The sequence below is a fragment of the Fringilla coelebs genome, assembly GCF_963513975.1.
Source record: "Fringilla coelebs genome assembly, chromosome: 4".
In the NCBI taxonomy this organism is placed as follows: Eukaryota; Metazoa; Chordata; class Aves; order Passeriformes; family Fringillidae; genus Fringilla; species Fringilla coelebs.
In genome coordinates, this window is record NC_140032.1 from 59,968,884 (window position 1) to 60,110,680 (window position 141,797).

The following is a 141,797-nucleotide window of genomic DNA, read 5'->3' on the forward strand; positions in this document are numbered from 1 at the left end:
TAATAAAATCTGTTCCAGATAAAATCTACAAATGTTTTCAATGCAGCCAAACCCAGCCCTATCTCTCTCCCACTCATTACTCAGGTTGATGATGATGTATCAGCACAAAGAGTTGCTCAAGCATATTGTTCTTTTGTAGAACCACTGTTTCAATAAATTGGAAAGCGTTCATCATTTTATGAGACAAGACATGCAGTTTAAAAAGTTAATTGAAGTAGAAGCAAATTAGAAAACAAACCTAAAAGATTTTTCACACATTATTGCTATGAAATATACAATATTTGCTGTCTTCTGAGTGCATCTCACACATCAGCATTAGTATAAAGAGGAAGTTACTCCTTAGCAGCACAAGCAGTATACAGAGCTACTAAGTTTTGCTACAGTTCTCCAACTGCAGGTAACCCAGAGCAGAGCCACTTTATAGCACTGCCACTGAACATGGAGCTTCATGCACCAGTTCAGGTAAAAGAATTTTAGTTCTTCTGGGGACAACTCAGCTTTGTTTGCTGAAATTTTTCTAATCATAACCCCAGATTTCATTTCCACCCCTCCACCATCACTGCCTATGCTACAGAAAATTTCTCACCTTGTCTTGCTCTTTGTCAGAGTTTCAAAGATTCATAAAATATTTTTGTGCATCTGGGTAGGAAGTGCTGTAGAGATCAATATTACTTATGGTGATTATTAAGGAGCAATGTAGTTTGATCATTGTTAACACCCATGGTTTCCTCATACCAAGATTAGCATAACCTCAATTTGTTCACACCATAACATACTCATTTGCATCTCTTTCCCCTCTTATATTGTCAATTATTTCTAAGTTGCAGGAGCAGAAACAGCATATTAGAAAACTGACTTATTTTTCTGCTGACAGACTTTCTAATCTCTGGATTACTAATGAGATATCTGTCCTTTTCAAAATCTGGCTGAAAGATGTACTTCCTTGGTCCAGGGATTTTAGCCCAAGTCAGTGTCCCGGGCACAAACACTGCTGCACCAGTACTGGTAATTTCATGCTCCACCCATCAAACCATTTATGCACAATGTAATGTCCATGTTTTCATTTTCAAGTGCAATTTTACCAACTTTAGTTTAGTCTTTTTCAAAACTAATGAGAAATTTCCATGAGATAAACAACTCTAACAATTACTATTACCATCTCCACGAAGATAAAGTTTCACCAGGACAGAGGATGGGTGAACAACCCATAAAACATCTACTCCAGCATCTTATTCTGATGCAAGTCACTATAGGATCCCTTCTTTTTCCATCAGGAAGGAAGGAAGACAATGCAGCTCTACAGCTTGTTCTCTGGTTTATGTAAGGAATTGCAGAGTTTTTTCCTTCCACTTTGTGAAATGAATGTGTGATGGTTTCTGGCAGACCGTTAGACAAAATGTGATTGTGACTTTCCCTTGTTGCACACAAGATTAGAGCTGCACAGCTGCCAGTGCTCCCTTTAAACCTGGCAAGTTATTTTACATACTCACACAAACAGGCGGAAAATAGGGATTTGCTGCTTACAAAGGCAAGAATAACAGGAATTAACTTCACATCTAACACAGATTTCCTGTGGCCCACTGCTGCTTTTAATAGCCACTTACTTCTGTAGTTCACTCCCTGAAACACAGGAGTGCAGGGTTTAATAATCCACCAAGGACACGGAACACCTGAGCAGGAATGCTTGGAAGAGGAAATAACAGTAGGAACAAGTTGCTGTAGCTGCAGCTCACTACAATAAATTCATTTGTAAAGGAGCAGCTAGCCAGGAAGGATCCAGGGTCAGCCTCCTTCCAGAGGCTGGTGCAGAGTTATCATGTGAGAGAGAAACTTCAGGCATTTAACACAGTTCTACATTTTTTGTGAAAGACAAAAAAACCCCTAGATCTTAGCCAGAAAGGGAGAAGGATGCAAAGCAAGCTCTTCTCTCAAGACAGGAGTTTCCACATCTTCTCAGCCCAGGAGGTTCCTGCTCTAGTCCTCTTTCTCAGCTCTTCCCCTTATTCTTATTTTGCCCACAACAATTATGTGGGCCAGTGAGGTGGCAATTTCTGCTCCTTGTCCTATACCCCTTCACATTTTTTTTTAATTTTTGACTCAGAACAGGTGTATCCTCTAAGTTGCTACAGCAACCAGTGCATCCAAAGTGCTGCTACCAATTAAGTACAAAGTATGAGACCAATTAATCATTCATTATGTTCACAATGCAATAGCTGGAGCTTCAGGGTAGGCAGTCCAATAATCCTTACAACCCCCAAGGTACTCATCTTCTTCTAAGACGACTATTCATTACCCAGAGCATATCAGCATAGAAATTTCTTCAATTTCCAAGGCAATCAGTCTAGTAGAAGTCATTGAAACTCTGGTGCACCTTAACTACGTGAAGTTTAAAAGGCCTGTAAACACATGTTTAATCCGTGCTTTCAGTGAAAGCAAAGGAAAAAGTCACACTGAGCACTTGGAATAAAGGTTCATTTCACAGCCTCGACAAAACCAGGCAACCTTTACAAATGCCTTGGTATACACTGAGTGTTACCTCTGTCCCAAGGCAGAAATACATAAGAATCCAATCCAGGAGATATATATGCAGTGGAGAAAGCCCCTCTCAGTAAAATGAATGAGGGAGGAGCCTTCAGGCCCCTAGCAAATGAAAGCCTAGAAAGCGCATGCCCAAAATAGCTCCTGCCTTCCTTGGTCTGAAATGATGGGTGAACTCTGACACAGGACAAATAGCAGGATGGCAGCACAAACCACAGAAACCCCAGGAGACACATTTGAAAGCACTCACACACAAAGTGGTGCTAATTGTTTTGGGCTATGGTGCGCCCATTCACTTTTTTAGCAAAAAGGTATTTTATGACAAAGCACCTCAACTTTACAGAGGAAGATTATTCCTGGGAAAAAAAAAAATTCAATGCCTCCCTGCTCCTTAAAACAGATCAGTAGGAAAGAGAAAAAACAACTCTATGGAAGTGGTGGAGCCCATGACCTTAAGCTCTCAAAATTGAACTATCCAGAGTAATAAAAAGCATTATTTAGAGAAAAGTGACTGCCAAAAAGAGAACAGATTAGATGATGTAATGGGAGTGTCCAACTCAAGGCAACATGCTGGTCTGCACAGACGTTGATTTACCATCACACAGCTGTTTTTTCCTGCTTCATGTTACCCCCTGAACCTCTTTTCTTTCAGTCTCCAAACTCCACAGCTTCCCACATAACCTTGTTTCCCAGTCCCAGCACTGTTTCCAATATGGAATTTGCTGCACAGGCCGCAAAGCAGCTGGAGGGTCTGGGACCCGTCATGCCACGGGAAAGTGGGCACTGGGACTGGCCCAGTGGTGAGGGGTGTGTATGTGTAATCCAAGAGTGGCAAGTGCTGATTGAAACAAAAGTGAGACAGCAAGCAAGGAAATAAGAGGTTTTCAGTTCACACATCTGCAGAGGGAGTAGGGCTTGGAAAAGGGGTTTCCCTGCTGTCCAGAGGTGGCTGCTCAGCCCAGCAGGATCCAGGGGAGCCTACACAGCTACTGAGTGCCCCAGATCCCATGCAGTTATTACCTGGCTGTGACTTGGCCACAGTTTGGGAAACTTTTCAGAAGCAGAATGGCATTCAAAGTCCATTCAGACGTCAGTTTTAAAGAAGCTTGCCTCCAGTTCAGCAGTAGGACTAAAGAAGTTTGCTCACATCTGAGAAAAGTAAATGGATAGGAACAATATTTCCCAAAGAAATCTGCTACAGCTTTTCTAAATAAGAAATCTCCCATTCAAATAAAAGGCCCAAAATGAACCCCACCATTTGTCCAAAATGGAAAAAAAAATCCAAAAACCAAAACCTCAGAACTTTCTTTCTTTTTTTTTTTTTTAATTTGGTAGGAAACTGATGATTGGGAAAATGATTTTTCTGCATATACCAGTGTTTCACCCGCTTTTCCTTGGAAATTGAAGGGGAAGAAAGGAAAAAAATCCTAACAGAGCTGATTTCTTACATAGCATTTTTGCTAAGTTCCTTCAAAATTCAATTCTTTCCTGCAAAGCATATTAGAAAATGAACTTTGCAGGTCTTCCATGGCAGTTTCCCTAGTTTTTCCACAAACTCTCATGCAAAGAGGCAACATCCCCAGAGTAAACTGCACACCTCTGAACATCTCCAGACTGAGAGGTACTTTCTCTATCTGAACAATACTGCCCATGTACGTTTCAGAAAAAAATAGTTGTGGTGCTGCTGGAGTTGTTCCTTTACTTAAAGCCATCAGCCTCTCCCCCTATTATTTCTTCAGTGATTTTCTCTTCTGGTTTTCCCACCCCTGCAAACTCACATACCGCAAAGGACTTGAGGCCACGCAGGGGTTGTGTCCTACTTATTATTGGTGATTGTGTCCACTTCAGCGCCCTCATTGAGCCAGGAGTTTTCATCCGGTGAAGCTGGTGGAAGACCCTTCTGTTTAAGAACTAATTTGTTACAAAGAATGATCCCTTGCATTTGGTTGTTGTTTGCCCAGGCAGTTCCTTTGTCATTTACTTGCTTGGTGCAAGGTATTTACTGAGCACTGCATTCCTGGCAGCAGCACAGAAACCGCCTGGACTCAATTCATTAGTGTCTAACATTATATTTGTAATAAGATCCACCACTTAAAAACCACTAGCAAACGTTGCCACCATGTTATGCTGCAAGCACAAGATGAGAAGAGGAGAAAAAGTACCAAATATCATCTTTATTATGTGTGTGCCAATGCTAACCTTGCTGTATGCAGCCGTTATAACCTTGCTTTCAACTCTGCAGAAACAGCTCATAAAATTTGCCTCTGTCACAGAGCACTGTCTGCTCACATAGTGCTAATGTTTAATTAAATGGATACTTGCTAAGAAGAGCACAAGGAAGGACAAGTTTCCACTTCCAGCAAGACCATCACTCACGCACATACCCAGTGTTTCACGTTTATGAGTATTAAACAGCACACAATCAACACCCCCAGCTCCTGAGCTTTGCAGGTGTATTTTTTCAACCCAAGAAAACCTTTCTTTGGGGCAAGAGCTTAATTAGAACCAAAAAAAAAGATAATAAAAATCTTAACAGAAGGTTACCATTCAAATTTTCTCAAGTAAACAATTCTTTTTTCCTTTGTTTTCCAACTTTTGGTTTAAAAGGTGTTTTCTTGGAATTGTTTAGAAGAAAATTTCCAGAGAATGGAGCTGATCAATTAAGACCCGGAAAAAAGGATGCCATGCAAATGGATAAGCAGGGAGATAGTGCAGGGGGGAAAAGAAGTGGCAATGAAAGAACAGAGAAGGAAACTATGTGCTGCCTGTGAACTGTCTTCTGCATGTTGGCATCTTCTAGTTTTTAAAAGCAGAGACAGAGCCTAGAGAGCAAATTTAGCAGTGTCTGCTTGAAAGGTAAGAGTAAACTTTGACCCTGACAATTACTAAATAAGAACATAATTAATTATTCCTTCAACTGAATAGTCCTGAATCCTACCACAAATCAATCAGCTCTTCTTGCCTAAGAAGCTCTGACTCTATTTTAGCTCAATGAAAACAAAATCAATGAAGGCCAATTATGGCCCAACTCGTTAGAGTATGCAAATAGTGCCCAGCGGAGCTGAGCTGCTCTTGCTCTGGGCACTGCCGGGGAGGACACGTGTTAGGCAAACCAAACATGAGCTGGTGCTGGCACCTAGCTGCCTGTGCTGTGATACATCAGCTCCCCACAGCTCGTTTGCAGGAGGATGCAAACATAGCAGAGACCAACTGTGCCAAACAGCATCTTCAGCAGCCTCCTGTCCCACAATTTCAGGTGCAGAAAGCCCACCAGTGTTTCTCAGCCAGGAGATTCAGCATTATTTACAAAAATGGGGCGTGCAAATATGAAGAAAACAGAGGGCCTACCTGCCTTTCATCATCTTACATCAAGAGGAAAAGGCACTAAAAAAGCATGTAAAAATGATACAATTATAATATCAATAATGAAATTGCAAGGCAAGGATTTCATTCAAGTGCTATCAATTAAACCTCTCGCCCTCTCAAATCGCAGAGCTCTGGGTCTCCAGAACAGAGTTCTGGCTGACAACAAAAGGCTGTAGTACATCTCCACCCTGTCACCACTCTAATCTGAGCTTGCTTTTCCCAACACCAAAACCATAGCATTTCAGGAAGCTTTCTCCTCTTCCCTGTGAAAATTCAAAATGCAAAGGAATAGTTTGCCAAAATTTTCCTGCATGCAATGAATGGTCCACAGCGTTCTGGAGATGCAAGGCTACTGTAGCATGAACTGCTTTGAGTTCAACCTCTTGTTCCTACCAGTGCCACCCCAGTCACATGGGTGCACTAGGAGTGCTGACAGTGACTGAATCCACTTCCTTGCAGGATTCAGGCACCAGGCAAGTGCCTGCTAGACTGTGAGATCCAATTTCATGCACCCACAAAAGTCTGGTCTTCCTGAGTCCTTTTCATCCTGACCAATTTTCCCATAATTTGTTCACAACAGACAGGATTATTCCTTTCAAGGAGCCACCCATAGGAACTGAGCTTCCCAGTTCTCTGGCTACAGTTCAAGGACATTTTTGGCCAAAAGCCCCCATAGTGGCTTTCTGCCCGTGTAGCGGGACTCTTCCCTTGGCCTCAGAGCCGGCTTGGACAGACAGCTTAATCTTTCCACTGGTTACCTAAAAATTATGATGTAATATTTACTGCCACACTTGGCAGTGCTGCCAGGACTTGGGTAAACTACAGAGCAGCAACTACAGAATGATTTAAAATTAAATGCACAACTTCTGCAAAAACAGAGTGACTCTAGTTTTTTTCTGGTGCGGAAACCTTGATGTCGCAGCATTTTCCAGGATTTTGGGCTGTGTGTGGTTGGGAGCTTTGAGTTTGTTTGTTTTCCTCTCATATTGTTGTTTTTATGTTGGTCATATTATAGCCAAGGGTTTTTTTTGAAGCACCTTGAAAAGCAACATGATTATGCTACGCATAAGGTATGGAAGACAAACCATTCCTATTTCTAAATCTTGACACACCTTCTCAAGAGACGTGAGAAGACAAATCTGGGAGTTCAAGTGCTCCAAACATTGTTGATCCTCACTCTCTCTGCATATTGATTTCTAAGCTAAATCCAAACATTAGCATTTTTGCCATTTAAAAAAAAATCTTCCTACTTAAATACTGCACAACTTCAGGAACAGAAAGCATTAGAACTGAAACCTTTAAAGCAAAAAAGTGGGGTAAAAAAATTGTTCATTACTTCATAAGCAGCTACAATGCAACAAAAAGCACCCTCTTCAAACAGTTTTGAAAACCACAAGCAAACCATTGTGCAAAGTAACATGATTTTCAATAGCCTAACAGCCTCCTTGAAACAGTATCCTTAAGTTTATTTTACATTTCTGCTAAGAAAATAGTGTGAAATATCCACTTTTACTTCAGGAGCGTGCACAAATGCACACCATTGAGAATCACTGCAATAAGAGAATTCTGAAGGTTGTAAAGATGTCTGCTAGAATTGCCATCAAATGCCCATGAAAAAACCTTCAGGGTTATCAAGGGCATGCTCAAGACAGCACTTCTCCTGTCGCATCCTGGGATGTATTTCTTCTGCTTTTTCTCTGGGCCACAACCAATTCAAACAGCAATCTCCTTAATGGCTCAGTTTTGTTCCCTACAGAGTCCATCTTCCTAAAGGACCACAGTGACATATACAAGTAACCTGATTCTTTATCTGTTAATGATCTCTCTCTTCTTTAAGCCTACAGGAAAAGATGCTCCACAGCCAGAACAAAATAGCAGACAAGAAGAGGAAGTCTGCCTTACTGAAGGAAAATCCCAAGGACAGCAACAAGCAGGAAAAATTGGCAGGAGCAATATACTTAGTTGTGAGGAAGGATAACCTACGAAGAGGGGGCTAAAATGCAACACCATGCAAGCCTCAGTAGTGGCCCCATTTACAGATTCCATCTTATTGCAATTTCATTTCAGTTGGTGATGTGGCAGGGCAAATAAAGCTACTTCAAGCAAAGATTAATCCAGAAGGTTCTGAACTGTTAAGTCACTTCAACCTTGTAAAGCTGGACAGTAATAATTTTTATCTTTTGACAATAAGCCTGGACTTGGCTGGTTTCTGAAACTGGATTTCTGTAATACAAGTTTACTCTTACTTAGCCAGATCAAATGCAAACTCTCTGTAAGAAGCTGGTGTGTTTCCACCAGGAGGGGACCAATGGTCTTATTTGCTCCTAAAGCCTGGAATGAGAGTAGCAACAACTCTGTAGTTACCAGTTCCTGGTGCAGCCATCAGTGAGGACTGTAACACCCACATCTCATGGAGAGCCCATTAGAGAAACAAGGTCTGAATGATAACAGCGATTTAAAGGAAGTCACAAAGTGCCTCAATTTTGGATATTGAAAATAGCATCTACAGCAGTGATCAACTAAGGCTGGTTGGTACTTGCAAGAGAGCACACCCAGGTACCTAACCTTAATCTTCTGCACCATTAGTAACATGACAGCGATGCCACCCTGGATAGAAGTTAACTCTCAGTCTTGGCCCTTAAGTCAAGACTTTGCCCTTTTGGCAAACCACTGCCACCTCTCAGCATGCTTCAGGAACATCTGAAAATACAGCAACAAACATCCCGCTCAAATAACTTCAGGATCAAGAAATCAGCATGTCTAAAGGAAATGGAAGTCCTGAGATAGCCTTGCTGATCAACGGCCCAGCTTTCTTGAGGACTTGAATGAGTGCATATGATTTCAAGGGAGGAACGGGAATGCCACACAAACATTCCTGCCATCCTCGAGGTTTATTTTGAGCTCCTAGTAAACACAGTAAAAAACCCTGCTAGAAATGGGAGGGCAGCTGAATCCTGACCAGTACACATTCAAAAGTCCAAAGGGAACATATCAAGCTTGAATATGACCAAAGATTTTTCCCCTTTGATGCATGAAGAGATGGTCATAAGACTGCCCTGCACAGCTCCAAAAGATACTGAGGTGAGTAGAAAATAAAGATGCAGTTTTGGCTTCAGCACTACATTTTCTGAACAGCAAGTTATTTCTAATGCCATAACTTCACCTCTTCCCAGTTGTGTATTCTTAATTCCTGTGCTATCTCTAGTTACACAGAGCTAGACCAAACCTATGTTACTTCTGAACTACTTAGGACTGAAGATTTATATTTGGGCATCACCTTTCTCAAGATATCAGGGACAATTTCCAAAGATCTTTTGGCACCTGAAGACGAAAGATACAAGCATTTTAGACATACCAAACAGCATTTAATTAATACCTACCAGGCACTTCACAACCCTAAAAGCCTAAATATTCTCCCTAACCCCCAACTCCTCCCCAAAATCTCAGACATGTTTAACTTTCACCATAGGCCAGCCCAGCTAAACAGGTGTGTTTGGGACTTCAGCTGGTCACTGGTTTCTTCACATGGCTAACTTGGGAATTGACAACCTCCTAAACAACATTATTCCTCTCCCTCCCCAAAAAGTAGTGCCACCTTTATTATTGAGCGAGACAAGGAGGAAATGGCTGATGCTCTCAAGAGCTTGTGCTTCTGAATTCCATCCCTTTCCCTGAGCACGAACCCAGCATTAGGAGTTGAGCGCACAAGTGGAAGTTTGATTGCAATTGTCGGAAAGGATTAATCCCTGCCTGGGCAGCTGACTTCCACAGTGCAATAATTAAGTGGAACCGTTGCACAAGATGAAGCATGAGGAAAGAAATTAGAGTATGCCATACCAAGGTTCTTTTGTGCTAGAGCTGTCCCCACCTGGGCTTACACTCCATCACGCTCACTTTATGCAATTCTACCAAGCATCTGGACTAATCCATTATCCCAGTATGAAGTGAGGAGAACACAGGGCCAATCTTACTGTTTTTCTTTGTAACTAATTGCAGGAGACAGTGACTTGCTACTGTGTGGGAATAGAGATAGAAAGACTGAGCCCACAAGAAAGCAATTTAAGACAATCAAAGCTGAAAGTAAATACAGACATTATCCTTCGGCAACAAAACTTGTGCCTTTCCTAAACACCAGGCATAGAATTGCACCCAGATAACATTAAAAAACAAAATAAAAATTGTGTTACAACAAATGCATGACACAAAATATAGAAAGGTAGAAAGTCCTGACGAGCAAAGCACACACAAAAACCTGCTGCTGCCCAATAAAGCTCTGACTTATGCCAACAATTCACTTCAGAGGCAGAAAGCTTTGGCCTGCCTAGCCTGACACTGACACAGGGCCCCACACTGAGGATGGCAGTGCTCTGCTGGGAATGCCCTTTACTTGAAAACTCCAAGAGCATCAAGGAAGACATAACTGTAAAAGGCACAAGGTCCCTGCTCCCATCCTAGCTCAGTGCCAGATCTTCCAAAAGCCCTCTTCATTCCCCAAACCAACTACAAAAACAAAAAAAACAAACCACAAAACCCATTGTTTTGCAGTCATCAAATGACAGATGGTGCTGCTTGGCAAGGAAATTTCTTTCCTGCAATGTGTCTGGATTAGGTGATGGCCTCAAGGTTCCAAAGCAAATTTCCTTGGACTTCTGTGCGAAGTTGCTTTTACGTGAGACAACTCTGGAATCAAAAGCTCAAAATACCGAAACAGGACATGTATTTAAGATACAGCTAAAAACATAACTCTTGAGGTCCATTCCTCATCCTGGATGGCTGCCCCATTCCTGAAAGTGTTCCAGGAACAGTCTTCCAGGGTCTAGCAGAAGGTACCTAGTGGAAGGTGTCCCCACCCATGGCAAGGAGGTTGGAACAAGATCATCCTAAAGTCCCTTCCAATGCAGACCATTCCGTGATTCCTTAAGGACTGACATGACTCCAGTCAAATGAATCAAGTTACACTGGTTGAATGGCGTCAAGACATCACGTGACAGAACAACTCACAGAAATTGAAGGCTATTCAGCTCTCAGACTCTTTGAAATTAAAACCCCTACAAATTAGGTCTCCAAGAGATGCTGTGCACATAGGACATCATCTGGTGTGCAAGAGAAAACTGCACACAGTCCAGCCTGTGAACTGTGCACTACCATAGCACAATGACACAAGAGTCACTGCTCCTGGGGGTGCTGGAAATCCTGGATTTTAGTGAGCCAGGTCCAGGACAAACCCTTCTCACCTCAGAGATGCACAAACTGCAACCTGGCCACATCTGAGTTTCCAGCCTTGTACCATGCCTGGCCCAAGAGAGATAGGAAGCTGTTAGGGAGATTTCCCTCATCATGCCTCCTCACCAAGCTGCAGGGCAGCTGAGCTGAAGCTCAGATACAAATTCATACCTCCCTGCCCCAAAGGTGGCCACAATTTGGAAAACTGAGCCAAGCACTTTCCCATTCCATGATATTTAACAGAAATATCAGTCTTATCCATACAATTATCATATCTTGTGTCTGTCTTGTATTTAAAAACAATGTAATTTTTCTTATTAGCCAAAGGGTAAGGTCACACAAACCATTACAGAGCCTAAAAGCCAAATAATAATTTTAAAAGACTGTAATACCTTTGTGATCTGTGCAAAAAAAGAAAAATCATCATTATTCCAGATGATGTCTGATATGCACTGGCTTCTTTGCAAAATGCATTTGCCTTTTCATTACTGTTTACTGACTGTGCTTCTATTTCATTTGTATGGATTTTATGCAGCACAAAAAGAGCCTCAGAAAAATTTAATAAAAATATGGAGACACTGAACAATCATTGGAGTCTGTATCTTGACTCTTGAGGTCACAGGTCTGCTGGTTTTATGATGTTCATTTCAGAGAAACAAAAAACCTTTTTTAATGAGAACAAATCAGGATTGGTAAGTGCATGGCCACATTCCACATGGCACAGCAGCACCCAAAAACATGTCTGGGACAAAAATCAAAGAATTCACCCTCACTGCTAGGCTCAAGCAGCCAGCTTATCACACAAATGAATATAAAAAATCCCCATGACTTTTAGTAGCTCTCAGTCCACCTGCATATCCTCCCACAGGGCTGAGTCAAGCTCTGTTCTGCGGCACATACTGGCCTACATCATGCTCTAGTGGTGTCCCTGAGGGGGATGCACTGAGGGAACTGGTATTAACTTCATCCATGACATACTGGGATCCAGTACCCCCCCAGCATATTTGCAGATGACACCAAGCAGAGTGGTGCTGTTGACACATCTGGAGGACAGGATACCTGAACAAGCTCAAGAAGTGGGCCCAGGGAGACTTTGTGGTGGCCTTTCTGCATTTGTAGGAGGCTTACCGCGGAGTTGGGGACAGACTTCTTAGTAGGATATAGGACAAGGGATAATGTTTTAAGATAAAATGTAGACTTAGACTAGAGATAAGGATGAATTTTTTTACAATGAGGGTAGCAAAATGCTAACACAGGTTTCCCAGAGAGGTGGTAGAGGCCCCATCCCTGGAAACATTTGAGGTCTGGTAGGACAGGGTTCTGAGCAGAGTGGTCTAGTTGAAAATGTCCCTGCTCACTGCAGGGGGGTTGGACAGGATGGCCTTTAAAAGTCCCTTCCAACCCAAATCACTCTGTAATAACACTGTATTGTACCACAGCTTCAATTGAGCTTGCAGTCTAAGCTGAGGCACAATTACATGTAAAATCAGGCTTCCTTAGTGCTAGTACTGATAAATACTTTTGTTTCTCCAACAGCTACTTAATGTCCACCATCCAAAAAAAATCAGAACTAGGAACCTCCGTCCAGAGCATTAGTATTGATACCTTGGAGAAGGCTTCACAGCCAAAGTCAGCTTTCACCTTAGTTGTGTATCTTTGGGGTTTTCTTTGGCCCTTTCCTTAAATACCTCAGTACTGTCTCAAATCATTTCCATTCCTTAAGCAAGAATTTGATAATATCAGAACTGCCCAATTCTTGAGAAGCACTAGTTAAAAATAACGAAGAGCAGGAATACATCACATTTGCCAATCTGACACTTGAAGTCTTCTTTGAATTAGACCAGATAAATAGGGAAGACCTAAATCTTGACTAGAAACCTTTTTATCAATCTATTCAGTAATAGGGGGGACAAGAACATTTTTAAGTACCTTAAATTTCAGGATTGGGCCGAGAACTTCCAGAATCACACTGAGATCTTTAAAGCAAGTTTCCAAAGATTCTCAATTGAGTTTTTCTTCATTAGCCTCCTTCATGTCAATTAGGAGCTGTCCATAATGACAGTCTGCATACATTTAATGTTTTAGAGGCAGAGCAGCTTAACAGGATACAAAGGGAACCCTTGGCTATACCCAATGTGCTTAAGGTAGAAATAACAGGTTACAGCAGCAGAAAAATTATTAACATTTGAATTGGATTCTATCACCACCTTTAAAACCACCTACCTGTCCAAACCCTGTAGAGTTTTATCAGAGGTTGAAAGGAGCCAACTCTTCTCTAAACTCAAAGGTCTTTCTCAAATCTGAACAAAAATATGCACTTAGGTCCTAAAATAAGAATCAATGCTCTGTGCTCAGCACCAGAAACTAAAACTTCCAGTTCAACCATTGATTTCTTGAGCTATTGCTACTCATTCAATCCAATACAGCTGCAAAATTTCCCATCTGTCAGTGGAATAAATGTACAAAAAGCTTTCCAAAGGCAGTAGAGAGGCCTAACTGGCAGCAAGTCAAGTCACACCTTCCATGCACTGGCCCTCTGCTATTAGTCATCACTGCTGCCCTACAAAAATACTTCTCCGAAGTAAAAACCAAACTGCCCCAAAAATGTGGATCTCATGTCTGTAACAAACCTGGGACACAGTCCAGAACCACCTATTAGTTATCGCCACTGATCACATAGCCTCTCTGAATATATTTTCAGAGCTAAATGAAAAGTCTGAAGATATACCACCAATAGTCAAAGAACACACAGGACTTTCTGCTTAGTAAACATGTACAAGCTGCTGCAGGTTCAAGACACCTCAGCTTATTCATCTATATATTCTCAATTAAGAAATGACTGCATGATGCCTCTGGTCATGGCCCATGCCACTCACACAGCTAAATTTACACATTTCCTTGACAAATTCTCTCCAAAATAAGGCAGATTTTGTAAAAAATTAGGTCAGTGGAGACTATTTGTAATTAAGTCACAGAACTCCTTTTGGCTTGTCAGACATTTCATTACAGCATCATTGGATTACCTTGTCATTATCCTTTAACTTAGCAGGGCTTTTTGCCTTAAAATTCAGTTTTGCCCTAAGCAAGAGGCAAACTGCAGCCTTGAGCACTTTTGCTAAAGCTCACAGTTCTGTTGCTGTAAACACATGCACCTAAGAGAGCACCCAAAAAACCACTGCAGTTCAGTAACTGATGATCAACTCAAAAAGCAGGAAGAAAGCAAGAGGGCCAATAAACTGGCTGGGAAGGTTCTCTTAGGGATCATGTATTTAAACCTTCAACCACAACAATTTTTGTTCCATCTACAGAGAAATACATTGTAATCTATACCTTGTAAGAAACATTCAAAATATATATCCCAATATTTATACAGAGTAGATTTTTAAATGTGTTACCTAAACTGCATTTTAGGTGTGTAGGTATATAAAACAGGTGGGCATGTTTTTGTAAGAGTGTCCTTGCCAAGCTTCCTATTGTGAGTGCAATCCAGGAAAGCCCAAGCTCACAGCTAATATCCATAAATTATGACAAACGCTTTCATTAGCCCAAAGCTTGCATGACCAGTTCATCTTAACAGTAATAACAACCCAGACCACAGCTGGACTCTGTTCACCTTAAGCAAAAAGCCTTTCATGTGCCTCGCATGTCCTACCACTCTAACTATTTTAACAGAAACAATTTCCTTCTTGAAGGCTTGCCATGCTAAACCTGAAAACACTTCCCTATACATTTGTTTGTGTAAGTGCATAATGGGAAACAGGAATTCTTTTTCTAGGAGAATATGCTCTATCAGATTTTTAAGTTTTGATTTATAGGACAGTAATATTACTTCATCATTAATTAATTTCTAATTTTTAGAAATTAAATTTAATTTCTAGTCTTTTTGCTAAAAGGAAAAGACTACTTAGAAATTAACTCAGCTAAAAATTTAGAAGCGCAGCTCTTTCCCAGTTAATTATAGATTCATTGAGTCTCCCTGATATGACTTCATGCAGTAATTTCAAGCATGAGTTACTGCTACTCTAACAAGGATAAACACCAAGCCATCTATGTACCTTAGAGTCCAAGGAGAGGGTAAAAAAGGAAAGAAAGTCAGGTTAGAAATCTGTAGAACTCAACTACAACTGGTCCTTTATGTCACTGGCTGAAGTTTCCATGATTCCATGTTAAGTTCTCAGGAAGTATAACTTTTTTCATTATATAGAGAACAGTAGTAATGCCACACAAGACCCATTAGAAATATAGAATTATTTATTTATATTTATTTCTCATTACATTCAGACAGCAATATATTGCAGATTTGGACATGTTGTGTCTCATATCAAAGCTGACTTACTAACCCTATGTTTATAGTTGTGATAGCTATTGCTGGCCCAGGAAACACAAGATGTGTTTCTGGAGTGGCTCTCTTGAGAATTTCAAGCCTTTAACAATAATTTTTGCAGATGGGCACTCTTGACAATCCACAAAGATTCATCTGTCATAGCCTACATTATCCAACCTTTACTGTACCATACCTTTACAGCTCCAGAGCTCAAGAAAGCAATTTCAACAACAGCAATGGGCAGGGAGACTGAGGACTTGCCCCTTATCTTCCCTCAGGAAGCAGTTATCAATAAAGGCAATACCATGTTATAAGGCCACCAAATTCCTCACGTTCCATGGTCTGTGCTTTTGGCAGGGCAGCTCCTTTCCCATCCTGTAGGGTCTCTGCAATCCTTGCTTCCATTCCCTCCTTGCACATCCAAGTGCAAGCTAACAAAAAGAGTCAATCTCACAGTTCTGACAACATCCTAAAGCATGTGATTTAAGTCATCTACAACAAAAAGTCTGTGAGCAACAGGAAAATAAAAGGACAACATTTTGTTATGTTTAAACCTTTAAAGTACCATGAAAAAGAGGTATCTTCATAAGCAGTGTGCTGACAGCATCTGTTCAGTGCACTTCCCTTCATTCTTACCAACTCAGAAAAACTGAGGTGTTTTTTTTCATCTTCTAGCTCTGCAGGCATTCAGCTTGGGAATACCAAGAGCTGCAGTGCATCATCACATGAAGATGGAGAGGGGCAGGATAGTGAAAGAATGAACAGGGAAGAACACAGAGACACTGCCCTTGGCAGGCTCTGCACCAGCCACACAGAGAATATGAATACACACAATGAAGGATTTGTTGTCTTCTTGCTCTATTTTTTGACAGGTTTTTTATTTTTTAATTTAAAAAACCACATTCCTGCGAAGGCTGGTTGTGCAAAGTTACTTTTCAATAACCACCATTCAGTCTGACTCAGTTTCTGCAGACAAACTTCCTACAGATCCATTTCTCACTAGCATTTTGCTGTAGTTCTTCTGCTGTTCTTCTTTGAAAGTATCTTTGACTTTTGCTCGTTTCAGTCCTCCATCCCTGGAACAGAGAAAGAGGGAACAGTAAACCATCAGGGCTGTAATGGCTATTGCTATCAAACTGTGTATTACATTAAAACTTCACAGTTGATTAAGGTAGGCAATCTAAATTATTATTATTAAAGGCTTTTCTTCAGAACTTCCATAACATTTAATTTTAAGCAGGTTTATTAAAGCCTTTACCTTGAGCACAATGCTTATGCAGTTCCAATTTTGAATTCAGCTCATTAAAGCAGTCTATTCATGTTGGTAACATGCTGTACCTACAATAGAAATCTTTGGCAGTCTGGGATGCTACTTCCCCAGACTGTAGAGGCAGTCAATTTTCTGCAACACTGCAGCTGTGTCTTGCCTCAGATTATTCAGAGCTGGGTTTCATAGGTCTCATAGTTGAATCTATTTGCTCATTCTCATCATCTGAATTTCACTCTCAAGTTTGTGTCACATGAAATCTAGGCATTATCCTGCTACTTACTGAGGCAGGACATGAGAAGTCACAGCAGAAAGTCTCAAGACCTGTTTAATTTTTTGTTGTTCATTATATTTGCCAAGAAACTTCACTTTTGCTACTTAATCTCAACATCAGAAATAACTGTGAATGGACCTACTTCAAAAGCATCAAGCCTTTAGATAAGACTCACTGCATGCTACCTACTCCCAAGACTTCTTACATCTTTTACTTTCCCATATGTGCATGTGAAGTTACTCCATTGTTTTCCCCGAGTGGAATAAAGTGATGTTCAATGTTATTTGTCAGAAAGCTAAGCATGGAAGCACCTATCAGTCAAACTAATCACAAATAGTCCATGAATTCTAACAAGGAGGACATCACTCACCATGGGAGTTCAGTCAGTCCTCCTTGGAGAGCAATGGCTGACCTTACTCTGTTGGCAAACTGAACAGCATCTTCATCTTCCTTCAAGAGCCACAAATTCAACATAATCAAAGAGAGAAGTCAATGGAAGCAGACTTTCATAACATTTTTTTCATCTATTGCCTCATCAAAATAGCTCACTTCTAAACTACCCATTCCTTATCATGCCAACATCACAATCTGATGTTCCCGTGTGACAGTAACTCATTTTTCCCCTAGAGTGTTGAAATTAGGAGAAAATTTTGTTTCAACAAGATGAAACATTACCATTATTGCTACTGTGAACAGCACTGTATTTACTGTTATCTTTTGTATATTTGATGCACTGCTGATAGTACTAAGCTGCATCAGGAAAAGCTGAGTCCAATCACACATCAGTCAGCACTGACAAAAAATACAGTATAAAACTGATTTGGAGACATGGGGAGGGCAGAGGTTTTGGGGAAAAAAAAAATGAGTAAAAGTGTCCTTGTAGACACAGACAAGTTTTTAAATAGCAGCCAGGCAACCAGGTGCGGGATTACCTTTCTAACCATTGGTGGCAAGTACCACACGTTGCAAACGATGGCCCAGCTGGTCATTATTCGCAGCAGATAGCTCACAATATTGTATTTGCTGCTGTTCCAGAAGGCATCTCCAAACTGAGGATCATACTGCAAAGGATCACAAAAAACTATTGATTAAGCCTTTCCCCAGACCATCACAGCCTCTCAGACCTGGGATTACATAACAGAACCAGCAGCAGACATCACTCATTTGCCTGAACAGCCAAAAGAATCCTGTGAGCAGGATGCTTCCCTTCAGCACTGGGATGGACTAGCTGGATTTCTCTTCCTCCCAGCTTTCTGGAGGAAGAAGCTGACCCCATCAGGATTACCAGTCAGGCTCTATAGGCCAAAGGATTTAACTTTAATTTCAGCTACTTATTCTCCAGGAGCCATCCACAGCATCCACCCAATTGCCAGAGCTACTGTGCTTTTAATAGCAGCTGTATTGAGACAGCTTCCTACCCCTCTGACAAAAAGCCATCCCAAACTCTGAAATCCAGCAGCCAGCTATTTGCACTTACTTTGATTGCAACAGGATAGATTGTCCCTCCTATTTCAAAGCTCCCCTTCTTGAACATCATCACAGATGTATTGTTTATGCAGGTGCCTGTCCAGAAGACAAAGTCATTGCTTCACACAGCCATTTCAGTACAATACAACATCCACAGACAGGTCTTACCCATAAAGAGCCTGCATTTGCTGCTCACTGAGTTAAGCATCTCTCCCCTGCTTACTTTTAGCCTTTGACTTGTAACTGACTCCCTGAATGAAGCCAGAACGTGTGCAAGACAAAAATCACAATGCTGTGGTTAAATCCGTAGGACAGCAAATTAATAATCTCAAGGCAAAATAAACCATCTTCCCCTTCTTCTGCCTGCAGCTTCTGCCAGGAGAAGCAACATCCAGAGACAGTATTGTGTTGTCTCCAAGTATATTCATCTTATACTAAAGATGAAAATCAGGACTGCCCTAACAAAGTTGAAGCCAGAGGTAAAGATGGACTTGAGCAGCAGAAGCCATGAAAAAAGAACAGGGATGACATCTACACTGAATGGAGATAAGTAGTTCAGCTTCTTACCTTCTGGAAAAATTAAGATTGGGAGCTTGCTTTTATCTGCCACATGTTCCCTGAGTCTGTGGAAACAGAAGGAAAGCTTAAAAAATAGCTCCTTTCCACTCTTCTTTCCCCAGGCAGGTGCATTAAAAATACCTTTATATATCACATATGTATGAAACCAAAGCCTTTTACTAGACACTAATTTGCACTTGCCTCTTTTTTCTACAGAAACTGAAGCTTTGGGCCTGCCATCCCGTAGGCCCCTGGAGCATTACATTGAGGTAACATCCTGTTTTCTTTCCCCCGCATTATTTTACTAATGACTGTCAGAGAAGCCAACAATTATATGCCATTAAGCCAGTCAAACTCTGATCCACTCAACCTTCAAGAAATTGCCTATATAAGAAAAAAGCATATTGATGCAGTGGTCCATCCAGCCTCTGCATCTTAACAGCATATTCCCTAAAAGGGGACTTGTAAATGCCTACAGCTCCCACTACTTGAATAATACTTGGACAATTTGGCAAAACTGTCCTGCTGTGCAAAGGCAAATAAGCCAGTGAAGAAGTTAACCTGTCAAAATTAACCTAAAAAGTTCTCTACAAATTAGGAAGAATTTTTATCCTTGTACTACAGCGTTCACAGGTATGCTTTTGGTGACATCCTGCAGAAAACCACTTTTGTACACAGCTTATATTCTTATAACAAAACATTTTAGCTTTCACGCAAACAAATAAAGCTTTTTATTTCTAGTGGTTCACAATTTCCAGTGATACTGAGTTTTTGTCACAAAAATCCAATTTTATCATCAGTATTTCTCTTCAACCAGTACCAGAAATTTAAGTATCAGAAGAAAGTACCAGAATTTAAGTATCTTCACATTGTTTCCAAGTACACACCTGAATTCATCAGACATTAATTATTATGCTGATGGCTTCCCAACTGACATGTTTTGTGACAGTCTGCAATCCAAAGCTTCCCAAAACCTTTGGTCCAAACAATGCCATGCTGCATAAATGTTTTGAGCCTTCCCTGGTGATCTGGGAACCTGACATTTTGACCTCAGTGTACTACACCAAAGCACACACAAGCAAGCACACTCAGGTCATTCTGAGTGATGCAGTGTGCTGCACACCACCCCTGTAACTCATTCCCAGATCCAGGTCTTTGACTGCCCAATGCCTCTCCAGGGAGGCAACCCAGCACACACCTCACCTTTTTGTCACTAGATGGCGGTCCTTGATCTCGGAGCGCTCGAACCAGACGTGAGGACAGGCCTTGACTGTGGCTCGCTGGATAACGCCCATCAGCCCACCGTGAACCTGGCCCACCTGCAAGCACAGCAAGGCACATCAGTATGAAAGACACCTGAAAGGCAAAACTTCCTTCTCTCCACCCCTCCAAAGACATCCAACAAATACAAATGCACTGGGAGGCTGCAAGGCAGGATTGAGCAATGACCACCGAACTGTTAAAATGCATTCACTTGAAAGAATCGAGACACGCACATGGTACTATCTCAGGTACTTAACAGAAGAGCCCGGCATTGGCAGTCCAAGGACAACTTCTCCAGCACGTAATATAGACCAATTTCAACACAATTTACACTTTCCCCCACTGACTAGTGCAAAGCAAACATCAAGCAAACATCTCTACTGTGAAAATGAAGTACTGAAGTCCACAAGCAGTACCCCACAATCTTTCCCTCTCCTGGTCCCTTTGCTGTGGTTATCTTAGATCTCCTCATACCATTGCATAGCATCCATCATTGGTCAAAATGATCGCATCTATTGGTGATGTATGGTTGGCAACACAAATTCCTCCTTTCTGAGGTCTGTTTTCCCTGCAATTACATATTTTTTTGTTAGACTGCTAGTGCATTAAAGCACCACATTACACACCAAATAGTTCCATGAAGCTGTCAGGTAAGTCAGCCAAGTCAGCCTCTAGAGTGTGACATCAACTCACAGCTCAGGAGAGAGCAGTCCCCATTTTCAATGGGATGTCACACACATATAAGCATTTACACACTTTTGCTCACTCACTTGTTATGATAATGGATAGTACCAGACAGAGCTCTGACAAGGATGCGGGAGCTTGTCAGGTGAACCACTTCACTCAGGTAGCTTTTCACACTGAAAGAAATTAGACATTTGAAGCATCCTGGAAAGCAGCTAGACACACATGCAATATTCTCTAGCCTACCCAACACAACTTAGGGCTGAAATCTTCCTGATATTCTGGAGCACAGAGGGACGTTCCCAGCTCTACTATTCACTTGCTACAGCAGCTCAGCCAAGATACATCATGCCCTTGGCACCACTTTGCTAGGCAAGGCTGTCCTCTCTCTGCTGGGTGTTTTTCATCCCAACGCTACTACCTGCACTACAATGCCCCATTTGAGTATCTCATGCCAGCAGGAGGAACCCATAAAAAATCATCAACCTCAATGCCAAGACTGACAAGAACCCAACCCCAGCCCAAATTCAAAATGCCACTAAAACAGGGTCCTCAAATTTGTGGGTGGAATGGACCATTGGTAGTCTGTTATAGGTAAAAATCTGTCCACTCCTAGTCTTCAGCTGTTTGCACTGATGCAATGCAGAGAGTTCATCCCTCACACACAGTACCTACCTGCCATTTGGCAGCTGTCCCACCATAGTTGTTCCCACAATCATTGACGTAATCCCAATGGCAGCGAGGCTAAAGCTACAGACAAAACAAACATTAAACCTGAGTAAGCAGTTTTGCTCATTGTAATAACACTTTCCCCTCTTTAAAATGGAAAGGGGTTGCAGAAATTCAATTATTCCTCAGATACTTGACATACACAGTTCTCTAAGTCAGCAATTCCCTAGCAGGTTCCTTAAAGTCATGGTGTAGCAAAGGCAGCAGATCCAGATACTCCCATGCACAAAGTGTTAGGGAGCTTTAGAGCTTACATTTATTTTGCTACTACACATCGACTTAAGGGAAGCAGTAATGGAAAAGATGACCACCAGCTCTACTCTACTCTCCACAGCAAATAAGTGCTTCTTAACATAAAAGGTGCCTTTAAGCAAGTTAAAATATAATATAAAATATATCTGCCAGTGCTGCTTTTGGGTTAAAGAAAACTGAGATGACATTTACTAAGAAAGCACAAATTTACCCATTCTCAGGCTGACAAAACCCCTCAGCACCAGAGCTTACCGTAGGGGCAGCAGGAAGCAGTACCGCACTACCACTCCAATGACCCACACAACAGTCAGCCTCAGGCTGATGTAATGGAAATTGACATTAGTTCTTGTGAGCAGATTCCAGGAGAGCAGCTCTTCTGAGGAAAATCGCTGAGTGACTTCATCTTCCACAATAGCCTCAAACCCCTTTCTGCAGAAGTAAAAAATGTGGGAGAATTCGAAGTCTGCTCCATGCAGAAGAGCAATTTCTTTCTCCATAGGCGTTTCATCCCTTTCAATGATACCTTGGGAAGGAAAAGGGTAACCACTTGAGAAAATAATTCTGTGATGTAAGTAACAGTCACCCTCCAGACCACTAGTCACTTTGTATTACTCAAGAAGACAAATTTACTGTCACAGCCCCTCCTAGGACAGGAAGAGAAGCTGTGCAGTTGAACACAGCATACCCTGCAGGAAGCCACTTCCAGCTCCCCTTCTTCACACCAACACCTTGAGCAGCAACTATACCAAGCTCTGTTACCTACTGAATTGAAGCAAGAGGCAAACCCTTTCCCACCATCTGACATGTTCTCAACTCAAACTTTATCCAGGACTCTTATGCTTTCAGAAGAAACCAAGTGGGACCTTGGCCTTTTCATTCCCTCCTGTGCTCTGTGTATTTAAGGGCATTCAATCTCCTTGATGGAGGCCTCCCATTCCTATCTTGTCTGACATTCTGGTGTCCCACAGCCACAACACCACCAAAGCCCCAGACCACAACACTGTGCAAGGACCAGCTCTGAACCAAACACCTCCCTGCCATCACAGCACAAATAGTTTCTGTAAGTACAGGCAGACCACACTCTTTTTTAATTTTACTTAAAATCAAACAAAGAAAAACCCTCCAAAACACTGCATCAAAGAAAGCTGCGCCTAGAGGAGCTTTGATTTAGCTCAGCACCAACAACTACTCTGACTACATAATGCCTGATGAGAAACCTGAGAGTTCACAACTGCAGTGCAAACAAGAAGTATTCCCCTTCCTCCAACCTGGTCATTTTTAAAGCTTATGGTCTGATAAGCACAAATTTCTCATCAGAGCTTTCAAAGGCAAGAACAAATTGTGTAAGCTAAACACAGATCAAGCAGCTGCTTGCTGGTAAGCAAGTCTGGCTCCAGAAACTGATGACCGAAGAAATCTAGAGTAACAGTTAACCAGAACAACCATCCCCTGAGACACTCAACTTGTACTACAGAGGTCCAAGTTCAAGTTGCCACTCTGTCAGACACCCTCCAATAAATTGCATAATTTCTGTGCTTCCATGCCAAGTTAAAAAAAAGGTAAAGGACATAGCACCCAATTTCATCAAGCTGCTAGGAACTTTCCACATCCTAGAATGTGTTTTTGTAGGAAATCTTCCTCCCAATTAAGTCTTGTCAGCAGAAAATCTCTCAATATATTTCCTGTACCAATAATTGTAACATTTAAATTACAAGTGATATGGAAAATCTTCTTATCGCACATACGGATATGGCACATACGGGATAACATGGGAAGCTTCAAGATACAAGTCCCACAAACCACTGAGGTAAACGTTAAAGAAGAAGAATGCCACAACAAAACCTATTGGCACCTTCAGCTTGGAACCTGGCAGGCACAACTCCAGGCACGACCAGTGGGCCACCTCTCTGCATTGTCCTATAACAAACCTACAAATATAAACCATTAGCATGCCACATCCAAAAAGCCACATGCTCTTCAGGATCTAAATTATACAAGCATACAACACAAACATTTACCAAAATAGACTACGCTTATGTCATATGTTAAACCCAAATCAGAGCTCTTGCTTTTAATTCAGTTTTTCTCGCACTCAGAAAATCTCCAGACTGTGAAATATCCAGGACTGTAGGTGAGTCAGTGCAACCTGTCTGATCCATGCTGCTGGAAACAGGTTGTAGGCAAGAAACCAGGGGAACACTCCAGCACCCATCACACAAGTACCACCCCTCTCACTAGTTCCCAGAGCTGGGAATGTTTCCTCCTTATCCAGCTGTTATCCTTCCCCCTTATTCAGCACCACTCAAGCAGCTGGCCCATCAAGCTCTAGCTTCTCAGCTGAACGCAGCTGAGAAGTTTATCATACTGCTAGCAGGCTGAGATACTGGGCTGGAATGTCTAGCCTCATCAGCCTGTGCTGTTGTTGTCACATAACACCCCCTTGCACCAACTGCCCTGCGGCCTTGGGACAGCTACTCCAAGCCAAGACCTCAGTGGCACATGAAGGTATTATGAACAGAACTACACACACACTGCTCTCTCTGGTGATGTACTTAGCCTTCTTGTAATCACAAGTCACATTTAATGGCCTTTAATCCCTTGACCATAGGCAAAGCTGAGCTGGCCAAAGACAGCACTATGCAGGAGTACAGCAAATATTACTCTCAACAAAAAAAAAGCCACAGTCACTGTTTTCCTCAATATTGCAGTGCTAGCCCCAAGCCTTCAAGCTCACATACTCCAGTCAACTAATTATACTAGGCTCAAATTTAACACCATCTACTTACAAAGCAAGTAGATCTACTTAGTAGTTTCTAGTAATTATGTAGTAACTAGATACTACTAACATTATTTGCATAAGCTTTTCTTTTATTGAATGTAATTTTCAAATCTCTTATTAGCACTTTTTGTCCTTTTTAAACCCACCACCTTGAAGACAACACAGCCAGCACCCACAGAAAGATCTGAGAGCTTGTTATTCTGTTGCAGTGAGATAGACACCTACCCTCCAAGCACCTACTCAGCCAAGAGCTACCACTGGGTCCAGCACACACTGCCGTCTAACAGAGAAGGATCTTGAGGTGACAGCATCACATAATTCCCAATGTAATTACACCAGCCAACTTTTCTTTTGAAACTATTGCTTATCACACCACCAACACAGAGGCACTGGCAGCCCTTTCTGCCAAGAGATGTAAAGCATAGTGGACTTGATGCTGAAAAGAAAGGTGGTGTCTTCTCAATCATGTCCACTTGGTTTTGGAGTTGGTCTTTTTTTGTTTGATTTTGTTTTTTTACTGAGGGACAAAATTTCAAAAGTGTTTGAGGAGGACCATTTTTACTCCGCCAGGGAACAGGAAAACTTGACTTAGCACATACATCTGCAGTGCTCGCTTCTATCCTGACCCAAACTCTTAGCACTGGCTGAGTGGTCAGGGAAATCATAAGAGATGATACACAGATCTGTTCAGCACTTACACATAGGTGCATACACACACAGAAACATTTACCTTTACCCTGTTTTAATCAACTACTCTGTAATTCATTATCAGCAGGAGTTTCTCCTCCCTCAGTAAATATTGTGTAATGCAATTTGGCCTCTGTCTGATCATGTTCTGTCACCTCAGCAGACACCAACTTATATAATGCACTATTAGACCTACACATGCCCTGGCCCTCAAGTACTTTCTTCCACAGCCAGGAACTCCTAATCACAAGTCAGTTACTCCTGTGCTTTAAAAATTCCCAAGAGCAAGATATGGAGCACAGCTTGGCACTGCATGCCTCCCCATACTTTCTCAAGTAAGGAACAGTTCCAGCTTCCAGCAGAAAGAGCCACCTCCAGTGGCAAAAGATTTTAACTTTTTCAGATATATGAAGGACATTAAAAAGGGCTTCTGACTGCCATTGTGATTGTGTATCCCATCCATAAGACTGCTTGAACATAGCCTGCACGCAATCATCTACATGAATTACCTTAGGCCATTTTTACTATCTCTAATGGTCCTCCAGACAGTGAGGTACACTCAACTTTGTGCAGGTTCTGAACCACAGCATATATTAACACTACATACCCCTCAGCTGCAGGAGAAATAGCTACTTGTAACTTTTTTTTAAAGATAGTACAAAGAACAATCTACTAGCTAGGACCTCCCTCCCTTGATGTCTGTTTACTAGAGAAGAAATAACTATGTGTAAGAATGATCAGATGTCTAGGAGGATGACAGCTAAAGCAGCACAGTAGGGTCTCTTGCCATCTCACTGGCCCATGATGTGATGGGGCACCATCAGCCTTACAGGAAGAAATAGGATATCTTCCTGCGTCATTGACAATGTGGGAAGCAGACATGTCACTGCCAATTAGCTGAAAGGACCACTAACCTTGCCTTTCCTCCTTTCCTCCCAAAAAACCCCACAACTTTCAGGACACTGGTGAGTGATATAGGATGTACTTTTTCTCAGCCACTTGTACGTCAGCAACTAAGCAAGACAAGTTTTAACCTGTTTTCAGAGGTGCTGTGCAGTACCTCCAGTTTATTATCACAGATGCTGACAGTTGCATCTGCTGCCATGGAAGCCAGTTCCACGCCTGGCCTGCAGACAGTGCGATCCCAGTGTTTGCAGTATTGATAAGGATATCCCTTTGGAGCTGAAACACACATACCCGGCTCAGCAATTCAGTCCCCACTACTGGATCATGTTCACATGAGCTAATCCACAGGCTCAGGTAACAGCTGACTTGTCTGCTAACTGGCAGGCTGGGCCTGCTTCCAGCTGTGCAGCCTAAGGAAGGAACACACAGAAAATGCTCACACTGCTGCCAAATGCTGTCAAAACAGAGCAATTGAATAATAAAACTGAAGCATTCAGGAACCAGGAGGAAACCAAGTGCTGACTGCAATGCTTTGTTCAGTCTTCTCCTGTTTCCTCAGACTTCTCTCATGGCTCCAAAGTCATAAGGACAACTCTAACCTACTACAGTCTACCACAACTCACACACAGTATGGGTCAAGATATAGTTGAAGAACTAATTTCAAAACTAGGCTAGAGGAAGAAAGATGAAGCAACTTTTCAGCTGTCTTTCTACAGACAGTGAGTGTAAGAAGTTTGGCAAACACTGATACTAACTCCAGAGAATAAAAGGTCAATAGCAGCAGACTGAAAAAAAGACAAGCCCACCACACACTTTCAACTTGCAGTCCTACCACAGAAAAAGCACTGAGCTTGGGAAAGAAATATGCTGTCCAACAAATACTTTGATCTCTTCAGAGAATATTTAAGTGCACTCTAATGCTGTTAGGACTGAGGTAGCTTGCCAGCAACCCTAGAAGCATCACGGTAAAAACAAATGTCAAGATGAAAATTAACCTCATATTTAAACACAAAAATTTCCATCAACTAAGAATAGTCTCCATCTTAAGCTCTACTTTGTTTTGTTAAATTTCATGTTGCTTCATACCCTTCATTCCCTCATTCCCTGATTTTTCAATGACTCAGTATGAGCCAGTAACAGCAGCATTTTATACTGCAGGAACTGTTTGCTAGCCAGGAGCATTGCAAAATGACTAGATATCTAAGTGTGCTGGTTTTCAGTGGGGTAGAGTGAATTTTATTCAGAATAGCTGGAATGGGGCTGTGTTATGGATTTGTGCTGAACACACAGTTGATAATATTGGGATGTTTTTGTTATTTACTGAGCAGGATTTACAGAGCAAGGGGCTTTCCTGTTTTTCATACAACCAGGCTGGTGAGGAAGTTGGGGGTGCTTGGGAGAATGGGAGGAGACACAGCTCGGACAGGTGACCCAAAGTGACCTTCTAGACCATATGGCATCACACTCAGGATATAAAGTGGGAGGAAGAAGGAGGAAAGCAGGACATTTGGAGTGATGTTGTTTGTCTTCCCAAGTCACTGCTACCCATGATAGGGCACTGCTCTCTGGCCTGCCCATGGGAAAGCAGGGAATTCATTCCTTGTTCTCCTTTGCTTGTGTGTGTGACTTATGCTTTCCCTGTTAAATGGTCTTTATCTCAACCCATGGGTTTTCAGGCTTTTACCCTTGTGATCCTCTCCCCAATCCCACTGGAGCAGTGAGTGAGCAACTGCCTGAGGATATACCATGACTTTCAGTGAGCACGTAACACCCCACCTCTTCTCAGGTTCTCTCAGGCACACATCTAACTGCTTCATTTGAGAAGGCCTCAGTACTCCAACATCACAACATTAGTCTCATCAATGTGACTTGACCCCAAGCTCTCACCATTGGCAGTAGGAGTCCGTGGCATCTGCAGCTGCGGCTTTTTGGCACCTTTTTGTAACCGGATAGTGGCCCACTGTTGAACAGAACAAAAACATTATTTCACAAATGCAGTATTCACTTAAGGAAAAAAGTCACCAAAAAAACCAACAGTTAGTCAAAGACACCTTGTGATTTTCAAAGAATATCTTCATCGGGTAATCATCATTCATCCTCCTCAGATGTGTCCACAAACCCAAACCCATACACAGTTCTTATGAAGAAACTCAGAGTAATTAATAATAATTAAAAAAACCAAACCGAAACAACACTCAGTGCTAGTCAGTACTTCTCAACTCTGCTTTCAGTCTTCAGAGAGCCAACTTGGTGCTCCACACCTGTTTCAGTTCCAGTTCAGGTACACAGTCACCAAGAGCCTGAAAGGCCTCTGTCAGCCTTACTACTGCCACAGCAGCCACCAAGTCCAGGCGGCATGGAAAGCCCCAGGAGCTGAGCTAGCACAGGACACACACAGCACATGTTCACAAAGCTGACAGACATATCACAGCCCAGACTGTCTCCTTTCAGAGTAGTTTCATCATACTGAAGCAAAAAAAAAAAAAAAAAAAAAGTCCTAACTGGCTTAAGTGAAACTGAAGCCTGCACACAGCTGATTTCACTAAAAACCAAAACCAGCATTTGCAGTCATGAGAAATTTCAGTTAAATTCAGACTCAATCCAAAAAGGACAGCACCCAAGAACTTTCCAAGCTGAACAAACCTGACATTTCCCTTGACTCTGCAATTGCTCGTTTCTTGGCATCTTCACAGAATCATAGAATGTTTGAGTTGGAAGAAATCTTAGAGATCATCTAGTTCCAACCCCCTTCCAGGGACAGGAACACCTTTTACCAGATCAGATTGCTCAGAGCCTCATCCAGCCAGGTCTTGAACCTCCAGGGATTGAGAGTCCACAGCTTCTCTGGTCAATGTGTTCCAGGTGCCTTCTCAAGGCTGAATAACTCCAACTCTCTCAGCTCTTATTTTGAAGCTCTGAGCAGCAGGAAAAAAGGCCAATTCACCAGCTTTGGGATTAGCTACAGAGAGCCCCTTCATTCTCAGTTTTGCTGCTGCTAAGGCACAAGCTCTTCCAGGAATAATTTTTACTGGATGATATGCTGAAGCTACTCCAGTGACATCTGTTGCCTCCTCACTCCTGGAGATACAGTTGCCACAGTCCCTGAGTGTGTCAGACTTGCCCACACCTTCTGTGCAGCAAACAGTAGGAATAACACAGTTCTTTCTGTAGTACTCAAGTACTTTCAGTAACTTTCTGGCTACATTCTTAGCAGTACTGTGACTATAAAAGTTCTGGGAAATACCACACCTAAATAATGTTCCAGGAAGAACCTATTCAGAGCACTATCATTTTACATTTTGTCTGTGGAATGGATTTAGGGGTACAGAGGGACCCGCAAATACATTCACACAATCATTTCTGACCAGACACTGCATTCAACAAATTAATATCTCCACAAACAGTTAAGTCACTTATCACACAGAAGGACAAGAGCATATTTAGCTAATGGTCTCAGCCATACACACCAGCAGAAAAAAAAAGTTTTCATCTTTCAAATCCTCTCAAAGGGATATTTAAAACCTGGAAGAACACTTTAGTGCTCAGAAAGAGAATGCAACACAACCTTCAGAAAGCTCTTGCTACAGAAATCCTGCAGTTACGGGTTCATTCTAGACTGTGTCAAAGCCTGAGCCTCAGCACAAATCATGAGGACACAGGTTATTGAGACAGGCCTTTGTAATGCGCAAAAGCTTGCAACACCCCCCTACACAGCAGTGTCTTGACATTTTGCTATGCAAAGGAGGCAGTGCAATCTTCCCAAAGCAGAGAAATTGCAGGGTCATGTAACTCAAGTCAGTTTCTACTGCTCAGATACATTTATCAACCCTATTCAGAAAAGCCCATTTCTTCTTCCTAAGTGGTCTGACCTTTGCTCCTCATGTCCATCTAACTCCAGAAAGGTGCAGCAATGCACCTAGGGGATGGAGGAACAGTGGCAAAGAGAAAGCCTGGAGAGGACAGTTCCCTTTGCACTCTACCTCTGCCTTCCCAGGAGACGGGAGCACTGCCACAAGCCTGACAAGAGCGTAGCATCATGTACAAGGGTTGCACAGTGCGTTCCAGGCAACAGCTGACCTGTGCTCCACAAGTCAGTGACTGAGGCATTTTTACATTCCATGCCAGGTCTCTTAGGGGATTTAAGCACACTTAATAAAATAAGCAATGATGAGACCAGCTCTCCCTCTTGATCAGGAGCATTTGGGCATTCCTAAGGACCCACATCTAGCAGATGACAGAGCAAACAAGTTCTCTGTCAGCTTTCTTCTTACCTCAATCCATCATATTTCCAAAAACTATGTATGTTCCAGCAACCAAGGAGTGAGAAATGAGAAATTTTTACTTAACATATAATTCTTTCATGTATTCTCAGGCACCTGAATTAAAGGCACTACCATCAAAGCCAGAATATCAACTTTGAGATGAGATTTGATCAAGTGAAAAGCTTGTTTATATCCAGGTTGGGAAACAAAAGACACACCACCTGCACTAGTGTGAGTAATTCTCCTTCCTTCCTGCAAATCAGGCATATGTGCCATCCATGGCTGCTTCAGCTGGTTCTATGCTGAAGGACAACAAGGTTATGCTACAAAGAGCTATCACAATGTGAGCTGATCCATCCCACAGACTGGAAAACACGTTTGAGTATTAGAGATCAAAGCATGAAACAATTACAAGCCATAGCTTCCCTTCTACTCGGGAAATGAGCAAAAAGCAGACTGGCAAGTCTTTTAGATCTCTCAGTAACACTAGCACAAATCTAAGTGGCTTCTCCTAGCTGGTGCTGAGCTGGCAGTCCTAATGACCTTGGTGCAGACCTGCATTTTTAGTAGGGATTTCTTGAAGCAGCTTCAGGGAATAAGTATAAAACACCAGGCTCCTGAATAGATTAAAAATAGTTCAACAGAGGGGCTACCCAATGGACTGAAAATGTAGAGTTAGAAAACAGCATGATCCCAGAACTACAAGCATCACAAGTCTGATTTTGAAACTTTAGTATCCTAATCACTAACAAGAAAGTAGCTTGGATGCTTTAATTATGCAATGCAGAATCTGAAGATACCACGCTTCACTAGGCAAGGAAAACATCAACTTTCCCCTGAAAGGTTCTCCCTCCTTATCCTCCTAGAAAAGTCCTCTAATTTATCAGCACCTTTAAAATAAAACCTAAAGTGGCCAAAAGATCAAATTCACTTACACATCACTAGGCAACTGCCATACATAGACGACTTATGCAGTACTTGAGAAAGACAGTTGTCTATGTAGCAACTGTCTTATCTGGAGTTAGGAAGGGTTTTTGATATCTGTTGTGAATGTGTGATTTTTACCTCTGCGGTCTATGTCCAAAGCCAAGCCTGACATGTCATTTCATGAAAGCACATCTAGACATTCTTTGCTGAGATTGAAATACAAATCATTAGGAACACCTCAAAGTGTTGCCTGTTCCCCTAAGAAATGGGGCTCAGCCTTTCACCTCATTTACTACCTTTGCACCACCTCTGACTTAACTATGTTTGACAATTTTTTGGAAAGGAGAGATGACTGAAATCTGCAATCACATAGAGACAGACCGCTGGGGTTCCTGTTTTAAAGGCACCACTGGATTAAAGCCAAAAGCTTATGTGCTGGTTTAGGTGAGCACTCCTCCTTGGAATCTCTCCAAACCTCAGTAACAACAGAGAGATTGCAGAGCACATCCCACACAATGCCACCTTGTTTAACACAGCAAAACCTACATGCCAGTTACTGAGTTGCTTTGCGTGAGGAAAGAACACCAACACCACCAAGAGGAGCAATCATTTCCGAGTCAGGGCAAAATGTCCTCTCTCATCTCCCATGCACTTCTTATTCTGATGGGACACCCCTGGCACTGCCTCCAAGGAGCTTCCCAAATTCTTCCGCACACAGGAGTTGCGTAGCAAGTCCTTCCTGGTGGACAGGTATCCAATGAGCAATTAAGAGTCCAGCTTTATAGGATAACACCTATGACATCAGCAAAAGGAATGCCAAGCAGCTTCTTTTACAGCAGCTTCACAAACTCCTACTTCAAGGCAAGCTCTGAATACAGCTGCTGTTATTTTTTTAACAGCATTTGATTATTAACAGTGTTCACATGCTGTAAAATTGAGAGCAGTTTCAGACAAGAGCTGTGGATCTGGAATGCAGTGCATTAATTACTGATGAAACTACAGCAAAGGTCAAACCCCTGCTCTGCCAATCTTACTGATATACAAGGACTCTTGATTTTTAAATCTGTGGTAAACATACATAAAGGCCTTCAAAGGACTGGGGTCTACATTAATACAGGCCAGGGATTTACTTCAAGATTCTACACAAAATTTGCTAAAATACTATTCCAAAAGTCAGCGTGAGCCCTGTAAACAAGGGTGCATCATTCACACCAGGCATGTCTCCAAGACATGCTTCTCATTACCATCTGAGCTGGCAGCTTTCAGAGCTCTCTTGGATTCTCCTCTGCCCAGCAGTCCTTGAAGGATACCAATTACACAGAAGCCTTCACTGACTCTGTGCAATGACATTAGTCAGCAAAGCCTGCTGCTGAGGCCAGTGAGTTACACAAGCAGCAGTCAAAGCCCACAATGATTCATCTATTTATCAGCTTACATCCTCTTCCTCTCCATTCCCTACCCTCATGCCCAGCACCACACAGAATCCTGATGGTGACTCATGGGAAGAAGGTGCAGCCTGGCACACCTAGGACAAGAGTATCAGTCCATCCCACCCACCCTGCACAGCCACAATCTCCAGTTTGACCAGAGGCACTGAGAGGTCCTTTTTTTTCTCATATCTAGGTCCATTCATATTGCCAAGGTCATCTGCAACACAAGGAACTTGGGCTTAACCTCCAGCTACAGAATAATATTACACTCCTGTCCAGCAAAAATACATTCCCTACAGGCAGCATAATACAGTATCAGAAATTGCTTCTGTTACAAGGGGCTGCTGTTAAACCCTGATGGATCAGTTACAGGGCTTGAACAGCGCCTACGAGTGCAGCATCTGCTGTGCATTACAGGAAGCAAAACCAGCCACACAAGAAGCACTCTCTCTGCTCACCACAAGCCCCCACAAAAAGCCTCGAGAGACTGGGAAGGGGAGCGCACTAAAAGTGCTTGCAGTCATCAACAAACCATTAGTCGAGAAATAGACAATAATGTGATGTTAGTTAATAGCTAGGTTGTTTGTTTCCTGACTCAAATGTGACCTAAACACCTTACTTCCCTCAGGCTTTCTTGTTTCTTCATGTTTCACAAGTATTATGCAACACACAGTTTAAAAAACACATTAATTTTTCCCATTAGAAAGGGCAAGAAGGGCAATCTGTACAAAGTGCTGCTGACAACTCTACTGTCTCAGGCAGCAAGGCACACCCCAAAGAAAAAACCCCAGCAGACTGGGAAAAAAAACAAAACAAGTATTTAACAAGGTGAGCTGCAATCCATCCAAGCTGAGATCATCACTGGGGGGGGTGCATTGCTACTGCCAAATACAGAGACACAGTCCAAACCAGTCCTCCAGATTTTCTACAATCTGATGGAAATAGAGAGACTGATCCTATGTGACAGTGACTGTTCTATGGGCCTCAATGAAAGTCAAAGGACTTGCTGAAAGGTTGGATTCTCCAGTGCTTAGCAAGACACCTCCAGTGGCATGTTTGCAGGGGCCTCGACAGCCCCAAGTCATATTAAGAGTTCACAAGAGGCAATGGATTAAGATAGAGCAAAAATGGGACCAAGAGGTAAAAATGCACTAAATTTAAAACTGGAAGCAATTTGTTGATGTTGAAAAACAAACAGGGAGCAATGCAGCATGCTGTGATGACTGCAAGAGACAGTCCCCAGCATTTCAGCAGTAGAGAATATTTCTGTGGCAAGAGACTTGACAAGCATCAGGACAGCAGGTGCCTAGTCCAGACTAGCTCTTCAGAGGGTCAAACAGCTGCTAGAGAAGTTTCTGCAGCAGTACTCCCACGTTCTAAAAAAACATACTAACATGGTGCCAGAAATCCTTCTATTAACACTGGAAGGAAAGCCATAGGCAAAAATGAGGAATCTCCTAAAAGTTTGCTGAGTTTGGTAGGGCAATTCCGAAGCAAGCTCATATACTTTCAGGAACACCCACATGATGGGGGGAAGCAGGCTTTCAAATAGCAAGTGCTGCCTGCTGCATTTCTTTAGCACAACTTTCTACACATTGCCCCTTATCACGTGGAAAAAAATACAATCATATAGGAAAAAACATATCCATATAAAGCTGGTAATCCCTAGTGCAGTGCTTAAGGGTCAAATGCAACCAAACAGCCTCATTTGTACATGCTGCATTTTCTTAGCAGCATGTGCTTGCTGAGGCAGCTCAGCAGAGAGAAAATCTATAGTGCACCAACTGATGTCACCTGTCAGAAATGTAGGATGGTCAAAGTACAAAAACACTTTGTTCCTAAAAGGAGTTTCCCCCTCCCTTTTCTCAGATCGTGCTTGCAGCACCAAGAACAAGCTTCTACCCTTCTGAAACAAGCAGAAAAAGATTTTTTTTTAATTGGCAGGAAAAAAATCAAGCACAAGCCCCCATCATCTTAACTTGCTCCATCCCACAGCCTACACAACAACTGAACACCACAGACTCATTCTTGGATGTTTTGTTTTGTCCGACATGACCTGAAGAGGTATCACAGCAAACTGTAGAATTGTCCTGACCTGTGGACAGACTTGGACCCTCAAAATAGATTGACTTGAATAAAGCAGACGTTGTAACCTGACAACACAGGCCATGTAGGAAACGAACCACAGTCACTGTGTCCTTCCACTACACCAAGACAGGGGATATAAACAGGCAAGGCCAGGGTATCACCTGGGATGCACAAACAGTCACCACTTTGCAGACAGTTCCTGTAATCTGGCCCATTAAAGAGGCAATAAAAGCAGCAGAATCTTGACTGAACATTGTGCAGGTGCAAGAGCCCACCCCCCTCCTGGAAAAGAGGGGAAAAGGCCTGGAGAGATCCAGGGCTGGGAGTGGAAGAGGAAGCTTAAGGAAGCTATTTAGTTAACGCTGCTGAAAAAGGCCTCAGCCATCAGAGACTTAAGCATCATGTGACTTCACAGAGCCAAAAAGCTCTTCTCAGGAGAAAATGTGCACACTCCATTCAACATCCCAAGGAGTCTCAGACTCCCAGCTAGCAGCACATTTCACTGTTAACACGATAGCTATTAATAACTATCCCTTGTAAAAGAAATACACCTTCCCAAATTATTTAAATAACCTACTTCTTAAAAGTTTGACATGCAAGGATACAGTACTTTTCCCAATATTACTCTGATTACTAGCCACAGTTTAGATATTACACATCAGGTGCTCTTGCAGGTGCTGCTTGTACCTGGCTGCAGACAATCATCTTCCATCGGGCTTCTAAGCAAGATGGACCTGTGAGCAAATGAAGAGGAGACATCCCACAACAAACTACTTCCTTTCAGGGATTATCCCCATGCAAGTATTCTGAGGACAAAGAATCCATAGGCAAAGCAAGGCCAAGTTGAGATAAGCAGAATACCTGGGTGGATTGAGTGTCTTCACTCTCCCACAGCAAGTCAAATTTAGCTGACTCTTCTCAGAATACTTTCCAATTTTTCATTGCCTTTTCTTTATAGATACATTATTTTATATTATATCAATGTCCAATATAACTATGTATTAATATTTTTTTTTATCTATTGAGCAGTATGCAACCCCAGAAAGTATTTAATGCAAAAGTAATGGTAACTTGCAAGGTAAGTCATTATTTCCTCCCTTAGGCAATAGGAGAGCTCTCACAATTAACCACTGGAGGTCAATATGCCTCCAGATACTTCTCCACAATTTTGCCCAAAACATTTTAAGTCACCTCTTGTTGCAACATTTGATGACACTAAAAAATAATGATTAATGATCTACGAATAAAGAATGTAAATTGTGGTTATTCACAGCTGAAGGCAAGCCATCCAAACAAGACTATCTCACTAGGCCATCTGGCTTGCTCCCTCAGGCCAGGGTGATCTTTACCTCCTCAGCTCCTGCTAATCAAATCCTTTTTTCCACTAACAATCGCATCTTCTCAACAGTTATCCTGATACCATTCACAGTCCCAGAAATTACTTAGAGCAGATTCATTCTCACCCAAAAGCCTAAAAACATTTTGCCTTAAGATGTATTTAATAAATGCTGATTTTAATAGGTGGAATTTTTTAGCCAGGCACGGAAGTACACGAACAAGGCTTGCCCAAAAACCTCGAAGTACAAGATGAAATTCGACAAAATCTACTTTCCATAGTCACATAGCGATGTACATTGATTGCATAGCCACTGACTGTGCTGTGAGTCATTTCACTTTTCCTCCTTACAGCTGTTTCCGTGGTTTGGGTGTCTCTCTCCTCCTTGGAAAAAACGTAGTTTGAAAAGATTCAAATCTGATCGCGTCTAACAACAATTTAAAAACACGCTTGCTCGCCACTACCATGAGCTTCAGAGGGAGGGTTTTCACACACATATTAAATATGCCCCATGCAGAAAGCAGTTCCTCTCCGACAAACTGGCTATCCCTGAGAATTTAGGGGCAGATGGTAACTAAGGTGCTGAACATGCTCAACTTGGATGGGAGTCCGCGTCTCTTGAGCATCAGCACTTCTGGCACCAGACCTTTACACCCTCCGAGAGCATGACCCGGCATCATTTTCCCCAAGTGGAGCACAGCTGCCACAGCGACAGCCTCGCCCAGGCCATGGTACAGCCTTAGGTGACAAGGTTTATTCCGCTCTCCTGCGGGTTCAGGGACGGCACTCCAGAGCCTACGCAACCACAAAATTAACACAGATCTCCAGTTTTACTTGAGGGCTTTAAGCCCGAAGCTATAGCCGGGCAGAGCTGATGCCAGGCAGGACATGACCCACCCGCTCTCCTCTACCGGAGGACACGATGAGACCGCAGCGCACAGACGCTCCTCCGGGATATCCACCCCCGCACACGCCCCGGCCAGAGGGAGCCGACCCGGCCCGCCTCGGCCCGGGGGAAGGGAGCGAGGCGCAGCCCCGCGGGGAGCGCAGCGCCAGGGACACCCCCCTTCCCCTCCAGAGTTCCCGCCTACCTCCAGCGTCTTCACCAGCACCCACATATAGGCTTCAGAGATGCCCAGCGAGATGCCCAGCACCGAGGGCAGCATGACGAGCCCGAGCACCACCGCCATCCACACGGCGCCCACCTGCCCCACGGCCCACAGGACCTCCATGGCGGGCAGGGCCGCGCGACGCCAGCAGCGGGTACCGGACAGCGCCGCCTCCCGCCGGCCCTAAAGGCCCGCGGCCGCCCGGCCCGCCCCGGCCCGCCCCGCTCCGCCCCGTCACGCCCCGCGGCCGGGGGCACCGTGCGCCCGGGGGCCGCTCGGGAGCGGCTGGGCTGGGGCAGGGTTGGAAGCTGATGTGCCTCGGGAGAGGGCGCCCGCGGGGCGGGAAGCAGCTAAACTTGGCTTTAGCGGGCGGCACGGAAGGCTCCAGGTGCAGGAAAAACGGCTCCAAGGGGTGCGGGCGGGAGCACGGCGGCACTGCCGTGGCCAGCCGGGTGCCTCGAGGCAGCAGCGTGGGCTGGAAAGCCGTAGGAACCCCGAAACGAGCGGCTCGGGGAGCAGAAATGAACAGGAAAACTGGGGAAAGCTCGTGGGTCTGTGAATATCAGAGAGGACAAGGATAAGTAAAGAAAGGAAAAGGGGCAAAGTCTGCAGTCGTCCACCTGTGTTTTTCTCCTAATTTGAGCAGGGAAGACGGATGCACTGAGGGTCCAGCTACCAGCCCGGCATTAGGCCCTCTCCAAGAGAGAGGACACACAGTGGCGACTGGCTGGAGGAGGGTTTGCCCGCCCCGGCCTGTGCACAGCCAGTCAGTCCTACAGCACTTGGCGTGACACAATCCAAGAAAGCGGTGTTAGCAGAAAAAGGCTGAAAGGATGTCAGCCCAAAGCATCCCGGGGAAAGGGAATAACTTAATCCTCCGAGAAAAAGGCAGTCACCATATTTTCTATGTGCATCTTTCATAATTGTTCCCTAGAAATGGGATGTTTCCTGTGCCTCTCCACATTTGAGCAATCAGAAATATATCTGAGAGCCAAGTGCTTAGGATTCAATGAAAAACCTGAACTGGCGTCCAAGGAGAGTTCCAAGAGAGTCATGCGGACAAGGTCATTGCTTTCTGGCTCCTATTTTTGGCTCAGGTGTCTCTCCTCCTACTCTTTGCCTCATCTGGTTAAATAATTTCTCTGAGGCAGAAGCAGGATGATTCCTGATGAAGCCTCTAGACACAACAACCACAATTGTCCAGCTAGATCTGACATTGCCAAACAGCACTTCAGCGTCTTCATTCTTCTAAGTGTTTAGTTATGATCATGCCCACAAGGCCCAGTAAGGATCGAGGCCATAACCTGTCAGTGCCATACACAGGGTAATAAAGAGTTCTTACTATCTGCACTACAAGCGCTTTTTAAATATTACAAAGATGTGTGGATTCAAGTCAATTAAAAGTGCCCAAAGCCCAGAACAGAAACAAATCAAAAGAATATTACTTTCCAGACTGGCTGATATTTATAACACACACATGGGTAAGATATTTTAATTTTGTATTTCATCTGTTGCTTCCCAAGTAGAAAGTGATATGGGTTTTTTAGTACTTGCTTGTGAATTTTCATCTGGGGTGCAAATGGCAGAGACCAAAGGCTTGGTTAGTTTGTTTTCATCTGGTGTTAAGGAATAGAATGCTTCATCCAAAGGACAGATGAAGCCCAAGCAGCAACAGTAGATGCTGTCTAGATCCTGAGGAAAACAGTACAGCGTTCACAGTAATGGGTCATACAGTTTTGTATCTCCCTGACATTTCAGTACCTTCATTTAGATAGCAACCAATGGCATCTAATATTGTCATCTGAAGTAGGAGTTGCAATACAGATAATCCTGTGCAAGGCATAGTGTTGCCTTGTGTATTTGTTGAGAAAACAAACCTTGAAAACTGAAAATAATTTGACTTAGTCTATATGCTTGCTAACCTCTGCTTTAGTGAATTGGCACACCATATGTGAAATTTGATGGCACGTGGCAAATTCCTGAGTCTCAGAAGGCTGGAATCTATCAGTGTATCTGGAGGAAAAAAAGATTCTGGAGACCTCTCCTTGTAATATTCATCGCATGGAATTAAGGCGTTGCTTTTTTTTTGCTGCAATAGCCTGGCTATTGGACCCGCTGGCACTGTCCTCAGGCTCCATAAACAAAGAGTAGAAATGGAGCAGTCTCTACCAACATTTGTGTTTTAAGAGCAGGGGAAGGTGGCTGGGTTGACCCTTGCTTTCACTATGCAGCAGTGGGGAAAAACACTGTGAAAGTGCCTCATGACAGGAGGCAGTTTTAGGCACAGGCAGCCATCCTGTGTGTGCTAAACAGACCAAGACAGAGGCAAGACTTGCACATAAACACATACTCTTATTTATTGCATCCAGGCTTCCCCTCCATGCTTGCATGAATAATTCACAAAGCCATTAATGTTAAATGGGAAGGAAAAAAAATCAATTCTGTTATTGAGTTGCTTGGAAAATTACCTTCTCCACCTGGGACAGCAGGAAGGAAACATGCCTGCTCATCCAATAGCCTCCTGGTGACAGAGCTGCTACCAAAGTCCTGTCATAACTATGCTGAAGTTTGGCCTTTGCACAAATCTTGCACTCCCATTGAAGAATAGTTGGCTGTTAACTGCAAAAACTGTTGACTTATTTAAAAAAACCAACAAACCTACTTGCTCTATTTACTGAGTGGCCTTTGCCTTTTAAAGATAAAGCTGTTATAAACTGCTGATCACCTATCTACTGACAATTTCATTTCACATTGATAACATCATTACATTTTATTTGTTTGCACCGTAATCTCTGAGGGCATAAAATTTCTCTGCCTCACTTTTACCAGTGAGCCTGTTTTCCTAAGAGAGAAGGGATTTTTTTGGGGTTTTTTTCTACTAAGACCACAATTTTCAGTATGGGTAAGACAGTATGATATACATTGAAGATACAGAAAAAGTGCCAGTTTTAAAAATTTTCCATGCTTTAATTTTTTTCAAGGCCTATTTCATGTAGAAAGGCTACAGTTAGTCATATTTCTAATGGAGTATTTTTCAAAAAGAAACATCCTATGAGAATATACCAGTGTTGCTATACTTTAAAGAAAACATTTTCATATGTCCTTATTTTTCAATTTATTTCACCAAGTCCAGTGCATACAACAAACATTGTGGTTGAAGTGAAATGCTTCAAGTTTACCTAAATCAGATGCTCCAAATGGATGCAAAAATTTTTGTTGTTTTTTTTCCTTTAACTTTGTGAGAAGTTTCTGAGATTCTTAATTTTGTCCTATTAATACTAGCAATAGTGTATTTATATGTCTGTAGCAAAAGTATGTTTATTGTCCAAATAAACATGACTCTCTGATGTAACCCATGTTTTTAATGGGGATTGGATTGAATCAAACACAGAGGAAAAGGATCAGTCTTACCACAATGCCTTTCTGAATTTTTTGTTGGTTTTTTGTTTGTATGTTTGTTTGGCCACACTTATTTTATCCCCCCCTAATTATCAGCACCTCTAAAGTTTTGGTGATATGGAACAAGGCTACAAACTTGGTTTCTAGGATGGGGGAAATCTTGTTAACCAGTCTGGGAAGAGAGCCTGTACCTCGTGAGATAGTCCCAGACTCCCTTTGCTAAGTTATTGCATCTGTTACTGGCTTCTGGTAGGTCAGATCTAATGAAAAGTAGCATTTCATTTGTCTCTTGTTACTGGAGCTGGGCAGCTTCAGAATATCAAACAGTTTCATCTCATGTAAATATCAGTGGTTTGTTGCAAGTAAATAGGGTCAGGGTGGTTATCCCAGTGCTCAATTTTATCTTGAGCTGTTGAGGAATGGCAGGTAGCCAGCAAACCACTCGGGGGAATTCTGCGCTCTCTCGTCTTTCTTCTGGCTGCAGGCAGGGTCTGCATGCTCTCTACCACTGTATTTGCTATAACTCACTGTAAAAATTGATACCTATTATAAAAAGAGTCAGGTGTTTTCAGCTTCACTTTGTATCCTAAGTGGAATTTTACTGTCTGCTGTCATGGACTTCCAATTCTTATTACACTGAAAATAAATAGAGGTAGTTTGGCTTCCACACAGCCTTTGAGCCTGGCAATGTGCACTGATGGAGCTACAGCCTTGTGTGTTGTCTCCAGCAACAGCAAGGGCTTATAAGCACTGTGTGCTTCATGAACACAGCACCCAGGCGTGCCCCACCTCAAACAATTTCATTTCCATAGTTTAGAAATGTAGATTTCTAGGAATTAATCAATCCAACTCAATTAAAATGAACTGACCCAGCAGACGTGCTAGAATTAGTTACACCAATACAAGGAGCAGGCCACAGGGATGGCACCTCCTTTGGCTGTTGGCCATGAACTGGCAGCCTGGATTTCCACTGCACTGAGAGAGAGGAAACAGTGAACGAAAAAACATGGAAGTATTATTCCAGAACTCCACAATTTCCTTAATGACCGAAACTTCCAGGGCAATAAAATTAACCACTTAAAAAGAAGCCTTTTTCCATTCACAGCAGCATTTTAACGAAGGGCAAAACATGCTGATAGCCAGCAAATTATCTTTACATCTTGGTTTGTTTGCTTTCTTGGTTTTTTTTTTTTTTTTTTTTTTGAGTGATATTAAAGCTTGCCCTTCCCAAAGGAGCATTAATGAAGCTGTAGTCCTCATGGCAGCTCAGACACACATACAGGGGTGCCACTTCCTAGTGCTGCTGTGCAGTGTAATCCTTGAGTTTGATGCAACTACCAGATCCTTGTGTCACCGGGACATTGCAACATGCAAAGAATAACTTAAAAGCCCAAATGTCTAAAGACAGCATCTGGCTAAAAATCAGCCTCAGCTCAAATCTAACAAGAATGTAATTTTTATATCGATCTCTATCCTTCTAATCCCTTGTAGGTGGATTTCAGAAAATTATATTAATAAAACACTGGACAGAGCAGTTATTTGCAGCATAACAAACTTCAATTATTTTATTCAATGCATGTACATACATCTTATTAAAAGTCATAAATTATATGAGAAAAGGAGGCTGCCCATAGCCACATATGATGAGCATTTTAGGAAAAAAACATCTATTATATAATTGATAAATGCAGTATTTAATGTATGAACTAATGAATGCTTACAAAAAAGGTTGCTTAGCAGATGTCTGTATAAACTTAAAAGATAGCTATTAAAAACTATGTCTTATAAAAAGAAATATGCCTTTTCAAATTATTTAATAACCTACTTTTTAAAAGTTTGATATGGAAGGATATAGTATTTTCCAAATATTACTCTGATTAATAGCCACAGTTTAGATGTTACATGTCTTTCATCACACGCATCTTTCATACTGTCAAATAGAAATACTAGGGGACATCAACTGATATCAATAATCCACAACTGCACACAAATCATGGCTACTGATTAGTAAAGCATTTATCATATTAAAAGAGTTCAACAGGGCTCAACATACTGTAAAATTAGAAATCAGTCATTACCACAGCCATTATATAGAATAGCATTGATTGGATGTACTAAACATGAGCCTTGATGACAATTGATCACAATGAACTCTACTCACAGAGGAGTCTGGTATACTAATTGAGGAGCCATCCTTAAATAGAATAATAAATAGAAGAGGAGGGGAGAAGAGAAATGGCTATAGAGCTAAGGTGCTGCCTGTCTGTGCAACGAAACACTAAAAAAACAAAGAACCAGGAAGGCCTCTGTATGCTGGATGTCCTCTAACTTCCAAGCCTCCTTTTCAAACACCAAGTGAACCTGTGAACTCCTCACAGGTCATCTCTACAATCTGTGCCACAGCTGAGAAACCTGCTCAAAAGAGTCTGAACAACACCTCAGAAGAAACATTTCCAAAAGCAAATCCCACGAAGAGGCCATAAACCCTAGAAGTCTCATCTGTGACGTGTGTCCAACGTCCATTGGTCTGCTTGAAATCAGGCCTCAGACAGCATGTGTAACCAAAATTTGTTCCTTAGAGTGAGGAGCTGCCCAGGCTGCCTTTCTTGGTTTTATTCACAGCAAGCTGCACATGGAAGAGTTTGAGTGGAACACTGTTATTAAATTTGGCACTAACAGCTTGTAGTTCGCACTACAGTTCAAGGAAATGCATGCTGGTAGAAAACAAGTTCTGAACATCTTCATTATCCTGAAAACTTATTCTGAAAGTATCCCCAGCCCCAGATCAAGATCAAGCAGCATCAAGGTACTGAAGAAACTCATCCCAGCAAATGCCTCCAGGAACATCCCACTCTACAGAGTGTTAAAATACAAAAAAAAAAAAAAAGCTCAGGCATTAGAGACCTACCTGATTTTGAGTGAACTAAAGGACAGAAGCAGTTCTAATTTTGGTTTGTGACAGAGAAGAGATGGCCTGGAGAAACCCCACACAGCAAAAGCTGCTGAAACTTCAAGCAAGCACAAGTTTTGCGGGTAGTAAACCACTATCAATGTTCAAAAATGCAGTGTTCGGAGTATGCAACGTTATTTCTACATTTTCGTGGTTTCCTGGAAATAGGAGAGCAGGCAGTTTGCTGCCAATGACTGGACGCCACCAGATGGCCCCCGTTGCATATCTCTTCTAACGCTCAGCCATGCACCTTGAACAGCCAGCCAGACGGGAAAAGTCAGAGATGAGCATTTAAACGTTCCCAAATGTAAGACAACGGTAGAAAAATACATTTGGAGCCAAGGGAATAAAGGATTTGAGCTACACCAATCAGTTTTGCAGGGATGTTACAGGGAAAGATCATTATAAAAATGAGCACACTGCCCAAGTTTCACTAAAGGAGAACATTTTAAAATATATCTGGTTTTCTATCCACACAGCTGTTATAAGAGTGATATCTTCAAGAATTAGAAGCAGCAGCACTATTTTTGTTGTCTACCCCACCCACATAGCAGGAGGGAGTTCTTTTATTCACTCATTCCAACCTACGTTTATTTTCAACTCATGGCTCATTTCCTTAGGCAGCTCAAGTTTGGGATGAATGCACCCCGGACTACTGTGGTTTGTTTCAGTTTCCTGACGTATTAGTGCCACAGCAACAGTTAGCATCCCTCACATGCTTCATACAAAGGTACCAGCTTGCAGCACCAAATCAAAAAGCAAGTCTACCTAGAATGTAGGTCTTCCCTGCACTTATTAGCTGTATCATACCTAATTTGGAGATTAGGTCATCCAGTCAATTAGAAGAATAAGGCTCCTTGGTTAAGGTCAAATATATTAAATGGTAAACAATAGAGGAAATTTGTGCTCTAGAGGAAGACAGTGTTCACAGGCTTGTCCAAGATGATAATACAGCTTATCTATGTTGTTTGCACACCTATCAGATAATAAATACATTTAAAAATATAACAAGCAAAAACAGTACTTAGACTGACAGGGTTTGGGGTTTTTTTTGGTTTTTGTCTGGTTTTGTTTTGGGCATTAATTGCCTGGTTCACCCAAATACTCCACTTGCTTCCATTTTAGACTATCATTTCTCACAAATGAGCACAAGACCATGCTGCATTTGATCCTGCAAAGGTACATGGTAAAAAAGAGGAGCTCTAATGATATAACATCTCCTCAAGCCAGGTCTTATGAGCTGTCAGAGAAACATCACACCCAAGATAGCCCAGCTACCTCAGATGGCATAAAATCAGCAGGATGGCTTTTGAGGTAGTGTTGGAAACAGAAAAGTTTTAATAAAAGGCAATAACAAAGCTCTTCACAGAGAAAAACTGAGCCAGGGCCAAGAGGCTCTTGCTCCTGGTAAAAACACCCCACAAAAGCTATTACTTCCTTTGCTCTCTTCTTTTTCTAATGAATTGCTTAGGCGGGACCTTTTGGCTTCTGTCCCATTGGGTATCCTTAGGTTTGAGGTAAAGTCCTTAAGGTCCTATGAGGTGTCTTTTACCAAATGGAGGAGAGAAACTTCTGGACTTTTTTCCTTTTTAAGGAGACAAAGGATAATTTGTTCACTCTGTCAACAGGGGGCACATTCCTACACTCTAATAGTTTAGAAACCTGGTTCCTGCAAGATCAGTGAAAGACAAGAGGAGGAGTAACAGGAGTGCAAGATCCTTGATTGTGAAAAATAAGCTGTTTGCCAGCTTCCCACTCATGTTGTTGACATAAGAACATGTTCTTTTTTACTGTCACCATGCCCTCCTAGTGGACGAGGAAAACACACTTATCTGTGGAGACACTTTTGGATAATAATCAATTCCTCCATGACCTTGGCAGTCAAAGGGCAATATACAATTTCAGGTAAAAGCAATTGCCAAGGCCTCTGCTGATATACTCCTTATTTCATTTGCATTTCAAGAGAAAAGAAAGGAGGAGGTGGAAAATAAGTAGAGAAAATAACACCAAAAATCAGAAACACTTATTTAAAGCAGGGCAAGACAAAGTACTTTCTAATTCAAGTCAGATTAGCATTTTTACCAGCGGGTAAAAAAGTATGCTCCACTTGTAACTGACAAGTTCGTGGGCTCATCACTTGGTTTATGTTTCCCCATTGCTATATGTAAGAACCCACTTCACAGAGTTTTCAGCTTGCTTTGCTAAGACAGCCAAAAAATGACTGAGAAAATACTGACAATCCCACCATCCTCTCACAAATAATACATAATATTCATACATTCAGAGGTCTGAGCATTACTTTTACATAACTTGGAGTCATAACCATGAGAATCGCACATTCCAAGGCTCCTCTTTGAAATAAATGGGCAGGAGGTCTTTCTCCGTTTGATGCCCTTATTAAAAGCGATCAGCTCAGGATGGGGGCACCCGACAGGTCCGTCGCCGCTCCCAGGGTGACTCAGAGGAGAAGGAAAGTGCAGCAGCTGTGTCCCTTAGGGGCAAAGCTGGGGGTCCCGTCCTCACGAGAGTGCCGAGGTACACCCGTGTCCTTCGATCCTTCAGTCCCGGGGTCCTCACGCGTGCTGTGGTCTTCTGTAGCCAGGGTGAGGGGCGACCGAGGCTTCCAGCCTCCCTGCAGGCTCGGAACTCTGTTCTTGACATCTACACCCCACTCTAATCTCTCGATTTTGATTTGGCTCGTTGCTTTGGGGGGTCTATTAGATGAGTTTGGGGGTTTTCACCCTGTTTCACCCTGGGTCTGGGATTCATTTACATGTCTCCTGATGTTGCCCTCCCGTCCCACCGAGAAACAGTCATTTACCTGTCCCAGGCAGGGTGATACTGATACAATACAGTGTAAACAACTACATTAGCATTCCAATCTGTCGGGGTGCCATCTCCCGGGAAACAGCGGGCTACGCCCAGCAGCTGTCCCTGCAGGAAAGGGGCTCGGGGCTGGTCTCTGTCCCCCCCCCCGTGCTATCCCCGGGGTGCCCCCTCCCCGGCTCAGTTGGGACCCGTGCTTGAGTTGGGGTTCGGCCCCGCCGTTCCCGGGACGGGCCGGTCCCCACTGACACCACCCGTGGGGGCTCCCCCGGCCCCGCCGGGACCCGCGCTGGGGAGGGGCCGCTCCACCGCTCCCACATCATCCCCGGCCCGGCGGGACCGCGCTGAAGGTGGGGGTCGGGCCCCACCACTCCCGGGCAGCCTAGGAGCTACTAAGAACAGGTAGTTAAAAGTATACTGTTATGAGTAAAAAAAAAAAAAAAAGAAAAAAAGTTCCTTTTTTTAAAAAAAGTTGCAGTTAAAGTTACGCTGGGATCTGATCGCTGGCCGGGAGAGTTTTTTGTTAGCTGCATGTTGTAATCATTTGTTAAGAGTAGTCGTTAACCTTCATCCTTTTCAGTACCACCCTTGCCTGCTGCCAGGATGATGACAACTCCCCCAGGATGGTGGGAATGGAGGGCAACATCAGGAGACATGTAAATGAATCCCAGACCCAGGGTGAAACAGGGTGAAAACCCTCAAACTCATCTAATAAACCCCCCAAAGCAACGAGCCAAATCAAAATCGAGAGATTAGAGTGGGGTGTAGATGTCAAGAACAGAGTTCCGAGCCTGCAGGGAGGCTGGAAGCCTCGGTCGCCCCTCACCCTGGCTACAGAAGACAACAGCACGCGTGAGGACCCCGGGACTGGCAGACGGAAGGACACGGGTGTACCCCGGCACTCTCGTGAGGACGGGACCCCCAGCTTTGCCCCAAGGGACACAGCTGCTGCACTTTCCTTCTCCTCTGAGTCACTCCTGGGAGCGGCAACGGCGAAACCGCGGACCTGTCGGGTACCCCCATCCTGAGCTGATCACTTTTAATAAACGCATCAAAAGGAGAAAGATCTTCTGCCCATTTATTTAATATACTGTTAACAGAACATCGCAACATGAAATTATAAACCATAAATGGTTAGGACTCCCACTTAGCAGTTATTGGTTTCAGTTGTGAGCTTTGCAATCTCAAAAAAATGGATAACCCTTTTTTTTGTTCATAACACTCTTGATGAGCTGGAGAAATGGTACAGGACAGGAAAAAAAGACATATCAATCTCCTAATTTCTTACAGAAGCAGAAAATTTCTGTTCCAGCAGTTGTTCTTTATCTCCCCATATTTTTCTGTGTCTGGCCCCTCTTTTTACCTATTCAGTCTCCCACTTTACTTCTGAGAACAAAGAAAGTACATAGTAGTGCAGGAAGAATGGTCTCAACACTTCTCTTACTGCAGTCTCTATTAGCAACTCTCAGAAATCAATCACACAGAAAGACAATCTCCCAGTTTTAAACTCTGGCACACAGAAAACATTCGAGAGTTATCAGGATTTTCAATCACATTTCTTCACATTTTTACACCTAGAAAATAAACCAACAGCTTAAACAGCCTTGGAAGCACATCTTACTATAGTTGGGGGTAAGTAGACCTGTTCCAAGTCAGGAGAGCATGAGGCAATTTTCCTTACTGCCTGGTGGCTTTCCTTTTAGCCTGTGTGGCTAAAAGCTACACAAAAGGGCAGATTCTCCTACAGCTTACCCATGACACCAAAACTTAGACTGACTGATCCACCAAAGAAATTCAAACACCTGTAGCAATGACAGGCCTGGCCAGAAAAGAGGAGAGCTCAGTTCTGTGCTACCTCTGTGCCATGAAGCCCTGGGGCAATTATCACTTCTGTTAGCCCCTCCACGGGATCTTGCTCTTCTAGACTCTTTAGGGCTAGGTACAGTTGTATCTGTGCATCTGTCCCTCTGTAGGATATATTTATTTGTGCTCACCAAGACTGATCCTCTGTCTTTTCTGAGACTTCAGCCAATGGGCTGCTATCATGTAAACATTATTAATTGTTCTTACCAAGGTCTGTCTTAAAAGCACCTTGGCCAAAACAGCAGCTATTTGTGTTTCATTAGGGACATTCAGATAGTTAAAGAGATATGAGAGCTACTAACCAGGAGAGCAAATATTTTACACCAATAAATGCTATAGGAGACAGAAACATTCCCACTGCATACTCCTTAAGTGCACTTGATCTGTTCCTGGAGAGTGGGCTTGTTAGAGACCAAATCCTCAGCCTTCACATCCAGTGGTAACACAAGCAAGCAGCTATCCAGAAATAACAGCAGCAGAGGACAGTGGATGTCACATCATAGGCTTTCTTTAATTTGTGTAATGCATACAAACAGACTCAAAAAGGGATCTAACAAAACCACAAGATATGATTTAAAAACACAGGATATTTTCTATTACACTGTCCTTGGCTGTGATTAATTTACCTCAGCTTCACACACCCAGACATCAGGGACGTGATGCCCTGGATGCTGTTCTGCTCTTTGTCGTAGCAGAAAATATTCTACAATGCCATCCCTGGTCTTGTGGCATGGAGGAGAAAGTCAGCATCTGCTTTTTCCCTCTGACATACAACACTTCCTCTCCAACATGCAATTCAGAAAACATTTTGGTGAAATGCTTCATGTCTTGTGACATCAGGAGATCTATCTCTAGAGCAACATGGTTACTGTGGCTCACAGGAGTATTGCTAGTCTAAGTCACTGAGAGAGTCTAGCAGTACAGAGATGATTTATTATAAGTAATCATTTAAGTCCTCAAGGTATTGCAAATATTTTAAAGTCATATTTTAATGAACATAATTTTACTGTAGATTCTTCTCAGCATCAGGGAGAACTATATTAGCATATTTTATGTTTTCCTATTTATAAAATTATAGTACTTTGCTTTAAATAAGGATATTTCTTTATTGTTTCCCTGCTGTGTCACATGCAAAATATCTTACGGGAACAGAAGGAAAACATGTTGGGTTTAATATAAAGACAGTCTATTTTCTGGTAGAGATAAGTCATGGAAAAATGAGATAAAATAAATAGCATTTAACAAACATTTCCGTTTCCCACAGATCCATTTTCTATTACTATCTGGCAATATTTTTTCTGTTGCTCTTCCTTGAAAGACTCTTTGACCTTTTTCCTTTTCAGTCCCCCATCCCTGAAAGATACAGAAAAGAAACAGCCTTAAAGTCACTGCAGGGTCAAGGCAGAAAAACATTACTATATTTAGACTATGTAGTCAAAGCAGTTTCCACTCTTAATGTTGACATTTGTAAGACAATGCTAAGTGATTTATACTGCCAAAACTTACAACACCACAATGCCCTTCTTTTAACCCAGCATTTAACAGGCAAGTAATTAATTTTCACCTAATACTGCCTGCTATCTAGATCCACCTGTCAGCTCTGTTTCTCTCTATCTACCATATTATTCTAATGTAATTGTTCAAGTAATAAAGTAACATTTACCCACTCAAGAGTCAGTAAGGGTGGTGGATAGACTACAGTGTAAACAAAGCAAGTTTTAAAGGATTCCATGCTAATATTTCAGAATACAGAGCACCTTTAAAAACAATTCTAGAAGTGTTGCTTCTTACCAAGGAAGTACAGACATTCCTGCCCGAGCAGCAATGACAGCTTTGACTCTGTCAGCAAAGTGAACGGCATCTTCTTCTTCCTGGAAAGAATATATGCATTAATTGCTTTACAACATAGACATTTTCTCTGTGCCTCATTTAAAAAGATAGGTTTTGTGAGACAACAGGCAGTAGGGTTTATGCCTGACCCATGAGCCAAATGTGAGCAGTTCCAGCTGATCCTGGTTTGCCACTATTTGGTGCCAAAAAGAACTACATGGGAGGCTCTCTGGTTTCTGGGACACCCTCAAACAACACACAACCTGAAGTCCCAGGTCTGGCCAGAGCAGGGGATGTATCCTAGATAAATCCAAGAGCTGGATTGTAGTGTTGCTTCCTCGTGTTTGTCCATTAAGTTATCAATAAGGATTCAGAGCACTTTCTGTAGTAATGCAGACCTCCTTCCAGACAACATTTCACAAGCACTTTCAAAACATACAAAAGTATAAGAACCTCTTTGACCATCGGTGGCAGGTACCACACATTGCAGACAATAGCCCAGCTGGTTAACACATTAAAAGCATAGGTCATTATGGAATGCTTTGCGCTGTTCCAGAAGGCATCTCCAAAGCGGGGGTCATACTGCAAGACAAGAAGAATAAGCTGCCTTGGTTTAAATCACATAAATGGCTTTTTTTTTTTTGGCCACAAAGTCACAATTCAACTTATTAAATAACAGGCACAACTAATCACGGCTCCTGAAAGCATCAGTAAATTCAGAGTAAAGTTCCAACATTTATTACAAGTTTCTAACAGTTAACATTTACAAGCAATGCATGACATCAAACTATAACAGACCTGCAACACAACTATAGCAAAAGATTTATTCAAAATGTAAAAACTCATCATCTACATATATGCTGATTACAAAGGTTTCCTTGACAATGCTCACACCAGTTTTAAGAACTTCCATAAGATCAGGTAACATTATAGTGCCAGAAAAAGTAACTAATATTTCCAGATCTAGAGTGACCTTGCTAAGCTACCCAGAAAGACTTGAAAGTGCCAAGAAAACTGCCCTTATCCTCAGAGCACATAAGAGCCAGGACAGAAATTATATGTTTCCCATACTGTTTAAAACCACAAGTTTCTGTCTCTCGGGGCTTATTCAGTAATTTATGCACACCAAACATATGCCTTTCAAGGCTTACACATGAACAGCTTCTCTGACATGAGAAGCGTTTGCAACCAATCCTTCCATATTTGGAAAACTGCAGTTACAGTACCTTGATTGCCACTGGATGGATGGTTCCTCCTACCTCAAAGCTTCCCTTCTTAAACATCATTACCGATGTGTTGTTAATGCAGGTGCCTGGTCAGAATTAAAATAGATGAAGGGCTTAATCCACTCTGAGAAAAGGATCAGGAAATTAATCCTAAACTGTCTTAAGGAGACTTAGTTGTTAAAGGAGAAAGTAAGCTTTAGTTCTGGAACATAATCCCAGAACCTTGTATGTCTTCATTCTGTTATATGCTACAGTAAATAAACTGTCATAAAACTGTTGTAAAATACTAGAACCTGACCTTTATATCTCACAATAACTAATTAATTCTACAAACTAAAAACAACCACAATTCTAAAGACTGGATATAATAAACTGCATTCAATGGCAAGAAGTGAGAAGAGCAAAAAAATCAGTTCAATTGCTTCTTACCTTCTGGGAAAATTAAAATGGGTAACTTGGCCTTATCTGCAATGTGTTCTCTAATTCTGTGGAGAGAAAATAAAATTTCAGTGCATACTTCATATTTATTTTGTCTAAGAATCTAAACATTCATTACCTCTCACGCAAGACAAAAGCCCTTGCCCAATTGCCTTTTGCCCAGTCAGTTGCCTCATCTGGAATATGTTCTGGTTTCAGGCCTTTATCTCAGTATCTCTTGTAATTAAAAAAGTAGATTTTCTACAAAGCTGTATGAAGTTCCATTTTAACCATAGAAATGTGGTACTTGAAGCAGGTGAAAATAACTTCCCAGATTCCAGCTATGAATGCAGTCAAACTTTTTTTTTGGACTGAAATATATTCCAAATTTCTAGTTTTCATGTTTTCTAGGTTCCCAACATCAGTTTTATATGTATCTAATGATTCTCCACGTTTAGTTAAGTTACAGGTCACTGTCTTACTACATTTGCTGCATCACTTAAAACCACAAATATCACCACCAAGCAGATTACTGACACTAAAACCGGTCATTTCCGAGACAACTGTCTTTCCTACAAGTCAAAAGCATGAAACTCCTCTTTGGCCTACATTAAAGGGCAAAATCAAAACACCATACATCAAAAAAAAAAAAACAAAACAAAAACATAACAAAGCAAAACAAAACAAAAAAACCCAACAACAAAAACAACAAAAAAGAGATGACAAAAAATGTCAACACTGATGACAAATTACCGCACCTGACCAGACAACGAAGCAAACACCTCACTACCTTACTTTTTCCTCACCAGGTGACGGTCTTTCATTTCCGAACGTTCAAACAAGACATGCTGAGAAGTTTGCATGCAGGATTTTTGAATAAGTCCCATAAGCCCTCCATGTACCTGGCCAACCTGCAAGCCCAAAAGAAACTTCTTATAAAGCAAACACACACACAAGCACACTTAAATTATTAAATTCGAAACACAGATGCAACCATTTCTAAGCTTATTGACAGATTATACCAATCCCCTTGGTCATACATGTGCACACACCTGCCCACATCTAGTTTTTTTGGAGTTCAGAATGTGAGTTTGAATGCTGTCAAATCCCAAATGTTCTATGAGGAAGTTCATCCTCTTACCCAATGCTACATCTCTGGGCATCTCAACATTACTGATATTTACCAACTGTCTTGTTCATACCAAGGAATAGCATCCATCACTGGCCAGGATTAGGACATCCAATGGAGATGTGTGGTTGGCTACACAGATGCCTCCTTCCTGTGGTTTGTTTTCCCTGCAGGGACAATCATAAAAGTAATTAGTTAATGTTTATTCTCCAGACTACAATCCCAATCAGGTGGCATGCACTGAAAAATATCCAAGTGTCTGAAGAGTACTACATCATCTACACACACTCTGCCAATACACAGCAGGAAACACAGGAGGGCATGTGAACATCTTGAGAGAGTCTGGATGATCCAAACAGCTTTTTGGATCAAGTTGTACCATCACCAAGTATCCAGGCAGTAATGGAATAAGAATCCTGCTCCAAAACTTGAGATGTTAAATACTGCCAGAAACAAGTTCCAGACTAATAAAGGGCAGGGTGGCAGCACTTACCTGTTATGGAAATTAACAAGGCCACTCAGACATCGGACACCTAAGGTGGCACATATCATCTGGACCTGGTTGCTCAGCCAGCCTTTAACTCTAAAAGAAATGAAACCATAGATACATTTCTAGTTTTTTGGAGTGACACGTGCAATGTAAACTCTCTGAGTTATCCCAAATTTCTGTTACCTCAAAGACCATACTAAGGCTCACACTGCATGTCTGCTTTCAGATGCCATTGCCATACCTGTCTCTCACAACACTCTATAATTTTACAGGAGAGAAAAAGTCACCCCATGATAGTCCACATCAATCCTCTGGACCTCAGCAGAGTGTTCCAACTACTAGTTCAAATCCTTAAAGAAATGCAGAAGAAATTGAAAGAGCCCTCAGCAAATACCTACCTGCCATTTGGAAACCGTCCCACTACAGAAGTGGCCAACACCAGCAACAGGATGCTGAAAACAGACAAGCAGATGCTACGAAGTAAAATAATCTTAAGTAAATGGCAAGAAGCAGAACTGGAGGAGTAAGCAAGAAGGTATTCTTATTTGGCTCTTTAATCCACTTCACAATGCTTGCTTCCAGCATTAATAGCATCTAACTAGCAACAAACTACTAGCTAACGAGCACACAAACCCCTTAATCCAGCTTTGCTGGATTTTAAAAGCAAATTAATTACTAATAAAATATATAGAATGTGAGAAATTTACTTTTTTTTTTTTTTAAGGGATATTTGAGTTTAGATGGCTTCTTGGAAAGGTCATGCCAGATTCTCCTTCCTCCACTAGCCAACAGTATATTATTTGACAATTTCTGTAAAAAGTACCATGAAATACAATCCCAGCAAACCCTGTCTGGCTCACCGGAAAGGCAGCAGGAGGCAATACCGAATTAGGATGCCAGTGACCCACACAGCAGCCAGTTTCCAGCTGACATGGTGCAGGTTGGCATTGGTTCTGCTGAGGAGATTCCAAGACAGCAGCTCCTCAGAGGAGAACCGTCGAGTGACTTCATCCTCTGCAACTGCCTCGCAGCCCTTCTTGGAAAAGTACATGACATCAGCAAGGCTGAAACATCCTTGGCACCGGCCAGCAACCTCCTTTTCCATGGGAGTCTCATCTCTCTGGATGATCCCTGCATGAGGAAATGAGCCTTCCTTCCACAAGGTGAAAAGAACAACATGGATTCCAAAGAGGATATAAAGAAATACATATGCTTTTTAGAAACAGCTCTCCTGCTCAAGCACGATAATGCATTGCTATGCCTCATTTATGTACTGCCAGTTATTCCACAAGTTACTTCTCTAATCCTATGCTATAAACCGCCCCTAAGTTGCTGAGGAAGGAGAAAAGGATTCTGATCATGCTGCAAATAAAAGCTTGAGCACAACACTTACTTCATTATTGTTTATCAAATAACATAGGCACTCACACCTAGAAACGTCACATATACACTGCCAAGACAGCAGATCCCTCCTGGTACCTTGACTCAAATTCAGGCAGAGTTTGTATGATTGTTCTTGCTGATGCTGATTAGCTTTATTGTTTCCCAGCTGTAAAAAACACCTTCCTCTGCTTTTTTTTTTTTTTCTTGGAACCTTCTATCTCCCCTTATCCCTTCTCTCTTAAGAGTCACTTCCCTACCAAGAAACTTGAAAGTGCCTGGGTCCCCCCCTCCCTCCAGACATCCATAGCATTACACAGACATATTATGCAGGAAGAATGACAGCACATTCTTGCTCTGCTATTTGTAAAATCACACCCCATAGGACAGCAATGCAGCAAGTCTCAGATATCTCCTGAGGTCACTCTGAGACCAGATTCTTATCTGGCTGGTTACAGTGACTAAAATTCTCTTGGTTCCTACCAGCTAACACTTGGTTTTTTTGTTTGCTTCCCCCACCTCTTTTTTTTTTTTTTTTTTTTTTTTGATGGGGTGTTTTGGATGACATTAAATATGCATCATAAAAATTCATTTAATTTATCTTGATCAACCTACCTCTACCTGATCAGGATCACAAAACTTTCCCCCATCTGCACTTCAGTAAAACCTTCAACTCCCAAGAAATCATCAGACCGGAAAATTATTAGCTGACAAACCAAGCAGCCCACACGACTAATCACTAAAAATGGCCTACAAGTAAAAGGATAACTATGAGAAATTAACTCTTTAGTCAAAGAAAGAAGGAAAAATAGTTGGGGAAAAAAAATTATTTGGATTTTATCCTCATGTCTAGAAAAGAATGCAAATTCTATCTGTGATCCATGGAATGCGGTAACTTTTATTTGAGAGCCTGGATTTTTTGCGTGCTAGGAGTTTCAAGAAGCAAAAGATAACTATGCAGAGCCATGTCAAGCACAAAGAACACTCTCCCAATCCTGTAAAGAGAGAGGTGATGGAGCCCAAAAGCAAAAAATACTTATGAAAACAGGGACACTTCCCAAATGCCTATCAGCAATGTCTTTCTATACACGCACTAGTCTCTAATTCCTTTTATTCGCAAAACTCAGAGATTATATTTTTTATAACATGCTTATGTAGGTTTATAGCTTCAACAGATATTTGCTCATCAAACTCCTTTCTAAGTAAGATTGTTAAATAACTGCCTTTTTACACGATAAATAGTGCTGTTTCCCCTTCATCCAGAGATCTTACCAGTGGAGATTAAATTTTCAAGTGCCATCGCCTTCTGCTTTTTTACTCCCTCCTCAATCTGCAGTGTGGCCCACTGTTCCCAAAACAAGAAAAGGAGATGTTGATGGTTTTCATTTCATCATTTCCAGACATTCTGCAATTACCTCAGGTGAATTGTCTGAACCTCTTCTACCCCTGCCAGGTCTAGGATTTTCATTTTTCAAATTAAGTCTGAAGGGTGCCCTGCAGGCCTCCTGTTTCATTTGTTACATAGACTACCTTTTGCCATTTCCAGGAAAAATTGTTTGGCTCAAACTTCTTTTCAGGACACAGGCAGTTGTTTTTTTTCTGGGGGTCCAACAAGTTACTGAGCTACCTATGAGACTCTGTAAGATTTAATGTATCCAAAACTATCTGTTCTCCAGTTAGCTTCAAGCAATAGGATTATACAAAATAATATGACTGACATTAGAGGTATGCCAGAAAAATAGAACTAAAAAATTGATTTTAAAGAGTAAAAGAGATTAACGTATTTTGAGGGTATTCAACTGGTCTCTGTTGACAGAAAACAGAGCTGGCAACATTTTGTATCAATAGTATTTCAGAAGGTAGCAGCTATGGTAAGGAGCTTTCACCCTTCCCTGTATTCATTTTTTTGGCTAACAGTTTCTTCTCCTTGTATAGAGCATCATAAAACTCTCCATTAGCAAAATCAAATATAAAAATATGTCTGATTTTTGAAGTTTTCCTAGTTTTGAATATTTTCATCATACATACATAGCCACATAAATAGTAGCTCCCATGAGTACTAAAATCTGGCTGTATTTATGTCAAGGTACCTGCCCTAACAAAGGGAATAGGACACTCGAGCGTAGGCTCTGCTCATTATTAAAGGCTCAGTGACCCACTCAGTTTATGCCTTCAACTGCTATTAAGGGTTCCCATCTACAATAGATAAAGATAATCCATCTGCTTCATATAAACTCTTGCTAAACAGTGTATTTCCCTCCAGCTGACATGTGCAGCCACACAAGTCACCACAAAGCTGATCTCAGTCTTCACTCCATTACATGTCACATGTGCAAACATCAACCAGCTTTTTGCCACCCTCAAGCTTTGCATGCTCTTTCTGTAGCTATCAAAGTTAAGTCAGTAACAAAATGAACACCTTGCCTTGACATAACTAGGATATTTTAGTTACCTGTAGCTGACTTTTTTTTTTTTACCAGCCATTATAAAAGAAAAGAAAAAAGTGAAGGCAGAATAGGCTTTAATGTAGCATTTTAAACTCCATACAAACCTTCTTTAATAACACCATAAAGCAAACAACCTCAAAAAAGAAATTAAAAAACCTGCACCACAGAGCATCATCTTGTCTATACTTCCCAATTATTCTCCTGAAAAGGTCAACAGGTACATCATCTCCCAATCTTTTGCAACACATGGAGAGTCATTCAGAATGGTGGAGCCAGGGGATGTCATGAAAACAGCAGCCCACACACAGAGAAATGAAAGAACATACAGAACAAGTACAGGAACATTGCAAAAGAGAGTAAGGCAGACGTGGCAAATTTAACCTCTTTACAAAATACTGCAGGTCCTCATCCCTTCCCCAACATCCTTTAGGATAGTTGCATGGCATGAGGGAGGAAAAAAGTACAAAACATAAAATATTTGAGACTGACAAATAAAGACTTCTGCCTTAGTCTCTGCTTTCCCGCTTCCTGTCTACCACCCTTATCTTGCCTATCATTGTCCTCCTACATAAAAAAGCACCTGTCAGCTGGCCAGGATTGCCAGAAATGAGCTTGCTCATACTGTCCTGAAGGATCTGGAACACCTCCAGGAGGCTGGCTTTTGATTCCCAGATAGAAAGATGGTGACAGTCACTGACCAAGCTGACTCCAAAAATACATGTTAACTAATCTAAATGAGCAAGACAAGTCAAAACCCACAAAAATTTATAAAGCTTACTGGTAATTTATAAAATCTTGCCTCCTAGCACAGAGAAAGAGTGAGGCAAAAGTGGCAGACTTAAACTAAATAGTCAAGGCTACAAAGGCAGTGTCCCAGAAAGACGAATAAGAGCTTTCAAAGGCTGAACAGTTACACAGGGCTCATTAGCTTGGAAAAGAGCTGGCTGAGATGGCTGAGACAGGCATCTACAAAGTCTGGACTGGCACAGAGCAGGTGCTTAAGGAGCAGTTATCCATTTTGTCTTCTACTACAAGAACTGAGATGTACCATGGGAAAGCTTTGGGCAGATTATGTGAGTAAGAAAAAAGGCAATATATTTCCACAAACCATCATGGGACATGAAATTCTCCTAACTCATGGCTTGGCGTGGGAGATTGAAGAACAAGCAGTGAGGAGGGAATACAGCTGTAGAGTCACCTAGGTCTTAGGCTTTCAGTCCAGCCACTGAATTGACACCTGCCAAAGCCATCTGTCTGGGTCAAACTCCAGACTAACTAACTCTGCAGTGGCTACTGTGTTGCTCTGCCTTTGGTAGCGTCTGTATGTATCATTTGTTTTCCAAAACGAAACAAGGCTTTGTGATCGCCTTTGTATTGCACAGCATTGAGACAGAGCTGTCACGCTGGTCTTTGTTGCAAAACAGTAATGAAAGGATGTTTTAAATACCTTACAAAAAAACCCCACAGATGTTGCAACTAACACAGAATTTAAGTATTAAATGTAGCAACTTCATTCCTACATCTGCTGACTGTATGAGAACTCAGATGTTGCGCTTTCCCTCACTCCCATTTCTGAAGTGATGAGGATACAAGAAGTCCAATCACCCAACAGTTGATCCCACCTGAAACACTGAATACCTGACAGCTTAAGTCCAGCAGTCCAACAGTCATTTGTTTAAGGTTCCTGTAATTACATTCTAAACAAAATGAGGATGCCTAATACTTCTTTATGTTAATTACTGTCTTCACAGGACATGACATGAAATACAATGTGGAATGTTCATTTCCTGAAATTTCATATCTTGTAGGATTTGTCCTCCCTTTTATCTTTTGTATTGAGTACAGGTCAATACTCCATCTTTCCATACTATGTAATAACTCAGTTTTGCCTCTCTTCCCATATTTTACTACCTCTTCTCTCATATTCTCACAAAAGTTTTTTCTAATCACTCATTACATGAACTTTTCTCAATCTTTTCCTCATGTGTGACAAAGGCTTTGGGGCAATTCCTCCATATAAAGTCTTCCACTACAGTGTCAAAGAGAAGTTTGGTAGGTTTTCAGCATCATCCAAAATCACCATCTAAGATCAAGCACTTGTGACCTCTTCACTCAACAGTGGTTTCTGCCTGGCATTATTTCCCCTTGCCCATTACAAACATGAACACAGATCAAATGGTGTGAGTGTTACACTCAGTGTCTGAGAAGATGTGACTGTCCACCCTCAGGCTGCGAAAAGGACTCACAAATCTCCTGGCTGCTCCATGAAGACTGATGAAATGGGTTGAGAAGGGTTTGTTTGGGATAAAAGCACAGATATAATTTGTTTGGATTTTGATGGAGAGACCACCTAAGGATGACCATATATTTAAAAGCGCAGCAGTGCAATTTTTCACCAGTTGAAGGGTCAGCAACATGTGCCATAGGAGTTCACAGCATACGAGCTACCTCCATGTACAAGTGAGCTCTCAATGCAAAAACTACTCACAACTTTTAGCTGGCTGATTTCTTTTTCTCTAGAAGAAGCAATGTTCCAATTTCATACAGAAGTTCATATCTTGTAGAACTCCAGAACATTTCTTGGTAAATAGAGCTACAGCTTTTTAATGTGTTTCTTTGACTCCTCAGAGGGCTCTGAGAGCATGGCATAGATTTCATCCTAGCAAATGCATCTTCCTTTGCAACCACTGGAGTAACATTCTTGGAACAGCTTTGCTACTATCCTCATCTCCAACAAATCCCAGGATGGACAAAGCTCAGAGAAAAGATATTATTTACAAATAAAAGTTTACAAGCATATGTGAAAGAATAACCCTAACAAAACCCAAACCACATTCACCTGTATAATTTCCAGAAATACTTGAAGGATAATTTAGGGTAATAATAAGAAGAAGAATTATGGGCTAATATATGCAATTGAGAAATTACTGTATTTGAGGTCTTTTGCTATTATATTATCCATATGTCCTCAAAAAAATTTAAAAAACAAACAAACAAACAAACAAACACCACCAAACAAAAACCCAACCACAAAAAGCACCTGCAAACAAAAGCAGTCACCCCAAATTTTCAAACCTTGAATGCTGCTTTTATAAAGTGATTTATTTTCTTTCTAAAATAACAAGTATCTAGATTCCTTGATGGAAAAGCAGCAGAAGGTAAAAATTATTTCCATGCATGATTACATTTTTCCCATTTATTCCAATCACCACTCACAGTGCTATAACACTTCAGTGAAGTCAAGAAATCAAAGTGACTTATCATATGCCACCATTACTCATTGCTTAGTGATAGATCTGAAAACTTGAGTTTTATTCTGAAACACCTTTTTTGCTTCCAACAAATTAAGTAAGGTCTAAAGATATACTTTCTTTGAAAACAAAATTTAGCAATTTTTTTTTTTTTACTTTGAAGTCCTTGATTTCAGTTTCCACTATTCTATTTTTCTCAAGTTGCCAAACATGGAGGAAAATAAAACATGCTTTTCCTCTGCTCAACTGTAAGAAACAGATATAAAGAAACATCTTGGATGAGAAGTTTTCTACTAATTTTGCTGGTCTACATAACAGACTAAGTCAAATGCAACACAATGGAGTGACCAGCCATAATGCTCAAGGTTTGATTTTTGCTGAAGAATCACCCAGTTGTTTGGCACTTCCTCGAGCAGTGATATTCCTGCAATATAGTCAGTAGCGTGCTAATATGTGACTAAGCATCTTCAGCATTTCCGGCTCAGCTCTCCGGGAAGGCATCCTGTTTCACCATTCCAGAGGACAACAGGAACCACAGATGGTCTCTGTGCATTATCCCATTAGCAATATTGCAGGAACACACCACCACAGCTAGAAACCAGCCAACACCTCTCCAGGGTTTCAATGTCAGGTTTTTCATATCTCAAACAAGCCTGCCTAAAGCTGACTTATCCCAAGCTGCAATTGTGGCTGTATTCTGGTGAAAAAGCCCCAGGACTCCAAGATTAGGCCCAGCAGTTCCATGCACAAGCTTTAAGCCAGAGTTTTGCAGTCCTATCCTTTCTTGCTAAGTCTAGTGGGCCACATTACAAGCAAAGGGGACCTAACACCCCCTCCATTCTTTCTCCCTCCCATTTTCCACCAAGATAGCTCTTAACTACTTTTGTTGCACAATGAGAAGCATTTGACAATACTTCAAAGAAAACCATTGGAATTAGTTGTAAGATGAAAACAACAGAAACTCCTTTTTTTGCCCACAGGACAATTAGGGAACAGCTTTGAACAAAAGAAAAAAATGAGCCAGCCTAAATAGCAGTGCATGGAGTTACGCTGTTCCTGTTATTAGCTGCTGTGGCCACAGGGAACTAGACACAAAAGGCTATAGCTGATGAGATAACAATTAACTTATTTATTTTTCACTACATTGATCCTCCACATTGTGAGCATGGAATTATCACTGTTACAAAAACTGTGGACAGAAAAATACTTCAAGTGCTTTACCAAAGAGAAGTGCCTTCCTACTTAAAACACACACTGAGTGGGTCAAACATCTCTTGGAGTTGGGAAATGCACAGGGGAAAAAACCCCAGAAATTATTTTGACGCTCACCAACTGCAGCAGCAAAGTTTTCTAAAGACAGGTTTGATATTAGAGTAGCTCTTAATTAGGGTATGAATAAGAATTTAATTAGCATACCACTGTCTGATTAAAAAATATTTTACATATAAAGGCCAATATTACATACAGCCACCGGAGGCAGTCATTGCCCGCTGACATCAGTATCTCAAAAACTTAAGTAACCCCTAAATTTTGCAGTCATCTGCACTATGCCAAATGATGTTCATACAGCTGAAGACAGATACTGCTCAAGAGCTCCTAATCAGTATTAAAACAAACAAACAAACCAACCCCCCAAACAACAACAAGCAAAAGAAGGATAAACATAAGAAGGATAAAAGACAGAGTTGGCAAGGTAAGATGGTCATGATATTAACTGTATCACACTGTTACAGACATGTTCTACTACAAAACAGATTATTCCAAGGGCTTAATAATAACTGCAAAAATAATAGTAACATGTTTTCTGCCACAAGTAGGAAGTATATTCACAGAAAGGAGGTTCATGCCAGAAGCACAAAGTCAATCTACTGGAAAACGGAAATGCTTTACTGTTTAATATGATGAATTCACAGCACTTATTTCTGGCTAATAATGGATATCAAAAGCCAAACTTGAAAACCTAAATGGGATTCCGGCTTACAAAAAGCCCCAGAAACCTTTTATTGATAGAAACAGGATCAGCACCTTAGCCATTATCTGTTTATCTCTAGAAAAATCATACTTTTAAAAGGTTGTACACACAGATTCCTTTAAGTCTTGTACAGCAAAACTTGTAACTACTGGATCCCCCAGATTTATAACTGGGTGAAGCAAACACACAGAATCAGTGTTCTTATCTGGAATATTAATTCCATGCAATTAAAACAATCCAAATAAAACCACTGAAACTTATATACATCTAAAATACACGTTTTTATTACTTACCAACTCCACAAAGAAAAGAGATCTTTTTCTTTATATTTGATTGTCATGAGTATTCTACTTGCATGAAGCAGTCCAACAAGCATGAACTAGAAGAAAATACCACGGAATCTCTAACCCCAAAAACCTCAAACCAGTAGCAGATGATAAGCCAGCACATAACTAGATATCATTAAAGATACCTCTCAAAAGATTATCATATAAAATAAAGCTGCAAATAACATATGCAAGTTAATGGATTTTGTTTTCTAATGACTTTTATGGCATTTCTATAAAATGTACAGAATTTTATTTTTTTATTAAACATGTCCTGTAGCAAACACATACCTTTTGAACTCACTTCTCAACTTACCTCTAACATTTTAATTACAATTTTCACATAGAAATGAGAAATCCCCAGTGACACTCGAAATATCGAAGGCAACAAAACTAATGCCACAAACAAAATCATCCAGATAGACAAAATCTTGCCTTCTGCAAGGCCGTGACCTTCTCTATTTTCTTCCATGTTTGCCCCTCCAAAATGCCAACCAGCTGCCTTTCAGAGAATATATGCTCATCTGTAGTGGAGAACCTAGCAAGCTTCAAGAGACAGAAGCAAAGAAAAATTACACATTCTAAGAGCCAAAGCTGTCTCTAGGAGAAGGCTGTTGCTCACTGAAGACTGACACTACTGATACTCTCAATGATAAAGTAATTTCTACCCTTTGTCCCGCCCTAACTCCACCCACTTCCTTGTAATTGATAAGAATTCACTCACCAATGGAGAAGAAAGAAAAAACATGATAAGTAATAATATATGTTAGGTAATTAGATGCCGCCAATAAGGAACCTCGTCAATGTGACAACTGGTTTTCACAGGGTGTCCTGCCAATAAATTACAATATAGAGCTAAGTGGGTGTGTTTTTCTGACTGCCTAAAATCTTCTCTTTATTAATACACATGAAGCACTTCTCCAACTGATGTTTGCACAAATCTGTGACTTATTCACTCAGATTTTCTATGTCATGGTGAGATAACTACCTTGTTTTGGTATTTGAACAAATGAATGAAAGAGAAGCTTGAGGTGCAAGTCAGGCCTTTTCTATTTTATTTTATTTTTTAATAACACATTTGAAATGAAGATGCAAGTTTCAGCAGGCAAGGACTGACAAGACAATAAACCTGCTCCCCTCCACTCTATCTCTATCAGAAATTCACCAAAAAAGCCTGTATTACAGGGTTACAAAATACACTGTGGTGAAGAAACAAGCCATCTATCTTTGCACATATTCAACTACAGAGTTGAATTGCAATAGATAATCCTGTTTCTCCTTCTAGCCTATCAAATTTCAATAATTTAATTCAGTATTTCTTAGAAAATACCCCTTACAGCTCAACTCCTTACAGCCACCCTTCTCCTGCCTTTTTGCATGCATCACAGATGATATAAAGGTGAATAACTCTAGAACCTCAGGGGAACCTACCAGCTTCTTCTTTACAACCTTACCACAGAACAAATTAACCAGCCGTGGTGGAAGGAGGATTTAGGGCACAACTTCCAAGACAGTGACATGCTGGTTCACAACAGACTTTCCCTTTGCCAATACATCGGTGTGTTTGTCTGAAGCCGGGGCTGTCCTTTTAAAATATTCCCATCCCCAAGTACCATTGCTTGGTTTGTGTTGTGAAGCAGCGAGATTCCTTATAAATGAAAACAGCTGCAAAGATCCTTTGTAAAATGTGCATCCAACACTGTCAAGGCAGTAAGAGAACCACAGATGTCAGAGGGGGCTGCACCACCTCTAATTTACACCACACACCCCGGCACCAGCACACAGACTCCTAACACTCACAAGCCCGTGTGAATCCATGGCACGCTTCTTGTACCACAGAGTGAGTCGAGTAGCTTCTGTGCCTTCAGATTTGCTGCATGACATCCCTCAGGTCTTTCAAATTACATTGCAATCTTTTCCAGCAATATAACTTCTCTTTTGCATCTTTTCATTACTTAACTTCCTCACCTTTCTCTCCCCTTGCTGGCCACCTTCTGAGCCTTCTATATCCTCCAAAAAACCTCACTGGGTTTGTTTTTTAAGTGTTTCTGCCTTCCCAATGCTCTTTCTCCCAGTGACAATGTTAAGCCCCTCACTCTCCACCCTGCTGCTGCCAGGTACACCATTTACCACTGTTTCTTACCTGACCCGCTAAAAAGCTTCTCTAGGAACAATGCTCCATTGTAAAACAGCTTCAGTCACCCATTTCTCTTTAGCTACTATTCCTTATTCTCCTTTCTGGTCTGCTCCTCAAGTGGCTTGCCCATCCAACACACATTCCCTAGCACGGCCTGTGGAGAGCTGGAGGAGAGGGCGTTGATCCACCTGGCAGCACCTGTGAATAGCTGCCATCAGTCTCGGCACAGGGGATCGGTATGCACAGAGCCTAGGTGCTAAAAACCCCGTGGGCGGGAGGGTGGAGGTAATTTCTGGGACCTGATTTGAGGCAGGAAAGGGGGGCAAAATGAAGTATTGCAAGGAACAGGAAGATGTGGCGACTCACACGGTGGGATGCCTCAGCAGCAAGTTTAGGCACACACAAGACAGATAATTTCTTAAAAGCATAGAGGGAAAGACAGACTTGCCTAGCCTGGGTGGGAGGAAGAAGTTTCCTCTCCTGGATAAGGTAGAGTTGTTTTTTATTCTGTAAAACCATATAAAGAAAGAACTGAAGAGTTTCTACTTGCCTCTCTATTGAGGTGGTCAAACCATCCAGCCCAAGGTACTACAAGATCCATATAGCCAAGGCTCTTCTTACAATTATTCTTTGCTTTATCCACTTTGTGCCTCCTGAAATAATGAAAACCATTTCGATGTTCTTACTACTCTGTTACCAGTGATGTCACATGGTTTGAAGAGAGAAAGAAAACACACAAACAAAAAATCTGCACCTCAACCACCCAAACTGGGAATGACACCAAAATCAAGGAGATTCTGCATGTCTACCTAGTAACAGTATGGAATAAAAATTGTAATTCAATGGAAAATTGTCCCAAAACCCACTAAGGATTAAATCTGAGTACTAGAACTTGTCCAATCATGACCAAGGAGCTTAACTTTGTTAAATTTCGGCCAAAAATGGCTGCTGAGGCTTCTAAAGCATCCTTCTGCTCTTGAGACCATAAGCATAAAAACAACTGAGACGTGATGCTCTAAGCACTGTACGTCTTAACTCCAAAACACTTGAGACTGCTATAGAAGTGAATATGGATTTTAATTTTATCTCTGCCCTGAATGAAGGTAATGAACTTGCTCACAATGTGAAGAAGAAAGGAAATTCTTTATTTCTTCAGGCAATTCATAACATAGTTTCCTATTTTTGGTCAGAAATTTGGCATAGCTTTTTGCACCCCATCACAATAATTGATTATATTATATTATATTATATTATATTATATTATATTATATTATATTATATTATATTATATTATATTATATTATATTATATTATATTATATTATATTATATTATATTATTACTACTACTACTACAGAAGAGCCATGAAATGTCATTTTTGTCAAATTCCAATGTGAATAGATATGCATCCAACACTACGCTGAATAACTACAGTTTGCAATGTGACTACATAAATTTCCTCAGCAAAATAATTTCTTTCAGAATTAGTTCTGCCATTCACTGACTGAACAGATATTCTGCATGTCATTCTTCTGCCCTTTTTGTCCCTCTTACCAAGAGCTAGCCTGCTGCAATCATATCAGTTTAGAAGCTGTGAGAGAGGCTTAATCCAGAAGAGGGAAAGTATTGCAAATAATGAAATAATCATGCAGCAACAGAATGTAGCACTGATTTGTAAGGTCCAATAAATAACAAGTGATGAATTTATACCAAATAACCACAAGCGCTTGGTTCCATACGTTAGGAAAAGCCACCAGAAAACAGGAAAACTGTCCATTTGGAAGAATGGAACCCAACTTAGAAGAAAGCAATGTGGGTGACACAGGAGGAATCCAAGAGCAAAGCTCCCTTTAATTTAATGAATCTCAAATGACACCCACAAGCATAACAAATTAACTAGAAACAATTCCTGGCCTCCTAGGGAAATGACAAGGTGATGGAATGGGCATCAGCGGCCTACTCCAGGCTCTAGATCCCTTGAGGTCATTCTACTAATTTCATATTGCAAAACATTGCCTATTGCCTAACTGCCAATTGTCGGAGGGAACTGGAATTACGACCCATTTACACTGGCCTGTGTCTGTTTGTAGTGCCTCACATGGAAGGGTTAAATCAGGTATAAACAGCCCTTTCTTGCACAGCAGTCAGCTTTTAAGCAGGTTCAAATATACTGTGAACAGATTAAAATCTGCAGTGGGAAGCAATAGCTTTCAAGGAGTGCTACTATGGTTTTGCTTTCCCTCTGATACACAAAGGGAACACAGCCTGGAAATAACACTTGCCTTGTCTTCAAAAAGAAGGAATCGTATAGTCACATAAATTTTGGCAACCACTCTTTCCAGGTATGCTTCCTTCCTGTCCAACACTAATCATTCCAGTGATTCCAAAGGGATGTCAGGGGAGAGTTTTCAGCCTGCCTTTCTTATCAGAACACCCAAACATCACATGTCCCCAGCAGATACTGCTCCAAAGCAGCACTGGCACATCAGCTTCAGCCAGGTGTCGCTTCAGACGCTGAAGTAACACACTCCCTAAGGATTAACAAAGAGGTATTTCTACCTGAGGCAAATGACAATGATCATGACTGTCAATCAAGGTCAACCTTCTATCACTTGATCCTTTTTTTAGGAAATATGCAGGGTAATTTTTACTGTTTGGAGAAGCAACATTGTCCAAAGCTGCTTGCAGCCAGTATACAGAAGTACATCCTGACATGGCCATTAAGCAGGGGAAGATGGTGTTATTGCTAAAATTATTCTTCTGACACCAGTTGTAGGGCTCCCTGGTATTTCTCTGTGAGTTTTGCCATGCTACAAAGCAGACTGATCTATTTAGAAAAGTCTTGTAAGTCAACGACACAGAGTCAGACAGCAAACCTGGGCTGATTTACCAGCATCACTTAACATCCAAGGATACCAGGATCATGTTTTTCAGGATAAGAAAGTGTTTAAACAGGACTGATCAGAACATTCTACACCACAGTAATTCTGCTGAGTGTACTCAGAATGAAAACTACTAAGAACATCTCTTTTTTCAACTAAACTTTAACCAGCTATAACAACAACAAAAAGCCTTTATTAGTTTTGCTTATGTTTTCTCAATGTTTCAACCCCACATTCATCAAACTCCTTACCTGATTGCTACTCAAGGGTGAAATAATCTCTGGTGGTTTTGTTTTGATATTTATCAAGACTGAGGTTCAGGCTTTACATGTGGAAAATTCTCCAAAAGGCCAAAAGAACCTTAGAGGTCGCCTATTGCATAGGAAGCAATGTCAGGTGCAATATTTATTAATGGAAAACACACTGTCTTCATGTTCTGAAGTACAAATATGTGCTCCTCTGCATTCTCACTCTGAGCTATGCCTGCTATTCTTTAGGTCTCTATAGATTGCATCTATGCCACCAAACAGGAGCATGTTTGTATCTGACCACAGTAATGCTAGTTATGCTTTATCTTTGGCCATCAACAGACCAATTATGAAAACACTGAAGAAGTATCTTTAACTACTATATCACTCAGATTAGAATGACTGTAACAAATTTAGCTCTGACCACAGAAGCATTATTGTTTCCATACAAGATGAATTCAACAACTACAGAAAGTCATTTATTGTATCCTGTGGCTTACAACAGGCTTGAGCGTTTGTATTTCAAAACAGGGAAACCTACTACTGTTCTGATTACATTTGTTTGCCTCAGTAATGTATAAATACCCACAGATGTGTAGGCATTGCATGGCTGTCAATACCTATCTCATATATTGTCCATATAAATCTTGTATGTGGTTTGTGTATCATTGACACTGAATGCAATAAATTAATTTGTCAATGCCTAAAACTTATTGCACTGATTAAATGCATACAATTTTCTCCCAGCTCTGGCTTAGGAGTGACAGCAAGCACAACACAGGGTCCTTTGGGAGAATTCCTGAACTGAGTGAGCATTTTGTGTCCATTTTCAATGTTTTCTCCTCAAACAGCTATAGAAGCTTGTCGTATCATCTGTTCTTGTTGCCTCTACCACAGCAATATGGTCTATAATGGAATCATTTGTTGTAATAAATCCCATTAGATGTGTTGTACTTGTTACCCATTTGTTTAATACCACATGGTCTGCATTGCAAGAAATGCATGCTAGCTCTTCCCCATCAGCCTTGTCCATCACTCTGTACTATCCAGAGACTTGTCATCCCCTTATTCAGAGATCTAGATAATTTATGACTGTGTTGAGAAATGAAAGTCTTGCCTGGTCCCTCTCTCTACTGTAACATTAGTTAAGAGTCACAATAGTTTTCCCTTCTAAATACTAGCATCATTCACATATATTTCAAATAATACTTAAAGAATTTTATTTGAATATAAGTATGCCAGAACTCCTTCTAAATCTTGCAAAAAAAATTAAGGGAAAAGAAACTGCACTGAAAATATTAATTTTATAGGCAACCAAAAAAATATGTGTGTGACCTAAAAAGCATGGAAATACCTCTTGAAACACCACAGGTCCATACATCCTATTTCAAGAGTCAGAAAATTAATGCCTAGGGCTAAGATTGTGCTTACCTATAGTCCTGATGAGTTATGAAATCAAACACTTGCTCTCCTGAAGTAAAAGGGTAAAACCCCTGCGGCCTTTAGACCAGGTCTCTGATCACATTACAAAGAATGTTGTCACTTGTAACTCTCTCTTCCTGAAAATGTTTCCTAGGACTTTCTTCTGACTGATACATCAGGAACACCTGTTATAACAGGGAAAAAATGTTAGAACGAGTATTAAAATAAGTAAAATGTGACAACTTAAAAAATACAAAACATGCACTCTGCAAACAGTCAACATCTGAGGAAAAAGTGGTACAATTTACTGCTGTCAGATCATTATTTAGGACGATCATTTTATTACCTCCTTATCACATCTTATTAGGTCATTAGCTCAGAAGATTCTCCCCACATTCTCAAAGAGCGCAGTGCATAGACATACAGCTGTATGTCCTGTTTCGAAGGCAGAGCCTTGGTATTAAATCTCCCTTCTTGACTAGGCTTGAAAGCAGACAAAGATGAAACCTCAGAGAACACCTCCTCTTAAGAGCATTTTTCCGAACTCCGCATTTTACAGCTGAGGCGAGCTCCCGGGCCCGGCCGCGGGGCCGCGCTCCCGGCGCCTCGGGATGCGGCGGGCCGGGCCCGGGCGCGGCGCTGCCGCCGGCGGCCGCTGGGGGCTCCCGCCCGCCCGCGGCCCGTCCCGCCATTACTGGTATGGAGGGCGAGAGCACCTCGGCCCTGCTCTCGGGCTTCGTGTTCGGCGCCCTCACCTTCCAGCACCTCAGCACCGACTCGGACACGGTGGGTGCCGGGGGAGGGCCGGTCCGGGTCGGTGGGAAAGGAGGGAGGGGCGGGCCTCCCCCGCCGCGCTGCCGCCGGGCCTCCCCCGACCGGCCCTGCCGGGAGAGCGCCCGGCAGTCTTTTTCCGTGCGAGCGGCGGAAAAACGTGGGTGGGTGTTCCGTGTTCGAACGAGGCGAGCGGCGGCTGCAGCGCCATGTCCGCCCCGGGCCGAGCGCAGCGCTGCCCGAGTCGCCCGGCCCCAGGCTCGGCGGGCAGCGCCGCACGGCCGCGGAGTGCTCGGGCTTAGTGAACACGGGAGCCACCCCAAACCCACCAAGACACAGCACTGAGTCGCTGAGAATTTTTTCCTGACTGCGGACTAGTATTGAAAGATGAGCGATAACCCACTCTGTTAAAAGAAAAAAATAGAAAAAGTTCGTTTTGACAGCATTTTTCCTTTCCTGAAGACAGCACTCACACTTGGTATTAAAGAAAATCATGACAGAATATGCTGAGTTGGAAGGGACATACAAGGATCACGTAGTCCAACTTTTGGCCCCGCACAGGACACTCCAAGAATCCCACCACATGCCTGCGAGAGTGCTGTCCAAACGCTTCTTGAACTCTGCTAGGCTTTGGTACTGTGATCATTTCCCTGGGGAGCTTGTTCTACTGCTCAAACACCTTCCGAGGGAAAAGCCTTTTTCTGATATCCAACCTAAACCTGCCCCAACTCAGCTTCATACCGTTCCCTCGGGTCCTGTCACTGTCGGCAGAGGGAAGAGATCAGTGTCTGAAGCTCCACTTCTCCTCTTGAGGCAGCTGTAGAATGCAGTGAGGTCAGGTCTCCCCCCACTCTCATCCAGGCTGAACAGTCTACATGACCTCAGCCACTCCTGCTGTGGCTTCCCCTCTGGAGTCTCCACTATCTTTGCAGCCCTCCTTTAGATACTTACTAATAGCTTTGTATTTTTCTTACATTGTGGCACCTGAAACTGCACACGGGACAGGGGGGTGAGGCCACACCAGCACAGAGAGCAAGAGTGTCTATTCAATGCTACTGTTAATGTGATTTTTTTTTCCCCCCTCTTCCCCTCTAAAGGAAGGTTTTCTCCTTGGAGATGTGAAAGGTGAAGCCAAGAACAGCATCACAGACTCACAAATGGATGATGTTGAAGTTGTTTATACAATCGGTTAGTGTGTTCACATTTTTCATAGCCTGCTTGGTTTTGGGCAGTAAATGACAGTTTTCAGTTTTGAGGGACAGTAGTCTACGGCATGATCAAAGCTCCAAGATCCTACATGCTTCGCTGATATAAAAAAAAAGAAACCCAAACAACCGAAAACACAGGGAAGGGCTATTTTGTAACATTTTAACTACTAAAAAGATTACAATTTTACTGCAGAAAACACAGTAATTTAAAAGAAATAATAGTTCCTAGTTCCTTGGATGGCTACTCTTTGCCAAATATCTTGTTACATGAAACAAATCTTAGGGGTTAGACCCTCGTCTTGGCTATATCACAAACTCTTCTGGACTACAGTTGCCCTGGAAAAGCTTTGTCTATCAGTGATATGAACTGTAATGTATTAGCATCTATTACCTCATTTGGAGCTTATAAAATTATGTGTGTGAAGTCTGCAAGCTCTTTCATAATTTCACTAAGCAGATGCCAGATGTATTTTTTGTTATCATCTTGATGTGATTGGAGTGGATGTGCATTGAATAATGCAAGTGAAATCCTTTATACTACATATTTCTCCTTCACTCAGCAGAAGGAGAAAAAGACAAAAGTACCCAGCTTGATTTTTCAGTTGACATAGTAGAAAAGCATACAAAAAATACAGTTTATATAAGTGGGTCCCTTTACATTTGACAAAATTAATTAGAATATATTTTAAAAACATTTCCTTTCTTCACCTTATTTAATTTTATGTTAACGCATTCAATTTTTCTTGGTCCTTTTATGAGTTCCATGTTGATCATAGCATGCAGAAGAATATACATCTTGAGCTGATGAACCCAGAGTAATGTTACTTTCTCTTTCCAGACATACAGAAGCATATTCCATGCTACCAGTTGTTCAGGTAAGAATCTCAAGGAAACAGATATTGAAAACTTAAAATTAACCCTAACCTGAACTCTTCAAGTGTTAAACTTACATTGTGTAAGAATATCACACAGCTGTAACTATAGTAGCTGTATCAACCTCTTGGAATTACAGATGCAAATTATGCTATTCCTATTTTGGTTCTTTATTTTTTTTCATGTTTGTCTATGCATATAGAGATAGAGATAAAGCATATTGCACCTTCTGGTGACCTATGATACCATATAAACTTCAGAATAATGTCAACACACTGAAAAAAAAAGCATTCCATACATTCTAACCCCTCACCCTTAACAGTACTATTTTTTTTTTTTAAGTGAGATGATTCTCAGAATGCTAAAGTTATTTTTCCAGTCTAATTTCTTCCCCTCTAATTGTCCTAATTTTCTTATAGCTTTTATAATTCTGCAGGAGAATTGAATGAACTTGCCCTGAAGAAAATACTATCAGGCTGTAAGAAGGTATTTTATTCTTAAATGTAAACCATACTGAAGAGCTCACTCAAATTTTGGAGGCTGTTCTGGATACCTCTTGCATCCAGGTTTTTTCTTTTCTCATTTTAAACCTTTTATAGTCCCTCATGCTGCTGGTCAAGGCAGCTAGATACTTTTCCTCTAAAAAAAAAACAAAAACAGTTTAGCTTATCTTGGACTAGGATTTGCCTACATATGCGTCACAACTTTATTTTTAATTACTATTTTCTCAAGTGAACACTTCAAGGATCACAAAGGAATTGCACCAATTTCCACCTTAAAAGATCAGTTATGGTCAGCTCACAAGTGGTTAAGGACCCCTACATCAAAAAAAACTTTTTTCCACAGAACAAAATTTTACAAGGGGAAAGTAGAAGCTGAAAAGAAGCAGCAAAACAGAAAAAAGCTTGCAGTTTCAGCTTGAACACAGGCTAAGAAACAGACCAATTCAACACATGGTTCTGAAGGAAAGAAGATGGGAATTAGGCTTAGAAGTTCTAAAGGTTTCAAGTTAACTAATTGCTTGACTATGCACCTACTAGCAAACAAATCAGACATGACTTTGCACTGGATAAAACTTGCTTCAGTGACACACAGGGACATCATGATTCAACAGTAACTGTGAATTTTCTTCTGCCTGCAGAGTGTAATAGGATGGTACAAATTCAGACGTAACACAGACCAGACCATGACATTCCGGGAAAGAGTTCTTCATAAAAACCTGCAGTCACACCTATCAAATCAGGGGCTTGTATTCCTCCTTTTAACCTCTAGTGTGATGACAGAAAGTTGTTCTACTTACAGATTGGAACATGCTCTACATCGGCCTCAGGAAGGGTAATGTCTACAGCATGTGCCAAAACTTGAAAGTTTCTCTACTTTGTTGCAATTGAATCAGTAACACTGTATATTTTCCCTTTGAAACTTAAACTTGCATAAGATTGTTCCTTATGTTGCCACAGCCCAGTTAAAGGCTTATCCTGGAATTCTATTCTGGGATTGCCCTTTTTATCTATAGTGCCAGCATCACCAAGCAGACACTGTCAGTATATTTACACATATAAACTACACCGGATCAAATTGTTTTGTGTACAGGACCTCAACCATACATGGTTCATCAAAATATTTAAATTGGTGTTAACTTTATCTTCAGAGATATTTTGCTCACAGGCTAGGCTTAGCAAGCAAATGCTGAATTAGTGTGTGTTGTAGTCAGAAAGAGGGGAAACCAGCTTCTGGTTGCTCTTGGAGTTTGCCTTTAGTTTCATCTGTACATGTAATACATTTAGCAAGGATTAACCATACTGTAACCCTTCCATTGGATCCTGAATGGCCAAAACCATTTAACTTTCAATGAAACATCTTTGGATATTAATAGATCATGTTTTCATATTTATGCATTTTAAGACTTTTCCAGAAAGTCCCTTTGGTGGTTACCAACTTGGGCATGGCAGAACAGCAAGGTTACAGAACAGTGTCCGGTTCCTGTGTATCCTCTGGTTTTGTGAGAGCCATGAGACAACACAGGTACAATACATGTCGTATTTACTGACAGCTGTAGCTTCCCACTACCACAACTGCAGTTACTTTTTTATAAAAGCATTTAAGTACTTTTGCAAATGTTATAGCCATACCTTGTTTCACTGGTTGACCTGTTTTCTACAATTACTTATCATTCCGGCATACTAGGAAATTAATTCAGTCCCATATTTTGCCAGGAGCTGTCTGTCTCAACACAGGCATCTGGCATTGAAGCTCAAAATGCTTCTTTACTCACTAAAGCTCCTACTAAGTAAGCACTGGGATCACTAGCTTGCAATTATACTGTTCTATTCCTGGTCACAGGTCAGAATTCTTCCATGAAGATGGATCCCTACAAGAGGTTCATAAGATAAATGAGATGTACGCCACCTTGCAGGAGGAACTGAAGGTAAGCCAGGCAGGCCTTCATCAGTTCTACAAAACCAAGGCAGCCAAGGGCTACAACATTTTGCACTGCATGAGAAAACAAAGCCATGTCCAAAACATGCATAATCTGAAAGGTCAGCAAGTTCTACTTACTGCGCTGCACACTACATTCTCAAAGCTGAGGATTTAAGTTCCCATTTGATTATAGTACAATGTTTAATCTTCAAGTCCATAAATAAATTCTCACAAGAGGATTATTTTGAACGAGTACTCTCTGTAGTTTGTTAGATCTCCTTTGCCTGGATGGGATCAAATAAAGCATCTTGCACCTTGTTCAACACAAAGTTTAAGTTATCTGACAAATCCACCTCCAAATCATTACTTAAGTTTTTACTACTCTGTGTCCAACTTAACCATGAGTACCTTCAAGGATTTTTCAACAATTTTGAAGTCAGCTACTGCAAATACCGTTAGTCTGATCAACACACTCTTCTTCTTGCAGAAAATATGCATTACAGTAGAAGTCAGTGAACGATCTGTAGAGAAACTCTTAGCAGAGGTGAGCCAATTAAAAGAAGAAATAAAGAGGAAAAAGCAAAAAAATTGTTCAGGTAAGTTAACCTAATGTCATGCAAGCCTTGCCCTTCCAAGTTGACACAAGTGGCAGAAGCAGAAAACACTTCTGAACCTGAGACAGCCAAAACAGCAGAGGTGCAAGAGGTTCTGCAACTCTGACTTTGATTTTTTTTCCTCAGGAGAAGACAAAAGCCAACCAGAAGAGCCAAAGGAGAATGTTCTCCTTTGCCAGGCACTACAAACATTCTTCCCGAACTCCAGACTTCAGACATGCATTATTTCTTTCAAAGGCCAACAGATATCCAAGAACTGCTGTAACACAGACCATCATATTAATGTCATGGACAAACTGACTCTTATGGTAAAGGAAAGAAACCTCACTGAAGCTGAAACAAGGCATCTAAGCAAGCGTAAGGTCAGGGAGAATGCATCAGTTTCAAAGTCATTCAAAAAGTCCAGATCATTGCAGCTTCACCAAGAACCACTTCAAGACCAAGAGGACAGTGACCAGGAAAGGAAGCTTACACTGAGTAGCACTGAAACAGATGAGGATGTGTTTGAAAAAAATAGAGATGCAAAGGAATACCCACACTCTCCTACTTTCTGATCTGTCAGATGACTTCATGCCAAAAGCTACTGCTGGTGTATTCCAGTGATGTATCAATCTCTAGCACTGCAAGGATGTATGTAACAGGGCATTTTTGCAGGTTGTTTTTTTTTTCCCAGTGCACAAATCCTGTTCAGCATAAAGATAAATCCAAGATGACATTCCCTTTGCCTTCCAGAGTTCCATCTGTCTTCTCCCTCTCAGGGTTCAAAGCTTATGCTACAGGATGCTATCAGTCAGATAAGCATGTCATATGCTGTCTCAAAGTGATACAGCTTCAAGCTGCTGGTGAAGAAATAGTGCTACCCTCCTGATGCAGGGAGCATCAAATGAACGCATTACAGAATTAGCTGTCTACATGAACTGACACAGTTTAAATACATTTATTTATCCTCAGGAAACCAGTGCTTCTTTACTTCCCCACATCTTACAACCCAGCAAGGGAAAAAACAGCCACCTGAGCTTTAGCAAGACTGGTGAGCAGTGGAAGGGGTCCATATAGCTGCCAGTTTCTATTGCTTTAATCTTCCTTCAGACAATAATTTTCAGAGATTTCATGAAGAAAAATAAAAGAATGACTGACATCCACCCCTCAGTCAACCACACATTATGCTAGCAAACCACATTTCCAGCAAACAAGTACATAAACATGAAAAACAGTTTTATTGTTTATTTCTGTACAGTATATCACTCTGGATACTTGATGTTACATAGCTTGGGGTCTGTGATAAATTGTGGGTTCTTAAACATAACTGGCATAAATCCTGTTAAAAAAAAAGATGGAGGTGTTCTTAGTAGAAAAGTAGTCTTGAGTTAGAAAATTCAAAAGCAAAATCATACTTACCAAATACATGAGCTCTTTTAATGGCTTTTGTAATTTCCTTCTGCTTCTTGTTGCACAAACCTAAAGAGATGAATTATTTTCAACACTAAGCAAGTCATTAGAGTATGAAAGGCATGTTACTGACAATTCCCTCTAGCTTTGATTAAGTCTTTCTAGAAAAATGCACGGGTGCTTTTACTGTTAAATACAAAATGCATACAATTAAAGGATATTTTAATTCCTTGATACAGGCTACTAAAGTCAGGGGAATACTCTTGTAAAATGTATGGAGTTGGGACTAGTTACTAGCAGAAAGACTGCTGATGCACAGTTACTTAGACTCACAAAAATTATTATTATTATTGCCCCGTATATTATTTAATTTAATACTTCACATACCTGTGATATGCCTGCCATAAATGGAGCCAGTATATGGAGAAACAAACTGGGAAAGAAGCTACTTAAAATTAAGAAAAATCAAAGTCAGTTTAAGAACTTTTTTTTTGGAGCTTTATGTACTCTATTTTTAATTTTTTCATCTGTTTTTTCAAAACCCAGTTCTACCTGAAGAAAAAAGTACAGTATTTTCTATGCTTCCATGCTTTGTGGCAGCTGAATTGTAACCAAGGACTCTATTTGCTAAACAGCAAAGTTGTCACACATAGTTAGCAGATTAAGCATCTTAGCATTATTTGGCTCTTGACCTATACACGTTTTTACTCTTAAGTTTTAAACCCTTACACATGTGAATGGATTTTTTAATTGGTTTTTTTAAATCACTTTGGACTTAGTATACACACATTTAAAAACAGTAAACCACTTCCCTTCATCCGAGGACAGCAATTTTAAAACTCACCTGCACATTCTTGTAGTCCACATTTATTCCACATAAGACACATCTCTTTGGAGGGTCTTTGTAGGGGTTCTCCATTTGTATGGGCTGAAATCAGAGAATGATAAGCATCTGTAAGCTTCACAAAAAAATAGAGAACATTTATTACTTTTAATCCTTTAATCAATATTTGTCTTGAAACCAGAAGAGATATTTAGTGCACCACTGAACTTTTCAATAACTTCATTAACTCACTTCTTGGTACCTTGCAGCTTCAAAGACTTCAAACAAGTAAACAGCCTTTCATACTTTAGTAACAATGACACTAGCAAGTCTATTAAATCATTCAGTAAGATAGTGCTTAAACATCTACTTGAAGTCAAAATCTGCAGAAGCTGGTAAAAATGTAGTTCTGTTTGACAAGTTGCAAGAAATCTTTTTTTAAAAAATAATTTCTTGGCAAATGGCCTGAGGAAGCTTCCATGTGCTCACATACATTTTAAAGAGAGAGATTCAGAAATATCTTCTAAGGAGCCTCCTTGAGAGGTATTTCTGAATAGCCTCCTCAAGCCTCAGAATACACCCAGCACCAAATTTTTACAAGATAGGAAAGCTGATTTTTCACTTTGCACAGAGTAACAAAACAGTCAGTGTTGTAAGAGACCTGTGGAGATCATCTGGTCCAACCCCCTGCCAAGGCAGGGTCACCTGGACCGGGTGTCACAGGAACACGCCAGGTGGGGTTGGAATGTCTCCAGAGAGAGAGTCCGTGACCTCAGTTGGCAGCCTGTTCCAGGGCTCTGCTGCACTCAGTGTAGAGAAGTTTTTCCTCATGCTGAGGTGAAACTTCTTGTATTTTTAGTTTATGGCCACTGGTCCTTGTCCTGTGGCCTGCTCCACGTCCGAGCTACAGGGATATCAGGTTTAACAGACTCTCGTTAAGATATTGAAATACAGATCCGTGCGGCCTTAACTTCCAGCGCCGGATGACCTCCCTCTTCGCTGCGCTCCCCACAATGGATTCGGGGTCTGATGAGCCCCGAGCTACACAGCAACCAGAGCAAAGTGTTTCCAGCCATCGCTGGAAACGGTGATGGGGGAGAGCAGCGGGACAGCAGGGCGGGACAGGTCGGGGAAGCCTCACCTGGTCCGAGCGCTCAGGCTGCCCTTCATGGTGGAGGCGGCGCGGCCGCGCCCACAGCTTCGCTGCAAGGGAGAGAGCAACAAGGTTAGCTGCGGCGCGGCGCGACAGCCCGCACACGCGAACTGCCCCGCAGCCGCTCGAGACAGAGGGAGAGCGGGAGGGACGCACCGAGAGCCAAGCGCGGCCAGCGCCCCCGCGCCAGCGCGGCCTGCGCCGCCATGACACCCGCTCCGCGAGCCGCCTCCCCGCTAGCAAATAGCGGTGCGCTCTTCCCGACTGGGCACGGGCGATTGGCGGCGCCCGGCCACGTGCTTTCCCGGCGGGCTGCTACCAGGAGTCCCCGCTCCCGCCATGGTGGTTACGCCTCCTGGCGCGGTTTCGCTCCGTGTCTGGCCGCGGCCGTGACGGTGCCGCGCAGCCCCGGCCATGGCGGAGCCTAGGCTCGCCGTGCGGAGGAAGAGCCGCTCCAGCTCGGAGCGCAAGCGGAGCCGGGCCCCAGTGCAGCCCGTTGCCGCCAGCTCGCCGGTGGCTCGCAAGAGACCGAGCTCTGGTGGCTCTGGTGGCGCGGGGCCCCCGGCGGAGGCTCTGGTAGGGGATGGCGGGATCCTGGGGCTGGTGGCGAGGCGGGGGAGCTCCGTCTGGGAGGATGGTGTGTGTCGGGAAGGGCGGGATGCTGTATGAGAGGGTATGCTGCCGTTTGGCTTTAGCTTTAAAAAAATCGTCTCTGTCATCTCATCTCTCCGAGCACGTATTCTCCTACTTGTGGGTTATCTGTTTCACTTAATCAAAGGATTTGTTCAGAACCTAAGCTGGGTTTTCTTCACAGACGATATCACACAAAATGCTTTGTGGTAAGTTGGGGCAGCCTTAAGCGACTTGGCTCTGATGTTTGCACTCTGCATGTTTTTCTGCCTTCTGTGGCATTGCCTCAGGGTGTCAGTAACTCCTCTTTCGTTTTTGCAGTGCAGTAATGATAGCGAGGAGGATATGTTTGGTGACTATGACAGCTTTTATGGAAACGATTCATTGATCGCTCAAGTGGATGATATTGACCACAAATACCTGCAGGATAAAACTATGGATGTGAAAGCAGCTGGAGAGATTGTGCTTCAGAACCTTCAGTCAGGAGTTCACCAGAAAGAGCAAGATAACTTCTCTGCTTCACAAAATGTGGTTGTCCCTAAAAGTGACAAAGAGGGTGCCTGCCAAATGTGTGACAGTGACACAGCTGATGGCAATCAAAAATTAACTGAGTCTATTTTAGATGACTTGCCATCATCACAACTTTTGTATTTTGAAAAAATGGATGAACTTTCTTCTGCTTCTAGAACGTCTCCACTCTCAAAAGGGAGAGATGAATATATGAATTCTTTCTCAGACAAAATCAGAGACCCATTGTCTTTTTATGCTGGTGCTGAACACAGGAACAGACCTACTGATTTTCCCTCACACTCCAAGTGTGCTTTATTTAAAGCTGAGAGTCTCAAAGATCACCTGAAAAGTGCTATGACTGGAAATGCCAGAGCCCAGACTCTGCAGGTCTCCAAGACCAGGCAGCTCAAAGAAGCTGTTTTATCTGAAGAGATTTTTGTGGCTAGGAAAGCTATTGAATCTTCTTCTCTTGATATAGGCCCCTTTTATGGATTACCTAGCAAGGTTAAAGATTTATTCAGACAACTTCGAGGGATTGAAACACTTTATGGTAGTGTAACCAATGGTCTGTTGGAAAGGAAAAAAAAAAAAGAACTTCTAGTGGAGTATTGTCTGTTTCACCCATTATACTGTAAAAATATTTAAGGTAATGCTTAACATAAACCACATTGGAAAAGTAGTTGTCCTGTTTTAGGAAGTGGCTATTTTGGTGTTTTAGATGGATGGCATGGATAGATGGTGTCCATCTGGATTTCAGAATACTTTAGAAGTCACCATCACTGAAGGCTTTAAGTGCTTTTTTGAGGAAAAGCTCTCAGAGGCTGAGCTCAGAGTGCTCTGAATGAAACATAGGCATTTTCATATTAACTAACATTATTACCCTGGGGTTGCTGATAGTTCCATTTTCATTTTACAGAGTGGCAGCATGATTGCTTGATGTTAGAATCCCTACAGCAAAGGAAGAACTTGATATACTCATTGCCGACTGGTGGTGGAAAAACTCTTGTAGCTGAAATAATAATTCTCCAAGAATTACTCTGCAGGCAGAAGGATGTTCTGATGATCCTGCCATATGTTGCCATTGTCCAAGAAAAGGTCTGGATACAGTATTTCTGGTACTGCTTTGTTTGATATAAATCTTTCATGATGCGCTTTGTTTACTTGCTCATGTGCCTGGTTTGCAGTAAGGTTTTTATGAATATACGATAGGAAGTGAGTGACCTCTTCTAAAGGCTGCTCTGACGGTCAGTAATTTTGCCATGGAACAGACACAAATTAAGAGGTGAAGATGTTGAGTTATGAAGTAAAGGGTGCTGAATTTTGAAATAATGGCTTTTTGGGATGTTTTGTTTAGTTGTGCAGCCTAAGAACTGTGCTGCCCAACTTGCTAAAGATGTGATCTTGAAATAAAAAAGTATTTTGGTATAAAGGGAAAGTTAGTTTTAGACAAAAGATAAAACCCATAATATGTGTAGACAGTTCAATTTTGTAGCTGGAGTAGATAGTCTTAGCTAATATGTTTAACTAATTCGAGCAGCTGATTGTGGTGTGGGTTGGTTTTCTGTTGAGTTGTTGAGGCAGATCTGCAATCCAAAATGAGCATGAATTTGTTCTCTAATTGATTTTTCTTTTATAGATTAGGGGTTTATCGAGTTTTGGGATAGAATTGGGTTTCCTGGTTGAAGAATATGCAGGAAGTAAAGGAAGATTTCCACCAATCAAAAGAAGAGTAAAAAAATCTCTTTATATTGCTACTATAGAAAAAGGACATGCTCTGGTGAACTCCTTAATTGAAACAGAAAGAATCAATGACCTCGGCCTGGTTGTGGTAGATGAGGTAGGCCACAAGATGTCCTCCAACTTATCAGGTGCAAGTTCTTTTGGGGTTCTAATAAGCAGTTATTTAGGGGGAAGCAGTTCTTTGCCTGCTTGGTTTTGCTTAGAGTATTCATCATGAAAATTACTTTTATTTTCTGTGTTCTGAATTGGCCCATAATTCTATAATTTTGAAAGTTGTATGAAACGAAGTATTTATTGCTTTTTCAGAGTAACAGATTTATATTGAGAAATCTACTGTGGTAGTGGTTGATGGTGAATTCCTGCATAAGTACTTGTCATTTAGAAGTCTCTAATGGGTTGAATTAAAGCATAAATAGTTTTAATTTTATGTAATGTACTTTTTGAAGCCTAGACCTTAATTTGTAGATGTAGCCATGCAACTTTGTGTCTGGTAGTAATGATCCAGTGAAACATTGACAAAAATGAAAAATACCAAGTAACATGTGGCTGTGAGAATTGCCTGTTGTAGTGGTGGGGCTGAGTTGCCCTACCAAGGGTTGATTGTGGGGTTGAGTAATTTGTATAATGTCTGATGGGGATTTTAATTCCTGGAATCAGGCTGACTGACCATACTTTAGCACTGTAGCTTCCAAACAGAGGGCAGCTGAAGCACTAACTTCTGTTTTTTCTAGAAGCTGGCTGCTAGGAATGTTTTTACTTTAAGTGTTGCTTAAGTCACATTTTGTTTAAAATTGCCTCAGACTGGCGAATACAAAGATCTCCACGCTGACTGTTTACTGTCAGGAGTTAACTGTGTCAGTTGTGGTCTAGTTAAATGGAAGGTAAATCTTGTTGTCTACATTTGCCCATGAGTCTGTTTTTCTGTGATTCTTAAATTTTTTTAAGTGAGGTAATACGTCTGAACTTAACAATCCAAATTCACACAAGGGATATCTTTAGGAAGTCCAACAAAAACAGTTCTGTAGTATTTCTTTATATCTATGTCTTTTGGAGGATGTTTTAGAAACACCATCAAATCATTAGCATTCTTGCCTTTACTTTTTCCCTTCTGTCCACAGCTGCATATGCTCGGGGCAGGAAGTCGTGGAGCAGTACTGGAAATGACTCTGGCCAAAATTCTTTACACCAGTAGTAAGTCATGGCTGCAGTTAATGTCATTAACATTTTGTAGTTGTGACCTCTGAGAGAAGTCACTCTCACTTTCTGGATTTGTGCTGTTTTGGCTGCTTTTGAAAAACGTGGCATGACTCCATGTATGAACACATATACTCATTGAGGTGTTAATTGACACTCTAATGACCCTCTGATGTTAGGGTGTTTTTGAAGCTCTTTCGATACTTCTCTCTGAAATCGTGAGTACTGTCAAATGTCTTCCATTTATTTGTAGGAACCCTTTAGCCATCCAATTAAACACTTCTTTTTTTACATTTAAATCTCAGTTACTATTTTGTAACTTCATATTATTTCTTAGTTAGTTAGTATTTCTTTAGTAGTGGCCTTTCCCTTCAAACCTGCTACTTTGGCATTTTGGAAGGATTGATGGTGAAGGAGTCTCATGACTTAGATACTGAATAGAAGTGTTAAAAATTGGCAATGTGACAATAAATTAATTTCAACTTCTGTTTTACAGAAAAGACGCAGATCATTGGCATGAGTGCAACGTTAAATAATGTTGAAGACCTGCAGAAGTTCCTGCAAGCAGAGTACTACGCTAATAATTTTAGACCGGTCTGTATACAAGATACAGACAAGGAACTAGTAAAGAAGATATTTGCCTTTAAAATCATAGTAAATCTGTTTAGAATTGTATCACACCTTTTGTGCTTAATTGCACAGTATAATATAAGGCCTGCTATTGCTCTCTAATTGCTAACAATACAGTAAATATACCATGCACTTCTAAATACACAAATGCAATAACCTTTATACTGCTGTGCTAAGGCATTTGCTTCTTTTTAACTTAAGCAATTCCTAAATTACAGCTACTGTGATGAATCACTGTAGTCCATGTGGTATAACTAGAATATGTAGTGCTGGTTCTTATATACTATCAGGACAGCATGGTTTATAAATAGTTAATGGGATACAATTTTGGCATTCTTCATTATGATTCCATGCTTTATCAAGACAAATAATTAAAACAATTAAGTTCTCTTAAAAATTCTAAAGTGTGTGCTTATGTGCAAGTATGTATATGACATGTGATATTTAGAGAAGTGGCTGATGTACAGATACAGCTTAGTTTTAGAGAAAACTGAGTCATTTAACTAAAGTTTCTCTTTGCGGTTTCTACCTTGCTAGGTAGAATTAAAGGAATACATAAAGATACGAGATACCATTTATGCAGTTGACAGCAAAACACAAAATGGCTTTGCTTTTTCACGTCTCCTTAATTTCAAGGTAAAAACAAAGTGCTTATAGTTTCTTAGAACTGTTGTGAAATGCATTATTTTACACTGATTTGCTTACAGGCCTTTTACTAGAGAAATTAAACATGATAATTCAGTTGTAGTACCCATGAGGAAGAAGTGGTAGGCTTTGGGAATAAAAAAACAGCCTTAAAATACTGAATGTTTAACTTGATTTGCACTTCTTTTTGCCTCCTCAAGGGTAGAGGTTTCTTCAGTATTTTGACCTGTGAAAAGTAATATGTTTGAGTATTTCAGATACTCAGATACAGTGTTTTTTCTTCAGGGGTAGAGTTGATCACTCTCGGATAAAACTGAAAGAAAATGCCTTTTGGGGGTTTTGCCAGTTTACTACTGCCTTGTAAGGATTCTTTCAACCTTTACAAAGGAAAATGTGTCTATTGGTAGTGCTGCTAAAAGAAAATGAAATATTAAGGGAAAAAGCAAAGCATTTGATTTGTGTATACATATATCCTTCAAGTTAGATGTCTTTCAAGTGAGGACTGGGAGAAAAGCTTATCCTACAACTTCTTGGAATTATGTCACATTAAATCCAGTGGGAGTATTCAAGCAATGGTTGAGAACAAGTGTTGAATATTTAGGTTACGACTTAATTCCTAGGTTTAAGTATCTGTCAATCTGTGCTTATTACAGTATTCTAGTAATCTGGAGAAAGCAGATCCTGACCACATCATTGCTCTGGTTACTGAAGTTATTCCTAAATATTCCTGCCTAATCTTTTGTCCCACTAAAAAGAGTTGTGAAAATGTGGCTTCAATGGTGTGTAAGTACCTCAAGAAGTAAGTTTATACTTTTTTTTTTTTTTTAATTTTAAGTGAAATAATTGCTTACAACTTAGGGTTTGTTGTCATCTAGTTTTCCCTGGTGATTACATGGAGTCATATAAAGTTGCTAACTGCATAAGTGATAGCAAACCGTTAAAGGCTTATTAAATAAATTTTTTTTTAAGTTCTTTCCTTTGTACCAAAATAGTTGAAAAAGATGATTGCCAGAGGAAAACCACTAAAGAAAAGAAGGAAAATCATACTAAATTAATCTAACTTTGTGTCCCTTTGGCACTGGTTTCTGGAAGCTTAGAAAACAAACGCTTTTCTCTTAGAAAACAAGCATTTGGTATTTGGTCATGTACTTTGGTAGTCAGTTGACTATCTCTATTCCCATACCCACTTTAGAAATCTGAGTTGTAAAATCTAAAGCAGCCATCTTTGATCTCTTCTGTTCCTCTGTTTCCAAACAAGAAAGGCTCTATTGCAACTAAATCAGCCTCCTGTGTATTGCTGTTTCAAAGTTACTGGAAATAACTATTTCTTCAACTTAGATGTTAGAGAAATTAATGATGAACAGAAGTAGACAGTCTCTTGGTTTTTATTTTCTTTTTGGTTAATGATTGGTCAAAGTCTAAAGAAATGGTTTTTCTCCTCCAAGAGAATTCAGAGCTCATAAGGAGAAAGAAAAACAAGATCTCATCAAGAACCTAAAGGATATTGGAAATGGAACTGTCTGTCCTGTTTTGAAGCAAACAATCCCTTTTGGTATTGCCTATCACCATAGTGGCCTTACAAATGATGAAAGAAAAATCATAGAGGAAGCTTATTCTGCAGGTGTCCTGTGTCTGCTTGCTTGCACAGCCACTCTAGCTGCTGGAGTGAACCTACCAGCTAGAAGGTTAGTAGCCAAAATATTTAATTTTGCATTAATTTTTGCTTTGTAAAAAAAAATTCTTTAGTAAGTTGGAAATCTCGGTGTTTAAAGTGTGTTTGTGCTTCTACCAGCAAATTAGAAATATAAAGGATGTTGTGTTCAATTTGGGACACAAGACTGCAGCATTCATGTAGGAAATGTGAATCAGTAGGAAGTACCTCAGAGTATATCACTGAAGAGCACTTATGTAAATGGATTAAGGAAGTTTTAATAAATTGAAAAATGTTTTCATATTTTTAGTAATGTTAATCAAAAGAACAGTGATTTCTTTAGATACTCTCCTAGGAACAGTGTTTAAATGGTAAAATAAACATTTTCTAAGGAGTTGCAGTTGGAATATGTTTTAAAACAAAAATGTGTTATCTTTTCATATGCAAGTTCTGCTGTACTCTGTGTGACCAAAGATTGCCTGCTAAGAACCCACTTCTGTGTGCACATTTAATACACCTTAAATAGTTTAAGGCTTTACAATTGATTTACACATCTGTCTAAAGATGTGCATTTGATTTTTATTAGTTACAAGGTAAGGGGCTCATATAAACAATGAATTTGAATTTGTAACATTTCATTGCTGCTTTAGTAATTTGAATATAAAGTATAACTTACTCAAGATGTCTTTGCAGGGTGATTCTCAGAGCTCCTTATGTTGGCAATGACTTCCTGAAGAAGAACCAGTATAAACAAATGATTGGCAGAGCTGGTCGAGCTGGGATTGACAGTGCTGGAGAAAGTATTCTCATAGTGCAAGAAAAAGACAAACACTTGGTAATTTTTACAAAGCTGTTGGTAATTTAAATTGTTGAGTTAAGGTGGTGGAATAAACAGGAGGAGCCAAGCTGCCTAGCTTAATTTTTGTTCACCTCTTAAAGTTGTAAGTATTTGATTTATGTAATAATACCTTTAAACTTCCTTTATGTAGCTTGTTTTCAGATGGGAACTGTAAACTTTCGATGTTTACCCTTGTTTTTTTAATAAGATGAATCATGCATGTCAGTTTGATTTTTTTGAAAGTATAAAATTAATGCATGAATATTCCTCTGTACTAATATATTCCTTGCCCCTTTTAGGTTCAGGATTTAGTTCACAGTCCTTTGGAGAATTGCTACAGCAATCTTCTGCTGGAGTTGACCAAGGGAATCCAGAGCCTGTTGTTATCTTTGGTTGGACTGAAGGTATCAGTTAACTCTTCTCTGTGAGTAACTTAAGTGCTTGGAAATGCTAAGAAAATGTCGCCTGTTGATCCTGTAGTAAAAGACAGACTGCTTAAACACTCAGGCTTTCAAGTTCAGAAAAGCTTTAATCAAATTTTTGTCCTTATCTGATTAGATCTTCTCATTTAACTCAATAAGTAATCCTCTAACACAACAATTACCTTATGTGTAAAAGCAAAAATTATATATACCTTATTATACAATAGAATATTAATATTTCTATTTCTGATACTTGATTCAAAATACAAATAGAAACAGTGGAAACAGGCTAACATGATGCAGTAGCTAGAATAATAGAACAGAGGGAGAGCAGTCCATCAGATATACAGAATCTATCATTCTATTTGTCGGGGTGTATTTCTGTAGAAACACAAGCTCTTTCTTTATACAGTGATTTTTTCTTATGTCTTATTAAATGTGTGAAATTATAACTTTAAATATGCTAATCATTTCCCAAACTGGTGCAGATAGCAGTTACCCGTGAGGAAGTGGACAATTTTATGTGCTGTACATTGCTGGGGGTTCAGCAGCAGCTGCTATCTAAAGAGAAGAGCCTCTCAGAGATAATTAAAGATGGGCTGGAAAATCTAATAGAAAAAGGACTCCTAAAAGGAAGAATAACTGAAAAGGACCACAATTCCAAATCTACACTGACAATCACACCCTTGGGTAAAGCTACATATAAGGGTATGGATTTTTTTCTAATTATTATTAAACTGCAATGAAAAATAAGTTGTCAAGAAAGAGTTTTACTACATGATGTAGACTGAAAATGGGAGTGAAGTACCACATGACTGAAAGTGATGTGAATGAAGTGTGGTAATATTGATCCCACTGGGAACAAAACCAGAACTGTTCCCCTAAAAAAAAATCACTTAATTGATTTAGTGTTGTAATTGAAGTGGCTCAGGGCCTTGTTTTACAAGTTATAAACAGGTTATTGTAAACAGAAGGATTTCTTGGAACGCTTAAAAGGGAAAGAGAGCATATGACATGTAGACCAATTGTAATAAAAATAAATATATCAGGAAGTTCTGTTTTCTTGTCGTATCATAAATATTTTGGGATGTTGAATGTAGTTGAAATACGATGAGTCTGATGGGTTCCTTCGATCTATAAAATTATTGTAGGATTTCAGTAAAGCCAAGACATTTCACAAGCACTCCAAAACCACACAGAATGAACAGACATGGAAATAGGTGATTGCCTTTCCTCAGCTTTGCTTCACTATTCTATAGTATTGCACTAAGTAGTTTCTTTTGTTGTGGTTTTGCACTCGGTGATTTGAACTTTTCACTGAGTAGTCCTGTCCTTGTATTGCATGAACTGTTATTCCCTTCTCCCATCACATGGTCTCTCCCTCTGCCCTACACCCCTGGTGCTCTGCCCCCTGGTTACCCCTCCCCTCGCCCCTCCTCAACGGTATCCCATTGCCTACAGTCCTCTTCTCCCACCCCATTCCTCGGGTATAAAAGTCCCCTGCAGGAAGAGGACAGTCTCTTTCCTGCCTGGGGGTCACTGGGGTCTGAGGTGTCCCTTCCCAAGCCGATGAACAGGACACTCGTCCCCACCTGGAGAAGAGCGCTTCTCGTCTTTTGCTTTCGCCCGTGTGAGACCGTGTGGGCCAGGGCCATAGCCAGCCGGAGTGGGCTCAAACAACAGCCCCAGAGACACGGGGCTTACACTACTCATGTTAGGTTAGAACAGTAATTCAGGTTACAGATATTTCTCTCCAGTTCAGATGGCATAACAAGCTTTTGTGGAAGGTAAAGACAATACTGATTATATGTTAAAATGTGCTTCATTTAACTCTGTGTGCCTGTTTATAATTGTGCTTATTCTTACCCTGTGTGCTTTTTCTAGGCTCAATAGACTTGGCATACTGCAGTATTCTGTACAGAGAATTGAAAAAGGGTTTGGAGGGGCTGGTTCTTGAGAGCAATCTTCATCTCCTATATCTGTCAACTCCCTATGATATGACTTCTACTTGTAGCCCAGATTGGATGATATACTTGAGACAGGTGAGAAATTGCTAGCAAACATGCATTGGGGCATTCAGTAATCCTGTGTATTAAATTTGCAGGGGGTTTGTACACATAGGACATGAAGTGGGGTAACAATCTGTTGGCAAATATGCTTTTTTTTACTGGGGGTGCACTAAAAACTGTTTAATTCTGTTAAAATGTGACATTCAGAGATGGACAGTTACAGATAATTCAGGCAGGTAGGCAAAAAAGCCCCAGAGCTGCCTGACTGGTGACTGTAGTACTATTCTACTTATACTATAGAGATATTGAAAAACATCGTTGCACTGTGAACAATGTACTCGTGTTTTCCATGGTATTAAAAGAACTAAATATCTGAAAATTCTTTATAAAATTTTGTTTTAGTTCAACCAGCTAAGTGCAGCAGAGCAAAAAGTAGCAGATATTGTGGGAGTACCGGAAAGCTTTATTACCAAAAAGGCTTCTGGTCAAGCTGTCAGAAAGGTAGGTTGGCAATTTCTCACACCTAAGATGACAGTTTAATAATCTCATTTGATTATTTGCAAATTCCAGATTATTTTTCTGCAAGTGTTATTTATTGCTGTTCTGATTATTAAAGTTCTTTTAGGCTCACTGGTTGGTTTTCTTAATGTTTTTAATGTCTTTGTATGTAGTATAGAAATGTTTTAAAGCTGTGAAGGGAGTAGAGATGAAAAGATTTGCCTTGTAGTACTAACAGAACATCTGCAGTGTGATACTGGCTCTGAATTCTAGCTTCTCTTATTCCTAGAATGTGGACAATGCTGTGGTGAACAGGTTCTACCTGACATTTGTCCTTTATTCACTACTGAAAGAGACCAATATATGGAGTGTTTCAGAGAAATTTAACTTGCCCCGGGGATATGTGCAGAATCTCCTCAGTTCTGCCGCGTCCTTTGCATCCTGCCTTCTACATTTCTGTGAGGTACTGTGTTAAAGAATGTAAATAAATTCTTTGTGGCTTGGTTTTGCAAAATCTGGAGGTTTTTTATCTTACTTTAGAACTTTTGCTGTGCAAAAGTGTTTCTTCACCTTTCCTGTTCTATGTTATATTTTCTGTTGAGCAAAGCTCAACATTGTCATACAATGACATTTCTAATAGTAAAAGCAAGCTTTATGCACTGAGAATGTGAAAATATACAAATTGTACAGGGCATTGATCACTGCCAGTGCTGTTGGTGAAATAACTGAAATAATGCATTGCTTATCCTTCAGAATTGCCCCACCTTTGGGATGTTCAGCTGAAGAATACTGAATACACCTCTGCAGCTCTCTGAAATGATGACTTAGAGAGATAATAGTGCTTCCCTCATCTAGAAGACAAACATATACTTTTTGCCTTTGTAGAGTTTTGTCAGTCATATTTCCCAAATACAGAACTTTGGAGCTGATTTTTAGCAATATTTGTTTCTGCAGGAATTGGAAGAATTCTGGGTTTATAAAGCCTTGCTGATAGAGCTTACCAAGCAGTTGACATACTGTGTTAAGACAGAACTCATCCCTCTGATGGAGGTAGCAGGGGTTCTAGAGGTCAGTAAACCTGGTTCCATGAAACTTTTCGAGTTAACTTGTATGCCAAATGTTACTGTGCCTTTCAAGTGTATCTGGAAAACCAAGTAATTTGTTACTGGGAATTCAGCATAATGCAGATATTCCATAACAGTCTGGAGGTGGGGGGGAAAAGTGATCTGTTTAAGAAATGGGAGCTGGGGCCTATGGTTTTCTTCTGGCTTCTGCCACAGCAACTATGCAAATACTATATTTGGACAATAATTTAGCTGTATACTCAGTTGGAAGTTGGAGACCTGCATTTTGGCCACGATAACCCCCTGCACCATTATAGGCTGGGGAGCAGTGTGGCCAGACAGGGCCCAGGCAGAAAGGGACCTGGGGGTACTGGTTGACAGCTGGCTGAACGTGAGCTAGCAGTGTACTCGGAAGGCCAATGACATCCTGGTCTGTACCAGGAACAGTGTGGCCAGCAGGAGCAGGGAGGTCATTCTGCCCCTGTACTGGGCACTGGTGAGGCCACACCTGGAGTGCTGTGTCCAGTTCTGGGCCTCTTGGTTTAGGAAGGATGTTGACTCGCTTGAGCGCGCACATCTAGAGGAGGCAACAAGGCTGGTGAGGGGCTTGGAACAGAAGCCCTGTGAGGGACGACTGAGGGAGCTGGGGTTGCTTAGCCTGGAGAAAAGAAGACTCAGAGGTGACCTTATCACTCTCTACAACTTCCTGAAAGGTGGCTGTAGTCAGGTGGGGGTCAGTCTCTTTCTCCAGGCAGCAACTGACAGAATGAGAGGACACAGTCTCAAGCTGCGTTAAGAGAAATATAGGTTGGATATTATGAAGAAGTTTTTTACAGAAAGGGTGATGAAGTTCTGGAATGGTCTGTCGGGGGAGGTGGTGGAGTCACCATCCCTGGATATGTTTAAGAAAAGACTGGATGTGGCACTCACTGCCATGGTTTAGTTGAGGTGTTAGGGCATGGGTTGGACTTGATGATCTTTAAGGTCTCTTCCAACCTAGTCATTCTGTGAATTCTGTAGAAAACAGAGTCCAGGTTTCTTTTGTGGTAAGGATTCTTCAGTTCCTGGGAGTAAGGAGGAATAAGAATTTACATATTTAAGTTAGAAGATCTTTACAGAAATATGCAAAGTCATGTTTGAACTGCATGTATTTTAAATAAGAAATTTAACTAGTCTCTGAATCAAAGACTCCTATTAAAACAAAAGCTCTTTTGGGATTTCAGTCCAAGATTCTACTCCTTGCAAAATGATTTAACTTGCCTGTCCAGCATATTGTAGAATCAGGTTGTCAGAAAACCATTGAATTTAAAGGCATTGAGGTTTTAATCTGAGAAGCTAAACATGACAGACACCTCCAAAGAATGTGGGACTGTCATGCCTGTCAGTTACAGTGAATGCAGAAAACATGGCAACATGAGAAGACAACAGCGTTGGTACCATCTAGGCTCAGAGAAAATGAAAGCAAATGGATTCATAAGAGGTGGATAAGATTGCTAGGGTGGTAAATCTTAATGGCAAACCTGGGCTTTTAGGCTATAAAGATTCTCAGTGAGTATTCATATTCGAAAAAGAGAATTGGATTGATATGCAGAATGAAATGTTTGAGATTGGTGCAGAGATTGGCACTTACCAGTAATTCTTATTTCGTGTTCTAATCTAACACAATTTTGTACTTTCAGGCACGAGCAAAACAGCTTTACAACGCAGGGTACAAAACTTTAGCACACTTGGCTAATGCAAATCCAGAAACTTTGGTGGGGATGATTGAGCACTTGTCACGACGTCAAGCCAAACAAATAATTTCATCTGCAAAGGTGAGTTAGAAACAAAGCTATGAAAACCTGCTTCAGAACTCCAATATGTCAAAAGTGGATGTTGGAATGACATTAAAAGGGAAGGATTCAGTTTACTAGTAAAGGCATTAGTGGACATCTGTGATCCAAATGCTCATCTGTACTAAGAACAATTTGTTGTGTACAGCCAAGTGGTGCTGCTTTTCAGAGGGGAAGCAAAGGGCAAGAATGCTTGACAGCTCGTCTGATACTTGAAATGCTCTCTTCTGCCAGTATCTCAGAACTTACCTTACAGAAGTTCTAGTGGTAATTGTGACAAAGAATAGGATTTGTAGGGTTGTAGTAATGGAAACCAACAGGGTGCAGGATTAACTTCACCTATTAACTTCACCTATGTCATGCCCTTTTATTCTTTCCTGTCTTTTCCATTTGAATATGCAGAGTCTGTAACAAACACTGAGTTGCATCTAAACAAAAACTGCAGGAAGTACTTTATTCAAGGGATGGTATTCTCTCTCTATCTCTATTCATCATCTGCTGTTGCAATGGTATTGGCTTCATGTTTGATTCTACTATAAGAGCAAGCTCTTGGTGAAGTAAGGGAATGTCCAGAATAAAAGGATGGGTGATTGGTGTAAAAATAAGGCAGTCAATTAGAAAGTTTTGGTTTGCACAGTCTCATGAAGTAAACATGCCAGCTTTGGGGGTTGTGTACTTTAAAGGTCATGTTCAGATAATGTTGTAGGCTTCTTGCTGCTTTTTTTGTTTGCTGCTGTGGGAGCCAAAAGAAAGGGATATATGCAGATTGCTAGATTTGTCCTTGATGTAGATAAGCAATCTACCCTACTCTCACACTCAGATACTAAATTCATGGAGTTTTCTCTAACTGGGAAGTTAGAAGAGTGCTTGCATGGGGTCCTGTTCCTCTCCATGCCAGCAACAAACAGTTCAGGGCAGTGGATTAAACAACTGCTGATATCAGGAGTCCTGTATGTCTGGTGTAAAATGCTGTAGTAAGAAATTTCAAATAAAGGAAGAAGTCAGCTCGGCAGGCACAACTTATAAATGTTTATTCTAACGTGGAAAATTAATGTCTAAGGTTAAAAATGTTCCTTAACAGTTCCAGTCAAAACTGTTCATATTCTGTAAAATCGGTGTAATTTGTGATGGCAGAATCCAGAAAATCATCTGTGTGCTGTATGAATTTTTGTGTGACTGCTTTCTATATGGGTGTAAACTAATAGACAAAAAAATGCTGGCTCTTTGAGGCAAAGCTGCTGCGGTCCTGGGAGCAGCACAGCAGTCTTTTACAGATCCAGGTGCAAGTTTGGAAGAAACATTGGTGTTTTAATCTAGAAGTTATAGCTAATACTTGTATTTGTTTTCTAATTTTTGTTTTTCTTTGTGTTTTCTTGTTGTAGATGCTGCTGAGTGAAAAAGCTGAGGCTTTACAGGAAGAAGTCGAAGAACTCTTAAACGTGCCAACGGATATCCCAGGGACCCACTGATTGTCATGGAAAAAAGTAATGAATCCAAAACTCAGATATTTTAACGTTTTTAACTCTCCTGTTTATCGCCGCTGTAATTTAATAAATATTTAATGTCTTTTGTATATCACAATTTTGAGTGATTTCTGAATTCAGAAGTTGACTATTGTAAACAAGGTGCCCTAATGAAGGCAGGAATGATGCATCTGACTCCATCTTATCAGAAGACTAATTTATTACTTTATTATACTGTATTATATTAAAGAATACTATGCTATACTAAAGAATACAGAAAGGATACTTACTGAATGCTAAAAAAGATTATAAAAACTTGTGACTCGTTCCAGAGTCCTGACACAGCTTGGCCTTAACTGGCCAATGAGTCAAAACTAATCACACCTGAGTCTGATCAGGCAATCACCTTTGGGTAAACAATCTCCAAACACACAGAGCACAACACAGGAGAAGCAAATGAGGTAAGAATTGTTTTGCTTTTCTCTGAGCCTCTCTCACTGCCTTTCAGCTTCCCAGGAGAAAAACGCTGGGTGAAGGAATTTTTTCATAGAATATGAATGCCACAGTTGACTTCATTTGAAGGTTTGGATTGTGAACTTCTTGAGAGAAAGAGGACAGAATCCTCTTCATTCCTGGCTTTAGACATAGCCCTAGGAGTGCTTTGGGAATTGGACTGACTACTTTGTGTGTACTTCTGCTGGGAGCTTATGCTCACAGCTGACTTAAATAATATCTTTGGATATTCCCTTTAGGACACCTGCACTTGAAGGAGCTACCCAGAAATGCCTGCTTGCAGGATTCTCTGGACTCTAAGTGTAGCTAATGGAAGGAGCTGCAATTCATAACAAAGAAGTTGTCCAAGAGTTGCACAAGAGATCATAAATGATGCCAAGTATAAGTCTTTTTTAAAAATGCAGGTATCAAATTCATATTCAGCCTCTGGCAATTCCCTGAGATAATTCTTTCAGGATGCCTTTGAAGCAGTCTTCCAAACAGAAGGTTTACTTTTTAAAAATGTTTTTAATTTCTTGCTTAAATGTGAAGACTAAATAAAGATCAAGTCTTAAAGAACTGACATTTGAGAAGCCCTGTTCAGTTCTGAGAGTCCATGGGCATGTGTCAGTCACCCTAGTCAGGATTTTTAAAGGCATCTGAACCTGATTTGCTCCAGCAAAAAGTTAAGCTTCATTAAAGTAGTTTTGAACCTACTTTAGAACCTACAGTAGCCTGAACCTTCCTCACTTGTGACATGATAAACTTCTAAGCTGGTGTATAGTACTTGACAATGGCCTGCACATTAAGACAGACTTGAAAGCTGGGGCAGCCTGATGTGTTAAATTACAGAATCAGTGACTGATTTGGGTTGCAAGAAACCTTAAAAATTATCTCATTCCAAACCCTCTGCCATGGGCAGGGACACTTCCACTAGACCAGGTTGTTGAAAGCCTCACCCAGCCTGGCCTTGAACACCAGGCACAGGGCATCCACAGCTTCCTTGGGCACCCAGTGCCAGTGCTTCATCACCTTCACAGTAAGGAATTTCTTCCTAATATCCAGTCTAAATATCTCTTCTTTTGGTTATAAGCTATTCCATCTTGTCCTATCACTATCTACCCCTCTAAAAACTCTCTCTCCCTCATTTGTTGTAACACCTAGAGTCTTCTCCGTGCTGAACAACCCCAGCTCTCTCAGCCTGTGTTCATAGGAGAGTTGCTCCACCCCTCTGAGCATCTCCATGGCCACCTCTGAACCTGCTCCGACAGTGTCCATGGCTTTCTTGTGCTGAGAACCCCAGATCTGGATGCAGTGTTCCAGGTGGGGTCTCATGAGGGCATGAAAGTACTTTTGAATTATGGTAGCCAGTGTAGCGGCACACCTAAACATGGCATTTCTGTGTAAAATTTGGTCTCAGTGAAGGAAAAGCAAGATAAACCTTATTTAAACTGGGGCTTGATAGGTTAATTGTGTTGCGGTTCTAGAAATAAACAGAAAGGTTTTTAAATCCAGTGAGGATGTTAGATGTTGAATGCCTGACAGAAAGTGGTTATGGTGAAAAACTGATGAAAATGCTAATATTCTACTGTTCATTCTGTTGTTGCATTAGTGAAATAATAGGTAATAACTGAATAAATTCTTTATAAACCTTTATTTGGCATAAACATTCCTCTAAACCCATACTTGTGATATTTCATAATGGCTTACATGGTTTGGATAAATGCAATATTTGACTGCTTTCAGTATTAAACCAGGTCAGGAATTCAAAATTAGCACTTTTTAGAGGCAATGTGATTCATTTCCACTGGTACACTGAGTGCCCACAGGGGAATCCTGTTACTGATATTTAAGTGCCTGAGGCACAACTGGATTTGGAAACATGAAAAAATGTGAAGTTGGTCCTCAAGGACAGAAGCAATATTTGCCATGACTTGAGGCTATATGTAAGTCTATCTCTTAATGCCTTGCCCTTTTAATTAAGATCTACTTTTGACCAAGTAGATACTTTTGACCATGATAGATAACATTAAATTCTCTATTGGTTTGTGTTACATTCAAAAGACAAATGATGCTCACTCCAGCATAACAGTGAATACATATCTAAGCAGGAGATGTAGTACCCACATAAGAAAACACAACTACCTTAGAGGTTTATTAGTACTTGATGGTGCTTTTCCAAAGTTTAGTAGAGTTTTGTGTGGACTTGATGGGGGAAAGAGCCCCAAGAAGTTATTATAAAATTATTCTCTCTAAGTACTGAGTTACTGCAATAACAGATGTTATGGAAATAATCCATTAATTGCTGCATCTATTACTTAATAGTTAATGAGCCAGTAACATATGTCACAATTCTTTGCATATTTGTACTTGTGTGCTAATTAAAGTGTACATTTTATGTATTTATATAGCAGAGGGGAACAGCAGGAAAATATCATTCCTGCCACATGCTAAATGCACCCTCACACTATACATGACCATAATACCCACCACTGCTACAAGATCAGGTTTTGAGGAGATACATGTTTAGAAAAAAAGTCAAGTATTCCCTACAAATGCCAGAGCTCCTGTGAAAATGGTAGGAAAAGCTGGTTTGAAACAAGAGAGTGGTTTTAAATCTGCATAAAGCTGGTCTGGAAAGAAAAAGATGTTGGCAATCATCATCTCTGCTGTTCTCTTCACACAGACTGTGCTCTGCCTTGATAGATGAGTGCAATTCCCTTAAGGCTTTCTCTGTGACCTGAGACAGGATCAGAAATTAAATGAAGCTGCACTAATTTGCACTGAAACTTTGCTATATGTAGCTTGTCTTATTTTCCTGAAATCAAGCTTATCAGGCAAAGCAGTACATGTATTTCATACCGCTTGTATTTTAATGTGTGATTAAATACTTTTCATAAAGCTTTCTTACCTGGTCTTTTCCCCTGGGTGGAGATGGGAGAAGAGAAAAAAGGGAATACAACAGATGCTGCTCATGGTATTTTTGTACTGCCAGGTGATGCTCAGTGCTTCAGTGGGCTGATTTATATATATATATGTATATGTGTATGTATGTGTGTATATATATATGTATAAAAAACACTCAGGTGTTGGAATCAATATGCATTAGTTTAGTAAATGTCTGTTATGGGTGAATGTGCTATGGGAAAACTTATGCTGAGGATGGATTCAAGATATTTTGGAAAGCAAGTATTTCTCACTTGCTTTAATGGGATGTTTGTATCCTAAGGCCTGTGTTAAAGGCAAAGAAGCAACATTGATGAATTTATCTTTTTTCCATGTGATATAATGATAGGTGCTTCAAAGCTAAGTAGGTCATAAAAATATGCTCTGTCAGGTGTTCCTGCCAATTTCTTCATAACCCACAGTAAATTGGATGAGAGCTATTGTGTGTGCAAGTCTGTTTGGGTGCAGAGAAATGTTCAGACCTAAAACCTCAGAGCATATTTCCTAGTCTTTATTTCTATTCACTCCACTTTCCAGCTTGCCCACATAGACCAGTTATTGTGTTTGTATGATTCCTTTCTTCCTCGGAGTCACGATTCTGTGAACCTCTGTACATAACTTACTGAAAACTGTCTGCCTGGAAGGATTAGTAAGAGAGTCAGGCTTAGGATAAGGTTTAGCTGTTAATTTTCATTGTGTGAATGAGACCTATTGTATTCCTATGTTCTGGAAAGCCATTTCCACATGAATTAGTCCTGCCTAGCCCTCACTTTGTCCTCCATTTAATTTCTGTGTGCATATCAAAGAGAACTGCTAAAATCTAGACCCAAGGTGTCTTTTCCATCTCTGAATAAACAGGATGTGCCATCTCAGACTCCCATAACCATCTGAGTTCAGAAATAAAACCAGCAGGGAGTACTGAGAGTTGTGTGCTGTCAGGCCAAGGTCTGGCTGCAGGCTTGGGGCAGAGAGGAAGGATAGCTCACAAAACCACTCTGATAGGCATCTCTGTTTTTACAGTTTCCATGCTTTCTTGCCATCAGCTTAGCCTTAATTTCATCTTCCTGAGGCTTCTTACATAGAAAGAGAGCAGTATCCTGACACAGGTCAGCTCGGTTCATCTGCCCAAACATCTGTGTCAAAAGAATTGTTTGCCTTTTGCAAAGGCAGCTCTTCCCTTCTGAATTCCCTTAATATACCCAAGGTAAAGCACTGACATATATATAGATACAGGTATAAATATATCAAGTTATTGGTGCTTGCTCAGGAACAGCAGAGGTGTCCCTGCTAGCAATAGCACATTGCTGCTGCTGTTAGACAGTTGAAATTCCTGGAAGGTTTTATTTTTAGTTCGTTCTAGTTATAAAAACCTAGTCATCACAGGGTGTCTAATGGCATTACTGGGAGAAGTAGAACTGTCTGATAGGAGCTGCAAGACCAGAGCATTTGAATGTCGCAAGGCAGGGGATAGGTTTTGTGTGAAATGAGGAAGAGGGATGGGATGCTTGTTTGGAGCTGGCTTCAAGTAACACTCAAGTGGGCTTAAGCCTAGTCCTAGTTCTTAAGTGCTCCCCTTGTATTTCACGGGGCATCGCTCAAATTTTGCCCTGATTTCCATATACTGAGCTACCCTACTCTGCAATATTTAAAAATGTGTATAAAACCATGTAAAAAATGCCCAGGCAAAAGCTGCTACTTTTCATTTAGTACATTAAGCTAATGCTGGAAGGCATTGTTTTCCAGCAACAAGGTTTTGCAGGCTGCTAAAAACACAGCACATGCCAGACTTCACATACACACATCTGTACACAGCAACTGATCCCAAAACAAAGCCTTCACCATTTGAAATACATGCCTTGTGCCTTTGCTCAGAGAAATACCATACAGTAGCAAGTCACCCAAAATACGTCCTGTCAAAGAAAAACATGGAGGAAATAAAGGCAGAAGTAGGGAATTCCAACAGAAAGAAATTGTGTACAGGCTCCATCTTGCCTGACAGCTCCTGACCTTTCCTGCTGTACCTGTGGTAACAACCTTAGCTAGATTTGCAGCAATGATTTTTTCACACACTGAACTACATTCTTAAATCCTTAGTTTACCCATGGGGCTGGGTAGTTTGTTTGGTGCTCTAGTCATCAGCTGATAGATGAGTTATTCCTCTGGCAGATAGTCACCCCAGCCCTTCCTGGGGTGTAGGCATATAATTGGTGCTGCATCCCCAAAATGGGAAGCATTACCCTGACTAAGATACTGAGACAGTCAGAAGTGTCACTGATGTTTCCTTTTTGGCAGGGTCATGGATGTGCTTATCAAGACCAGAGTTAATTTGGTCAAGTTCTTCTAGTTCCGGTGGAGAGTTACTTAATAGTACAAAAATGTAGAGCAAGCAGGAACAGGAAGGGCCAGGCAGGCAAGCACTTTAGCCACAGATTAATGCCCCAACTTCCGTGTGTGTGGGAAGCTCTGCACCTGAATAAAGTAACAGATTTGCAGCCTGTTCAAGTAGACAGCCATTTTCAAAACAAACTTCCTAAGAAATATGGATGCTTCAGGATTAATTGGTGCAGGTGGGAAATGTAATGGTGGTGTTAAATGTAGTTGTTTAAAAATTCTGCAAATGTTTCAGTAGTGTGCATAGAAACTTAGAAAAGTTCTTGCAGCCCAGGAAGCAAATTGTATTCTGGGTTGCATCAAAGGAAGAGTGGGCAGTAGGTCAGGGGAGGTGACTGTCCTCCTCTACTCCAGATTCCATCTCTGATACTGCATCCAGCCCTGGGCCCCCCAAAACAAGAAGAATTTGGACCTGTCAGGAAGCCACAAAGGTGATCAGGGGGCTGGAACAACTCTCCTTTGAAGAGAAGCTGAGAGAGTTGGAGTTGTTCAGCCTGGAGAGGAGAAGGCTCCAGGCAATTTCCAGTACCTGAAGGGATGACAAGAGAGCTGGAGAAGAGCTTTTTACAAGGGCATGGAATGCTAGGACAAGAGAGGAATGGCCTTAAGCTGAAGGAGGGTCAGTTTAGGATCAATGTTACAAAGAAATTCTTTACTGTGAGGGTGGTGATGCACTGGCAAAGGTTGCCCGGAGAAGCTGTGTACACCTCATTTGTGGAAGTGTTCAAGGCCAGGCTGGATGGGGCTTAGAGCAACCTGGTCTAGTGGGAGGCATCCCTGCCCACGCTGTAGGGTTTGGAATAGCCCAAGCCATTCCGTGACACTAAGCCATACCTGCTCCATGGCTGCAGCTGGCTCTTCCCTGACAGGCCTCCCCGGCAAGGTCAGCTGCTGCCAAAGAAGGAGTTTCAGTACGGACTGGAGTCTGCAGGGAGCACCTAGGGGGCACACGCAGAAACCTTTTTGTAACAGTAATTCCAAGTTTCATTCCTCTGCAATTAGGACAAACACTCGTTCCAACAGTAGGGACTGTTGCAACAGTCAGGTTTCAGCCTGACAGGCCTGTGTGCTGCTGGCAGTCGGTTCCCGCAGTGAAGGCCGCAGACGGGGTGCCAGGCTGACATGCCAGCCCTGGAGAGGCAGCGTTCAGTCCTGTAGACATTTTCCAGCCCTCTGGCTGTACACGGAAATGCCCAGGGCCTCCCGGGAGGGCGGGATGTTGGAGGAGGCGGCTGCAAGGCTGCGAAGGTGTGAGCAGGAAAGGAACCAGCTGTAAACACAGGTTCATTTTGTAATGGTTGAGGCGTTTGGGTAACGCCGGGTGTCGGGTGTCTTGCTGCTGATTTGAGGCTCGAAGATGCTGTTGCAGCTCTTCCAGAGGGTGAGGAAGGTCGTGCTCACGCCAGCGCGGTTCTTCCCGGCGGGGAGAGGAGCGTTGCAGCCCCGGACCCGCCCTCCGAGCTCCTCGGGGGTGGCGCCGGCGGTGTCAGCGCGGCGGGACAGGAGCGGAGGATGCCGCTGCCGCTGCTGCCTCTCCTGCTGCTGCTGCTGCCGGCACTGGCCGAGGGGCATCGGGCGGCGATGCTGCGGCTGGGGCTCCGGGACAGCCCCCGAGGGGAGGTGAGCCCGGCTTTCCTCTCCCTCACCCTGGATGCCAGCCTCGCCCGGGACCCGCGCTATGTCGCCTTGCTCAGGTGAGCCGCCTCTCGTCCAGCCGGGCAAAGGAGAAAGGGTCTTCGGGGGGAGGAGCGGGACATCCCGGTAAACGCGCTGCGGAGCGAGCTGGGGGGAACGGGGAGTCCCTCACCCCTAGAAATCGGGTCGGGGAGGGGCTGCTGGATCCCGTCTGCTTCGGGGTTCACTAATTCCGTCCTCCCAGGGCAGAAGGCGGTACCTTCCCCAGGTGCGAGACGCGCCGGCCCAGTTTGTGCACGGAGAAGGAGGGACTGTCATGGGGGGATGCAGGGAAAGCTCAGCCTCAGGAATAAACCTGGTAGAGGAGCTGCTTTTCTAGCAGGAAAAAAAAAAGAAGAAGGAAACGGACGGAATTGCCGTTGTTTGCCCTCGAGAAATGGAGGCTTCAGGGTGTCCATATCCCCCTCCGCAAGCACTGGAAAGGAGGTTGTAGTGAGGTGTGGGTCAGTCTCTTCCAGCTAACAACTGACTGGATGAGAGGAAACAGCCTCAAGTTGTACCAGGGGAACGCCAGATTGGATATTAAGAAAAATTTCTTCACTGAGATGCATTGGAACAGGCTGCACAGGGAAGCAGATGGTGGGATCACCATCCGTGAAAGTGTTCAAAAAACGTGCGGATCCTCCAGTCCTGCTTTCCCACTACTTGCACATTTTGTCTTCACTGAGCTGGTGAGAAAGGTGTCCAGCTTTACTGGAAAGTGCTCAGACCTGCAACACCCAGCCCCATCTTCACACCTTGGGGGTTCAGCCTGAGGCCAGCCCTGCCACCATGAGGAGTAGGAAGTATTTGGTGGCCTCTAATCTGCTGTTTGTCACCACGGAGCAGATAGCAACTAACATGTCCAGTGCCCTCCAAAGCCTTGTGTCTTCCCCCAGAGAAGGCTGGCTGTCAGTGCTGCACATCCTGCATGGGATGTGAGGTGCTGCACATCCAACATGGGATGTGAGCAAGTCACAGTTCTTTTGTACGCCTGCTTTGATAAAGTTAACACCTGTCCCAGCAGGGACTCTTAATCTCCTTGGGTACAAAGGCAATTGCTTTGGCAGTTGTGATGGAAGTTGGGGCTGATGATGTAAAGTCAGTTTTGCGCTCAAATTCTCACAGGACATTTATGTTGGTGTTGCACAAACAGAACCAAAAAATCTAGGGAAGGAGGATGTTTAGGATGAAAAAAAACAAGATTGTTTTAAAGTTTTGCCTTACTTTGCCCCCAGCATTTGGCTCCCTGCTGATGTTCCCTTAGGTATGTTCTCCCCTTGTTGCCCATTAGACCCTCTCCTGGCTCACTTGGCCATCAGCATCTGTCTTGCAGAGGGCTGGAATGCAGATCCCAGTAAGCCACCAGGAATTCCTTGAGGCTACTGGGTAGCCTCAGGTCACCTACTACAGCATGTTCCTCAAAGTGCTTGCCATGTTTACCCTCTACACAGTCTGCATAAATATAGTGGTTTTCTATTTCTTGGCATTCTCTCCTCAGCAATTCCAAGCTGCGTACCCTGGCAACGGCCTTGTCCCCAGGTTTCCTGAGGTTTGGTGGCACTGACACAGACTTTCTTATCTTTGATCCCAACAAGGATTCAACTTCAGAAGAAAAAATCCTCTGGGAATTTCAGGCACAGCAAGGTAAAGTGGGCATCAACTTGTTAGACTTGAAACCATCCTAGGTTTTGGAGGGTCTTTGACGCAGGCTGAGGATGCTGCAAGGGCACAGCAGCAGCACTGGGGGCCCTACACAGTCTCAGTATTGCTATCATCCATGGAGAGGAGATCTGTGGACTTTCAGCATGGTTTGTGGGAAGAGCTGTGCCAGCTGTGGGAAATTGAGAAAGGATGTAGGGGAACCTGTATCCTCTCTGACATCTCCTGAGACTCTCCCTTTGCTGCCCTCTGCTCCCTGCAGCAATCTGAGGAGTTCCCTCACTGTCTGGGAGATGATCAAGTTCAGCTCAGAAGATATGGCTTCATTATGAAAATTAAGGAATAGATGGAAGAAATAACCTGAGGAGAACAAAGTGTTCAATCCTTCTCCCGCGTGGCTGGGGGTGCAGCCTTGCCCTCCTGCTGTTTGACAGGACAAATGTAAACCTGATGGACCTCTGTCAACTGCTTGAGCTTGGTATTTTCTCTTTGAACTTAGCAAAAGCGTCAAGAGGTGTTTCAGACGAAAAAAATCCTGTATATTCCTGTGGCACATAGCACAATTGTGCAATCCTACATTACTGTACAATCGGTGATGCTCAGTTTTGAAGTCAAGTGGTACTTTTCCCTCATAGCACATTGCTAAGTAGCCACTTCTTGTGACTCTGGCTCATGCCTTCCTCTCTGGTCATGGCCTGTTCCTGGTTTGCATGCCAAGAAAAAACAAGGAAATGTGTCTTATGGCTCCTGCCAGTGAGCCGTGTGGGGAAGTCAGCACTTTCCCCTGCATGAGATGGCCAGTGCAGGAAACATTGCCCTGTTCCTGCCCCCAGCAAGATGGGTCATGATTCCTGCCACACCATTGCATGCCAGGTTGGCTTACCTGCTACTCAAGCATTGCAGCCTATGATTTGTCAGCTCACTGGAACAAGGGTTTGCTGGCTGTGGAGGTGAGGAGTTAATTCCTATCAACCTTCTTCTGCCCTACAGAGGCTTGTGGCTCAAGGCCTGCATTTGCTGCAACTGAGAAGATGCTGCTAGCCCAATGGCCCAGCCAGGAAAAGCTGATTCTTGCCGAACAGAACCGGAAAAAGCACAAAAACACCACCATTACAAGTAAGACTTAAACAGGGGGATTCTCTGCCCCACAGTAAAAGGTCCATAGGTTATTAGGAGCTGAAACCACTGAAAAAAGAACTATATCACCCACTTTGAAAAATATTCAGAGAACTCTTTTTCTACTGTTTGCTATCCCACATTTAATAGCATTCAGCTGCAGGGATTGGGAGGTTCTCAAAGCTTGCAAGATGTGTAGTGAGGCCTGATGTCTTCTGTCTCTGGCTGGGAAAGTTTGGCACATCTGCAGCATCAGGCTAAATAAATACAGGCAGTAAAGATTGTGGCTTGGCCAGAGCTTAACTAGCATGCTCTAACCTTGAGATAAACACCCCTCCTTTCTCCTCTGTGCAGAAAATACACTGGATATTCTCTACAGCTTTGCAAACTGCTCAGGGTTTCACCTGATCTTTGGACTCAATGCCTTGCTGCGGAAAGGTGGCTTGCAGTGGGACAGCTCGAATGCCCAGGCACTGCTGGACTACTGTGCTTCCCAGAGGTACAACATCTCCTGGGAACTTGGGAATGGTAAGTGCTTGTTGGCCAGACCAGCCGTCACCTAGAAAAGTACCACCGGAGGGTATGGGCTAGTAACTTTGGATATTTTGGATGATGGCACATCAAGGCAAGGTGATCTTTTATAAAGAGACATTAAGGTCTTAATTTGCAGAGGGATTTTACAAGAAGGCAAAATGAATGAGCAAATTGAGACGATTTTGCTGCTCCTATCAGGGCTTTGAGATGAGGTGAACGATCCCGCACAAGGTACAGGATGTCACCTATGGCTAGGACAGAGTGCTGGAGAGCAGCACACTGTATGCCCCAAGCTTTTGGTTTCATGCTCAGCTTCAAATATCTCACCCACACTACGCCAGATCAGGTGAAGCCTTAGGGAACTCATGCTTCCCATGTGAATGGAACTGCCCTATTTAGTGCCCCAGAAATAGAGTGGGGTGTTGATGTGCATGTGTCTTCCTCAGAGCCCAACAGCTTCAGGAAGAAATCTGGCATCCACATTGATGGCTTCCAGCTGGGGCAAGATTTCATTCACTTACGCCAACTGCTGAATAACTATGCCCTCTATCAGCATGCCAAGCTCTACGGCCCTGATGTTGGGCAGCCCCGAAAGCACACACGGAGACTGCTGAGGAGGTAGGGGTGTGAGGTTCCAGCAGCATTCCCTGGTGTGGAGAATTGTGGCTTGTCTGCCCCTATATGCAGGAGGCATGAAGAGGCTTTAAGGCGGGGGTTGAACAATTTTTTTTACCTTGACAGATGACAATTATAATTTTACCTGCACGCTTGAGTTCAAGGCCTGACTACTCAGCCAGGTAAAACTCAGCTGCTGGAAGTATATCAGTGGTCCACACATTTTCCCATTGAGTACTGGCTCTAGCGTTGTGCTAACAAGGACTTTTAGCCCAAAAAACACCCACATGTTATACAAAGGTCAATTCATCCTTCCAGCAACCTGCTGAGGAAGCCAGGCTGCCCAAAGCCTGTTTAAAAGCTGTGCCAAGTCTGGCCCCCAGGCATTCACCATCAGTACTGCAGCTGTGGGGAGAGGGGAGGGCTGTGCATGGCATTGCACTAGTGGGAGTGACTGGTACTGCTAACCCCCCATCCTCCACCATTCCCTCTGGTTGCAGCTTCCTGAAATCAGGAGGGAAGGTGATCGACTCTGTCACATGGCACCAGTAAGTACCATTTGGATACCACTGTCACTCTGTTTACTGCCTCATTTTCTTTAAAAAATGTCAATTTGAACAGAATTATCAAACTCAACAGAAAAGGGGGGGGGGGGGGGGCTGAAATGCCCCTTTCAACAGTTTCTCAGGGGCCTCTCCACAAAGTTCTGTGTTCAGAAAGGAGATGAATTGAGGGAGCATATTACAGAAATGCTGAAGCCTCCAAAGGGTCTGCTTGGTGTAGAGACCCAAAAGCAGTGGTGGGGGTTTGTCACAGGGAGTGTAACGTGCAAGACGATAATTTTGTTTGCTCTATTTATGTCTACTTGATATAAAGAAAAAGGCCTGTAGGTCTGGCTGACCCCTGTCCATGGAGAATTGCCAGCAGCTCCTCCTGCTCCTTTGAGTTTGTTCTCGGAGTAATTTCAGGCTCTGCATGGGTAACTCACCCTCAGATCCCACAGGCAGTGCAAACAGCACTGGCACCTGGCCCTTTGCTCCTGTGCAGTGACTTTGATTGGTAGGTTTAAAGTGCTCGCGGGGACAGTGGCGTAAACTGGCCCCAGGGCCATGAACTCCACATGTTTGAAAGTCATTTCCATGCAAAGGGAGTTTTCTTTCCAGAGTCAAAAGCAGGACATGACATGCAGCAGTCAGACAACAGTGAGAAAATATGTACGCACTCATTTTTTATATAGATGTGTACATACATCAATTATCTATGTATTTTGAGCTGCTAGAAAGGCATGAAACATGTCCTTTCCCTTTCCTGGGCTGTTGTTTACTCATTTAGGATTATCAGGTTTTAGCTTCCTCTTGTGGCTGGAAGGCTTCAGCTGTTTTTGGTCAGACTGAGTGATAGCAGGATGAACTGCAAAAACCACCATTCCAATTTATTTGGACAAACACGACTTAAAAACTCTTCTGCTCATGGTGGAGGGCAACCTTCATGCCATAGGGATGCCCATATTTCAGCACCCTCCAAGTGGCCAAAATATTCCAGCAGATGGACAGATGCTGTGAGCTGATATTTCTAATATATAACTTGATAGAGTAAAGCAAGTAATCACACAGGAGTGTCGGACTCCTCAACAGAAGACTTACAGAAGCTGGCTCTTGGTGATGTTTTCCTTATTCTTAATAAACAGATGCAAACAAACCTATTACTTCTGCTGGTGGAAATTTCTGTGATATCCTGACTCCACTGATATAATTTTATGATATAATTTTATCTTCAAGTCCCTTAAATACAAGTGACAGACCTACACATTTGGAAACAAAAAATTAAAAAGCGCTGGACAGAAAAATCATGCTGTGGATAAATGTACCAATCAACTTTCAGTGGTGTTTTGTACCACTGGTGGTATTACTCCCTAATTTTGTTTATGTTTTTCCCCTGATTTTCAGTTACTATGTGAATGGACAGAGTGCAACAAGGGGGGATTTCTTGAGCCCTGAAGTGTTGGACACCTTTGCTGCAGCCATATATGAAGTCATGGAGGTGCCTTGTCTTGTTCAATCATTCCCATGTTCAGTTTCCAGGGGTTAACAGAGAATCCAAAATAAAGCACTACTTCTTATTAGCAATAGACAGGGATACTCAAAGCTTGAGTTCTGCTGACACTGTATATTAAAAAAAATAAAATTAAAATTAATGATACTAACAATAAATGAGCTTCAACAGTTTGCTATGCAGCAAACATGATGCCAGGTGCATCACACATCTACAACATTCTCATTTATTGATATAGTAATTACTCAGGGATGTAATTTATGGTCATTCCATCCCCCCAGTGCTTTTTTTTTTTTTTTTTTTGAGATCCTGACAGCATTGTTATTTAGAATATAGCACTACTCAGCACAAGAAGAACTACAGGACCTGGATTTTAGTGATGTTTGTCCTGTTTTACACGGCTAGCAAGTTTGGTTTTTTTTCAGGGGGGGATGTAAATCTACTTCCAGCCCTTCTGATCCAAATTTCTGTGACATCCCATCTCAGAGTGTTATCCCTTAAATGTAAACATCCTAAGTAAGCCTTTGGCTAAAACACAAAATTTTGTTTATTTCAGTAGCCTAAAAATTAACTGTCGTCTCTTTCTCTTCTTTCTTAATGCCACGCTGGCCAGATTGTTGGTCAGACTGTGCCGGACAAGAAGGTGTGGCTGGGAGAGACGAGTTCTGCCTATGGAGGAGGAGCTCCCAGATTGTCTAACACTTATGTTGCCGGTTTTATGTGAGTACTGTGTCCCAGGTGTGGGGAAATTATGTATTTTGACAGCTGAATGGGGCTGCCCCACAGGAGGAATGTGGCTTCCTCAGGCTTCCTGGAGAGTGTGAACAGTTTTTTCCCATCCTGTAAGACATGATGACTTTTTATCAGGGCGCGGTGGGCCAGCAAGTCAAAGTCTGATAATGACAGGCAGCCTAGTTGTTGGTGTGATGATTTCTCTCGGCCTTCAGACCCTTGGCCAGTTCAGGAGAAACTGCTGTCACTCCTTGTTTCCACCACCTACAAACAGGGGAACGGAGCAACTGCTCCCACCAACTTGGTCTTCAAGAGGTGGGCTGAAATTATTTTTTAATGTAATCAATGCAAGGCTTGAAATTAGTTGTGTGCTTTTAAGGAAGTTAGCATCACTCACTAAGTTTTGTTTTCCTGCTTCCCGATCTGGTTTGAGAGGGGCAACAGAGTACTGTTGAGGTCAGCACTTTCATCTGTGTGATATTTGCCTCATTTTTTGGCAGGTGGTTGGACAAACTCGGGCTTGCAGCCAGGCAGGGGATTGATGTGGTAATGAGACAGGTTTTCTTTGGGGCAGGGACCTATCACCTGGTGGACGCCAACTTTGAGCCTTTGCCGGTATGTAAAAAACACCCCCTGAATGCACCTCTGCATACGCAACTCTGGCTGTGGAAGGACAAGTCAGCTATTTTAACAACACCTTTTTTTGCTTGGATGGTCACAGGTATCCTTGCACCTAAAGTTATCTCATGTTCCACTATAGGTTAATGTATTATTACATATATATGTATGCACACAAGAGATTTACTCTAACTGCAGGGGTGCAGCCAGTCTTCAGCACAGCAGAAACTGATTTGTGGGACACGATGCACTGGTTTGTACATAGAAGCTCCTGGATGTCACAAGGTTTTTCTAGTCAAGCCTGTTTAGGCTTTACTACTCCTCGGCTAAGTGACGTGTAGTTTATAAACAGAAGGGAAAAGAGATATAAAAATCAATTATATTCCGTGTGAAAAGACCACCAGACCACCATGAAGTCAACACTCAAGTGTTATAGGTCATGAGCATATTCATCGTACAATGGTGGCTGAAGGATAATTAAATTGAAATATACATTTAGTATAGTTTGATTTATTAGGAAATACACTTTGCTGTGATGAAACTTCATTATATAAACTATACATTGTTCTTGCAGATATGGCACATTTCTTTGTACTAGTAGCACTTAGATTGGGGTGAGAGGACAGCATCTTCCTTTTTAGCTTTCTTCTAATTTTTCTGCTTCCAAATTGTGATTTTCACTTGTGGTCATAGAGCCAGCCTAAAAGAAAACCCAGCATACAGGGATTTCCATCCTACTTGCTCAGCTGCTTCCTATGCCAGAGGCTGCATCATCAGGCTTGTGACTTTGGGCTTTTCATTCCCTCATTAAAATAGATTTAATTTGGACTGAAACTGTGTGCCCTTTTCCTCACCTACAGACAGTACAGATGTTAACCAAGCCAATAATGCTTCAGAGGCAGAGAAATCCAAACCCAGGTGCATTAGCTGTAGTTAGCACAGAAATGAGGAAGCACATCAGTGTCAGAAGGCCCCACTTCCTTGCAGAGGGATTCAGAATGAAGGCTGATAGCAAAAGTCATTTCCTGGGCTTCTGGTGAGTCAGAGGAGAAACACAATGGTTTTCCTCCTAAGAAAACCTCAAAGACCAACAGATGAGCTGGGAGAAGCTCTCTGAAAGCCAGGAAAGACCTGGAAAAAATGAGTCTGCACTGGGCATTGCCCTGGTGAGGCATCATCCTAGAGTATCAAAGGATACATTTGTGACTCGGATTTAGAAATTAATCCTGATACCTGTTCAAAAGTACAATGTTAAAGGGCTTAAAGTTTAGGAGTTTCTTCCTGGTGTTGCACCTGTGCCTTAGGTACAAGCTTTCCTGCCGGAAGGGCAGCTCACACTCCTGCATTCAGTCCCGAAGTTCTCCATACCCTGCAGAAGGGCAGTTTGAAAGTACAATCTCTCCCTGACAGAGCTCTGAGAGTTGCATATGAAGGGGAAAATGTGTCTAAGGTACCTTCTAAACACAGCTGCTCACAGGCAAGGCTTCCCTTTTAGCTATGGTGTTTGTGTGAATTTAAGTAGATGTGAAAAGCTTGGTAAAGCAAAAAGCTATGGGGAAAACCCCTTGACATGAGCTTCAAAATTAAGGTTAGATTAAGCACCGTGGGAGCACCTGGCACGTACACAAAAGTTTCCAAGTGTTTTTGTGCCTCCCAGGACTACTGGCTCTCACTGCTCTACAAGAAGCTGGTGGGTACCAAGGTGCTGCAGGTCAGCCTGGCAGGAGCCAACAAGAGGAAGCTCCGTGTCTACCTCCACTGCACAAACAGCCTCAAGTAAGCCTCCAGAAAGGGCGAAATAGCCTGTGGCCACCACCAGGCCAATAAATGCCTTTTGGGATAGTGCAAGGTCACACATTATTCTGATCCCCACCATCACCTCTTGCCTTGCAGCCCAAAGTACAGAGAAGGGGATGTGACACTGTTTGCTTTAAACCTCTACAATGTCACCCAACATTTAGAGCTACCAGATTACCTATCAAGCAAGCATGTGGATCAGTACCTCTTACTTCCTTATGGCAAAGAGAATATTCTTTCCAGGTAAGTTGCAATTCCTCCAGTCCCTGTGGAAAGACTGTAAGTAGGCTTAGGTGGTCTTTAAAACCTCACCTTATTCAATTTGCAAGGGGAAAGAAGAGGTTACCACTCATTCATCTGGGTTTTTTTCTGTAAGATCTGACTTTGGTTAAATCAGTCTCCTAAACTCAGGCTGCTGAAAACTTGATAAGTTATAAGGACATTTACTAGATGTTAATTTGGAAGTTTATCCTAGCAGGTGTCAGTGTTCTGGACCAGCTACTAAAGTCCTGTTTTGCTTTGTTGTTGTTGGGGTTTTTTTTGCACAAGCACAGCTATATGGCTCTCCCAAATGCTAGCTTCTGATTTACAATAACATGTTCAGACTTTGTATGTGGGTGGGATGTTGTCATTGTGAATGCATCCACAGGAAAAATATCTGCTCTGTGGGCATAAAAGAATATTAATATTTTCAGGAGAAAAAACAATTTAAATTTGTACTTTTCAAAGCCTGTTTAGCTGTTGACCTTACTGGAAGAGAAAGAAATGTACTTTTAAATGTGCTTGTGCTACCACTCTGAAGGAGTCCTTGTAGTGGGAGTGATGCAGATGTCTCTGTGTGTGTGTGTGTGTGTGTACACACATTCAAGGGAAGTTTGGTTTGGCTTTGGGCTGAGTTAGTGTTTACACTCAGGCCCAGAGCAGTTTATACTCGATGGCAAACAGAGCACAGCTGCCCAAACAGTCTCTCTGTTCCTCTCCAGGTCTATTGAGCTGAACGGCCATGTGCTACGGATGCTGGATGATGAAACACTGCCAGAGCTTATGGAAAAGCCCCTTGGTCCTGGCAGACTGCTTGGCCTTCCAGCCTTCTCCTATGGCTTTTATGTTATCAAAAATGCCAAAGCTATTGCTTGCATTTAAGTGGTCAACACACACACCCAGGATAAATGTAAAGCATTTGCCTAGTAGGACATTCTAATCCTAGAAATTCACATTTCCACCACGGGATTTAATTCTGGTAAGGGATGCAAATGTTGCAGCACGAGTACAACTGTTAGCTGGGGAAGATATCAGGTCCCACTGGGTAACTGGTACAATGAAGATCCCAGGAGAATTATCCAGGTAAAACAATACCAGGCAGGAGCTGGTTTTGCTCTTGATCTAGCCAGTCATGGTGCTTGAGCATGGAACCCTTCTCCACATCATGCAGGGAGCTTCTCACACTACCTACGGCTCTGCCTACCCAGGCACTGCAACCTCCCCTCTCCCTCTCCTTCTGCAAGTGCAGCTCCTAAAGCAGTTTCTTCAAAAGCTTGCCTTCAGAAAGGATAAGCAGAGTTTTTATTTGAGCTGTACAGCTGTGACCTCACACTATGTGGGGAAGCCTGAGAGGGGGTTGTGGTTGCTGAGGGTATCTTGGGGTGGAAAGTCTGGACATGCAAAACAAACCAAGGTCAGGGTTCTTGCAGGGGCAAAGGCCTTGCAAAGAAACCAGATCCTCTATTAGGTTTGGGGAGACAACACATTTTTCTCAAGCTGGGATCGTTCAGTCACAAGATGGAGCTGTGGCTCTGCGCTTTCCAAAGGCGAGGCAGCAAATGTTGACGCAGGAAATGCAGGCTGTTCCTGTAGGGTGGTAAACCTCTGCCATCACACACTTATTCCCTGCATGAAAGGGAGAGGAGCCCACCAGGCCCTGGCAATAACCTTCTGTGCTCAGGAGGTTGCACAGTGAATGCTCATGACTCTTCATCCTGCACCACTCTGCAGGCAGTTGAGCTGGAAAGGACTTTCCTGAACCTAAGCACAGGTAAAGCTCTCAAGCTCTCTCTGCTTTACACTCCCTAATGCACCCAGGTCTCTCTGTCTTGGGGTAATGGGATAGGAAAGAGGCTGAGGAAACCACTCACCCCTCAACCACCAGAAGGACATCAGTTGCTATAGAGCATCCTGGGAACAGAAGTGCCCAGTCAGGCTGACAACCTTCCTACTGGGAAAACAGTGATTTTGGACAGAAATACGTGTTGGTGGTGGCTTTTCTCCCCAGCTGAGCCTACCCCATGCACACCCTGTTGCAGTTGGCTGTGCCAGCAATAGCTCCCTGTGGCACACAGGCTGCTGGTCTCCAGGGCAACAAAAAGCCTAGGACAGTAGCTGGGGCCTTCTGCCCCAGATATTTATTTGCATCTACTTTTCTTAAAGGTATGTAATTCACACCACTCTCAATGCCTTATATTTATGAGCACAGCAGGGAAGAGCAACCCCACACTACTGTACCTCCTTTTTAAGCTTTAAAAAGATGCTACCAGCTACATGAGGTTTAACACAGAGCAGGGAAACTTTTTTAATGAGACAACTTTCAAAACTTTTGTTTTTTGATGTACTTTTGTAGCTATGATGAAAACCTGCACACTAAAAAGGTTATACTTGAGTTCAGTGTGTCAAAGGAGTGTGTGCATCCATGAAGCAGATGCATTCTGTGAAGGGTCATGTATCGGGGATAACATAGATCAGAAACGAGGAAGGCTGAGTTTGTTTACATTGTCTAAGTTCCATAGCAGAAGCAAAGAGAGTGTAAGATGGAAAGTCTTACATACAGTCAACATAAAGTTAATAATATATTATTATTATTATAAAAATGTAAGTTGTGACTAAAACATCAAAGTTATTATTTGCCTGGTAGCTTCTTTTTAAAACTTTTCTAAAAATTTTGTTTATTCCAATGCTTGTGAGTTTTGTATTTGAAGATTTTAATTAAAGCGATTTATACCAACTTTTAGCAATTTTCATTTTTTTAAGAGTTCTTTTTGACATGCTGATACCAACTTTTCTTTTGGTCATAACTACCCATGCTTCTTTTTATTATCAATAAGAGTACCCAAGTACACAAAAAATGAAAGAAATCCTACACAGGTTGGTGTGTTTCAATTGTGCTTGCCAACCAGTTCAGAAGCCCTCCACCCAATGTGACTCAGATGAGGTACACGTGCTGGTGACTGGCACACAGGAACTACCAGGAGGGGCCCCGGGGATGTTTGCGTATGCAAATGACAGCTGCTGCCAGCCATGTCTCCTCTCTGAACCCTGTTCTTGATGGTGGGCAGGGGAGGTTTGTTTACAGCTCAGTAACTACCTTTCTCTTTACGAAGTGTTGCACATCAAGCTAATAGCTACTGCTAGCTCTATACAAACAGAGCAAGAGGCACAAAAGTGTAGGGAATGGGAAAGATGTTGGATCCCAGCACCCCAAGGAAGCTATGGTCTGAAACAGATGAACATCACCCTCACAAGAACAATGCCTGCCCCACCCTTATCTCTGGGGCTTTTATTCCTCTGTGAATGTCATAAACCTCAGGGGATTGAATATATGTGTGTACACTTATTTGAGAACAGGGAGAATCATATTTCACACTCATTCCAATTCGCTTTTGCCCTTTTGACTCTTGAGGTCAGATTACTCACATTGAATCTATTGTAAATCAGTTCCTGGAAGGTGGAGTAAGTTGCATCACACTTTGGTACAGAGGATCATTTCATGTATGTGAAAATAAGGAAACTGATAACCACCTTAGAGTCAGACACTTTGACCATCAACTCAGATTTAAGACAAAAAAGACAGCTGAGCTTTAGTAGTCTGAAATGAGCTATTCCCTAGATTATCTTTCAGTGAAGGGCCAGGCCACTTTATTATGAATGTAAATACAGCGGCAGTAACTGTAAAAGTTAACTTTGTAAAAGTTTATTTTACTGCTCTACTTCCACAAGCTCCTTAAAAATTTTCTGCAGACAGTCCAGGGTTTCCTTGCCACTTCACACATATAAAAACACCACAGCAGTGTCTACAGAGGACATCCACCTGGTGTCAATCAGCATCCATGTTCCTACGCACATGGCAGGCAGAGAGGCTGTGGGGATTCATTGCCAGGACTCTCTATGCAATCACACCTCAGGTACTTGTATGTATCTGAATAAAGCCCATGATGACTTTATCAACACGATATGGAACCTAGATTATTAGCTACTCTTCACCAGAGTTGAGCAATTCTTTCCTTTATGGTGCTGTGCAAATCATTTTACAGCTGTGAAGTACTGCTCATTAAAAAAATAAAACAATGGCAAAACATTAAAGTCACTCCTCCATCACATTAATATTTCACTTCCTCCTGCTAGTCAGCATCTTGGGAAATTAAAGTTCAAAATGGTTTCCATGGTTTTCTACCAGTTTGAGTCATTCAAGCTGAAGGAAGTGTGTAATGCAAAAGAATTTATACTCTAGAGGGACAATGAACTCCCCAAGGAATATTTTAGCAGCAGATCTGAGGACACTTAAGACACTGAAACCATACCATGAAAAGCAAAGGTTTTATGGCTCTGTCCTCTGCTCTCTGGTTTGTGCAATAACTCCTAAATTGGTGTTATGACCCTGAAGGTGAGGTAACTGAGGTTATTGTTAATGGCTCCCTTGGGGTAGATAAGAGTGAAATGACACATGAATGAACGGTGTTTATATATAGCAGGTTTAGTTTAGAATGTTGGAAAGGAGGTATGCAGCCGTTTTGAGTATTATCTATAGAAATATAACCATAGAAAATATAAAGATAGAATTAAGGAAAATATATAAGGAAAAGAAAGAGAAAGGACAAGATAGTGGGTGGGTATGAAGGGAATGAGAAGAATGTGTCTTTACAAACAAACTGTGAGCCTGCCTGTAGGAAAAGCTAGATGCTGATAGGTGAAAGGAGCAATGGGAGTAACCATAAATTTCAGACAGAGACTTGCTCATCTAAGGCCATATTAAAATCCTGGACTTAAAGATACAAAGAAAAGGTGGCGGGGGTGGGAGGGTGTTGTGCATATTGGAAGGGGAGACTTATTAGGTGATTAGGGCAGCCTGTACCTCTCAAGTACCTCAGGCAGTGGGGATAGGAAGAGGGTCATGCGGCCGGGAAAGTAGAATTAAAAGAAAGCTACGTCCTCCAAAAACTTGAGAGACACCAGAGGAATGCCCATGGCCTCTCCCTTTTTTTTTTTTTTTTTTTTTTTTTTTTTTTTTTTTTTTTTTTTTTGTAATAAAGTCAGAGAACTTCTCTGTCTCCTTTTTGGACATAAACCTCTGGTGCTGTGAATTTTTCTGCACAGATAACACCACCTGTGGACCCAGCAACAAGGCTTAACTGATGCATTGAATTTTCATGTGTGATAATCGCAGTCTTAATCCATCGGGGTGGGGGAAGCCCCTGAAACATGAAGTTCAATGGGTTAATACACAATCTGGTTCAGGTGGGAATGCCCAGGTACCCCCCCCTGTTGCTCAGCATAGGTGCATCTGCTATGGCCACCCGGGCTGTTCCTATGCAGGTCTGAGATTTCCCAACACACACCCCAAGCCCTCTCCTCCTCCCCTCCGGCTCGGGGACTGCAAACCCAGCCTCAGACATGAGCGCGCTGCTTTCCGAACTCGCTGGTTGCTGGAATCATTAACCCCCAGCATTACAGTCCCTCACACAGACGGCGGGAGAAGTGAGTGAGCGAGGAGAAGAGATACAAACGCCAAATGGGAAATCTGATTTTTTTTTTTTAATCATCCACAGTGAGGAAAGCTCTTGGAGATGACACGAATGTTAAGAACGACCACGTTAAGTTTCGAAGATTTCACTGAGAACACACTGACCCCATATCCCTGCCCACCTCAGCCCCGGCGCAGGGTGCCTAATGGCGCCGCGCATGCGCAGGGCCTCCAGACTCCGTCCCGCCGGCAGCGGGGCGGCCCCAAGATGGCGGCGCTGCTGGCGCGGTTGTGCCGGGGTGCCCCCGGACTCCGGGGCACACTAGGGCTCCGCGCCGCCCGCCCGCCCCTCGCCGCCACCGCCGCCGCCCCGCCGCTGCTGCTCCGCCGCCCCGCCGCGCCCCTGGGGCCGCGCAGCTTCTCGGCGGCCGAGTTGGTGCGCGCCGCGCCGGCCCCGCTGCAGCCCTACTTGCGGCTCATGCGCCTGCACCAGCCCGCCGGTGAGCGCGGCGGGGAGGGTCGGGGCCGCGTGCCCCCCGAGGGCTCCCGTTCCCCGCTGAGGCGCCCGCGGGTTTTGTCTCTCCGCAGGGACGTGGCTGCTGTACCTGCCGTGTACCTGGAGCATCGGGCTGGCGGCCGCGCCCGGCTGCCTCCCGGACTGGAGCATGCTGTCCCTGTTCGGCGTGGGAGCCGTGCTCATGCGAGGGGCCGGCTGCACCATCAATGACATGTGGGACCGCGACTATGACAGACAGGTAGCGAGCCATGGGGCAAGGCCGCTTACACGAGCGTGCAGTGACAGGACACGGGGGCATGGCTTCAGATTGAGAGAATAGGTTTAGATTAGATAGTAGGAAGAAGCTCTTCACTCTGAGGATGGTGAGGCATTGGAATAGGTTGCCCAGAGAAGTTTTAGGCAGCCTGTCGCTGGAAGTGTTTAAGGCCAAGTTGGACAGGGCTGCAAGTAACCTGGTCTGGTAAAAAGCATCCCTGCACGCAACACGAGGGTTGGAATGAGGTGATCTTTAAGGTCCCCTTCCAACTCAAGCCCTTTTGTGATTCAGACAACCAAGCATGTGCCCATTCATCTCCATCGTCACAGAATTAACAGAATTTTTGTGCTTAAAAGGGAACTTGGGAGAAGATCTAGTTCAACTCCCTTGGCAAGTCCAACTCACCTAGAGCAGCTTACACAGGAACACATCCAAATGGGTTCTGAATGTCTCCAGGGAGAGGAGCTCCACTTAACACATTCTGTTTTTTCTCAGCCGTGCACCAAGGATTCTGAAGGCACTGAATTACATGAGCATCACCAGTGATTCCTTGAAGAGTGCAGGCTTCAGGTTCAGGAATTTCTCCATGTTTCTGTCTGAGATGCACGCAATTCATTTGTCTACGTTTTCTCCAGCAATAGTAGAAAGTATTTTAGTTCTCTGTCCAGGACTGCAGTAAGTCTTCTAGAGTACTCACCTCTGTGTAAGATAAGATACATGCTGTTGTTGGCTGTAGGCAGTACTTGAACAAGTTTATTTTTCAACCTTGTTTTGCACCTCAGAACAAGCCAAGTAACACTTTTTTGCTACATTTGCTAGTGACAGTCTATCCAAGAATGACTTTTTGTTTTCTTAATTTTAGGAGCAGCATTTCCTTCTATTGTTGCATTGTTAATTTTAGCTGTTCAGAGTATCATTATGTTGTATGATTTCATTTATCATCTCCCATTTGTTCAGAAGAGAGAAATAAGCAAAAGGCAGTGCCCAGTGTGAGATTTTGAAATGTGCACAGGTTCAGACTTGGAGGGGAATAATCTGGTGATCAACGTGCACAATTTCATGGAATTGTTAGGTTGAAAGGCACCTCTGGAGATCATCCAGTCCAATCCCGCTAAGGCAGGGTCACCTGGAGCAGCTGACACAGAAGCATGTCCAGGTGGGGTTTGGAATATCTCCAGAGAGGGATTCTCTGCAATTTCCCTGGGCAGCCTATTCTAGTGCTCTGCCACCCTCAGTGTAGAGAAGTTCTTCCTCATGTTGAGGTGAAATTCAGTCATTTAGAGGTTTTTTTGACGTTGGTAACCTTTGGCAAGTATTCACCATTCATTTATTCTAACTTTTTTTCTGATACTTGTTTCTTTCTTCAGTTTACCTTGTATGATTTCTTGCTCCAGAGTTTCTAAACTCCATTGTGTCCCAGTTGCGATTTAATGTCTTTTCACAGCTATTGACTCCACATCGATGGGACTGGATTCTGAAAATGCCATTAGAGAGAAACAAAAACAAACAGAATTAGGACCGTTTCATTTCTCTTCAGAAAATAGGACAAAACCATTGTAATTTGCCCATCAGTTACAGATGTACCTAGTGGTAATATTATTTCCATTTTTTAGGTTGCAAGGACAGCAAGCAGACCCTTGGCAGCTGGAGATATCTCCACTTTCCAGTCCTTGGTTTTTCTCGCAGGACAGCTCAGCCTGGCACTCTGTGTGCTTCTGTGTCTGAATAACTACAGGTGATGTATGAGTTATCTTTTGGTTTTTAAAGTCTGGTTCTCAGTCCTGAGTTAAGCACAGAGATTTTGAGTAGAAAAGGTGTAGGGGTCAAAGGGAGGAGGTTATTAGTCATGGAATTGTAATTGAAAGGAAAAGAATTAGATCAGTACCGTGTACAGCTCCTGCAATGCTGCACTACGTCTACTCATCTTTAGCCTGGCAAACAATAATTCTCTTGGTACTTGTTACAGTATCATTCTGGGAGCAGCCTCTTTATTCCTTGTGATCACCTACCCTCTGATGAAGAGAATAACATACTGGCCACAGCTAGTTTTAGGTGAGATGGAAAGATTTTTTTCTCTTTTTTTAATTTCAGATGTAATTTTTGGGGTGTTTTACAAGTTAGTACTTGAGCTTTAGCAATCTGACCTTTTATAACTTTATATCAAAATAGAAATACCTTACAGACAAAGTGCTGTTGTGCCACAAGCTTCTTAATTTTATGACAGGCATTGGAGTTGATGTGTGGCTTTCGGGTTGGGTTTTTTTGTTGTTAGAAATCAGTTCCTTGTTTTGATGCAGTGATAGGAGGTAGAAGAGTAGAGTGGAAATAAACATTTGTCATTTGAGAATGAGTTGTAGTTTTGCAGTTATTTCAAAACTCTTCTTAAATACAGATTTGTCTGTAAGGCATGTCAGTCTTCAGCTGCTAAAATAACTCATGAACAGATACTGATGGTTCTTGTATTTTAGGTTGAGCTACTAAAACATACCTGTGTATATTGGCTCTCACATTCCAGCTGTCTTCAGGGGATTTTTAACCAAAATTGTCATTTTCAGGCTAGAAGTACCATAGTTGGCTACTGTGTACTGTTTTGCAGCCAGTTATGCTGACATGTTTTGTTACACTGACCCTGAGCATTTTGCCTTCAGACCTGTTGTTAGAGTGTTCTGGAATAGTTCTGTGCAAATGTTTCCCTACACTAATGCAGTCAAATTAGGGAAAAATGTGTGGCATATGTATTTTTTCTTGCATGTCCAGAGTATTTAATGTCAAATTAATTATATTTATTACCTGCCTGAAAATAAGTGGTAGAAAAATAGAGATGTTGATATTTTACAAAAGGCTGCTCTCAGATAAATTGTATTTAATTGCTGCTGGCATTCTTGTAACTTCTATTTTTTAAAATTCTCTTGATGTTTTTAGGATTTACATTTAATTGGGGAGCCCTCCTTGGCTGGTCTGCCATCAAAGGGTCATGTGAGTGGTCTGTGTGTTTGCCCTTGTACTTTGCTGGAGTCATGTGGACACTGGTGTACGACACCATTTATGCACATCAGGTAGGCTGACAGTGAAATCATTTAAACACACAAGTTTGTGTGTTTCGTTTACAAATTTGTTGTCAAACAGCAGAACTAACCTCTTGCAGTCCTTCACCTGCAGCTGTTTTGAAGGAGTGCCAAAGAAGTCCTAGCCCTTCAAAGTTTTATTGCTGTTTGCCAAGGTTTTACAAGTCAGGTGGAAAGATGGAAGTACAATACCCTTTGTGCTCTTATGCTTTTGCATTGTGGAAATAAAGTTGACATTGGTATTAACTCCTGGCTGCTAAACAGCTCTAAGACCAGCCTTCTAGTTTAAATTTTAATGTGGGGACCTACAACTGCCCTTAAATTGGGTTCCTAGTAAGAAGCATTGAAAATTTAAACAAGTCCTCCATTTTTATATTTCTCATGAAGTGGCATTGGATTATGGATTTTGTGGTAATTAATCTTTTCATTCCAGGATAAGAGGGATGACATCATGATTGGTGTGAAGTCAACTGCATTGCATTTCAGGGAAGACACAAAGCAGTGGCTCAGTGGCTTCAGCCTGGCAATGCTCCTGAGTCTGTGTGTGGCAGGGATGAATTGCAACCAAACCCTCCCGTATTACTCGGCTGTGGCTGCCGTAGGGGCTCATCTGGCACGCCAGGTTTGATGGATTTATTCATACTTTTTCCATGAGGAAGTTCTTACTAAGAAGTCAGAGGGCTTTTCAACTCCCATCAATTAATGAGCTACCCATGAAAAGCAGTTCCTGTAAAGAGAACTAAACTCTTCTGACAGTAAGCTTGGTCTTCTGAAGTACCTTTTGCAGACCTTTTAGTTGAGGAGACCTTCAGTCCTGACCACAAACAGTGGAGCACTGAGTTTCAGTTTGTTTGTAACCAAGAGAAGTGCCACACATTAAGCTGTGATCTCAAGGAACGGGTTTTCTTCTCACTGCCAGCAGCAGCTGCTGCTAGACCCACCTCAATGTGCTGCAAAATACTGTAGTGTTGACTGTCCTGATTCAGTTCTTGCAGTGTCTGGCACACATAATAGCAGATGTTAACATTATAATTTTATGTTAATTTGACAGCTCTAAAGAGTTCTCTTAAAAGCAGAGAACAATCCAATTCAGTCTTGTAGTTGCATTCATTTAGAAATTTTTATGAATAACAGAAAGAGATTAGCTTTGTCAGTAAAGGATGCAGATAGGATCCTGTTATCTTGTTATTTCTGAATCCTAACAACTGTGTTACACAGTGTTGTAGTAAGTGGTGAGTCAGTCTATTCAAAAATTAATTGCTGGTCTTGATAGGTAAGTGATGGCAGAGTATTGTGTATTGCAAATAGTAAAACCATTGCTAGTCCGAGAAGTTAAATTTGCGGTAATGTGGAACCTTTTATAAAGCACGTTGATCGTAATGTTGCATTTTAATGGGTGGAGCTCATGCAGGTAATGGATATTAACCATATCACTGGGTAAGAGAATCCTTGTGGTGATGCAGTCTGGCACTCAGCCACTGTTTTTGTAGTGACTGTGCTTGGAAATGCATGAGGGAAAGAATACTATGTCCACTGCATGATCATTTACAGTTTGAATTGTCGGAGACAATTGTGCTGTAGTTTTGTCATAAACGAGAACCACTTTTAAGGATCTTTATAAGTGAGGATGCAGATTAATGAGTATAAATGATGGAGAATTCACAATTGTGTGGACTGCCAAAGTCAAAAGAGCAGAACTGTTCTGTGTACCACAGAGTAGCTTCATTTTGAGGAGTTATTTTAATAAGTCCTGCTTAAACATTTTTATGCTTATCTTCTTGTTTAAGATCTGATTGTTTCCTTAACTTGAGTTTAGAATGCTGAGTAAGATGCTTGAGGATCTGGATTTTCTTGATTCACTGAATTTTTGTCTGAGGCAGAAAAATTTGGATCATGATGATGTCAAATTGTATCCTTCTCAAGAAGTGCACCAATAGAAAAATAACATCTACTTTCCTTGTGTTTCTGAAAGAATAGCTTAGCTGCTGTTTAGTTTAATTTGCCAGTTCAGTGTTTCAAGTTCCCAGTGTCTGAGGAGCTGACAGGTTCTTAAGGGTGTGGATGGCATCATATTTGAGAAGCTTGTGAAGAGTGTTTTTGATTATTTGACTAGGACCCAGCCCTGATTTCTCTCTACAACCACAAATGAAGCTGATTTCCTGGGGAAGGTTTCGCTTCTTTCAGTCGACTTCTTTCTGTTTTAACTTTTTCAAAGGCTAAAGTGCAAAGTTTGAGGTTTTAGGGGCTCCTTCTCTGTTAATCCTTTCACTCATTTTGCTCAACATTTCCTCTTGTTATTTTGCTCAAGACTTTTACACCAAATTTTGATATTGGGACTATTTTTACAGTAAATTTGCACTTGCTGTACCTTATGAGTTGGGGTTTTTTTTTTTTTGTTTGTTTGTTTGGTTGGTTTTTTCCCACTTTTAGTTGTGACTCACAGCAGAGAGCTGCCATGTGGGTAAGCCAGGCCTTCTGGCTGATATTACAGGTGTCCTGGTCCTTGTTTGGAAGGGAATTGCATGGACTTGGCTAAGAGCAACTGGACTGAAACCAGCCCTGTGTAGCAAGGCAGGGTCTGGCACTTGCTCTGGTTCACTGCTGGCTCTCCAGTGCCTTGTCTCTAGTGAAACATAGAACAGCACCTTGTAACAGAGATGGAAAAGTGCATTCATCTTTATTTAAAATTACATTGAAGAATTAGGTGGCAACGTAATGAAGAAAATCTCAAGGAGGCTTACTTACATACCCAGATATTTTTGCACTTTTAAGTATCAATCCAGACACACCAGTAACTGGGCTGTTTATATAGTCTTCCATTGAGATGTTCTGGGAATCATGTTCATATGAGATCCTTGACTTTTCTGCTGTGTGTTGAAAAAAATCTGTCAAACACAGATGCCAGTTGTGCAAAAAAAAAAAATTAAACACAGAGTAATCCTGTTTCTTGTGGAATTAAGGGTAGACTTTTAGAGCTTAAGAATAATTTTTTTAAGTTGTAGATAATTTTGTGATGTGTCAGATATTTATGAGTCCGTAGAATAATAATAATCCTCTAATGTTATACTGTGCTTTTGCAGATTTACACTTTGGACATAGACAAGCCCGAAGACTGTTGGAAGAAATTTGCTTCAAATCGTAATGTAGGAATTCTGCTCTTCATAGGGATTGTGCTTGGAAATCTGTGGAAATGAAAAGGCTTAAATGCAGAAGAGCCTTCAGAGAACAGATAGTTGAAATCATTAAACAGATATTTTAGTTTAACTGAAGTGTAAATATTGTAAGAAGGAAAACACTTGTAATATAAATATAGCTACTTTATATTGTTCATTTATAAAATGGTGGAAACATTCTTGTTTCTGAAATCATGCAATTTTGATAGTTCTACAGTGAAAGTTTCTGTTATCTGGGAATAACTTCAATCTGCATAGAAGCTCCAAAAAGTGAGTTCTAAAAAGCTCTGCTGGTCCTGTGTAGTAGCAGCAAACTTCTGTCAAGCTCTGGAGACTGTGAACCCAAGATTTTATATGAAGCAGGTGTCTCTTAGTGACAGTGCAGATAAAAATGCAAAATTATTTCTGGATGTAAATAAAATCTGGTTGTAGATGTTTGATGGTCTGATTTATTACAAAGGTAATTTTCAGTTCGAGTTGGAGCTTGCTTCATGGAAGAGTTGCAATAACTGTTAACTGTTTTTCTTCTGGGATGTCTAGAAACAGTCAGGACTCTAAATTTGTGAGGTCCACAATAAGGAGTCAGTAGAGAAGTATTTAAGAAGATTTTCTGTTCCTGCTGTGATTGCTGCAGCAGGTGCTTTCCATGTGAAAAGGACAGGCTTCTGCAAAGTTGCCTGCACAGTGAGCTAAGCTTGTTTGTCAAGAGTTACTTGAACACAGAGTAAGGACTGAAAACAAAAACAGAGAAGCCCAGAGCTGTTGCCAAATGTATGTGAGCAGTGGTTGACCCTTGGCAACAAATTTGTCATGCAAACTGTTGACTTTTTTTTTTTTTATTCCACTTGTTTTGACTTATGCCTACTGGTCTTATTTGTAGTCTTAGAGGAAAAACTTGTTTCTAGAGAAATGCCTAGAAACAGTAAAAATAGCAAGTGCAGACTAACTAAATTGTCCTTACACAGAAGTTGTTCTTAAATAGGGTTTGTATTTGTGGGGTGGAGAAAGTATTAAGTTGAAGAAAAGCAGTTTAATAATGAAAACCCCCCCCCATAGGCTTCTGATCAGTTTTGAGACGTAGCTGCCTTTTGTAGAGGGAGAATTTGATGCATCCAACTTGAACTTTGTTTATTAGCCATTTACTAGTAATTAAAAAGTCTTGTAAAGTAACTAGTATGGATCAGTTTTAGTAGTGTTATTTTAGTGAGATGGTGGCAAAAGCTATTAATCTGCTTTTAGCATCTTTAAGTAGCTCAGATCTGGGAAGAGCTCACATTTTGTCATGCATTTGAACCTCTGGTGTCCTTTGTCTGATGACTGCTTGTCACAAGTGTTTGTCTTAAAATGAGAAGAGGAAAAAGGTGTCACTAAATACAGTGTAAATTAAAGTTTGAAAACAGTCCTCATGTCCGGAACTTGAAAATCACTTCCTGTTTTCTGTGTGAGTTTTCCAAATTCATCTTAATTTCATTTCACACAGGTAAGACATAGCTGTATTTTAGGTTCATTGCCTGAAAAAGAGAAAGATTTAGGTTCCAGGCTGTAATACTGATTAATATAAAGTTTGTAATATTGTAATATTAAGTTTATGAAAATTTTCTTATTAACACAAGGAAATAAATAATTTCTCAAGTGCAAAAGACGTAAAGGCTACTGAGGATGTTAGTTGCATGAGCATTTTATGATTAATACACAGAAATTAATAATTTTTAAAGCACAAAAGAGATAAAGGCCAAGCTGCTTCCTGGCTAAAATCTTCCTGTTCAGATCAGTTGGCAGATATATGTACATCTCCTCCCTTCATTCCCAAGGTGTTCTATTCCAAATCTTCACTAAGATTCCCTCTGCTGTAATTAGATGCAGTTTCTTAAAAAGTTTTCAAATACTCCTGCCTCTAAGCATCAGCTTTTATTAGTGTGCTTTTGCAGAACTAAACAATATCCTCTGGAAGTTTCTTCTGCACTATCATTCCCTTTATTCCACACCTCCTTTTCCAAGTATTCCTCCACAGGATGTGGAGATAACAAATGCCTTTTTCCAACAACAGAAAGGTCAAATGTCCCTAACAATGGCAAACTGAAACGCTGCCAGTTGCTCAGTGAAACAGAAAGCTCTATACTAACATCAGCCCTTGCCTGTGTTGCATTTTGTAGAAGGGTGTATCAAAGCAACACCAGCTCTTTGTCCAGGATTAGCCCTATAGAGGTAAGGGTGCTACTCCTGCAGGGATAAAGAGAGAGGTTGCCAAGGCGTTGGAAACCTGCAAGGTGGGGCCGGATCTTTGCCTTAGAGGCCTGTTTTGTACTGTGGCACACGGGAGCTCTCACACTCCCCTTTCCCAGGGAGAAGACTCGTCAGAGGAGGGTCAGCCCAGGCAAACTCTGCCTGGGTTCTATTAGTATTTCTTGGTAAATATAATGGTGTTAATGGGGCGGGTCAGGGTTTTCCCTCCCTCTATTCCCAAGTACGTGCTACAGGAGCTCTGCAAACATCTGGAAACATCTGTGCCAGTTGGTCTGGCTGCCAGGGAGCCTGGCAACACCACTGGTGACATGACCTGGAAAAAAAAATGCACTCATTTTCTATTTCCACTTTGGCAAAAGCTAGGAAAGGCCCATTAATTCATTTCTAAACACTTCACAGTGCAAATACCAGGAGAGAAGCTGTATCTGAGCTTCAAAAGAAATCTACCAAGAAAAAAATGTGTGTTTTAGCCAGCCGTGGATAATGAGAAATTTAGGTACTAGCTGAAGGCTCCTGGTATACTGAAGAGGTGATTTTGCTTTTCCTGCAATGCCTCCCTGCATTTTGTGATGGAGGCAAAAGGCCAGAGCAAATTTTAATGTAGTGTGCTAGATGCAGTACAAGAATTACAAAAGAAATAGAAAAAACCTTCATTGGTTTTACAGCATTTTTCTTTGTCTGGATGGTGGTGTTTAAAAAAAACATAAAAAATACCACTTCCAGGCAGCTGTACAGAAGTGATTTTGTCTGAATAAAGCAGAAAGAGGCCTAATACCCTTAGAAGAAGGGTATTAAAAACAGAAGAAACAGAAACAAAACCAACAACAAAAAACAGTGTTCATGCCAAGTTTAATGCTTCTAACAATACAGCTGTATTTTTTGGGGTGGAAATTCCCATCCTAATGAAAAACAAAATCCAAAGCCACCCCTGACTTATGCCTGCAAAACACAGTTCCTCCAAATTGCCAAGCTTGTCTGTGACAGGTACCAAGTAACAAGGAAATACACCTAACACAAAATAAAATATACCTAATATAAAATAAGTTGTATTAACTGCATAAAGAGCAGAACCAAGCCTGTAACAGTTTGTAAGGGCAGTTGGGGAAAGCGGTGGCCTGCCTGTTCCACAGGTCCGTATTTTTTTCCCGCCCTGATGTCAAAGCATGCACAGAGTTCAGCTCTGAATGTAAAGTATCTCACTTTCTACAACTCCCTGAAAGGACCTTGTGGCCAGGTGGGAGTTGGTCTTGTCTCTCAGGTAGCAAGTGACAGGAGGAGAGGAAATGGCTTCAAGTTACACCAGGGAAGGTTTAGACTCGATAGAAGTTCTTTTGCTGAAATGGTGTTCACACATGGGAACAGGCTGCCCAGGAGAGGGGTAGAATCACTGTCCCTGGAAGTGTTCAAAAGGTGTGAGGTTGTGGCTCTTGGGGACATGGTGGTGAACATGGCAGTGCTGCATTAATGGCTGGACTCAATGGTCTTAGAGGTATTTTCCAACATAAATGTTTTTCTGTGATTTGATATTGAAGTGGAATAATTTTATCTTCAAGTTATCACTGTTCAGTGCTCAACCTCACAAGCAGCAGCACATACGTAACACCAGGGGTCTGCTTTGGGGAGAAACTTCAACACTGGTGAAACCACTGTTCAGTGTTCCACACTGTGAAACCACACCACTTAGGTGACTGCTTAGTAGAAAAACCTGTGTGCATTTTTTGTTGCCTCTCATGCTGCAGCACAGCCAAATATTTGTCAAACAGATTTTCAGCTTCATCAGGGCTTATTTTCCCCAAATTCTGTCATGCTATTGATCACTTTTTCAGGGAATATGTATAAATGGAAATAAAAGTACTTGAGAGGAAAATGGAGGAAAACACAGACTTATGTACACCATAACATGCATTATTTTTGTGCTTTTAAGCATTTGCTGGAAGGCACCTTGAATTTATTTGCTTAGAGTTGGCAGGATCCTTTTTCCCCTGCACTTCCGCATGCATGACACCGCCCACTGGGTGCAGCAAGGCAGTAAGAGAAGGATTTGGCAGACCATAGTTAAGTGTCACTTTGACTGTATCTGTTAGATTAGGGTGGGAGTTTCCTGCCTCCCTCCTTCTCGGGAGGAAAACCCAGGGCAGAAAGGGCCATGTATGCATATGCTGTCCCTGGAGCTGGTGGGGCTGAGGTTGCTCTTGGCTAGGTAAAGGGCAGGCTGAAGGTCTGGTGTGCAGTGCGTGCTTCCTCTCCCAGGTGACAGGTGATAAACTTTTGATTGCTCAACCCCGAGCAGGACTCTGGCACCTACACAGTTCCTTCCCTTATTGTGTCTCTATCTGATGATTATGCTTCCACAGCAGGACCACTGCTAGCAGCACCTGGGGATGACTACTGGTGGGTTTTTTCTCATGTGCTGGGTAGGATGGGGAAAGTGCTCTCTCACTCCTTCCCATGTCTCAGCTGAGCCGTGAGATGCTGTGCTGCCCGGTGCGGCAGGTGCAGAGGCAGTGAGTGTTGTATCTGCTGTCTTTGGGATTTGCTTGAGAAATCAGTGGCAGGAGGGGAAGCAAGAGGCAAAAAATTGCTTTCAAGAATTCAAGCTTCTCAGTGCTGATTTATTTATGACATGCTAAGTCAGAAAAATTGAGGTTAAACTGTTGGGGAGCTTCCATCAGAGGTTATAACCTACCCTTCCATCAGGGTGAGCAATTTTGGGTCATGAGACTGTCATGGAGAAGCAAAGCTCTCCTTTGAAGAGGACTGCGGTCAGGTACATGCAGCAGGTGTGGAGCCATACAGCTTCCCCATCTTGCACATCCTCTCTCCGGGTTCAACTCTCTCAATACCTTCTCCCATCTGTCTTAAGAAACATCATTATCATTAAGTAGTAAAGGCCTTTTTTTAATCCACAGTACAACTTGTTCTGCTAAATAACATCAATACATTAAAAAAATACTTTTCACTCGTCAAATACCATTGCAAAGTGTGTTGGATGTCCTTTTGCTAATACCTTGGTTGATGCTGGATTAACTTCGTGATGCATCCTGTGTGGCTGTTCACTTTGCTCCTGCTCAGGTGTTAAAGCAAGGACGCCACGTGTGGCAGACACAAGGGACAGCAGAAGGTAAGGTCCATCGTCCCCTGCATTGCTCTGGAGGAAGCTGTCAGCTTGGGATAAAATGCCATAGAAAAGGCAAAGAACACATGTCCAAGCTGGAAATTAGCCATGGGTCAGCTTACTCCAGAAAGCCTCTGGAGCTGACCCAAGAGCAGCTGAACTGCTGAGGTTCTCCTGCTTCTCACCGTTCTGTGGAGATGGGGATGGGTACTGGAAGGTCAGATCCGCACTTGCATGCTCTGGTAGTTCTGCTTGTGTGTAGGTGCAACTCAATGAGAGCTAGGCAGTTAAGGAAGCAGCAGACTACAAAATGTATAAGTTGGACTGATCTGTTTGTAACAAGAGGATTGATTTGTTGATTTTTACTTTAGTTGTTTTTTACCTTGTGAGCTCCTGAAGTAAAGCTTGATTCCCACAGGGCATTGTCCGGTAAGTCTGAGTGACCTGAAAAAAGAGTGGCATCACTGAAAGCATGAAAAGATAGAAAACCACAGGAAGCAGAAGCTCAGCCAGAAGATGTGTGATGTCTTTCTCACACAAGATGTGTGAAACATCTTGTGACAAACCATTTCTAGCGCTAGCATGCAATTGTAGAGGGATTTGAAACTACTTTTCAGTCTGACCAGCTGTGACTAACAGTTGCTGTGAAGCTGGTGGTACCATTTGGCCCTGGCTGTGAGCTCTTCACTGTGTGCTGGACTTTATGTTTGGCGCCTGTGGCACAGGGGTTCAGGCCCCTTGCCCAGATGGCGCTGCACGTTCCCATCCATAGCATCATCCCTTGCATGATCAGCCACCCATGACTCTCTCCACTGTGGGCAGTGTCCCTAGCATGGGAGAGATGAGGGATGTGCAGACATGAGAGCAGCTCTCTCCTTGTACCAGCTGCAATCGCTTCAGTGTTGGTGAGATGTGCAACTGACCCTCAGCTATATTTCTGAGGGCTGTGAAAATTTCCCCTTGCACTTACTCAGCTCCATCCTCCTGCAGCTTTTACCGTTGCAGGAATTTCCCTTCTGCCCGAGCCATTTCAAGCTATGGGAAGAGAGCAAGGTTTGGGGGTAACATGTTCTTCCATTGAAGCTGCGGAGACATCTAGAAAAAGGGTGAGACATGAAGAAGGGTCAGAAGACCTTCTCCATGTCTGAAACAGAACCCTGAGACTGTTACTCTGTCTCTGGAAAGGACTGGTGGGACCAGAGCTTTGGAGAGAGGCCCCCAGGCATCCTCCTGTGCCAGACAGACCCCCTGAGCTGCACACCAATGGGATTCATGGACCCTCTGTGAATGAACACACCTCTCACCACCTTAGTTTGTGTAAATAGTATGAGGCAGCATGCTGGGGAAAGTGGCTTTGCTCATTTGTGGCCATGTTTGAAGTTGCAGGTTGGACTTGTTTTAAGTGGTACAGAGAACAGGCACAAACTTTTATGTGTGAGTGGTCTAAACTGGAATAAATGAGTTTCTGCTTGTAGCTGCTCCATAAAATACAGCGGTACACTGTGTAATCTATACTTTGTTCTTTGCAGAGAAAGCAAAAAGATGTTAGGGGAGATTTTTAAAATCTGTGCTCCTGAATCTTCATCAGTATTGCATTTACTGTAGTACATGTTAAATTGGTGAGTATTGACTTCAGTGGAATTTTTCCATTGTCTTCTTAGAAATAAAAATGGAATGGCTTGGTTTGAAAAGGACTTTAAAAATCATCTAGTTTCAAACCCCATGCTGTGGGCAGGGATGCTTTCCACTAGAGCTCATTACTCAAAGCCCCATCCAACCTGGCCTTCCAGGGATGGGGCATCCACAGCTTTGCTGGGCAACCTATTCCAGTGCCTCACCACCTTAACAATGAAGAACTTCTTTGTAATACAGACTACACCTATCCTCCTCCAGTTCAAAGCGATTCCCCCTTGCCCTGTCACTACATGCCCTTGTGAAAAGTCCCTCTCCAGCTCTCTTGTGGCTCCCTTTAGGTACTGGGAGGGGCTCTGAGGTCTCTCTGGAGCTTTTCCTTCTTACCACCTAAAAACCGTGACTGCATTTCAACTTCCTGTTTCCCTCCTCCCCAGCAGACTCCTAGGCCATGAGCCTCATCCAGACAGCCGGTGGGATGTCAGGCATCTCCTCCTCTAGGGAGAATCTGCTGATTTACAACTTTTTGCAAACCTCAGTTTTCATAGCCTATTGCAATGTTCTTACAAAGAACACCACCTGTGCACGAGCCAGCCAGGGAGTGGCCAGACAGACCCATTGTAAAGCAGGGAAAGACACAGTTCAGCCTTGGAGCTGCTGGGAGCCAAGGGAAGCATTTCAAGGCACGTCTCCCTGTTTTCTCAGCAGCACTTCTGGTAAAAGCCTTCACTTAAAGCACCCTAAGTCCCAGCCTGTTGACAAAGCTGCCATATTGAAGTTTAGCCCAAACTTCTCGTTTCCCCATTCTTCATGAGGGTGAGAGAGAAGGGAATCTCACCATCAGCACTTCCCATGGGATGAACTGAACTTGACTTGCTTCCGAGAAACAGCCACCCAGAGCCTCTCTGGGATCTTTGCACGCTATGTGCATCCTGCTGGGAAACAAAAAGTGCTGTCCTAGTGCCACAGATTCTCCACAAAATTTGGAAGTGCATCCAAAACTGTCTTGTACAGGGCAGGAGTAGTTACGTATTTGGGGCATGTTAGTGTAGAAACTGTAATATTAGTATCTTATGAAGTGAAATTTATGTGTGTATGGTAATTGCTCAGTTAATTTTACTGTAGTGGCTGGGCTACATGGCCTGTGACAAGCACTTAGGGAATCAGCCTAATTATTATGGAAAGCCTCCCCATGTGGGATGTGTTTTCTAAGAAATGAAAACCTATATGTCTGTTCTGATGAAAATACATTATTCAGAGCTGCTCTTCCCTGAGCAGCAACATCATATGGGCAAAGTTAAGGGAATAAGACAATAAGCATACAAACATTTTTTTTAAAAAAGAAATAACTAATCTTGGGGAAAGGAGAAATAAATGACTCTGTTCTGCACTTGTAAAGTTTGTGGTTGTAAGGACAGGACACAGCTCCTGACCTCCCCCTTCAAGTTACCTCCCACTCATTGTACGTTTTTTTACTGCTGGCTGCCAATAAGAACATCCGAGGGAGTAAGTTTAGTTTCATCTTTGCCAGAGCCTCTTTGTGCAGGGAGACGAGGCAAGGCTGCTCACCAGGTTAGTTCTCTAAAAGCATGGAAATCTTAGTAACTTGTTAGCCTGGGAAGAGTGGGATAATAGTGTAAAAGTAGGGATTTTCTTTTTCTTTTTTCCTTCTTAGCACAAAATATAAATCAAACTATCTGACAAATCCTACTTGGGGAAGTGGGGGGAGGAGGGGGCTTTTAAAAAGCTATGCGCAAAAGCTGGATTATGGAGAGTTTACCTTTGCTTGCTGCTTTGTGATGCTAACACAATTGTATAAACAGGTCAAAGGATCTGACTGGTACTCAGTCAGAATCTGACTGGTACTCAGTACTCTCTGTTTAAACTGAGCTGCCCTACTAGAAGTTTGGATATTGATGGCTTTTGATACCTGGTCTCTCTGTGTGCTTGCTTGTCCCTTCAGTGGGGTGTGCTGTTGGTGGCAAGAGCAGCTATGCTTCAAACTCTTTGTTATTGTTTGCAGCTAGGAGAGGAGAAAATAGGTAAATAATACTTGAGTGGGTGGCACTGCTGTTGGCAGGCAGAGGGAAGCTGTGGGTTGGCAGAGGTGTTGCACCTCCCTTTGGACACACACCTGATACCACCTCCAGCTGCACTCCTGCAGGGCTTGCAGACTGGTATGTGCTGCCAGCTGAAGCCAGGAGTGGGATTTCTGGAGAAGCATGTTACTCCAAAGGATGGAGAAAGAAGGTGCTCCCCCTCCCCCAGCATCACTCCTTCATTTCAGTTTCTATTCTGGCTTCTGAGCTCAGAAGCAATAGGAGGAGGAGGAGGAGGCTGACCAGCCAGTAGGGTGGGTCTGCTTTTGTCAAACTGCTGTTTCTAAGACATGAAATAAATCAACCCAACTTACAGAAAAGAAGGGTCAACAAATGTGAGCAGGCAGTTTATCTTATCTCAGAGAACCTCACCCAAGCCCAAACTTTATTAGACTTGTTTCCTAGAAGTACTTTGTGCTTTTCTACTTGGCTAGGGAATTAGAAGCAGAAAGGAATTGTTCTTGTTGCTATTCTTACTATTATCATTGTCATCATTATAATTATTATTATTTTTGACCTGAGGTTTACTGGTTTTCAAGGTTTACTTGCTTGCTTAACCACAGAAAGGCAAGGAGAGTGTTTCAGACTTTGGACATTGATTTTCTCTCTTTCTGGCTCCCTATATCAGGAAACCAGAGATACGAGTTTTCTGTACGACTCTCTGTGTGTGGCCTGGCTTTGTTATGAGGAAATGAGTCCACAGGTGCTTCCCACATGCCCTGTGCCCATGCTGTGTAAAATACACCAAGTTCAACAACCGGAATGCCCAAGTCACTCCCTTTAGCTTGGGTTCACTGCCCAGCCCAGCTCAGCACGAAGGGAATGAGTCATGTCTAAGCACTAGCAAAGCCTGTATGGAGTGGAGTGGGGAACATCAGTGGCCTAATGCTATTTTGAAGGCTGGATAAAATGGCAGATAACGAAAAAACCTTGAACAGATAGAAATGCAGGCAAGATATTGTTATGCCCTATCACCTCCAGTGGCAGCTAGTGAGCTGGGCTGAAGGGTGGTCGCCACCAGTTTGGTTGGAGGTTCAGACCAGCCACGTTTTTTTCACTGACTCTCCTGTTTCCTGTCTCTTTCAGAAGAGGACCTGGGAATGGCTGTCCCAACCGTTGTGACAATCCAGCCGCAGTACGGCGGGGCCATGTCCTCTGTCTCGACATGCACATGGCAGACAGGCCTGATGGACTGCTGCTCTGACTGCGGCGTCTGTGAGTGCCTTGGACACGCTTTCCTTGCCCCTGCTGCTTGGCTCAGTGGTGCCACTGTGCAGCCGGGCAGCCTGGCTCTCCCGGCTGCTCCGGTGGTTCCAGGTGGGCAGGCAGAGCCTCAGCCAGTGCTGTGTTTCTTCCTCTTCCAGGCTGTTGCGGGATGTTCTGCTTCCCCTGCCTGGCATGCCAAGTGGCTGGGGACATGAACGAGTGCTGCCTGTGTGGGACCAGCGTGGCCATGAGGACCCTGTACCGCACCAGATACAACATCCCGGTCAGTGCTGAGCCTACCCCCTCACCCTGCTGTGAGCCTGAAAGACAGGGTGCCCCCAAGGACCCTCTCTCTGCACTTGAGGGAGGGGCTCAGGACAGCAGCGATTTCCACTCCCCCTTTTTTTCCCCATTCATATCCACCTCAGATGCTGCCTCCATCTCTGAGCTTTAATTGAGATAACTGTGGGCTGAATAAAGAATAGGTGAAGCTGGTTACACAGATAAAGATCCATAATCAGGTTTGGGAGAAAGGTGGACAGTGCATATGTGAAGGTGTTTCTTCCTGCAGAGGATGTGGTTGCTGCCATCCCAAGGGCGAACCATAGGGTCCCAAGTTCCCTTTCCCCACATTGTCTGTTCCTGTGAGCATTTTTCTTCCCAGTCTGAACCTTAGAAGTCAAAAGATAAGTAGCTATCTGCAGCCTGCACAAAGGGTCCTTCCTTCATTTCCGTGGTTTCTGGGGTGCCAGCCCAGGGCTTTAGCGTTTTCTACTCAGGATGCTGCAGCCTGCCGAGAAGAAAAGAATACTTGACCTGGAATGTGATTAACATTTTCTTGCCTGGAACGTGTTCTCTGGGAAGCGTCTGTCCCTAACCTGTTTCTCCCTAACAGGGGTCCATTTGCTCTGACTACTGTGTCACCCTGTGGTGCACTGTTTGCTCTGTTTGCCAAATGAAGAGAGACATCAACCGCAGGAAGGAGCGTGGCATATTCTGGTAAGCCGGAGGTGGTGCTTGTCCATAAAGCTGCTGTCACACGCAGCCAGGTGGCTTCCCAGAGCCTCTCCTGCCAACATCTTGACACCAGACCAAGTTTGCTGCAGTGGGGAAATGGCCATGGACAATTGACCAGAGTGACATGTCCTGAAGCGAAATGTCACTGGGGACCTTGTGCAGGGTGGAGGGGGAGGACTGGGGCGATACACAGAGTGTGGTGAGGCACATCTCAGTCCCGACACTCCTCTTCCATCCTGTTGCAGATGCTGCCATCCTCGCTGCATGCTTGGAGCTGCTGCAAGCAGGAGTCACCACTGGGAAATGCACCATGTGGAGCTTGCCTTGACTGCATTTGATTTTCCCTACTTAACTGCAGAAATAAAGTTTTGAGTTTGTCTTCCTACCTCTGTGTATGTCACTCTTGCACCACCTGAGAGCACCCATCCTTCTTCTGCTCCATCCATCTCAGCAGCCCCTGGTGTAGCTGAGATTTCCTTGTGCCTGCTGCAGAGATATTTTCACTAGTATTTTGGTATTGGATCAGCTATCAGAAAGGCAATTTAATACATTGAAGAAGTCAGTGTTGCTCATCCAAGTTTCAAAATTTGGGAAAATGACTACTGCTTCAGGGCAGAGCTGGGTCTTCCTGCAGTCAAGTGACTTGTGCTGTTGGTTAGTGACACCTTTCTGAATAGGAAGGAAGAGGGTGCCTGGCACCAGCTCACCTTGATGTTGAAGAGATATGGACCCTGAACATGAATTCCTCCACACCTGCAACAAAAAAACTGTCTGGTCGTGGGCTATCTGTGTCCTCTCTAAGTACAAATAGTGCCATCTTCCTGCATGGCATTACACAGCCCATCTGTCTGCACTGGGCTGTGAGCCCTGCATTCCCATCCAGAAGGTGGAGGTTACATCCACCTTCTCTCCATCACTCTCAAGAGAAATGCTAAAGGACTTTTGATCCCTGAAAATATCTCCCAGCTTCATTCTTTGAGGAGAATATGATTTTTTTTTTTTTTGTCCCCACTCCACCTTTACCACAAAACTTTTTAAGGGCAAGTAGTGGCTCTGTCCGTGCTGAGGGGTGGGTGGGTGTGATGGCACTCCCAACTGCTTAAACCCAGATGGCTCAGACGGTCCTATGGATGATCCCTGGAAATGCAGAAAAATGCATTTTTAGCCTGAGATAGGCCACGCCTGTGTCACCCAGTGCAGTTACAGACAGTTCTTGCAGATGCTCAGGTTTGACAAAGGAGTGGTGCTGCACCTCCAGCAGCACAGGGCTTAGGGCAGCACAGGAGCCTGGAAACAAACTGCTCTTCTTTGAAAATCTCTCCCACCAGGGCTCTGAGCCTGGAGAACGACAAGGTGGGGAAAGGGCTGGCAGCAGGAATGCAGCAGGGAAGCTGACATTGTGCAAAACTGCACCTAAGCTACCATTTGCTCTGTTAGTCAGAGGGAGCAGAGGTCATTTGCCAGAGCGCATATAAAGCATGAGAACCAGGAAAAGGACGTGTCTGCTGGGACAAGGACAGCTTAGAAAGTACGTATGGCATGGCTTTGCTTTGGTTGTGGTACAGGAACTGCTTGTGGCTGAAGGGGTGATGCTGGGCAAAGGGAAAGGGTGGAAGCAAAGGTGAAGTTTTCTACCTGGAAAGCTGCTTCAGGGTTAACTAGAGCGTGGTGGGTGCTGCTGATGGCATCTTGACAGATGTGGGGAACACAGGTAGAGGACCGCAGGTTTTGCACTGTGTTGCTCATATATTGCTCTGTATTTGTGCACATACAGTGCCTGTAGGTACAGCTTTATGACCTTGGCTGTTAGTGAAATGTAGCTGCATGCACCTCAGGATGCTTTTGTCCCCATCAGTCATTCCAGCATGGCTGGTAATGCCATGGGGGTGTGAATTGTGAAATTGTGATACATTTTTTTGTGCTGAGCCTGGCCCATCTCTCAGTAGGCGAGTGTGTGGCAGAGGCTTCTCCTTGCTGCTGCTTGCTCTGCACTGCAGCCACCACCTGTGCAGGGATGTGGTGTGCTCATACCTGGGGAGGGGAAGGAGAAACCTGACTGGAGGAATCCTGTCCCTAAAATTTCTCTTGCTGCTGCTGCTCCTGTGCACAATTCTCCCTGTGGTCCTGTCTGCTGCTCAACATCCCTGTCGCTGCATGGGAGCCCCATGCTGGGCTCACCACTGCACAGCCTGTCCGTGGTCTGTCTCCTCCCCTGCCCCTCCTGATTCTTCTTAAATCATCGTGTGCAAGGCTTCCTGAAGGGGCTGCTGTTTTGGCACGCCAGAAAGTGTTACATTGGCTACAGCGGTGGTGGTGGGAATTACCTGAGATCTCATAGATTAACAAACAGGGAGAGCTGGCCAAGGCAGGGCCAGGAGGTGTCCGGAGAGGGACGATGGATGCAGTGTCCCCTGCTGCACTCACAGGTGTCTCAGATAGGGACAGCCTAGCCATGCTTTCACTGCCTGCAGAAAGCTGCAAAAAAAGTCAGGAGCAAACCAGATTTTTACCAGCTTTCTTCCCTCTTACACCATAATTCAACACCTTTTTCCTCTTCCTGGGAGTGCCAGGAACAAGGGCTCGTCCTACAGCAACAGGCTGTTTCTGACAGCTAGGATAAGTCTGTTATGCTGGTGAGTCACAGGAGCTTCCAGCAGAGCCAGCAACCCTTTTCCACCTGTTGCCATTAGTCAGTAGAAATGCAATGCCACAGCCAGTGCCACTCTGATGTGGGTAATGAGCTCAATGGCATAGTCTGAGTACTGGGCATAGTAATTGTTCCACCCCATTTCTTGTGTCATTTCATACTTAACTTTGTGCAACTGTGAAATTCTGGTGTGAAAACAATCCTCTTAGAGTGCTTAACAAAGTGGTGCTGAGCTTGGGCAGAGGGCAGGGAGTGTGTCTGCATGGGAGAATCCTCCTTTTTTTTTGTTTGTTTTAATTAAAGTTCCAAAACCGAAACTGGGAGTGGCAGAAGCTGGTCCTGAGCCTTGCAGGGGTGGCAGGGAGGGAAGGGGCCACTGACGGAGGTGCAGGTGGAGTTGTTACTTTGGTCAGGTGATTTTGGGGATGGTACTGTGGAGCAGGAGCTTTTCTACTCTCAGAGAATACAGGGCATTGCTGAGGAAGGATGGAATGGAGAGGGACTCCACAGGCCATGGTGACCCTACAAGACTGAGGAAGAGGAGGATGACATGTTGGCACAGACAGTTAAGTGGAGGAGGGATAGGAACTGGTGGCAGGGCTTAGGGTGATGGAAAGAGACAAGGAAAACCCACTGCCTTGAAACACAATAAGAAAGCAAGTGAAGAAGGAAGGGAGAGGGGGAAGCAAATAAGCTTAGATTCTCATAGAACAAAGCAAAGATTCAGGTGACTCCTGAGAGCTTGAGGAGACTAGAACTGAGCAGTAGTAACTTTGGGAGACTGTGATCATAAACAAAACAAACCAAACCCCCAAAAACCAGCCCAAAATGCAGACAATTTTGTGTGGACAATTTTACACAAATATTTTTACACTATTTTACACAGACAACAATGAAAGAAGAGCTGGAGATGAAAAGACTGGTTTGAGGTGTTGAAGCACTGCAGTTCTGAAGTGGAAGGACCTCTGTTTTCACAGACACATTTTACTTGCATAGGGATGATGTGCTGCTGCCTTTGGTGGAAGACTGATTTTAGAGAGGGCTTTCCTTCAGAGGGAAGGGGCAGCTTCTGGCAGAGCTGTGCCCCCCACTTTGTGGTGAGGGTGACATTACCCTGGCAGCAGGGACTCCCCAAGGAACTCTCTCTGAATGCAGTAACCTGAGCAAGATGCTCACTTCAGAAACACCTGCAGCATCTTCCTCTGACAGCTTTTCTTTCCAGACCACAAACTGCCTGGAGGGACCTGAGCCCGTGCTGGCAATGGCCTCTCAAACTGTGATTACAGTCCAACCCCAGTTTTTAGCTGCCCAACAGCCAGGGGAGTGGCAAACAGGGCTGCTGGACTGCTGCTCCGACTGCGGCGTATGTGAGTACATATGTAGCCCTCATTCCTACTGTTGCCTGTGATGTGTTTCCTGCTCCTCCTGCGGCATTACCGCTGCCACAAGCCCCACTCGTGTGGGTACTGGAGGCAGAGCAGCTCTTGCCTGATGAGCAGCTCCCAGCTGGCTTTTCCCCCTTTCCTCTGTATTTGCACCCGTCAGCCAAGTCCACGTCTCCCTGTCCCACAGGTCTTTGTGGGATGTTCTGCTACCTCTGCCTGAGCTGCCAAGTGGCTGGGGACATGGATGAGTGCTGCCTGTGTGGCTCTAGCGTGGCCATGAGGACCCTCTACCGCACCAAATACAACATCCCAGTGAGTGACAGCTCGAGGGCCTGTCCCAACAGTGACAACAGCCATGGGATGGGTGCTGAGGTGGGGGCTCAAGGAAGGAGAAAGGGGTGCCCAAGGGGAAGGGCAGAGGCGAAGAGTTGCATGAGCATCCCAGCTGGCCGGGAGTCAGGGGCACATCTGCCTCACCACTGTGATCTGGAGGTAATCCCAGCATACACTACTTCATCCCAGTCCTTGCTGGATATGAGCAGCAGGATGCTGCAGGGCCCGGGCGAGCTCCGATGGGGGGCTGACCATGTAAAATAGAAAGGTTTAACGTTTGGTGTGGGAAGGGGTTTTTCATGCAATGTCCCTTGCTCCACAGGGCTCCATCCTGAGAGACTTTTGCTCCATCTGGTGTTGCAGCCCATGTGCTCTCTGCCAGCTGAAGAGAGACATCAACCGGAGGAGGGCAATGGGCATATTCTGGTAAACTGGGGGTGCTGGCACTACTTCGTCTCGCTGCTGCACAGCATCCAGTGGCTTCCTGGGGTCCCCCTTTCCTCTGGCACCTGACTCCAGACACAGGGTTGCAGCAGTGCCAGAGCAGTAATGGCTGAGGAAAGGGTGATCCCGCTCTCCTATCCTGTTGCAGATGCTACTATCTTCTGTGGAGCCACTGCAGGCAGGAGCTGCTGCTGCTGCCCTGGATGTTGGGATGTGCACCGTGAGGAGTTCGCCTTCACTGTGCTCGATCCCCTTTTGTCTTGGTAAAGCCAGCAATAAAAGCACTGCCTGTCTTCCTGCCCGCGTGTTGTTATTTATGTCTCTGTGTCTTTCTGCAGCATCAGAATCAGTGCTGTACTTTTCTAGGCTGTGTGGCCAGAGGCACAATGAGGTTGTCAGGTAAATGAGGCTTTCTCTTGCCCACCCACACTGGAATGAGGCCAGACCACAAAATTCAGTGAGGAGAAGATAAAACAAAAGCCAAATCTGCTATGGGAATAGAAAAGATAAAACAAAAGCCAAATTTGCTATGAGAACAACTCCTCTGTGGACACCACCAATGTGCAGAGCTGGTGACAGCATTGCCCTCTGCTCAGAGAGGCCCAAGAGCACTGAACCCATCCCTATGGCTGCCTGGACTGTCCCCAGCACCAAGACACAATTGGGGAGCGATGGTGACACTGTGGGATTCCCAGTCACTCTGCTTTGCCCACACGAACATTGTGAAGAGACCATCACATGGGAATGTGGGTCAGACCCCTGCAGCTCGTGGGTGTTGGGTGTAATACGCTATGGTGGAAGAGCAGGGACTTGGGGTGCAAAGGTTTATCCGTTGCCTACCACGGTGACAAACAGGGAAGAGGTAAGTCTGGGACTGGGGTTGTTCTGGCTCAGATTGGTTAAAGTTTATTGGTTTGAACAGAGAAAGGTGGGGTTTTGCCCAGAAAGGGTGCAGGGGGCCCGGAGGCTCTGTCATATCCGTGCTTCTGTGTTGGCACCTGCAGGACAGTACGGGAATTTATTCAAAAATACCTTCTCCACTCGCCTGTTTCCACCGTCACAACTCGCGCTGCACTTGCCCCCGGTGTGAAGGGGCGAGGCGGTGCCGCTGCTGACGGAGGGTAGGTGTGTGCTTGCACACATAAACATGCGCACAGAGAAGCGGGAGAAAGCGGCTGTGCTGCGGTGCCAGCCGGAGCTAGGAGCTGGCAGTGTGCCTGCTGTGGGAACAGATGTCACGGGTGGCCACAGGCACGCTGGGGCACCTCGGCTTCCTCCTGGCTGCCGGTCCTAAATCCCCGCAACGCGCACCCTGCCGGCCAACAGAGCAGGGCTGAGGGCTGGGTCTGAGCCCCAGTCCACAACACATGCAGCTGCCTGGTTTGAGGCGGTCAGTTCAGTGACAGCCCTGCTGCTGCAGGAGCCCAGGGGTTTGCTGAGAGCACTCAAGATCTAGGACTTCTAAGCCACACAGCCAGGAGTGCTGAGGTTGCCTCTTTCCAGGGACAAGTGAGCCCTGTGTCCCCAGAACAGGGCTCCCTGACTGACAAATGCTCCCTATCTCCATCTGTCCTCCCACAGTGATGGTTGTTTTGGGCTTCCCTGACAATCATTCCTGCTTGGCATCCTTCTACACCCGTCTTTGATCATGGAGTCTCCTCCCCGGGTCTCTTTCTCCTCCAGTGCATGCAGGGGTTGGTCCACTGGGACCAGGGGACCAAAGCCATGAACCTCCACAGTGAGCCAGAAGCAGCCAGGAGGCTGCTGAGCAGACACGAGGACAGAGAGGTATTGTTTCTGTGAATTTCTTTATTGGAAGTAACTACAAATGACCACTACTAAAGCAAGTATGTACTCAAGATCACTCACCTGTATGCATTATTTAGGGTGTTACCAGCACGACCCTCGCCAAACTGCTGCCAGCAGCGGGCAGGAAGGAAAAGCCTCTTGTCGCCGGTGCTCCGCATCACGGAGCCGTAAAGCCCGAAGATACACCCGCCCGTGTCCCGATCCTGGAGCCGGCGGTCCCTGGCTGTCGCACGGCTCAGCCACTTGCTCCCGGTGTTTCACCCTCCTGGCGCACACAGGGAGGCGCAGCAAGCTTGGTTTTTCCTCAGGGATCCCGCTTCTCCCGTGAGATCCCTGCAGGCTGTTCCAGCGCCGTGTGCCAGGACTCCGTGCTTCCTCATCTGCCCTACCCCAGGAGCACCGGAATTCTCGGGCTGAGCGCTATTGGGATGGCACCATGTCCCAGGGATATCGAGGG

General features: G+C 42.6%; 8 protein-coding genes across 14 annotated transcripts; 5 read left to right on the forward strand and 3 right to left on the reverse strand.

Annotated features, from left to right (window-relative positions):
* Window positions 1-15,435: 15,435 nt before the first annotated feature.
* LOC311153365 (glycerol-3-phosphate acyltransferase 3) lies at window positions 15,436-37,593 on the reverse strand. The gene is made up of 12 exons (XM_084205187.1): window positions 37,452-37,593; window positions 28,205-28,277; window positions 22,198-22,468; window positions 21,640-21,714; window positions 21,051-21,140; window positions 20,755-20,848; window positions 20,221-20,336; window positions 19,027-19,082; window positions 18,470-18,555; window positions 17,925-18,053; window positions 17,363-17,442; window positions 15,436-16,527 (listed from the first exon to the last, which is right to left on the reverse strand). The coding sequence occupies exons 1-12, from the start codon at window positions 37,590-37,592 to the stop codon at window positions 16,401-16,403; spliced, it is 1,338 nt and encodes a 445-aa protein (XP_084061313.1). The 5' UTR covers window position 37,593; the 3' UTR covers window positions 15,436-16,400.
* Window positions 37,594-48,999: 11,406 nt separating this feature from the next.
* Window positions 49,000-70,528, reverse strand: LOC311153209 (glycerol-3-phosphate acyltransferase 3-like; the record flags this gene model as incomplete). 3 transcript variants are annotated; one of them, XM_084204855.1, is made up of 13 exons in its annotated part: window positions 49,000-49,860; window positions 50,299-50,378; window positions 50,791-50,919; window positions 51,564-51,649; window positions 51,993-52,048; window positions 52,776-52,891; window positions 53,183-53,276; window positions 53,603-53,692; window positions 53,998-54,072; window positions 54,460-54,730; window positions 56,252-56,324; window positions 69,673-69,848; window positions 70,419-70,528. In XM_084204855.1, 11 exons carry the CDS (start codon window positions 56,277-56,279, stop codon window positions 49,746-49,748), a joined length of 1,140 nt encoding a protein of 379 aa, XP_084060981.1. In that variant the 3' UTR covers window positions 49,000-49,745. The 3 variants fall into 3 exon arrangements, with proteins under 3 accessions (XP_084060981.1, XP_084060979.1, XP_084060980.1); XM_084204853.1 differs by lacking the exons at window positions 69,673-69,848; window positions 70,419-70,528 and adding an exon at window positions 63,292-63,447; XM_084204854.1 differs by lacking the exons at window positions 69,673-69,848; window positions 70,419-70,528 and adding an exon at window positions 63,292-63,424 and having other exon boundaries at window positions 53,998-54,051.
* On the forward strand, window positions 70,319-76,268 carry ABRAXAS1 (abraxas 1, BRCA1 A complex subunit). 2 transcript variants are annotated; one of them, XM_084204857.1, is made up of 9 exons: window positions 70,319-70,449; window positions 71,532-71,622; window positions 72,481-72,517; window positions 72,952-73,001; window positions 73,657-73,850; window positions 74,421-74,540; window positions 74,859-74,943; window positions 75,424-75,532; window positions 75,677-76,268. In XM_084204857.1, the coding sequence occupies exons 2-9, from the start codon at window positions 71,596-71,598 to the stop codon at window positions 76,102-76,104; spliced, it is 1,050 nt and encodes a 349-aa protein (XP_084060983.1). In that variant the 5' UTR covers window positions 70,319-70,449; window positions 71,532-71,595; the 3' UTR covers window positions 76,105-76,268. The 2 variants fall into 2 exon arrangements, with proteins under 2 accessions (XP_084060983.1, XP_084060982.1); XM_084204856.1 differs by having other exon boundaries at window positions 70,325-70,449; window positions 72,935-73,001.
* Window positions 76,269-76,748: 480 nt separating this feature from the next.
* Window positions 76,749-79,179, reverse strand: MRPS18C (mitochondrial ribosomal protein S18C). Its single transcript, XM_084204858.1, has 6 exons — window positions 79,072-79,179; window positions 78,904-78,965; window positions 77,784-77,867; window positions 77,327-77,384; window positions 76,949-77,008; window positions 76,749-76,868 (listed from the first exon to the last, which is right to left on the reverse strand). The coding sequence occupies exons 1-6, from the start codon at window positions 79,121-79,123 to the stop codon at window positions 76,792-76,794; spliced, it is 393 nt and encodes a 130-aa protein (XP_084060984.1). The 5' UTR covers window positions 79,124-79,179; the 3' UTR covers window positions 76,749-76,791.
* Window positions 79,180-79,275: 96 nt separating this feature from the next.
* Window positions 79,276-94,111, forward strand: HELQ (helicase, POLQ like). 3 transcript variants are annotated; one of them, XM_084205179.1, is made up of 18 exons: window positions 79,276-79,491; window positions 79,867-80,605; window positions 80,972-81,150; window positions 81,692-81,892; window positions 82,914-82,986; window positions 83,486-83,643; window positions 84,157-84,255; window positions 84,918-85,063; window positions 85,710-85,949; window positions 86,609-86,750; window positions 87,053-87,157; window positions 87,664-87,883; window positions 89,060-89,217; window positions 89,587-89,685; window positions 89,972-90,145; window positions 90,637-90,750; window positions 92,426-92,560; window positions 93,961-94,111. In XM_084205179.1, exons 1-18 carry the CDS (start codon window positions 79,330-79,332, stop codon window positions 94,045-94,047), a joined length of 3,231 nt encoding a protein of 1,076 aa, XP_084061305.1. In that variant the 5' UTR covers window positions 79,276-79,329; the 3' UTR covers window positions 94,048-94,111. The 3 variants fall into 3 exon arrangements, with proteins under 3 accessions (XP_084061305.1, XP_084061306.1, XP_084061307.1); XM_084205180.1 differs by having other exon boundaries at window positions 83,486-83,583; XM_084205181.1 differs by having other exon boundaries at window positions 79,410-79,491; window positions 79,872-80,605.
* Window positions 94,112-101,440: 7,329 nt separating this feature from the next.
* HPSE (heparanase) lies at window positions 101,441-111,927 on the forward strand. Its single transcript, XM_084204969.1, has 12 exons — window positions 101,441-101,564; window positions 103,046-103,191; window positions 104,197-104,322; window positions 104,677-104,850; window positions 105,303-105,474; window positions 105,972-106,019; window positions 107,418-107,511; window positions 108,137-108,243; window positions 108,756-108,870; window positions 110,531-110,649; window positions 110,767-110,913; window positions 111,654-111,927. Exons 1-12 carry the CDS (start codon window positions 101,452-101,454, stop codon window positions 111,811-111,813), a joined length of 1,521 nt encoding a protein of 506 aa, XP_084061095.1. The 5' UTR covers window positions 101,441-101,451; the 3' UTR covers window positions 111,814-111,927.
* Window positions 111,928-116,611: 4,684 nt separating this feature from the next.
* COQ2 (coenzyme Q2, polyprenyltransferase) lies at window positions 116,612-123,844 on the forward strand. Its single transcript, XM_084204257.1, has 7 exons — window positions 116,612-116,898; window positions 116,987-117,153; window positions 118,785-118,906; window positions 119,138-119,223; window positions 120,094-120,227; window positions 120,670-120,858; window positions 123,317-123,844. The coding sequence occupies exons 1-7, from the start codon at window positions 116,667-116,669 to the stop codon at window positions 123,428-123,430; spliced, it is 1,044 nt and encodes a 347-aa protein (XP_084060383.1). The 5' UTR covers window positions 116,612-116,666; the 3' UTR covers window positions 123,431-123,844.
* An 8,093-nt stretch (window positions 123,845-131,937) lies between these two features.
* On the forward strand, window positions 131,938-135,107 carry PLAC8 (placenta associated 8; the record flags this gene model as incomplete). 2 transcript variants are annotated; one of them, XM_084204611.1, is made up of 5 exons in its annotated part: window positions 131,938-131,972; window positions 133,586-133,714; window positions 133,864-133,988; window positions 134,601-134,704; window positions 134,968-135,107. In XM_084204611.1, coding segments are annotated over exons 2-5 (345 nt in total). In that variant the 5' UTR covers window positions 131,938-131,972; window positions 133,586-133,599. The 2 variants fall into 2 exon arrangements, with proteins under 2 accessions (XP_084060737.1, XP_084060736.1); XM_084204610.1 differs by lacking the exon at window positions 134,968-135,107 and having other exon boundaries at window positions 134,601-134,708.
* Window positions 135,108-141,797: the final 6,690 nt, after the last annotated feature.

Coding starts and splice junctions, on each gene's coding strand:
- ABRAXAS1 (XM_084204856.1), top strand. CDS start 70,363: ATGGAGGGCGAGAGCACCTCGGCCCTGCTCTCGGGCTTCGTGTTCGGC. Junction 71,623..72,480: donor TGAAGTTGTTTATACAATCG/GTTAGTGTGTTC, acceptor TTCTCTTTCCAG/ACATACAGAAGCATATTCCA. Junction 73,002..73,656: donor TACTATCAGGCTGTAAGAAG/GTATTTTATTCT, acceptor TTCTGCCTGCAG/AGTGTAATAGGATGGTACAA.
- COQ2 (XM_084204257.1), top strand. CDS start 116,667: ATGGCGGCGCTGCTGGCGCGGTTGTGCCGGGGTGCCCCCGGACTCCGG. Junction 117,154..118,784: donor ACCGCGACTATGACAGACAG/GTAGCGAGCCAT, acceptor TCCATTTTTTAG/GTTGCAAGGACAGCAAGCAG. Junction 118,907..119,137: donor CTGTGTCTGAATAACTACAG/GTGATGTATGAG, acceptor TACTTGTTACAG/TATCATTCTGGGAGCAGCCT.
- LOC311153365 (XM_084205187.1), bottom strand. CDS start 37,592: ATGGAGGTCCTGTGGGCCGTGGGGCAGGTGGGCGCCGTGTGGATGGCG. Junction 28,278..37,451: donor TGCTGGTGAAGACGCTGGAG/GTAGGCGGGAAC, acceptor TCTGTTCAACAG/TGGGCCACTATCCGGTTACA. Junction 18,054..18,469: donor TCTATCCTGTTGCAATCAAA/GTAAGTGCAAAT, acceptor GATCCTTTGCAG/TATGATCCTCAGTTTGGAGA.
- MRPS18C (XM_084204858.1), bottom strand. CDS start 79,123: ATGGCGGCGCAGGCCGCGCTGGCGCGGGGGCGCTGGCCGCGCTTGGCT. Junction 77,385..77,783: donor TGGACTACAAGAATGTGCAG/GTGAGTTTTAAA, acceptor AATTTTAAGTAG/CTTCTTTCCCAGTTTGTTTC. Junction 76,869..76,948: donor TAAAAGAGCTCATGTATTTG/GTAAGTATGATT, acceptor TTTTTTTAACAG/GATTTATGCCAGTTATGTTT.
- HELQ (XM_084205179.1), top strand. CDS start 79,330: ATGGCGGAGCCTAGGCTCGCCGTGCGGAGGAAGAGCCGCTCCAGCTCG. Junction 85,950..86,608: donor GTGAACCTACCAGCTAGAAG/GTTAGTAGCCAA, acceptor ATGTCTTTGCAG/GGTGATTCTCAGAGCTCCTT. Junction 87,158..87,663: donor TATCTTTGGTTGGACTGAAG/GTATCAGTTAAC, acceptor AAACTGGTGCAG/ATAGCAGTTACCCGTGAGGA.
- HPSE (XM_084204969.1), top strand. CDS start 101,452: ATGCTGCGGCTGGGGCTCCGGGACAGCCCCCGAGGGGAGGTGAGCCCG. Junction 106,020..107,417: donor GACTCTGTCACATGGCACCA/GTAAGTACCATT, acceptor CCTGATTTTCAG/TTACTATGTGAATGGACAGA. Junction 110,650..110,766: donor CACTGCACAAACAGCCTCAA/GTAAGCCTCCAG, acceptor CTTGCCTTGCAG/CCCAAAGTACAGAGAAGGGG.